Genomic DNA, 144,179 nt, shown 5'->3' on the forward strand with positions numbered 1-144,179 from the left:
CTGTGGTTTTTACAAAAAGATGGTTCTTTACAGCTACATCAGATGGAAGCTTACATAAAGTTAAACAATTTTAGTGAATTTACATAAGCTTCCAACCAATCACGTTTGAGCATTTTCGGGTATGAAATCGACACTTCCATTGCATTTATCAGGTAGATGTGAGAGCGAAATCCACCGTTTTTATAACCTTTTAGTCTAATTATTGCCGTTTTATTGAAAACTAGCTGTAACCCGCGCGCGTTGCTTCGCATCTAACTGAGAGCAAATTGATGGTACGCTAGGTAACTCTATGAGGTGCAACTACGTTACTTTTGCTCGTCTTTAATGCAATCTGGTATGATTGGTTTGAGTCTTTGCTTAATGTGGGCGATTATTACCACGAAAGTACATATCGCTACAGACAAGGCTCTTATATATAGACTAGCTGTAACCCCCGCGCGTCGCCTCGCGTCTAATTGAGAGCAAATTGGAGGTACGCTTTGTAACGTTAACGCTATGTAATTTGCTAGATAAGTTTTTCCATCCGTTCCGTAAAATTTTCAATTCAATTGTAATGTTTTGTAAAACAAATTCAGCAAACCCTTTTATTATGAAAAAATATCTCATCTAGTGAGAACTAGTTAAATCGACCGTTCAATTTTGAATCAATTTTGAATGAGCTGATGGTTGTAGCAACGGATCGATTATGTTTATATTATTTGCTGAATTCGGGTAAATATCGAAAACAGAAACCAAAGCGAATTCAATTTTTTCTGTTATTTTGATCGTATTTAAAAGTTTTTAACATTGCATCGTACCATTTCATCGTTACACACAGCATGACCCCACCGCACCGCGGTGGTACTAGCAGTGGATTTTCCTTCTTGGAACACCGGAACACCGGTACGACTCCATCGATATGCGTCGGTGATGCAGTGTTTGGCTTCGATTCATTGATCTTGAAGGTGGCGGCTGCTAAAATTGCGGCTCATTCTCGACCTGTATGCTAATGGCTTGTAGCCGATACAGAAACACAGTTTCTCGGAAGGATTAAACACGAATTATGTAATTACTATTTTGCTAAATCTTTTATTTCAAGTCCCATAGCTTGAGTAAACAATACGTTAGTTGCTGTAGGAACTGTAAAATGCAAGTTAAATGCTTTGGTGAAAATATGACTAACGCTTTGATGTGTATTGACAGTCATTAACACCCTCTGTAGTCTATTGGTGTATCGACTGGGTCAGAACCCCTGTGAATGTAGATTTCCATATCCTTGAACTGGAGACAACTTCGTAAACCTGAGGAGGATAATCAGGCTCTCTTCCGATTGAATTTGACAATGACGCATTGAAGACTTCTCCGAAAGCTGAGTTTCAGATGTTTCATGGTAGGACGCCTAGTCTGCAAGAGCTGCTTCCGACCGAACGACCGAATCGCTAGCCTTAAGGCTATCGAGATCCGCTAATGGTGCTGGTAACCATTTGGTGGCTAGTAATACATATCAGGAACGCTTGATGACTTATTCTTGCGTATTGGCTACAATAACCCTGTAACAGTATAACATATCTTCTTCTTCAGCAGCATAGAGCCGGGGTGGCTCGTGCTGTTTCAAGCACTCGTCTCCATTCAACTCGGTCTTGGGTCACTCGTCGCCAATTTCCTAGTCGTCTCAGAAGTCGCAAATCTCTTTCGACCTGGTCGAGCCATCGTGCACGTTGGGCCTTCCCTGTTCCTGGTGCCGGTGGGGTTGTTGGAGAGGACTAATTTCGTCGCACTGTCGTCCGGCATCCTTACGACGTGTCCGGCTCACCGTAGCCTGCTAACTTTCGCTGGATGTACGATGGGAGTCTCCCCAAGCAGTGCCTGTAGCTCGTGATTCATACGCCTCCGCCACTCTCCGCTTTCAGTTTGTACTCCACCAAATATCGTCCGCAGCACTTTCCGCTCGAACACGGCAAGGGCGCGTATGTCTTCCGTGAGCAGCGTCACGGTTTCAAGTCCATAAAGAACTACCGGTCTAAAAAGAGTTTTGTACATTGTTAGTTTCGTGCGGCGGCGTACGCTTCCTGATCGAAGCGTTTTACGAAGGGCAAAGTAGGCTCCATTTCCCGCTTGGATGCGCTGCTGGATCTCCTTACTAGCGTTGTTGTCCGCAGTCACCAGCGATCTTAAATACACGAACTCCTCTAGGTCGTCGCCGCCAACGGTTACCGTCCGTGGGAGGCGCGCGTTTGTTTCCTTTGAGCCTCTTCCTTTCATTTATTTGGTCTTCGACGCATTTATTTTTAGCCCAATTCTCCTAGAATCCGCTTTGAGTCTGGCGTAGATTGCCTCCGCCATCGCAAAGTTCCTGGCTATAATATCGAAGTCATCTGCAAAGCCTAGAAGTTGGCTACCCTTGGTAAAAATCGTGCCTCTCGTTTCGATGCCCGCTCGTCGGATCACCCCCTCAAGAGCGATGTTGAAGAGCATGCAGGATACCGTCACTTTGTCTCAACCCTCGTCGCGTCTCGAAGGGACTCGAGCGTGTCCCAGAGATGCGTACGAAACACATCACTCGATCCAATGTAGCTCTGATCAGTCGCGTCAGTTTGTCCGGAAAACCGTATTCGTGCATTATCTGCCATAGCTTGTCTCGATCGACTGTATCGTATGTTGCTTTGAAATCAATAAAGATGTGATGCGTCGGCACGCTGTACTCCCGACATTTCTGCAAGATCTGTCGGATAGTAAATATTTGGTCCGTAGTTGCCATGAAACCCGCCTGATAATTCCCTACGAAACCTTGTGCTATCGGTGACAACCGGCGTAACAGGATCTGGGAGAGTACCTTGTAGGCGGCGTTTACCAGTGTAATACCACGATAGTTGCAGCAGTCTAGCCGATCACCCTTTTTGTAGATAGGACAAACCACTCCTTTCATCCATTCCTCCGGCAGCTTTTCCTTCTTCCAAATCCTCGAAATAACCCAGTGTAGAGCCTTTGCTAGCATTTCTCCGCCATGTTTATAAAGCTCTGCCGGTAGGCGGTCCTTCCCAGCGGCTTTATTGGTCTTCAGCAGCCCGATTTCTCGTTTGACTTCTTGGAGATCAGGTGCTAGGACATTACTATCTTCTATGGGCGCTCCTAGGTTAATTTCCGTTCCGCCTCCTTCTGCGACTTCGGCATTGAGAACTGAAGAACTGCTTCCACCTGTCGACCACCTCGCGCTCGTTTGTAATTAGATTCCCTCCCTCGTCCCTACACATGTCAGGTTTCGGTGTGTAGCCCTTCCGAGTTTGGTTCACCTTCTCATAAAATTTGCGCGTGTCATTAGCTCGGAATAGTTGCTCTAACTCTTCACGATCTCTGTCCTCCTTTTGGCGCTTTTTTCTCCTCAGGATCGTGGTCAACTGGTTCCTAGCTCGTCGGGATTTGGCCACGTTCTCTCTAGTGGCAATACTTAGATAATTTTTCCATGCATTTTTTTCTCCTCGACCGCTTGTTGGCTTTCCCCATCCATCCCCAATCAATTTGTGTACTCCGAGGCTCAATACCTAGTGCCGCGGTAGCGGCCTCTCCGATGGCCGAGCGTATTCTGCCCCAACCGTCTTCGAGGTTTGAAGCACCTAACTCCTCGGAAGAAGGCAGTGCCTCATTCAGTACTCGCGCGTAGTTCTCGGCAGCTTGTGGGTTATCTAACTGCCTGATGTTCAGCCGAGCAGGGCGGCTTTGACGTGTCCGGTATACGGTGGACAGCTTTGAGCGCACATGTACTGCTACTAGGTAATGGTCAGAATCAATATCCGCACCCCGAAGGGAGCGTACGTTCGTGATGTTAGAGAAAAACCGGCCCTCTATGAGAACGTGGTCAATTGGGTTTATTATACATTGGTCAGGTGACTTCCAGGTGGCTTTGTGGATATCCTTGCGCGGGAAAAAGGTGCTTCGGATCACCAGGCCTCGGAAAGCTTCGAAGTGTATACATCGTTGGCCGTTATTGTTCGTGTCGGTGTGCAGGCTATGGGGTCCTACCACCGGTCTATACATTTTTTCCCTACCGACCTGGGCGTTCATATCCTCAATGACGATCTTGATGCCCCGTGACGAGCAGCTGTCGTACGTTGCCTCCAGCCTCACATAGAACACTTCTTTCTCATCGTCGGATCTACCTTCGTGCGGGCAGTGCACGTTAATGATGCTATGATTGGAGAAACGGCCCTTTATCCTCAATACACACATTCTCTCGTTGACCGCCTTCCAATCTATCACGCGATTCTGCATTCCGCCCAGCACTACAAAGCCCGTTCCTAGTTCGTTGGTAGCGCCACCACTCTAGTAAAACTGGGCCTTTCCGTCACGGATCTTCCATACCTTGTTTCCTTTGCGACAGATTTCCTGCAGAGCTACGATAACGAGTTTGCGGGGTTCAAGCTGTTCAATCAGCACCCGCTCGCAACCTGCGAAATTTAGCGATCTGCAGTTCCAAGTACCGAGTCTCCATTCGTTGTCCTTGTTCCGTCGCCTACGTCGATGCCGACTATTCCGTTCCGAATATGCTTGAATGTTACTAGTTTTAATTTAATTTAGGTGTGTAGCCGTACTGGGGCAACACTATCGAGTCTCGCGATGGGGCTGCCATCTTATAGTGCCGTGACTCACTATACCTTCTTCCCGGTTAGTATACGACCTTAGTTTCCACCGGGGTTGGTTACCCGATCTCCGCTAAGGTTGCTCGTATTCCGGTTGGTACCACGAGGAGGTCGGGATCGGAGTTGATACTACTGGGCTGTAAATAGAGAGTTTGGAAGACGTAAACACCCAGCGATTGATATCTTTTCTCCTCCACTGGGTTCAAAGGGTGTCCACGGTAAAATTGCAACACACTCAAATTGCTCTAGCTTTTGAACCGTTGGGTTAAATCAATTGAAAATTTGCATAGAAAAAAATCAAAGTGCATTGTTTATACTGTGTGAGTCTTTTTATCAGGTCGAAAGAACAGCTCGTTTGCGAAAAAGTTCGGCGCAACATCGAAAATCAGAATCTGTCCCATCGTGCCATCGGTAAAAAGTTGGGAATCCCAAATTCTACCTACTGCAAAGGATAAGTTTGATGTTCCAGAGAAGCTACGAAAACAGAAAATGTCGAACTTTGCTAAAAAATTTTTGATTTGGCAAGTAATTTGTTCATGTGGAAAGCGGAGTACACCTTTCGCGACTCCAAGTACCGTAAACATAGACAGGTGTGTTTGAAAGAGTGGCTCCAGTAGGATTTGACTTCATGCCATTGTGCAAAAACCGTGCTGAAGTGGCTTAATCTTATTGGAGGAGTTAAAGCCAAAGTACGGGTATTCGGATACGAAGGCGAAATTTAATAAAATAAAAACGCTAAAACTAAGTTTGATTGCTTCATTTGATGCCCTGAAAGTTTGATGACAATCGAATAAAACTCGAATTAATTTTGTGTGTTGCAATTTTACCGTGGATACCCTTTAACGGGACATTGTCCGAGTCGCTATCATCTGAAGCTTATGGGGAAACTTCAAGATGATATATGTCGCTTCTGTGGCATAGAAAAAAAAAGACTTGGAACACCTGTTATGATGATGTCCGGTAATTTTCGATAAAAGATTAAGGATCTTCGACAGAGGGCTGTTAGAGTCCCCTGATATTTGGAGAACAACTCCCAGCGCAGTATTTAGTGCACTTCTTCCGAAGTGCATCACCGGACTGAACAAATGTTATTAGTCAAACAATGACGATCGCTTCTGATAGTGCGTCATCTTAACAACAAATCTACTTATAATAAAACGGGGAATATATCACAATAGATCAAACAAATACCCAACATGGGGAAAAGGTTACAGGACAGCAGCTGTTTTGTTCGTGATTTTGTTAAATTGTTTCCAAAAGCACATTTCTCACTGAGCAACTATGACATTTTCGCAAAGTTTCGTTTGAATATCTTTATGCATAAGAATCAAAAGCGCGCGACTTAATGATGATAATTCGAATGATGATTCGGCTGATTCCCTGATACTACTGGGCTGCAAACAGAGAGTATGGAAGACGTAAATACCCCGTGATTAATATCTTTTCTTCTCCGCTGGGTTCGCGATAAAACGTTTATTTTTTGCTTTTTTGCCCGACAGAAGGAGAAGTTAATTCGTTTGTGTGCTCTAAATACTCTCAATTTTCTTCTATGTTATAGAATCACAACATTCAATTGGGTACATTTACATATTATTAATTGAATGTCGACGCTTTGCAAAGTGCTGGAAGCTACGCAGATTTTATTGCTATTTCAAGACTAGTCACTGAAAATACGTAGCAGCTACAGCTTGATTTAAAACTTAAAAATTAAGTCATAATTGGAAAACCTCAAGTTGAAGTGTCTCGAGCCACGAAGATCCACTCAAATATTTAACAAGGGAGTGGAATTCATATAGGGTGTTGTGTTGGATGGGTTCGTCTACGGCGGGTCTTCGTCTACTTTTCAGACATATAGACCAGAAACCATCATTATAACCAATTTTGATGCGAATTACATTCAAACTAACCTCTGGTATTGATATTTATGGATTTTCTCTTCGCTATCGAGGAAAAGAATATGTTAGAAAATTACTATTTTTCACTATTTCTTCAAATAATAGAAGTCCTCTTAGTTTTTGTACCAGTTTTGAGTATGACGAAGGGATTCTGCTGATCGCTCGGAGTAACCACTTGAAATCTTGAGCTGTGATTCAAACTATTTCCCCTTTTATTATAGTAGTTGGGTAGCTCTTGCACTCGCCTCAAAGAATACATGCATAGATTTTTGTAAATAATTGCTATCTGCTCAGGATAAACGAAAGAAATCTTGCTTATGACGAAGTGAATTTTCGTATGACGAACTCCCGCTGGAGCATGAAAAATTGTTCCACTGAGAAATGTAAGTTCCGAAATATGTTTTCGGGCTAAGTTGGTGTGACTAATCTAATGTTTCAGATTTATCTGGTGTTAAAAACTTGTTAAAGTATGACCTAATATTTACGTTCATAAATATGTCCATAAACTATGCCCGTTTACAAAATTTCATGAAATTCTGTGATCCTTCAACTCAAAATCAAAAATGATGAATAAAATTTCTTAACTAGGAAGAAATCGCAAGGGCAAGGCTCCACCGTATATGACCATTTTCATGGTTACCGCAACAAGTGATGTTGCTGATAAAAACTGGGCATGAAAACTGAAGATTGGTAGGTGTAAATTTAATTTTTTTCACGGACAAAAACTTATTTTGTTTTTAATTTCTGTTCGGAAAATTCATTTTTAACTTTACTCGTCAGTCGTCACAGAAACTGCATAGAAATAAGTGCAGCAAGCGTTGATTGTTTCTCGTTTTTCTTCTGACCTTGTTGTTTTCACCACCTTAGTTGGCATGGAAACATGTGGGCGTGTTGATCCACAAAATTTATTTTCACCTGTCGAACTGCTACCGCATTTCACGGGGAAAAATGATTCGCTAGTTTTCAGGCCAGTAAAAATGAGCTGATTTTACCGGTAAAAGATTGAGAACTTTGTAAGGTATTTTCATTTCACTTGAGACTTTATACAGGGGTTTGATAAATTGTAATTTAGAATAGATTTGCATGGTTTTTGTTCAACCACAAATTATTTCAATTTTGAATCATTCTCGTTAATACCAGTGTACAAATATTTTTCGGTTGTGTAATGTTAGAAATAATTTCCAACAGGATTTTTAGTCTGCTTTGAAAGAAAACTTGGTGCCAATGAGACTGACAGTATAAAGACAGTAATAAACCCGTCAGAATTAAATGACAAGACTTCGTCTAAGAGCTCAACCACCTTGCATAAAAAACACGCAGGAAAAATCTCGTTTGTAACCTTGATTACGTTGTTCGCGGTGACCATCAGCGGTCGACATTCGACCGGACGGTAAACTCTAATTCCGGTCGACTTTTATTACCCTCATTATTGATGTTAACCGACTCGACGCAATGAAATATCTTTTATTATTTTCCTCTCACTTGATTATAGCGAGTATTGCATAAAACCGATTGAAGTAATTACCGAGACATATACTTTGGGGTTTCACTTTCAAATGAAGTTATCGACCACCCGGCTTTGAACTTGCAGCAAGAGAAGTATTGATTGGTCGTATAAAAGTAATAAAGTAGTCGGTAAGATATCAGCACAATTATCTCAACATTATTATTAAAGTTATCATGATACCATTCGCATCTAAGATCGGTATCAACAGCAAACTTTTTTTTCTTTCTTTCAAGTGTTTCAACTCACCAGGTACAACACAGCTCTTGAGCTGTGGTTCATAGATTAATCCTTTTTCGCACTGCCTGGGCACCCAGACGTGGGTTTGCGATGGTAGCAGGACGCAGCGGAAGTACTGGTCACAGCGTGTCGCATGGGGACGGGTGTGCTCGGTGCATGGTTCCGCTCGGGCCGCCGTCGAAGCCAGTCCAATGACCGTCACTAGAACCAGTAGCAAAAGCAGCTGCATTTCGTCGCGCATTTCTTCACTGTCTTGCACTGGATATATGGCAAATTTGTTGGGTGGTTTCACTTGCTGTTAACTCAATTATTACAGTCTTTTGCGAACACCGTTCAATCGGTTCGATTCACTCTTCATTCATTGACCTTTCCCACATTGCACTTGTTGTGCCACACACTTGTGTTCGGAACCAAACACCGAATCCAGTTCTAGACCACTGGAACACACTGGAACTGTTTAATTATTTTCTTTTGCTGTTTTTGCTTTTCTCGTTTGCAAATTATTGACCAACGCACTCCACATGCACTTAAATGCCTAAGAATGTTGCTTTTCTGGGCGATAATCCGTTACGGAAACACTCGCCCTCTCCGTATGTCTGGGGCGATTGAGAATGGTACCGCACGCGCACTTCTTCGCGGTTATCCGGCCACCCGCGAGATTCAATGATCGCTCGACTGGTTCAGGTTGTGGTTTATCGGCCCAGCAGGAAGGCCTTCCGCTGCGCATCGAGTTCGGAATGGAAATGAGCTGTGCGCTGAGCTTTGATTTCGGAAATGGTCTGTCCGACCATCCGCACTCTTTATCTAGCTTGCTAGCTATCAGCGCCAGCCAGCGCAGGTGTGGTAACCACAGCGGCGGCGCATACGGTGCGCGGATAGGATAGATGGGAGTATGGTTAGCAGATTTGGCCTAGGTTTTACGTTCGAGCATTCGAGAAAGCGCACTGGAAAGGCTGGAAGGTGATGGTTGTTTACGTTATAATTTAGCGTACGGACGTACGGCAGCAATTCGAGCGATCTATATTTAAGTAACAGAGCGGTGGAGAAGGAGAGATACAGAATATGATCGCATTTGGATTGAGAAATCGCGATGAGTTACTTGGTAAAGTGGACATTCTTGAGAACTTAAGGAATTCGGTTTTAGCAGGTGAATTGTTTTATTAAACCGTTTAGTCAAGGTGTTCTATTTTCCCAGAAAATTCTAAGGATAATTTTCCGATTTTTTCGAATATTCATATTTCTTGAACCAAGCTTCGCAGAACAACATTTGTTATGAAAATTAAGCTCATTTTATTTAGTCTATGAGCAAGAAGCTTTCCACAAAATTTAGAGATTTCCATTTTTTATTTTGCATTTTTTGCTTTTCGTTTTTCATTTTTCGATTTTCAGTTTATATTTTTCATTTTTAATTTTCCGTTCTTCATTTTTAAGTTCCCTTTATCTCATATTTCTTTTTTCCTTTTTTACTTCTCATTTTTCACTTTTCATATTTCACTTTTTATTTTCATTTTTCATCGTCATCATTAACAGCCTGGAGCCGGAATGGCTCGTGTTATTTCAAGCAGACATCTCCATTCAACATGATCTAGGGCCACTCGTCGCCAATTTCCCAGTCGTCTGAGAAGTCGCAAATCACTTTCAAGCTAGTAGAAATCTCTTGCACGATGAGCTCCTCTGTTCCTGGTGCCGGTAGCGTTGTTGAAGAGAACTGTTTTCATCGTACTGTCGTCCGGCATCATTACGACGTTTCCCACCCATCGTAGCTCGTGATTCATAAATCTCCGCCACTCTCCGCTTTCAGTTTGTACTCCACCAAAGATTGTAGCACTTTGCGAAATACTTTGGAAATACGACATTATTGTATCTGTAGATTTGTCCAATCTCGAAACCGTCACCACAATGCGTAAGTGTTTGATTCATGATGTGCAAGGCTCTCCCATCTTCATCGGACATTTTAGAATCATGTTGTTCCAGGCCAAAACTCTCCACTTTGAACATCTGTTTGATATGATCCGTTAATTCCACATCGTTTTCTTTGTTACACAAGGAAATGTGAAATTGATCAGCAAAGTTCATTGTAGCAGGTTCGATTTCTCCATGAATTGTCCACCCAAGGTGACAGTGTGTCAGTTGCAGACCCTTCGTAGAATACTGCATAGTTTTCAATGGAACAATAAGGCCAGCATTATTTGATCCGATGAGGATTTTAGGCACGGCATTTTGCATAACAGCTAATCTCTGCGCATCCAAAAGTGGATACAATTTCTTGATGCGTTCGATGTTGAAATTTACTCGTGGAAGGTTAATATTTTTGATTGTTCTAACGTGTTCCAACTCGTACCAGTTCGCTTGCTCACTGGGACCAGCGATATGAAATGAAACCAATTTGGATTCATTGTCATTGTGTAAGATTCCATTCGTCCAGCGATATGTTATAGGTTTGATGGGTCCATTGAAGTCCATTTGCTCCGCAAGCGATGCATCGATCATAGACAGTAACGATCCTTCATCGAAAAGAGCATAAACATCGCAAACTTTACTCGGGCTACGAATTTTAACTTTTCCCACTCTGAGTAGCGTACTTAGACTTCTCGCATTTACGTGGCACAAATCTTCTGACGCAGGTTTTCTTCCCCAATTCCTTTCTGGTTTATTGATTGCTTCGTTAGCATGCACCAATTCGTGATGATTCTTTTGACAAACCGAACAGGTTATGTCAGACCGGCAGTTTCGTCGAGAATAGTCTTCAGGCATACGTAGCATGCATTACAGGAACGCGCGACGGAGCGTCGTTGAGTCACCGATAGCTTTTGAAACGAATCACACTTTGCCAGACTTGAATGGTCTTCAGAGTTGCACAAGGGACACTTTTCTTTGTGGTCATCAGCCTTAGTATGGACATTGAAAACAGGTCTTGATTTTGGAAAAGATCCTGATTGCGGCTCTTTGCGATCTTTTCTGCCGAATACTATAGGATTCATACTTACCAACTGGTTTTCCTTTTCTTCTTCCAACCACCGAGAAAATGCTTCAAAATCGACAAATTTTTCTTCTCTCAACAGTATAGCCTTGTGCCTTGTCCGCATTTGTTTGCTGAAGACAGGCAACCTATCAGATAGATGTGGAATGATTTCAGGGTTCATCAAGTACATTTCAGCCTGTATATTCTTCAAAGCTACTCCTGCTCCAATTACAATGTTGAAGAACGAGCGAAAGGATTCTATGTTGCCATCTCTTACGGGTTCAAGGTTTCTGAGTAGTTCTAATCTGTGTGCAACCACCCACTCAGAACGCCCAAAATTAGATTTCAGCATTCTCATTATCATGTTAACATTCTCAGGCGCAGAAAGTAATGATTCTACAGTTCTGCGAGCTTTTCCTTGTAAAGTAATATTCAGTCTTCGGATGTTATCCCTATCAGTAAGCTTGCTTTCGGCAGTGGATGTTCTAAATTCATTTTCGAAAATTGGCCAATCCATAATATTTCCCGAAAATTGCGGTAAATCTCTGACTTGGCGACTTTGAAGAGCTTTGAAAGCCTAAGATAAAACGTCGTTTACATCGTGTATGTTAGGTACAGCAGCAGGATCAGTTGTAACAGGCACGGTTGCGGGATCAGGTCTAACAGGTTCAGTTGCGGGATCAGGTTTAATAGGTGCAGTTGCTGGATCAGGTCTGACAGGTACAGTTGCTGGTTCAGGTTCTTCATTATTAAAAAATCTTGCTTGGTTCACCCATTCCTTTACACGTTCAGTAGAGCTACAGGATGAGGTCCCACAGCGCGAACGTATCTCACTAATCTGCAACGTACGTTCTCGCTTTCTTTTCAGGTATTCAGTAGTCTTCTGCTCCTTTTTCAGTTCTAGATCTTTTTGAATTTTCAGAGCTTCCAACTTTTGTTCTGCTAAAATTCTGTCTTGTTCTAACGACGAGCGCAGTGCTTCTTCTTCGATTTCATCGACTATTTCTAAAGCTTGAACTTGTGAAATAGTTGCCGCATGAGACCGGGGATTCCAAGATTTCTTGCTAGCATTTCCCAAAGACACGAAAGTTTTCTGGGAGCCGGAGACCGATCGTATATCGATATTGGAAGTGGCGTTGTCTTGCTGAATATTACATTCTGCAGGTGGTTGAAAACGGGCTCCATGTTTAACAGGGGTTCGCTGCATGGTTACACCAGGACCAGGTTTTCCAAAACAGTAATCGTGCAGTTTTTTCGGGATTGTTGCTGCGTTGCACCTATCAGATCGACGCAGGTTAATATCCATAGGTCACTGGTTCAGATCCGGTTCGAAGGACCAATGTTAAAAATAACTATTTGCAAATTCTAGGATAATGGTTTTATTGCTTCTTACTTCAGTGATAGATGTTAAGCGAATGAAAATTTTATGCAAACTTAATAAGTCATGGTTGGCTATAATTTCCTCGATTGAAACTAGAAACATTCTAGCCTTCTCGATTGTTCGAAACAGATAGGACAATGAAAAATCTAAATGTACTAGAATATCTTTTTACTTCCACTTTTTTACGTCCGAAATATGAACTAACGTCCTCTCGTTTTAGGTCCAAAATTTGAATTAACGTCCTCTCGTTTTAGGTTTAAATTTTAAATGAACTTCCTCTCGTTTTATGTCCGAAAATTGAATTACCGTTTTCGTCAAAAATATTTAGGTGGTTTTAAAAAGTTCGAAATAACGTGTTTTCTTTTTACGTCCAAAATTCGAATTAATGTCCTTGTTTTACGTCCAAAATTTGAATTACGTCTTCTCGTTTTACGTCCAAAATTTAAATTAACGTCCTCTGTTTTTACGATCGATTTTCTTTACGTCCCCCAATAGAGATTTGAGTGTATATAAGAGCCTTATCTGTAACCAGTAATCAAACAAAGTCTCAAACCAATTATACCAGATTGCATTCAAGACGAGCAAAAGTAACGAAGTTGAATTTTATTGAATTACATAGCGTATCTTCGATTCGCTCTCAATTAAACGCGAGACGACGCACGCGGGTTACAGCTAGTAATATATAGGGGATTGTCCCCTGTTGTGGAACGGCCCCGGTTGTGAAACACCCGTAGTTTTTAACGTTTTTATTACCCTAGTGGTTTCAAGTTACTACCAACGTCTAGTCTCATAGTAATGTAACTTTTGAGCAAACATCGGTCAAACTTCAACATTTACAATGCTTTGTAGGAAACATGTTTGAAAAAACGCCCAAAAAAGTTTTTTCGCATGCTTTGCAATTTATTATTTTGTGTACCAAATGAAATAAAAAAGGTCAAGTAAAGGCATATAAGCTTAGTTTTGGACCTCTATTTCATCACACAGACAAATTTTAGGTGAAATAATTGACTCAAAAATTATTAAATAATTTTTTTCCAATTTTGCCACCGCCCCGGTTAAGAAACAATCGAGTTCCCCGGTTGTGATACACCTAGAAAATCAGTTATTTTATACTTCATTGATCATACATTACTTTAATTGGGGCATTATTAGTCTTTATGTCAGCAAGATAGTTTAGCAAAATCTCAATTCCTTGTAACACATGGAACACGCTAGTGCATTTCAAATGCCCCAATAATATGCTTGCTTTTTTCTTCGATATTTCTATATTTTCTGTTCTTTTCTAACGATTTCCCGAAGTGTTTCACAGCCGGGGACACTTATTTTTTAGCCACAAAAACCATGTTTTGAAATTTTGCTATAACTTTTGTGTTTTAAACAAAAACCATATACTTCCTTTGGCAAAAAGATAGGTATACGTTTAAACTTTCCAATGTTTTAAAAAAATTTAAAATTGGATGATTCGATCAAAAGCTATGACCAAAAAACAAAACCAGTTTCATAACCGGGGACATTCCCCTATAAAACTTTAACAGAGCGTAACACAAAAATTTGTCCAACGATATAAATTGGGGTCAGAGATGTAGAAATGCAGTACAAACCAAGTGGCATTTACCGCTCTGATCACTTATTTTATTTGTCAACCCTTTGCCTTTGCCTACCCTGGGGTCAATTTGACCCAGAGACACTTTGAAAAGCCATAACTTTTTTATTTTTCAATGAATTAATCTACTTCTTCGCGGCTAGGTGTGTCTACCGAAGATGTTTTATCATAGAAGTTATTTGATTAAAAAATTTCGAAAACTTACGTTTTGCGACAATTTTATTGAAAAACTTACGTTGTCTGACGTTGTCGTTTTGACCTCAAAATTCAGAATTTTGCTGTATCTCAGCGAAAAATGGACGGATTTCCGTATTTACAAGTGTTTTAGAAAGGTTATTTAATGGACTAAACTAAATGATAAAATTATTAATGGTGACTAGGCGGGTTTTAGTAAAAATAAATCGGAAAATCGGATTTTTTTAAGATTTGCGACGTTTATTTCACGAAATCCTCTCCACCTAGAACGATGCTTTTTTCTACAAATATATTCGCGAACACGAGATCTTCAAAGTTACGTGTGACACTTTACAGGATTAGCTACAGTCAACGTAAGGTTTTTTTTGTACAGATAGAAGGTTAATAACAGTCAGAGGAGCACCGCACAGTAGTCCAAAAGGGTGAAAAGTGGAACTTTTTTCCTAGCGTCTTTTGCTTTCATTTTAGCATTTTAGCATTTCGGGTTTTTGCCAATTTTGTTCGTATGAATACCTCCCAAATCTCCAAGTGTAAAAAGCTTGTCATGGCTTACTACATATGATAGAAATTAAAAAAAAACTTTTATGTCAGGAAATATAGACATAGTTTCTTCAGCAAAGTTATAGAAAATGTAAAAATAAGCAAATTTGCTCCAGAGATAATATTTCTATCTCTATAAGGTGCAGAACTATAGAGTATTTTCTTAGAAAATTCTTTAAAAATTAGCTTTTTATACTTAGTTTTTGTTAATTGCGTTTTACAAGAACACATTGTTCTAGCGAAGACTCCAGAACTCAAGCCTGAGCATAGGAGAAGGTTCGTATATACCGTGAACGTACCATATTCTGCACAGTTCAGACATTTTTATGATTCTTCCGCTATTCTAAGTATTCTAGATTTAAATTAACAACGTGGATAGCAGCAACGTGTAGTGCTACGGTCTATAATATCTGGTAAAAAATATAGGAATTATAAGTCGACCAACAATTGAGTATATTTTTTGTTTTGTAAACTTATCCACGGTGCCTAATTCTGCGCACTCTCTTGCCCATGTTCCTAATTCTGCGCATTTTTGCTCCTAATTCTGTGCACCCAAAAAGTGACAAGAAATACTCCTAACATGCTGTTTATGTCTTTATACGCTGAAAGCACACCAAAAAATCCGGCATTAGCCATTACCATAATTAGATCCATCATCCGGCCTTCTTGTGCTGTTCGGGTGGCAAAGGAATATTGTTATCATTTTGATTGCCTCATTTTAAATATTTTATTCTCAATAACGTGAAGGACGAATTGATTTGGGCTTTCTGCATACTGAACATTACACTTTAGACTAATACAGCCCGGACTCGATTACCCGGGTAACAATTTTTATTTTCAGCCCGGATAATCGAATCACCCGGATAATCGAATCATCATTTTTGGTACAAAATTTTTTTAGGCATATCAAGTTTTTTGACTTTTAGGTATCAGAAATGTTTTATTTATTATTGATCTATCTTCCCAAAAGTCAGAAAATTCCTTTCTTACGATTTTTTCCACTGATAATTTTTTTTGGTGCAATATTATTTTTTGTATGTTATGTATTTATGTATTTATGTTTTTCAATATTTAGGTATTATAAACGTTTTTTTATTAATGATAAATCTCCCCTAAAGTCATAAAATTCCTTTTTTGCAATTTTTTTTTATTGATGATTACGATGATGATGATGATGATGGTAATGGTGATGATGATGATGATTTTTAAGTAAAAAAATTGATTCCATTATCGCAGGATTTATTTTTGTTTTGTTCGCCGATAAAAGGAATATAAGAAAGGAATTTTGTAGCTTTAGGGAGGTGTATCAAAACTTGTCAAGTTGGAATCATCATGTATCATGAAAACTATAACATTAAGGTTTAAAATAAATCATTTAAAAAAAATAATTTTTTTTTTCACCCGGATAATCGAATCTAAAAACCCGGATAATCGAATCCCCGGATAATCGAGTCCGGCCTGTACTAATAATTGTGTTTCCATATAGAAACCACTTCCCCATGCTCTGACAGCCCCATGAGGTTGGACATTAAAAAAAATAGAAGACATGGTTTCATGAATTGGCCTCGTAGGTTCGGACCCCGAGACACAGCACAGAATTTCAATAAATGCAAGTTAAAGATTCTACTTGAATTTTCATGCCTCTATACCTCAGCCATTTGGGTGAGGTTGCGTTCTTTCGCGATTTCTTCGTAGGATACATTACTGTGGAAGAAAATGGTCTATATCCCTGCACCCGATGTAGATAGAAATGTCGTTTCTTCAGCAAATTTGTTTGCTTTTATATTTTCTACAACTTTGCTAAAGAATCTATGTCTGTGTTTCCCTACACAAAAAAGTTATTTTTTTATCATGGCGAGCAATGACTAGCTTTGAGACACTGTCAGATTATGGGGGGTATTCCTACAAACAAAAGTTCCCAAGACACTATATTGCTAAAATGAAAGCAAAAGCCGCTAAGAAAAAAGTTCCACTTTTCACCCTTTTGGATCACTGTGCACCGTGGACAGTCATTGTGTAAACTCGTATTTAAAATGGATATGTACCCACGATGAATATCAATCTTTGATCGCTGAATATCACTTTCTATTTTATAATTTTCACAACGCGTTTGATGAACATTACTGCATGCTGTAGGCAATTGGGCTGAGAAAAATTTGACTTTTCCTGATTGAAAGGCAGGTCCCTCAACTGCAAACGAGAAACTTTTTCGTAAGCTTTTCGATCTCTTTTTTATTTTGCTACCTTTTAAGGCCTACTCTACCATTCTAACGAGGATTAAAATTTTTGTCCAGAAATTTGGGCGAAAATGGGCTTCAGTTTTGTTTTATTATCCATAACAACGAAATTGTTGGCACTAGTCCCGCAATTGTCTTGTACCCTAATAACCGACTGCGAGGTTTGTCGATTAAGAAGGGTCAAGTTCTTAAAGACGTTTATACCCATGGTTTTGTTTTTGCCTTTTTCTTTTGCACCACTTCCGGGTTTCCTGTCGATGGACTTTATTCTGCGGTAATTCAAAAGTTGAGTCAACTCAGGATCTGGATCAATTCGCGATGCGCGTGTAATGCAATGATGTAAACAACAAATGTACTTACCGTGACAATAAATGCCTACTGTGATTCTGTACACGTTAAACGTAATTCAATAGGAATGTTGAAAGATTAACGAATTGAATAAATAAATGGCAATATCAGAGAGCTAATATGAGTAACTGATTAAATTATTTTATTCCCAATTTGCGTTTTCGATCCACACGCATTTCGTAGCATTTCATTTTAACGTAGGATCAGTCTTATTCCGCTAAAATTGTCATTGATTGAAATGCAGACAAGAAGAGTGTTCGATACAATTAAGCGTTATTTACTTTTCTTCATCGATCGCTTTGTTGTTTTCTCTCTTTTTTTACGAGGAAAATAATTTCCCCATCAGCCACCAAAGAACCATAACAAACAAGACTTCTACGACGGTCTTCTTCCACACTTAAATGAACGCGAGAAAATCAATCACAGAAAAGGGGTGAACGTTTGACCGCCGCGCCGCGCTGAGAAAAGTGAAATCCCTTAAAGCTAGGCTAGGCTAATGCTGAAATGGCTAATTCAATTAGTTTTGTGCCGGTGAGGATTTTTGTTTTCTTCTCTGTCCCTGGTGGCTTTGGCTTTGTCGTGTCCGCTTTTTAAACTTCGTTAACCCCTCACGGTTCTGGGGTTCGCTCTCGCATTATGCAATAAGATATTTTAAAATTGTAAACATGTCATCGGCGATCGAAGACATTTGGCGGTGTTCCATCGGAACGTGCTAACTGGTTTACAGCTGACCATATACTGTAAGAACATCAGCCGGGCTGACCGGCTGTCGCCCATCCGGATGTTTGATTACGCGTGCGACTTCTTCGCTGAGAAAGCCATAAAGAAACGTGACCCTTTTTGTCAATTGTCAACCCCTTTCTTCCAGCGCGATATTATAGTTTCTTTCACCGGGTGATACCTGGCAAGACCTTTTCACGTCGTTCCCAATGGAAATAACCAATGGAAAAAAAATGATTCAAACAACGCTAATGATTGGAACCTTCTTCCTTCAGGCTAGAACGCAATGGTCAGCTGACCATCACGGGAAGAACCTTGACCGTTGTGCGTCGGTCGGTCGATCGCTCCGGTCGTGGGAAAATCTGAACATGTTCAGTCAGTTTGGTTCCATTCTTGACCGGAGACCAGTCAACGGCCGATTATTTTTTCCCGAGCTACATAAAGGGACCTTTATCATCCTATTTTCTGGAAGTGGACAGAGAATAAGCCTAATTTGCATGTCCTAACACTGGACACCGGCGGTCGGTTGGTCGACGTCGTTATTAGGCTGACCTGTTTCTAAGGTGCAAAAGAGAAAAACCGTTAGGAATGCTGCTTTTCGTGAGAAATCCCATCGTCAGAATGCCGGTGGTGATTGACCACGTTGTGTGGCCCAATTTTGCTGGAGCGGAGGATTTGCATAATAATGAAGTGGCACACCGGGACGCGACGGGACGGGACTGAGAGGATCGGTTCAAAAAAAAAATAGGTTGTTGTTCGGATTGCTGTGCGAAATGGGTTATCAATTTGCGTTAAGATCAAATCGTTTGGAGATAGCGTTCTGATTTGGATGAAAGTAAGAGTTGCAACAACTACGAAACGTTGAACTCAAAATGAAAACGGTTTTGCGTCATAAAAACGGATCTCTCGAAATGCTGGTAAATTCAAAGAACAAAGGAGGCACTGCCATTGAAAATATCAACCAAAAGTGACAATTTTCCCCGCGGCTGGTAGCAGACTTTCGCTTTTCCTAGTGCCATTGAATAATTTCATAATTCTCTAGTATAACCGGGAGGTAATTCAATTTGTCATCCGTATTGAATTAGTTGAGCTGCATTAACTTGATCAGCGAAAACCGCAAAATCAACGGTTCGGCTCCACTGACCGCAGCTCACAGTGCAGCAGGTTTTGCACAGAACAACAACAATAACAACAGCAACAAAAAGGCTGAACAAGAATGGGATCTCGCCTGTTCAGTGACCCGCTGTGAAGCAGCATGCTTTGATGGAATCTCATTCAGCGCGAGCACGAGGCTACTATCTACATACTAGCGTGATGATTATGGCGATGTTTTGTTGATGAAGTTGCCATGGCAAGCAAAAGTGATCGAACAATATGCCAAACAACAGAAAAGCAAGCATTCAAAAAGGTGTGAGAAAAGAAAAGCGAATCGATTAATTTACGGTGTTAATGAACTGATCATGTTCTTCTACCAAGTGCTGGCTGGAGCTGTCCCGTATTTACGTAAATGGGTGCTTTACTGAACGAGAGTAAATTACCAGAAGAATAATTTTGTGTGAAACCTCGTTTTTTTCCTTTCACGGAATAGCCCAATTGTGACCCTTTAAAGTCGGAACTAATCGTGGACTTAGTAAAGTAAAGTAAAGTTTCGACGACATGCCATTCGGCTCATCCCGTCACATAGCCGGTAAACACTTACGGTACGATCGATCGAGCAAACGTGCCAATCGAAGAGGAATCACAGCCTGGTGTAACACCGTGGACCGGTTGTTCTTGATTGGGAAATCACAACGCCGACATTCCCCGTATATCTGACGCTACGCTACTGACCCAATTGGAGCGTCCGAAATAACGTGAGCAGCCCGGAAGAGGCGAACTGTTTTTGCCGCACTTTCTCACGTTTATTTCCAATCTAAAAGCTTATTAGTCAGATCGGTCGGCCGGTGAATCCAATTCAAACGAATCGTGTCCCAGCAAAGTTTGTGGGTCAAGATTGTTTAGATTTTGCGTTAAAAAAAGTGACGAAGAGTGACCACACGCTGTGCTAAGGATTGGTTCTATGTAAGTATCAAGAGAAATATTTATTGCTTTAAAATTAGGTTTATGGTTTAACACTCAGCCTTATTTCTTTATTCCTGACCGTTGTTTAATAGGACACATTTAACCTCTGTTTCGGTCTGAAAATTGGAGGATTTAGTAGTTCCAAGAATGCCGTTTAATAAATGACGGAATCCAACAAACCTTGATTCCCCGATTTGATTGCAGCATCGTAAACAACTTCCTTCATTTCTCGATCGAGCATAATTAGAAATAGTTCACGCAGTAACTGTTCTGCATTGTTTTCTAGTTAGCGAAAACCTGCCATTATGGCTCACCTGTTTTTGTTTTTTTTATTCGTTCAGGTTTCTTCAAAGTAAATTGAGTTCGATACGAACAAATTATACAAGCGGATTGGGGAAAAAACCATAAAGAGTTGGGAAAAAGGAAAATTACCTGCCTGCAATCGGTTGAAACCGTATACTTAATTTGTTTGCTCCCCATTTCAAACACAGTGTGGAAACACGGTGTTATTTTCCAACCATGGTAGAATACCTAAGAACCTACCAGTCAGTAAAACCGGGTAAAAAGAACAAAGCTGTGCAGATTTAAAGCCATCAATAACCAGATCAAGAGCTGGCTTTTAAACAAATTCCACATTCTTTCTGTCTTTATTTAAAGGAAACGGCAAATATACGTTGATTTCAAATGCGCAACTGCAACCAATTCGTCGAGAGGCACAAAAAGTTGTGTAAGTTTCATTTTGCTTCTTCCGAAAAAAAAAGTTTTCCCTTCGTCAAAACAAATAAAAAGAGTCTACGATTTCTCGCGGATTACGCGATACGCGTTTGTGTCGTGTGCTGTGTGAACGAATGATTCTTCCCCTTCGGTGCGTCACCGCATGAACGCGTCCTGCGGATGCAAATGAAGAGAAAAAAACTTCCACTATGTTGCAATCCCTCGTCGTCGTGGTGCACACGACGTGTGTGACGCAACATAACCTGCTGGTGACGGTGACGGTGACTGCGATGCCCGGACGGGCAAGGAACTTTCCCCTTGTCCAATGCAAAACAAGCGTATCAACATGACCGTACGATTAGCACGGGTAGTATACCGTGCTCATGCCAACGTTATAGGCAGCAATAATAATAGATGACCTCCCGATGAAAGCAGTTTTTAGCCATAAAATGTGATTACGAAAAGAAAAGACATGTTGTTACACTTTCCTCTGTTTAGCACATAAGCCGCATAGGAAATTGCCTTCGCTCTCTTCGAATTAGACGAAATTATGGCCCTCGCACCTGGCGATTACGTCGACAATTATTGTGCTATAATTACTGCGGTGCGAATTACGCCTCTGATCGCACACTTGCCATTACCGCGTAACCGTTGGCGGATGTACATTCCACGCAAAACATAATTATTAATTTACATTAGCACCCCACTAAGTTTCGTATCTTACCAAAGGCGAAATTTTACGATCGAACATCTTTTGGGTCCTAACTCACGCATATTGATGAGTGTTCGTTCATATTATTTACGGGATTTCATCGGCCAAAATTTCTAGCTTAGGGTTACGAAAAATCGGACTTCAAAAATAAGAATGTACTGTGATATAATCGCGTAGAAGCTTAATAACTAAAACCTAAAAAACAAAAACCGAACTTGAAATAATTAAGCCTAAATGGACTGAAATAAATGAACCACATAATGGGATTGAATTCAAAGTTCTCGTCATCTGTATTAGATCGTAGTTGGCATTTGTCAAAGGTGAGAACCGTCTTGCATAAATCGTGCCTAACACGTGTTCGCATATCCGGCGACTCATGATAGTTCGCAAAATGGCAGAAGTATAAAGTGAGTTAGTGAGAAGTTCCTCATCAAGAGGCGCAGGGTGAAAACACTCTGGGAAAAACTACCATCAAGGAAAAGGCACAAATTCTTGAAGATATTGAGAAAGATTTATCGGACAGTGAAGTGATACGCAAATACAACATTTCGGCGTCGACCGCATATGATTTGAAGTAGAAAACCCACAAATTAAGAGACGAGATTGCACAGCATCTAACAGGATTAGGTAAGTTGCGACTGTTGGTTTGCAAATAAAAGTGTACAGTGTCCTATTTTCCATTTTAAAGTGCAGGAAAATGCAAAACTTCGAAGAAAAACAAATACCCTTTACTGGTCAGTGCTCTGTACATTTGGCTTCTTCAAAAACGGGAACAACATATTCCTGTCAGTCAATACATGTTGGCTATCCAAGCCAAAAAATTATTCCTGGATATTTACGGTGAAGGGAAATACAAGGGGAGTCGAAAATATTTAACCAACGACATAACATTCGTATGCACTCCTTCATCCACGTTTATACTATCGCCGAACTATCAGCCCCGGGTAGAAAAGGTAATAAAGAACGAATGACCTTTATTCCATGCTGTAATGCAGATCGGAAGTCGAAACAACCAAGAGCTCTCAAGAACGTACGAGTGCTAACAGTATGGATGGATGACACGTGCGTTGTTTCGTGAGTGGTTTTTCCAAGAATTCGTACCGAAAGTGACCGACAGTCTGCCATCTGCCCCATCTGCCAATGCCAACCACTCCGTGCCGTTCTGGTGCTGGACAATTGCTCCACTCATTGAAGCTCCAACGAACTAAAAACTTCTGATATTGTATATTGGTCGATTCATTTGACAATTGACATTATATACATCAAAATTAAATCTAAAATTAAGATTATTGCGGCATCCGGGACCTTGTTATTCTTCTACTGAAAGTGCGTGAGGTAGCATTTCCGAAGTCAAATAAGTCTTCGACCAGCGTGCATGGCATCAGTGGTTCATAAAATCCGTACTTACATGATCCGATGAAATCTAGTTGTCAGTAGACTCGATGAACGAAGCTGCCTACATGAAGCTCGAAAATGAATTCGAAGCAGCAAAACCGGGGCATTAAGGTCATTATTGAGAAGCTCAGCTACAAATGCCGCTTGTTGATTTTTCCGACGACTCTCTATTGTTTCCAAATCTAAAAGCTGTCATCGGTCTCTGTAGAAGCTTTTGTGATGAATCCCAGTTGCTGTGAAGCTTTTGACAGCAGTATACTCTTGGTTGAAAGTGAGCTTGTTATCCAACAGAACTCCAAGATTATTCGAGAACAGCTCCATTTATCTGACAGTCAAATGAGAGGTACATTACAACGATAAAATGATATAGCCACATATTTAACGATGCTTATTATTAGCTTGTTTCTGTTGCACAAATTAGCAAATATGTCCAGCAGTGTTTGCAATCGGCGACAATCATCGATAGATTTCACAACTAGATAGATCTTTAGATCGTCGGCATATTCCAGTACACAACCGGAACCCAGCAGAATAGCAATGTCGTTAAAGTACAAGGCGAAAAGCAACGGGCCCAAATTACTACCTTGTAGGACACCAGAAGTATTACTAAATGCACGTGAAACTGTGGAATTCAGCTTGACACGTAAAGTACGGTCTGTAAGATATGAGCATAACCATAAAGTTAGTCCATCAGATACACCCAGTTCTGAGAGCTCGTGCAGGAGTATTTGATGATCAACTATGTCAAACGCGTCCTTAATACCTGTATACATAGCATCGATTTGCGTTCCGGCTTCCATTTGTGAGATGCCGATGCTGGTGAATTCGATCAAGTTAGTCGACACAGAACGACCCAGCATAAAACCATGCTGGTCAACTGAAATATAGTTTCTGGTGCTGTTCAGGATTACACTACTGACGATGGTTTCAAAGACTTTTAAACCAGCAGAAAGACTTGCCTATGTTTAGCATGCCTCTGTAGTTCCTTACGTCTCGCTTTCCTCCCTTCTTGAATACGGGAATCATATAGGACTGTTTCCACAGCGTGGGAAACTTGAGCTGTTCAAACGATTTGTTTAAAATCCTACTGAAGGGCAGAGTAAGAGCAGTATCGCAGCGACCGAAATTAATAGTTGGAATACCATCGGGACCAGGTGATTAGGAGCTCTTCAATTTTTTGGCACCAACAATAACCATATCTGGAGTGATGTCACAAAAAATCCAGATGAACAGCACCATCAGGGACATCCGACGCAACTATTTCAGCATCATATTGTGTAGTACAGCCACTCGCGAACACAGAAGAAAAATGATCGGTAAACAACTGGCAAGATTCGGTAATTGTCGAGGATTCCGTTCCGCCCAGGATCACACTAGAAGGAATGGAAGAGCTTTTCCTCTTGGAGTTAAAAAATGAGCAAACCAAATTGCACCCACAGTACATTTAGAGGTGCCATCCCAAGTAACAATTTGAGTTTTATGGCACTCCTTTAACGACATTTATGAGCAGTTTTGGTCACGAAAACCGTCATAAGGGTATAATAAAACCTTCAATGTTACTTGGGATTCCAACATTGGTAGCGGGAGCGTCAACGGGATGTACCACTATTGGCAAAAATAAATCCAGTGGAGGATGGTAAGGATCGACGGGAAGCAGTCGAGATATTGAGCAAATCACAGAGATCTCTTGATTAGGAAGGCAACGAGGTCGAGTGTAATCACCGCAAATCAAAATTCTGTGGTCATTTGCCCTTTTTCTCACGTAACTCATGGATCGAGAGGATATGCTCGTCTATGACCCTGACTACCTTGCTCCTATCGGGAGGGATGTAAACAACAATTTCGTACCTCTGATAACAGCAGAAACGCAGACTTGTTCGAGACAATTTCGATGGAGCTTTCACCACCTGTGTTGTACATACATCGTGAATCTCGGATGACCGTTGTCACGATCTCGAGTTTTGCAAGTTTCTGAGGAGTTCAACCTTAGAGGATTCATTTTGGCAGTTACCTAACTATGAAACCATGACTAGTTTAAAACAGAAATTTTCAATTTTTCCTCACAGTAAAGTAGAAAACAACTCCCCCTATTGCTACGCCAGTTGACTCGGTCGACCATAACGTGGAATATATAGAGTTTCGTGGAATACTAACTCACGGAAAACCTTTTCGCGGAAAGTACCATTTCGCGGGGGTTTTCCTCTGCCTTTCCTCTGGGATCTGCCAACCGCAGCGGCCGGCGCTTCCGATAGCGGGTCGCCGATAACACTCGCGGCCTGTGGGCGTCTCGCCCTAAATCATCTAGTGTTACTGTAGATAGTTTTAAAAAATATTTTTATCGAATTCCTTGGGCAATTTTCTTTGAGAATGTGAAAATAGTGACTTAATATTTCCGGAGCTATAAGCAAAAGAAAATGAGCGGATTTGACGAAAACTAGGCTTTTGCTTATAAAAGCGGGGCCCCCATGAAGGGAGGGGGAGTTCAATCGGCACGAAGCTTGGGATTTTTGCTTGTTAACCCAAAACGAACAATCTGACCGAATTCGATAGAAATCCGAGAGGGTCGATTATAAGTTTGTACTTTTCTTGGTCACTTGACGTGGAATAACCCTTTTCTGTCTGTCTGGGGTCCCATAAAGGGAGGGGGAGTTCAATCGGCAGACACTCAAAAATGTATTGCAAATTGAATAAAATAAACAAATCAAATCTCGACTGCGTGGTACTGATAGAGTTACCAGCATCTTTACACTACTGTATTACCTGACTCATAACGAATATACGTTATATACAGAGGAGGGTCTCGTAACTCACAAACTTTGTGGTTTTTCGTTTAATTGATCATAAATTTGAATTACAAATACTAACTATATAACATAAGAAATTACATGTTTACTCCAAAAATAAAAGCATGAGAGATTTTAGAATTTCGGAAATAGGGGTTCGTTATGAGTCAGGTAACATAGTAGCCGCGTAATTGTCCTGTACTCTAATCAGCTGTGAAGTCTGGCGATAAAGAAGGCCCAAGTCTTAACAGTGTTTATATACAAGGCTCTGCTTTCTTTCCAATAGAAAATAAGTATTTAAAAACTGAAAATAACGAAACCAAAAAGTGAAACCTTTAAGTAGTAGTGTAAACCTTTATATTAAATACTTAAGAGCCGCTCTGGGTCTGAAGATTTTGTGCTAAGGTGTACTATCGTAAACACATACGGAAGTACGAGTACGTACGTAGTACGTAGAACTTTTTATTAGTTTTTTGATGTTCCCATTAAGAATAAAGTGCACTCACCGTTTAGTGCTATTAATCATATTCTCGGAACTGTAGTTTATAGCCTTTGTATTTTGCCATTACGGCTACTTAGTACTGATAAGTCTTGTTCGCGACAAAATTTGGACTCCTCAATTTTGCAATAAAAAAAATTTGCTAGAAGTTTATTCCTTGAAACAATTTTATATCATTTATGTGTGTATCGTTAATAATTATCAAACAAATTAACATTACTTATTTGGTCTGCATGAAAAATTGGCGTACTTTGGAGTTTACCCTTGCCATGAGGGTCAGTGCAGGCTTGTTGGCAACCAATTTAGCTGCGTTTGTCCAAGATTTTCGAAATTCATCTATAGTTGTTGCTTGTTGTTTGTGCTGGGACAGCTCTCTCTTCACCAAAGCCCAATACCGCTCGCTGGGGCGTAACTCTGGACAATTAGGTGGATTCGCCTTTTTCGGTACAATATGGACTCCATTAGCATCATACCATTCCAAAACATCTTTGGCGTAGTGACAGAATGCCAAATCAGACCAAAACAGCGAGTGTACATCATGGCTTTGTAGGAACGGTAACAATCGTTTCTGCAGGCATTCTTCACGGTATTTCCTTGTTAACCGTTCCCGTAGTGATGTAACTTTTGCTTGCTCGACCACAGCTGCATATGGCCTGCGACCATTCTAAATATTTTTTGGGGAACTTGGCTTTCTTTTTTGTACTAAAATACTCTGCAACGCCATTCCGTTTCATGACAGTGTAAAAAGACATACCAGAAAGCTGTTTAAAGTCTTCTATGATATATGTTTCATCGTCCATTATAACGCATGGAAACTTCGTTAAATTTTCGCGATAAAGCTTACGAGCGTGTGTTTTGGCCGTCGTATTTTGCTTGTCATTACGGTTTGACACAGTCCTCACCTTGAAAGACTTCATGCCTTGTTGTTGCTTAGAAGTGTGCACGAATGTTGGCGACATTTTTATTTTACGAGCAATGTTACGTACAGAAAGATCTGGCCTCCTCCGTAATATTTGTTTTACCTTTGCATCCTTGTGGTGGATTCTCAGATTCGTTTTTGTTCCACTTCCCTTCTTCCTAGCTGTTGTCAAGCGAGTATCAAACGATTTTGAAACACTATGAACAGTGCTTGGAGGAAATCCAAGCTTTTTGGCAAGTTTTCTTAACGATAGATCCGGATTTTCATTACGACCGCACACAATTGCTTTTCGCACCTGCTTTTCTTTCGACGCCATTTTACGCTGAGCGCTTGTAATATAAACAAGTGTTATATTTTCAGAAAGAACAGACATACGTCTACCACTCTGCAAAATATTTCACTCATTGTTAATGTATTCCCGAAGCTGTGTGTGTTTAGGGGTGTCCAAATTTTGTCGCGAACAAGCCTTAGGCTACGTTTTCAAACAAGTTTTGAACAAATTCTATCAGCACATCGACACAATCTATCGAATGCAGCGGATTGTCGGATACAGCATACATAGTTCACTTGTATGACATCAAATTGGTCTAGATGGTTTCTCTTAATTGAAATTTTAGACTTCAACAACAGTTCAAAATTATGATTTAATTCATGAAAAACGTATTCATTGTGTTCTGATTCTGATAGATAGAAAAAACACTGAAATTAAATAAAGAAAACTTCCCAATTAAATTCTACTATGTATATTTATTCGCGACAGATACGTATTTCGCCCACGACTTGCAGGCTTCATCAGTGTCTGTTTTCGAACTCTTCTTTCTTTTTTATTTAATTTCAGGTTTCGAATTCTACTAAGACGCTCCAAAAACTTCAGTCAAAAAGAAACATTGTAAATGCATTTTCACGTAAAAGATTATTATTTTGAGTATAAAAAAATGCTTTTGAAAGCCAAAAATTCAATGACGACTACTTGATCAACCTTAAATGGGTCTGGGTGGGCAGCAAGAAAAATGTATTTGCAGATTTATTTTCCATTGAATTTCGATTAGCAAATTGTCTAATGATCTCGCCATTATCAAACAACAATATTGCTGAACATTTTATCTATCTAATGATGGGCTGACCGTTGAGTTCCATGCAAACGGTAAAAGAGCTTTTGTGTTTAAAATCTTTCATTCCAATATTACCGTTCTGTTTTCGTTTTTACAACGTAAACAAAGACGTAGAATTCCAACAGCAAAACTCCAAGTTTTGTTGTCTAAACTCTTTCTCACAGTTACAGGCGAATTTGTTCACCGTGCAAGAACGCAGCAGGGGCAGCACCGAGAAGTTTCATTACCAACTTCCATTTCCATTCAAAACAATATTTTTCTGCTCGTTAGCACATTGCCCGATAGATTGCTATATTAATAACCGAACCGAACGAGTGGAAGAGGAAAAAAACTGAACTGTTTCAATTGTACGCGTACTGAATAAAAAGTGAAAAACAAATCACCCGCAGGCATCCGTTACACTTGGACCCGGACTCCGTTCGTCCGTCCGATTGAAGACAGCGAAAAGCTTGATTGCGATCAGTATTTATTCCTTACTTACCTGTACCTACCGGTCAGACAGCAGCAGCAGCGGCGAGAGCAGACTGCTCCGAGTTCTGTTCCACTATTTGTTGATTGATTTATGGAATGTACGTACGGATGTGCGTACTTACATTGTGCAAGTACATTTCTTGCTTCGTCGGCGGCGCGCGGCGATCGGTCATATCGTAACAGGTGCTAACGGTTCGACTCGCTAACAGGTTGTTTTATTGCCTATTAGATAAAATACGTAGGGGGGGCCCCCTACAACCGATCCGATCAGGAGGGAATCAGCTGTTCAGCACAAAAGCAAGCTGTACTGGGAAGGTAAGGGAATGTTCTCTCCGTCATGATGAATCTCTGGCCGCATGGCCCAGGGTGAATTTGCATCTGGTATAATTTTTATAATTTCCATAGTCATAAATCAAAAAATTCGTTTCTGGTATCTTTGTTTTCTTTTTGTTTAGTTTAGTTTTTTGTTTTGTTTTTGGTTTTTTGCTACACCTATTCGTACTTTGGTTTAGTTTACGACCTGTCCTATTCTGTAATTTTATTTAGGTCCGCTTTTACTTTTGTCGTCGTTTACAATTAGATCTAAAATTAGCTTAGAAGTCTTTAAATAAGGAACGATTCTTTTGTGTATTGTTTTTTGTTGCTTTTTTGCTTCTTTTTAACTTTTTTATTACAAACACCTGACCTGCCACTGGTTTCGAGTTGTTTGATTTCTAAAATTTGCATTAATCCTACAGAGACGATTTTTTTGTTCTCACATTCATGCAACGTATTTTGGCTTAAATAACTTGGGAAGGTTTGCCTTCCCTTTATTTTTTTGGTTGGTAAGACTGATCACTGATTAGTGTTTAAACTAGGAATCGCTTGAATAGCACTCTACGGTTACACTATATAACTATACAAACTACGGCTCAATACTGATTTGGTTCCTGTGGTTTTGTGTGTGAGTGTGTGTGGGGTTGAAGGTTTAGGGTTGTGTCCCCGGTTCGGTGTTCGTTTCCTGTTTGCTGACATGCTGTTTGAGATGGTATTTGAGGGCATTTTTCTGGGCAAAGGAGCGCCCACAGATGTCACACTCGAACGGGTGGACACCGCTGTGGATGCGCCGATGAACGATCAAATTGCTAACGCTCGAGTAGGTTTTCGAGCAGGTCTCGCAGGGGACGCGAATTTTCGAATGTACCGACCGGCTGTGCTCCTGCAGGGCACGGCTGTCCACGAACGCTTTGACGCAATCGGTGTGCGGACATTTGTACGGCCGTTCCGAGGTGTGCCGGCGCCGATGGATCACCAGGTAGCTCATTGTGCTGAAATTCTTACCGCAGATTTCGCACTGAAATGGTGCAATTACTTTTGTTAAGATTACAAAAGCAGTTGCCTTTGGGTGCGCGAGCAACTCACCTGGAAGGGTCGTTCACCGGAGTGCGTCCGGCGATGCCGGGCCAGATACTCGGCCGAACGGAAGAATTTGTTGCAGATCTGACACTTGACGTGGCCGGCTTTCGGCTGCTGGTGTTGCTGCTGTTGCTGTTGCTGTTGCAGCAGGTGCTGTTGCGGAGGCTGAGGTGAACCGAGCGTACTGCTGCTGGCTGGATTCGATTGGTCCGACAGCTGCTCCAGGCTGGATTCGTTCTGTTGAGCAACGGAGCCGGTGGCATCCGGGCTATCGGCATCGCTGGTCGTAGCCAGATTGGCGGTGTCATGCTTTTTCAGATGATACTTGAGAGCGGTTGACTGAGCGAATGATTTCGGACAGTAGTCGCACTTGTACGGGTGGATTCCGAGGTGAATGCGACGGTGTACAATTAGTCCGGAGCTACTGGCAAAGGTTTTCAGACAGATGTCACAGGTGACCTGGAATAGGGAGCAAATATGTAAAAAAGGTTAGAATTTGAAATAATAGGGTGTAAAATATATTAAAAATCATTGTAAAAAACATTCAATCACGCACAAATTTTGATAAAGTTATTTTTGAGCTTCTCATTTAAACGTTTAATTTATTTCAATTTTTACATTTGAACAAATGTAACATTATCACGTTGCACTTCGTCAAGCGGTTCGTAGCACACCAATCCACAAATATGTTCAAGTACTCCTGCTGCTCCACGCAGTCGTTCAGGCAAATAATGATTTAAAAAATGTTTGTAATGTCCGCATAAAATGGTTGACTGTCATGTGGGAGCAACAGTGAAACATCGTTTATATAAATTGAAAATAGCAGTGGGCCCAGGTAGCTGCTTTGCGGGACACCAGATTGATTGGAGAAGTTGCTGGAGACGTCAGAGCCTATTTTGACACACATTAGTCAAGTAAGATCTGTACCAGCATGTGGCATCTCCAGATACACCTAGTCAGTTTGAAAGCTGGAATCCAAAGTTGGTAAACAACGGGAAATAAACTGCCTCAGATTTGTGGTCACCTATCTTTTCGGAAAAAAATCCGTGCTGGTCAACGTTGCGTCAATTTCTGTAGTACCCATTACATGCGAGGATAGGGTTTGCCATAAATTCTATCAAATTCTATCATTTATCACCATAGATAGATAGATGGAGATACTTTTGAAGTGGCAGACGAACTTGTTTAACTTGGTACGTTAGTGACATATGACAACGATGTAGTGTAGAATGTAGAAGTAAAAAGACGGATAGCGGCTGCAAACAGGGACTTCTACCGATTACGTAGCCAGCTAAGGTCCCGTAGCCTGCAACTCCGTACAAAACTCGCGCTCTATAATATGCTGATTCTCCGAGTGGTACGAGCTACGAGCTTTTGGCGTTTTGAACGTAAGGTACTGTGATCAGTTCTTGACGGCATGTTAGACAAAGGAGGACGAATTATGAAATATACCAAGTAAACAAAGATACGGATATTGTGAAGCGACTAAAACACGGTACGCTACAATTGGGCTGGCCACGTAGCAAGGATGCCGGATGAGAGACCAGCGAAAACAATGTTTAGGAGACAACCCGGCAGAGGCTGATGACTTCGAGGCAGACCCTGTACCCGTTGGATGAGCGTTGTTGCTGTGGATGCTAGAGCACCGGTTTTTAGGGGCGACTGGAGAACGGCAACCCAAAACCGAGAAACGTGGAGACGTCTTCTGAAATCGGCATGGATTCGATAAGCAAATTATCTCCAAAAAAGTGTAAAGTGTAAGTGTAATGAAGCCGACTTGCGTGTGTCGAGACGCTCAACGAATTGGTAACGAGTAGCCTTGAACCGAGCAGTTGATTCATTTCGGTAGTGCACTACGAAATAACTTACTAGAAAAGATATGATAAAATTGTTATTCTGCATGACAATGCTCGATCTCATGTCGCAAGAGCCGTGGAAAAACGTATTTGGAAATGCTCAAGTGAGATGTTTTCCTGAACCCGCCATATTCTCCGGATATTGTTCCTCCTGCAATTAATTATTGATTATACCAACAGAAGCAGCACGACTTAGTAGCTTAACGGTTCACTCCTTTGTAGGAAATCGCAAATTGGTTAGAAGCTTGGTTCAATGCAAAACACGAATAATATTTATTCTAAACGCTGAAGAAGCTAATAGGAACTCTGGACCAGCCGCAGATTGAGGATTATTTAAGCGTACGAGGCGTGGAGTGGAAATTCATTCCACCTGGTGCTCCCCATTTTGGAGGTTACTAGGAGCGTTTGGTTCGCTCCGTAAAGTGTGCGTAAAGTCTTCGTGCGATGCTTCGTGAAAATCATCCAACGGATTTAGTGCTGCGAACTGCTTTGTGTGAGGTGATGAATATCATCAGCAATCGACCGCTGACACCTCGTCCCAGATGATCCCCTGGAACCTGAACCGTTATCGCCAAATATGTTGCTGCTAGGTAGAAATAACTCCATCCAGGTTGACCACGAGTTTGATGAGCAGGAGCAGAATTGTCGCGCAGCCTGCAAGCATTCTCAAATTTATGCTGACCGTTTTTGGCGTAGATGGGTGGCTGAGTATCGTACCGAGTTAATTAGGAGTCGCAAATGACCTGACAATAGGAAATACCAGGAATAGTGTGTCGGCGATCTGGTAATGTTGGTGGACGAGTCTTTGCACCGTTGAAACTGGCCAAAGGGGTTAGTTGAAAAAGTACATTATGGACCAGATGAAAAGTTGAGAACAGTTTCCGTGAAAACAGCGAAATCAACATATATAAGACCAGTAAGTAAAGTTGTGTTGCTGCAAGCCATCAGTTCGGTTCCTGGTTTGGTTTGGATAATGTTGGCGACACTGGTACGTAAAATGTAAACGTTCCCATGCCGGCGCCGAAACAACAGGTTTCCTTGGCAACGGAAGTTGTTTGGTGATCGCAGTAGGCGAAATGAAAATTTTTCCACATTTTCGAACAATCTGAAGCCTGGAAAAGAAGCAGTTTTCTCAAGCTCGTGACTTCTTTTAAGTTTTTTATTTCAACATCTGCAAATAGTTAAACATAAATTATAGGATAGTTTAAATTGTTTAAATTATTTCGGTAAGAAGTAGTGTGCTGTTGATTTCAAGTTGTGACCTTGAAGTTCCCCAGCAAATAACGGTAGAATCGAACTTCTTCCGCAGGTGAGCATTGCCTTGGACATTTGCGACCAGGCAAAGGCTACAGTAACCGTTTTTGCCATCTTGCTCCACCACTTTTCCATTTACCCTGTTTTTTGTGTGGATCTGCCACAATTATTCATGTTGCCTTTGATAATTTCCCAATATCTGTCGATGGGATGAAAACCCGGCAATTTAGTGGATTGATAGTTTTTTTCAATGAAATCGATCTTGTTCTCCTGATACCACTTGACGACATTCCGGCGGTAATGGCAACTTGCCAAGTCCAGAACTTTACCGGACCGTTGTGTGGTCGAATGAATGGCAAAGTCCTGTTCTGAAGACACATCCAGACTCCTCCTTGTAAACCTTGCCATTCATTGTTGCCCAGTGATGAGAACCTTTGTCTTCTCTCCACAACTACAGATCCCTTACCAAATCATCTTACTTACGGGCAAATTTATCCGCGTAAACAAATTTTATTCTACCCGCAACACCCCCTTTACGCTTGAGAAGGTAAAATTAGTTGCTGGGTAATGGTGCGAAATCCATTTTTGCGTATGTTTCATCGTCCATCAAAATGCATCCTTTGATACTTGGTCAACACTTGCTCGTACAGCGTCCTTGCACGGGTTTTAGCAACCAGGTTTTGTTTCAGCGTCCTGTTTGGGTGTTTGCTGGCATGATACGACCACAAGTCTTCTCGCATACAAATTCGCCGAACTGTACTGTGGCTCTCCGTGAACTTTTTCGCCAAATCCCGCAAAGAAGTCCCAGGCTTGCTATGGACTGCTTGAATCACCTTTACTCGTAGATCCCGGTCATATGTTCCGCCTCTACGCCTGATTGGGGTCCGCCCGATCCAATGTAAGGGTCTCCCGGTAACGTTTGAGTACGATATTTTACAGCCAATTTGATAGACTAATCTCAAGTTTTTAGTCTTGATCTTGAAATGCGGTCATACATATATATTAATATTTTTTTTAGTCCAACGCCTCTATGGTTCAAAGGTACAAGTACCAGCGAACCACATGCCCTGGCGGGTGTTGTGGGCTCGAATCCGGTTATAATCTCAGATTAATGCTTGGTTCGACTCATGCACCTTCCAGCATTGGACAAAAGCTAGGAGTCAAAATGACTACTTGTCAAGCGTAGCTACCAATATCCCCCCCCTCTTTCCTCTCCACTCTTCCCCTCCTTCACCAAAAAAAAATTTCATTTCTTTCCCCTACCGTCCCTTCATCAATTGTAGAACCATCGTTTCAAAAAATATTAAAGCAACCGCAATAAGATCAGATTTGATTGATGTGCCATATTGTATTACTATGCCCTACTCATAGTAAGTTTATATGAGTTGTGTATATGAGTTGTGTAATGCAAACACAATAAATTTGCTTTATTAACAGTTTTATTATGGTCTCATAGCTAACTATACGTAGTTTTTGACTTGCATCATCTTGGTTTTACGCAACACCATACCGCTATAGAACCTATATAGTATTCAAATAGAACCAAGCGGCTTTAGGCTTCGTTACTTGAACTAGGTTCTCTTTCAGCTAAGCTATAATCTCCCTCCGCCATCCTTCAAATTAGTCCGACAGCTGCACGAATTACTTCGAAGGTACAAGCTATAGTTGATTCATTTGAGTATTGTATTACAAGATAAACAGCAAGAATACTTGTATTCTAGACGTGATTAAATTATTATTCTTCTGCATGACAATGCTCGACATCATGTTGCAACAGTTGTGTTTGAGAACGCTCAAGTGAGATATTTTACGGTATCCGCCGTATTCTCCGAATGTTGCTCCTTCTGCAATTACTGGTTGTTCCGACGGATGCAGCACGACTTAGTAGCACAACGGTCCGCTTCTTTAAAAAAAATCAAAAATTGACTCCAAATTTGGATATTATAAGCACAAGGTTGCAACCCGAAAGATTGTGTCTGAGAGATGGCAAAAATGTGATGGAGTATACTTTAATTAATCGGTTGATTTAATTTGATTTTGAAATAAATAATTTTTTGATCGAGTTTCTTTGTACTTCTAATAGATTCGTGGACGTTTGTAAAACAAATACATTGTGTATGTATGCGATATGAGTTTTCCATGGTTTACTGTGATCGTATGTTCATTGCATCTGTCAAAAGTACGTGTTTTCAATAAATCAGGTGTCTGCTTGTTATAGCCACACGGAGTGTTTTGCCACGTTTTTCTTCGGTTATGTTGGTTCTTAGTGTTGGGTATATTGCAGGATCGTGTGATGGATTAGACTAGGATCAACGAGAGGATGTTACTATTGAAGATAAAGGACCGTTTTTTTACATACGGCTGGAGGCAACATAAGATAGCTGTTCGCCACGAGATATCATCGATCGTCATAGGGAATATGAATGTGAAGAAGCAGGTCTCACATTCAATGTAGTAACGACTAAATCTATGGTAGTGAACACTGACAATCATACCAACTTCACAGTAGAGGAACAATAGGTTGAGCAGGTGGAAGACTTTCAATACCTTGGTAACCAGACAACGCTCGATGGGGATACCAAGACTGATACAGCCACAGGGATCAGGAAAGCCAGAATTATAGTCACTTTAACAGCTTATGTCATTCGTGACTTCTGCGGGGTTGGGATTTGAACCCGGGTCCTCGTCGTGAGAGGCGTGAATGCTAACCACTACGCCGGGACTGGCCCCTAAGAAAACCGGATTATTCTACTTACGAAAACTCGAATTTTCAACTCAAATGCTAAATCCGTACTGCTGTGCACCGAAAAAATTGCTGGTATTTATTATTCGCTACCTGCGATATATTCGTGCCTGGTGGCCTGACAACTGAATATCCAATGAGGAACCCCAACGTCGCCACAGTGGGACGGATTCAAAAGAAGACGGACATCGATATTTGTGACGAAACTACTAAAGATATCAACTTACTGTCTTGTGCGATGTTTCTTCGATTTGTGAGAACTTTCTAATAGTATTGAAAAATTTGGGATTAAGGGTATAACACAACAAATAGAAAAAATAACTTTTTAGTTTCAAGCTTAACGTCTTCGATTAGTAAGAAACATTTGTAGATAATTTTATTTTGAGTAACTTCACTGAAGGAAGAAAGTGGCTATCTCTTAAGGGAAAAAAGTTACGGAGCGAAACTTGCGGATACCCCCTTAATATGGGTCTTTTTCACATAGCTCTTCTATTTCAACTCTTATAAACATGAAATGTCCTGCAAAGTTACAGACAGTGCTAATTTGCAATTTTTTGCAGAATATGTGGAAACTCTAAAATTGCCGGTTTTCAAGTTGTTTAAATTTTTTGCCTTTTTTTAGTGCAAAATTTTAGAAGGTATTTCTTGTGCAGTAGCACAATGTAGCAGCTGACTTATAATGTTTTTGCAATATCCACTCTTTATGTATAAGAATCTGTATAAATGACAGCGGGATCACATGGGCCATATGAGTAAACTGCATTTAAGTTTATCAGTTTTGAAGATTTAACCCTCTAACGAGAAAGACCCCCTGTGGACCTAGATCCCTTGAGCAACGTATGAAATTTGTTTTCAATGAACAATATAGAAAGTTTGTTTACAACCGAATTCTTGGTATTTTGGAAACAAGATAACAACATTCTGACCATGCATTTGAGAGTTATCATCTTTCAAAACCAAGAATTCATGAGAATTTTAAAAAGATTATTACGTCATTTTTATTTCTTGAGAAAAGATCATTTGGAACACATTATTCGACCTCAACATTTTTGTAAGTTTTTTATACGCTTTATTTGAATTTTGTAATGCATTTGATTTAAAAAAAATATTTAGATATAGCGTTGGAGACATACGAATTGTGGAAAAAAGTCATTAACTCGAACGTACCTTTTTTCGATGTTACCTGCTAGAGAGTCAAAGTAAATAATATCTACCTAACAAGCCAATAGTCGCCTGTTCGAATCTCGACTGGAAGATCGGATCGCAGCACTTTCCCTACAATTGTCCTGAGTTCTTCCAACTGGGCGTAAAGTCTGTCGTAATAAAACACAAAGGGCCTTGTTTCGAAAAGGCTATATTTTACTTTTCACCTTGGTTATGGCATTTGAGCTTAAATTTGTTTTTATGTTTAAGTGTATATAAGACATGTTTAGTAAAAGAAATCAACTAATTTAACGTAAAATGAGATTTGTACGACTTTAAACGTTCTCTTGTGCTGTAAAACTGATAAACTTAAATGCAGTTTACTCATTTGGCCCATGAGATCCCGCTGTCATTTATACAAATCCGTATACATGAAGAGTGGATGTTCCAAAAACATTATAAGTCAGCTGCTACATTCTGCTACTACTCAATAAATATCCCCTTCAAGTTTGCAATAAAAAAAGCATAAAATTTACACAACTTGAAAACCGGCAATTGTGGCGTTTCCACATATTGTACAAAAATATGCAAATTATCATTGTCTACAACTTTGCAGAACATTTCATGCTTATAGAAGTTAAAATAAAAGAGCTATGTGAAAAAACTTATATTACGGGTTATATTCGCTCCGTAACTTTTTTCCCTTAAGAGATAGCCACTTTCTTTCTTCAGTGATGTTGCGCAAAATAATATTCTCTACAAATGTTTCTTACCAATCGAAGGTGTTAAGTTTGAAACTAAAAAGTTATTTTTTCTACCCGTTGTACTATCCCCTTAATCCCTAATCTTCAAATACTATAATAAAGTTCTTATAAAGTGAAGAAACTTTGCAGAAGACATTAAGGGTATACCTTTAATAGTTTCGTCACAAATATCGATGTCCGTCTTCTTTTTAATCCGTCCCACTGTGCGTCGGTGTTATCTACGCCTGATAGCAACAGAAATTCAAGAATGTTAGTAAAAGTGGAAACCTTGAGGAAAAGAGCGCGCGAGATGTGCCGAGTAGCACTCTGGAGTACCTAAGGACAGCGTGGAAAAGGCAGACCTAGAGGCTCAAGGCGACGCAGCTTTGCCAACGACATCCGAACTGCACAGGAGAACCTGTCCTGGCCACAGGTAAAAGTCATGACCAGTGACAGGTGTAACCGTCGGCAGTGGAGATCTATGATTCCATCCCTTTGTTCTGCCGAACCGGTGGACATAAGTAGGTAAGTAGGTAAGAATCTGCCATGCCGAGCTAGTGGCCGGCCAAGTTTGACGAGAAGGTGAACTAAGCTCGTAAGGACTACACTGAAACCTGACATATGTAGAGACGAGATAGGAAATTTGATCACAAACCGACTGGTGAAAGCAGTTTTTCAATGAACACCTCTACGTTGAAGCTGCAGAAAGAGTCAAAACGGAAGTTAACCAAGGAATGCCCATGGAAGATTATAATGTCGCAACTCCTGATCTCCACGAAGTCAAACGAGAAATCAGTTTACTGAGGATCAACAAAGCCCCCGATAAGGACTCCCGATAATCCTGTTACACCGGCTGTCACCAACTACGAGTCAAATTATTATCATCCGTCAGATCTTGAAAAAATATCGGGAGTACAAGATGCCCACGTATCACATCTTTATTGATTTCAAAGCAGCATTCGAAAAACTCGGTCTAAACTGGCTATAGCAGATTATGCACGAACACGCTTTTCCGGACAAACAGACGCGACTGATCAGAACTACATTGAATCGATTGATGCGCCTAGTGCGCATCTCGAGGACACTTTCGAGTTTCTTCGAGACGCGGCGAGCGCTTATCCTGCATGCTAAATATTCATCATTCAAAAGAGAGACACTATTTTCGGTAAAAGTAGCCAACTCCTAGGGTTCGCAGATGACTTTGATATCGTAGCCGGGAACCTTATGACAGCGGAGGCAGTGATTCTAGTCTCAAGACTAGGATTGGGCTTAAAATATATGCGTCGAAGATCAGGCGTATGAATCACAGCTGCAGGTACTGCTTGCAAAAGTCGGTAGGCTGATGTGGGCCGTACACGTCGTAAGGATGTCAGTCGATATGACAATGCGACGAAAACGGTCCTCTTCAACAGCCCCACCGGAACTGAAAGCAGAGGGGCTTAACGTGCAAGATGTCTGGAATAGGTTGAAACCGACAAGATTGGGTTGAATGGAGACGAACGCTTGGAACAGCACGAACCACCCCGGTTTTATGCTTATGGCGACGCCCACAGTTCAGATCTAAATCCAAGGATCTATGCCAAGAAATATAACAGCATTGATGAGCTTACAGTGAAAATTTTGAAAAGGTAGGTGAATTTTGAATTATAAATTTTAAAAACTTTGTTTTAAAGAACTGACTTCCACGTCCACATGGATTGACCAGGTTATTGAGCGTGGTCCAATTGATTATAAAAATTTGAAAATAATCAAAATAATGAATCACTACAACTTACCCTCTCACCCGTGTGCAGCCTGGTGTGCACGGACAGCGCCCGGGAATCCACAAAAGCTTTTTCGCAGTATTTGCATTTGAATGGTCGTTCTCCTGTAAGAAACCAACAATCGTTAGTGTTCATGATCAATAAACAAACTACGTTTCACGTGAATCATACCTGTGTGTCGCCGTCGGTGGATGATCAAATGAGACGAACGAGGAAACACCTTCGAGCAAAACTCGCACTGGTTCGGTCGGTCCTTGCAGTGTTGGTTCAAATGCGTTTGCAGTTCTTCCGAGGTTCCGAAAAGTTTACTGCAAACATTGCACTTGTACTCCAGCGCGGAGCCCGAACTGCTAATTCCACTGCTGCTGCTGCTAATAGTACTACTGCCGCAACTACTACTACTACTGCTGCTGCTATTACTATTACTGCTGCTAGTACTGCTATTGCTACTACTGGAACACAGGCCGGAGCTCGCTTCCAGCGGGGACGCCTGCCGCTGTTCCGTGGCTGCCTCATGTTTTTTCATGTGATGCTTCAAATTGTTGTACTGGGGAAAAGTTTTTTCACCTAAAAAAGGAAATGAAAAAAAAAGAATAAAACACGGGCACTCAGTAGTAAGTAGACGACAGCCAATCGAAGGCCGCGGCACCGCTTCATGCTTACATATTTCACACTTGTACGGATGGATTCCGGTGTGCAATCGGTTATGAACGGTCAGTGCCGATGCGCTGGAGAAAGTTTTTTCACACTTCATACCTGAAAGAAAGAAAAAAAACCAGAACGGGGGCCGTGAAACAAGGCGGCACAGTTTTTCGGGAGAAAATTTGTTCTACATTTTTTTAAAAAACATTTTAATTGAAGGAACAGTTCAGTAAGCTTGGGAATGGGACTTACACTTAAGCCGACTGCCCGGCGTGTGCAGCCGGGTATGCACCGACAGGGCTCGACTGTCGACGAAGGCCTTCCCGCAGGTGTTGCACTTGAATGGCCGTTCGCCGGTGTGCCGCCGGCGGTGAATCACCAGATAGCTGCTGCCGGAGAAGTTCTTCCCGCAAATTTCGCACTGATTCGCCCGTACCCCTTCGTGGGCCCCCTTGATGTGGGCCTTCAGGTTCTTGTGGTTTCGATAGGACCGCTCGCAGATGTGACACTTGAAGGGCCGTTCCGGCTGGCCCACGTCCGGACCCTTGCTCGATGAGTCACATTTGCCCTCTTCCTCGGAGGCGGTCCGCACCGACACCAGCCCGGCGGCGCCGGTGCAGAACGGCAGTCCGACATTGCTGCTGGTGTCGATGATCGTTTCCTGGATTGGCAACTCGGTTTTGGCTTGCTCCTGGTTTGGCGATTTGGCATAGGGTTCCTGCAATTGAAAGCTACAGTTTAGTATGGACGGTTCCGACGGCCCGGGGGCATATTTACTATTGGAACAATAGCTTCATCTTCTGACATCGATGAGTAGTCTTCATCCTCGTATTTGTCGTACTGATGCAAGCTGGTAACACTAGATTCGCTACTAATTTTGGCATTTTGTATGTAGGAGCCTCCTCCTCCCACTGCTGCTCCGACCGGTCCTCCTGTGGTGGCGATTGGCTGCTGTAGATCTAAGTTTCCCAGCACGGAATAGGTTTTCGCCAGCGGGGGGAGACTCGTCTGCTGCGGTTCCATCGTAGTTGTCATCGTCGTCGTCGTCGTCGTCGTTGTGGCCGAAGAAGAAACTCCGTCCGTTAACAATTCGCTAATACATTCACTATCCGAACCGAACGGTTCAATACTGCTGAGGTCATGTTCCAGTGGACTATCGGAAGCGGAAGCCTTCGCACCGTAGCTGGTGGCTTCCGCTAGGGCAGGACGTCCAACCTGCCCATAGAGCGTCGCAGACGCTCCGCCCACTTCTCCCGCCGTTGATTGCACGTAGTTTCTATTGCATATATCACATTTCCCTCTACCCTCTAGTCTGCTAATACTGGACTCCGTCCGAGATGTTCCGTATTCTTTCCGGCACGATTCACAGCGGTACACCTGAATGTCGGTGCTTCCGCAGCGATGCCGGTTGAAGCTAGTTTGGTTGTCGAATCCTTCGCCGCAGAACTCGCACTGAAAAACGTGATCACCGGTGGACTCCGCCGAAGTTTCCGACCCTCCGGAACCACTCAAGCTAATTCGATTAGCCTGCAGATATTCGCAGAATTCGCACTTGCATGATTGCGGTTGGGGCGTTGCTTTGGTCATCGGTTCCAGGGGCATCGCCGGCACTTGAGGTGCAACCGGCTGTTTTACATAATCGCTCGTGGTCATCGTCATCGGCGTGGACGTCGTCGTCGTCGATTGCTGCTGTACATGATACCGGCCACTTCCGTCGGGGGGCTTCTGTTCCGTGGTGAAAATAAAAAAAAGAGACAGAGAAGAAAAAAGCGTGATAAACACATTTTTAATTTAATTTGCTTCAATCTGTTCGTTCGGGGGGTGGACAACGGAGCATGGTTGATTCCGTTTTTTTTTCGTTTCGTTTTGTTTCGTTTGTCCAGTCAGTTAACCAGCCGGCAAGAGCGTACGAGCAGCGATGGTCACTTTCCGCTTGGGCCAAGCGAATCGAGATGGGCAAAAAAAGTGAAACGAGTTTGTTTAACAAATAAGCATGAATGAATGAAGCAGCAGCAGCAGCATGATCGTGGGGCAACGTGGGGTGTGAAAAAAAAGTCAACAAATAGAGCAACAGTTTCACAGGCAGGCAGGCAGCAAGAGTCGGGACTGAAAAAAATGGTCGACTTTGCGGCAATAAATGGACTACAAAGGAAGTAAATGTTACGATGGAATTGGCTTTTGTTTGAGGCTTCAACCGACCAATGAAGGTGCATGTTTGCAGCTCAGGTGGATTTACCGGATTTGGTCTTCTAAATGGGGTTAATCAAAAGGATTTTTCCTTCGCTGTTCTATAGCTATCATCTCAAGTAGGCCGTTCGCAAAGACAGCACTCACGTCGCGACGCATTTGTCACCCAAGGAAATCGTAATTCAATCAAAGCAAGCCGCTTGTCGTTTTCTTATTTAGATTCGACGTCAACATTCGACGCGCGTCGAGCTAAAGTTTCTTGTTTATGTTGAGCTAGAAAAAAAAAACAAAATGGGACAATACGCCGCGAAGTGCCCATTGATTTCTACGGAATTTTTTCCACAATGGTCTGCCTGTTTCCATGCGAGTTCCTATAGCATCAACAAGCGCTGCGCTACCATTTAAAACGTCCGACACATTTGAGTCTGTCTACCTTCTTCAACGGGAACAGAGAGAGACGTAACACAGTTCAAAAGCTAATATACAGTCCCATTTGAATAGAAAATTCTAAATTGCCGCAGTACCTAATGGCAGGAAAAACATGTCCATTTTGGACGGAACACACGACGACGGTGTTGGTTGGTAGGAAGGAAAAAAACATCCCCCGTAGGGCCGAAGATTCGGGCTAATTGTTTCAGCTTTTTTTTTGCTGTCCTCCACGTGGACAGGCGGCAGTGGTGCCAGCTGGCCGCGAAGTCTATCGAATAAAAACAGAACGTTAAGTTTCAAAAACGAAATGTAGTACCTAGGTTTCGTTTTTTTGTAATAAGAGACGGAATTTGCATTCGATTTGCCAGCTAAAATAACAAATAAATATTGGCGTGCGTAAGGCGAAGATGTGACCTTCGCTTTGTTTGAAGTTTAAACGGCATTACGAAGCTTGGACGGTGAAGTGTATGGGGCACCAAATCTCTACATATTTGTCTTGATAAGAAGAGGAATGCTTGTCAACATGGGGACTGTATTTTTCAGGAAGTGCTTGATTAGTTGGTTTGTGCTGGATTGTTGGTTTAGTTATAATGAGCCGAACATTTGACTTTTTTACAGTATTAGGGCAATTATGGAAAAGCAAACTTTCATTTCCTGCATTTTGATTACGCCATGAATAAATAAATTCTGTTTAAACGCAAATAACTAGTAATTCTAGGAATTCTGAATAAGAATAATGTGGCTTGAGCTTGCGCTTTGGTTGCATGAAACATGGCAGTTGGGGTTTTGTCGCAGACTTCTGGTGACCAATATTGATCGTAAAACCCCGGTGGGAGTGAAGTGTTGCGCGGAATGTTGCTTGGGAACAGACCAGCAACAGATAGATATTGAGGTCAATAAGTAATGGATGTCGAAGATTTGCCCAGACATTTGGTGTACCAAGTTAGCACACTTTTGACATTTCTGGTTGTAGTAACCTATTTATGACTGAAATAAGTCATATATCGGTTCCAACAACTAGTTTTCAAGAACTGTGCTAGTAGGGTAGACGGATGCTTCCGTCAGTATCAGGCGAGCTCTCGAGTACTTTTTCCCATCTTTTTGGCAGTACTTAAGTAAGACTATGCTAAATTTTTTCGTGCTATCCAGTAGTCAACCCATTTTTATACGACTAAAGTTCCTTTGTTGAGTGTATTAGCAGAATAAGCAAACAAAGGAAGGAGGAAAACAATTTCGTCTTTTCTATAATAACATTCAATAACATCTGCTGCATTTTTAACAAATCTTTCGCACAAGGAAAATTTCCGAGCATTTGGAAGCATTCGTTCATGTTCCCGGTATTCAAATATGAAGATCGCTGAAATATCAGGAACTACCGTGGTATTACCAGTTTGTCCGCAGCGTCCAAATTACTTGCAATAATCGTGAGCGATGCTTTAATTTGTAGCCCTAAACATTACATTTCTTTTAACCAAAATGAATTCGTGGCTGGTCACTCTGTGACGACGAACCTACTAGACTTTACTTCCAATTGCATTACTGAAATGGAGCTAGTAGACGTGATATATACTGATTTAAAAGCTGCCTTCGATCGCATCAATCATCGCATATTGCTTGATAAAACATTACGATTAGGTGTTACATTCGTATTTCTGCGACAGAGTTTTACAAGTGAAACTTGGCTCGAAGGTATCGTCCCCGTTCACGAATCCATCTGGTGTGCCACAAGGCAGTAACTTAGGACCACTTTTATTCATTTTACTCTTCAACAACGCTACCTCTACCCTGAAAACAGGCTGCAGTTTGGTTTATGCTTGAAATCTACTTGATAATTCGTTGCATCGAAGACTGTTACCGCTTTCAACTTCTCTTAGATTTTTGTAAATTGGTGCAAAGTGAATAACTTGACTATCAGCGTCTCTAAATTCGAGGTTATAACGTTCCACCGAAACAAAATTGACAACTACAAAATTGACGAATTGAATTGAAAAGGGTTACAACGATGATTTTAAAAGCGCACTCGCCAGTTGGGATTTATTGCAAAAATTGTACGAGACTTTGAAGACCCGCACTGCCTTGCCTAATTCGTTCCCTTCTCGAAAATGCGTACCTAATTTGGACTTCATATCAGCTCTGTTGAAACCTTCGAATTGAACTTAGCCCCCCTTAACCCCCCCTCCCCTCCAGTTCCCCAATGCTGTTTCATAAAATTTGATTCCATTTCCAATGATAGTTTTGTTTGGTTTAAACAGCTGATAATCAATAACGTCGACCTAGTCCCAGGTCGCTTGTGCCAGTATTTGGCCGAGCTGACGACGTATACGACCAGACAGAGTTCCTATGACTTTTTTCATTTAAGTTGCTGTGCCTTTTCATTACCAGCTTCCTTTTGTATCTCTTTTGAACACCACTGCATGCAATTGCTTGGAAATGGCTTGTCGGGTAACTCTTAAAATGCTAAAGTATATAAGGGTGCGGCAGTAGTTTTGTCACTAAAACATTCGGGTATCAACCGAAAGAGTGTGGGGACGAGCCCCACCTGTAATTGAACGACCCAATATATTTTGGGCTATGTACCGGAATTTTCCAGTTCATCCAATTTCTCATTCTTCGCACTTCCTCAATTTCCAAAAAAGTTGCTAAATCAAGCTCTTGCGTTTTGTCCGAACGCATGCGAACCGTCGTTAATATCTAAAGTACCGTGTTTGAAACAACGAAACTAATCCAGGCATGTTGTTTTACTTAGAATAGCATCTTCGCAAGAATTTTTGTTCTTTCGAAGCGCTTTAGCCGCCACTTTATTCGAATGAAAGGAGAAAGATTATCGCTGTGCAAAATCAGTAGCAGAAGCAGGACAGAGATCGTGAAAAATTTAAATTTAAATTAATCTTCGATATAACAAAACATCGCACAGACGTGTTACTTTTAGTACTAATTAATGCAAATCCTTAATCTTCTAAACACATTTTTTGTCATACCAAAATTGAACAAATGATAAACTTCGTTGAAACGACTACCTACAACAAACTGGGTTCCCGAATAAAAATGTACAGCGGAAAAAACATTGAATTTCACACTGTCACAAAACAACGAAAAACCACATTGAAACAGTGAAAAGCATTGTAAAAGTTACATTGAAGTTGCCATGAATATTGCTGTTTTCACAGTAAATTTTAATGTAAACCGCCAATTTTACAGCGAATAAAGAGGTGATTAAATGCTGTTACACTAAATTTTTCGGCTTTTTCCCATAGAAAAAAACAAAAACAGTGAACTTTGTGGTATATTTACTGTAAGTTTTACATTATTTTACAATGAAGTTATATTTCAATATTAAATTCTGCAAATAAAATTGTAGACTTTCGGATTATTAAGACAAAATAAAAACGGGTGATTAATAAACAAATTCCGCTCTTTCCCTACACGCCTGGTCTCAATCTGTTGGATCCTGTCGACTCTTTGTTTCATTACTGTCGCCTATCGTTCCCTCAATTGTAATTGTAAAATCTTCTACCGTTATAAAAACTAACACCGCTATTCTATATTTCGAACGAAAGTTTTTGCGAACGAAATTTCCGCCAGCAAAATCAAATGGGCAAAATTTCGTGCAAAATACAGAACAGAATAGGGATGTTAATTGTATGCCTGGCCTCATTCAAGGTCAAGACATAAAAACAACGAGGTTGGTCTATTCCATAGGAACGCAGCCTTTCCCCGAACACACGCGTTGAGAATCGCGGCTAACACGCTGACAGACGAATAGAGTCGTAAGTCGCAAGCGCCTACATAGTGTCGTCGTCCTGCTAGCAAAACGAGTTAGACTAAACTTCTTGATGGGTGGTTTCTGCAGTAGACGGAGCAAGAGGCACAATTTGTGTCTAAAAATAACTCAACCTGCCAAGGATTGGACCTTAGATAGAAATGATGAGAAAATGATCACGAAAAAGCCCCTGGAGCGCAGAAAGTTAAGTGTCATTAGTGTGGTAAAGGGCGAAAGTGGATAGAACAAAACGAATCCCTTATTCGAGCCCGGAAGGTAGAAATCAGATTGGTAGTCGTCTATATTTACGGCACCGCGAAAGTGTAAAACGAAATCCGTCCAGATTGTTCTTTTGTAGTAGCATATTCGTCCATGAGATCTGTTGCACTACCCTGAATGTTTTCAGCGAAGCCTGGATATCAAGTAGACAGCCGTCTACCCATACGGTCGACGTTGAGACCGTTTCGGCCCGTAGTGCCTGAGGATTATCCACACCGCCAGTATACAACGATCGCTGGCCAAAACCACCATTGCCATAAAGGAGATTACGTACCACGAGGTAATTGTTATTCCTTTTCTCATCTTCGTTTGTGCGTCTGGCAAGAATCATAAAAGCCGATAGAGTACACCCGAGCCGCCCTGCAATGAAGAGTGGGCCGGGCGAAACAGAGCCTTCTTACATTTGACGAACAACATCACAAGCAGTAGTGTCGTCGTCCTGTTAGTGAAACGAGTTAGATTAAACTTCTCGATCGGTGGTTTCTACAGTAGACGGAGCAAGAGGCACAATTTGTGTCTAAAAATAACTCAACCTGCCAAAGAATGGACCTTAGATAGAGATGATTTCCGGCGACCATTTGCTTCGAAAAACTTGCAGTCCATATTCGAGAAAACTGCGTAAGAACAAGCAGTAATCAGTAAAGTGTTTTCAGGCTATAAACATCAACAAAAAATTTGGACAGTCTGTTAGTGTTATAATCACGCGGTAAAATTTGAGGTCGTCAGCGTATAATAGTTTCGGGGATTTCAATTTTCCACAAAGATCGTTGATGTAAAGAACGAACTACAAAGGTCCCAAGACACTGTCTTGAGGAACACCGGACTGAATCCGGAACGGAGCAGAGCACGCCCCGCCAACTCTCACCGTTGAGCTACGCGATGTCAGATACGACGGGATCCATTCTGTCAGCCACTCAGGTAGACGCATTCTTCTAAATTTCTGAACCGCTGGAGTGTGTGGAACCTTGTCAAAAGCCTTGGCAAAATCAACATACACAGCGTCGATTTGGTGTCGACACAGCTCCGGGTCAATGACATGCGTAAGTTCTATGAGAAGGTGAACCAATCTTATAAAGGGTACACGCCGAAGGCTGACATGTATAGGGAGGCGGATGGAAATCTGGTCATAAACGAATGCGTAGTGATCAACAGGTGGAAACAGTTCTCCGACAGGCATCTCAACGGCGATAGAACAAAGGAGACAGAGCGGAAGTTAACCTATGTGCGCCTACAAGTGATAGCACCGTCCTGGCTTCCAATCTCGAAAAGATCCCGCGAGATATCAGTCTGCCGAACAATAATAGAGCGACCGAAAACGACCGACTCCCGGCAGAACTATAAAAAAGGCAAAGAACCACTAACAATGGCTTCCTAGCTTCCCCTCTATATTAAGAAAACTGTAAAATCCTGCTAACCCAGTAAATCGGGCGTATCGATCATACCTCCTAACATAGATGTAAGCAGTGCTCCTCGTGTACTATTTTCATAAAAGCCTTAAGGCTCCTCTAAGCTACCGTAAACGAGCCAAATCAAATGAATACCAACAATGGCACTTCACTGGATAATTTCAAGGACTTGAAAGTTGGAGAAACTATCGAAAAAGTTCATGGAAGGTGTGGTTTTTCTACAAAAAGGACGCCAACTCTGAAAGGATTGATAAACGCCGCTTACAATGTTCTTTCCCTGATTTTATGACATCCTCTATCCTCCCCAATAGAAAGAGATTTCCTAAGGCAGAATCAGAGGGGCTTTAAAGATGGCTCGTGCTACTATGGATTGACCTTTCGTTACTCGCGCCATCTTCGATTTATAGTACCAGGCTTCTGCCGTGCTCTGCAAAAAAATCAGAGGGGTTGTGTACAAGACACGACCGCATATATAGGTGACGCAGGACTACGTAAGTCTCTTTGTAGTAATAGTAGCATGTATTCATGCTTGTAATCATTCGATTCTTCATGTATACATGCTATATGCAACATATATACATGCTACATGCGTTGTATGTAACATTTATCAAAGTAGTAACATTGCATACGTTCAATTCTCAAAATATTGTGCATTTGAAAACCATTTAACAAAATCAAGAACACAAACTATTGCTTTCCTGCTACTTTACTGAAAGATTGTTTTTATTACCCATGGTTCCCCACGTTGAAGGGATTTTACCAATTCAATCCTATTTTATCAACAGCACATCTTTTCACTACACTTCTAATGAAACGGCATCGGCAAGCATGCGTATTCATACAGAGTCGTATTATAACCGAACAGACCGCCTACTTAGCTTCGAGGTACGATGCTGATCTAACAAACCAGTCGTCGCATGTTCGAATCTCGGCTAGACGGTGCTTGCTTGATAGAGTCAGTAGGATCGTTACACTGGCCTCGTAATTTTCCTGTACTCTAATCAGCCGGCTGCGAAGTCTGTCGATAAAGAAGGGTAATGTCTGATGACGGTTTAAGCCCACGACTTTGCTTTTATTATAACCGAACACTACAGCTGTAGCACATTTTTCCAACAAAGATATCAAATTCGTCGAGGTTTAATCGTCTCGCAGACGCAGTAAAGAATTTGCGATCTGTTGGGACAACGAACCTGTGTCATTTTTTCTGGCACACTTCCCTAACACAGACATCAAATTGGACTAGGTTTATTCGCGTTCGTAAGAAATCTGTTGGCACGAGGGGGCTTTGTCACTCTTTCTGGCGTACTTCCCCAGCAAGGACATCAAAATGGTCTAGGTTTAACCGCGGTGTTAAGAAAACTTGTTGAAATGAGGAAACTTTGTCACTTGTTGTGGCGTACTTCCCAAGCACAGATATCAAATTGGTATAGGTTTAGATCATCGCAAAGAATCTTCCAACCAATCACGAAGCGAGAATTCTGGTAAAACATAGGTTAATTTTTTTCAATTTTTCAATAGTTCAACATCAAGGATCCATACTTTTTTTCATTTGGGTCAATTCTTAGAAGATTTATTGATCGATTGGTGTAAGAATATTGAAAATCGATCGGAAAACCGCTGAGCTATTAGCGTTCAAAACCTTTCATTTTTCGTGACGCTCGCATTTTTCGATTTTTTGGAATGACACCCTATCTCAAAACTTGCCGTAAGACGTAGTCCTACGTCAAAATCTCAACTCTCGGCGTTTTACTGGCAAAGCGCAGAAGACGATTCGATTTGCTCTCCATCAATCGGATGTTACCTTCTCCGACGCGACGAGTTTTGTTTTGCTCTGGCAGTGCTTTGCTGCTTTGCTCTGCCGAGAAACGAGCATCAGTTTGGTTTCATCTTTCTTTTTCTGCTGGTGCGCTATCGAATGCATGTTCTCAAGGTCACGGAGCAAATCGTTCCAGTTCATATAATTGCTTATCGCATATTCGCTTTGGGACACGGAGCGAATAGTCTTGTGTCTCGGGTGTGCGAAGAAAATATGAGCTCTGCTTGTCGTTGTGCTCCTTCTGCGCAAAATGAGTGGTCGTAAAAGAAAACAGTAGGAAACGGTCTACAGAAAACGAAAGCAGTTGATCGTTGTGAATATCAGATTGCTTTGCCTCTGTATGCATAAGATGAGCAAAATGAAGCCTGTGTATAGGCATACTAAAACCTAATAGAATACACTCGAATACTAATGCCACTAGGTAAAAAGCATTTGGAATTTTTTTCACCGTTTGAAACATCTTGGTCAGCGGATTAACTTGGCTGAAAACAGTAATTTTCTTTATTGCTGAAGTCCCGAGATATACCCAGATAAAGTTAACGGTTCACAGGCGTTGTACAAAATACAACAGCGCGAGTAACGGAGGGTTAATACATTCATGATTCATGCATTCATAATTCGACAAATCCTCTAGTAATGTCGGGAGTACAACGTGCCCGCGCATAATATTTTCGAGGATTTCAGGGCAGCATACGATACAGTGGAGCTCGAACAGCTGTGTCAGATAAAGCACGAGAACGGCTTTCTGGAAAAATGGACGCCGTTGGCTTCTCTGGACAAGTGATGTGCTATATGCGTTTTTTGGGGCACTTTTAAACACTTTGGAATCGCGCAGAGAGTTGCGGCAAGTAACTCTGTAAGGTAAGAAAACCTTTGGGACGGCGGAGATTATCTAGACCGGAACGAAAATGGAGGCAGGGACGATTGAGTTACAAATCAATGCGTCGAAAATCAAATATATGGTAGAGAGAGGCTCCAGAGAAAACAGTGTTCGCTTCCCACGGACAATGAATGTTATGGTTGATGAGTCCATATATTTGAGATCTTCAGTCACCACCGACAACACTACGAGTAAGAAGAGATTCATCGACGCATTCAAACTGGAACTCGAGCCAACTTTGCCCACTGCAAGACGCTTCGATCAAGGAGCATACGTCGCTACACACAGCTTAACCTTATGAATCCGGTGGTTCTCTACGGACGTCAGATTGTAAATTTCCTTACGGAAGACATACGGACACTTGCCGTATCAAGAACGCCGCGGGAATTAGAAATAGAGGGATTCAACGTGCTAGATGGCTCGAATAGCAGGCTGAAGCTGCGTGTGTCGTGACGCTCAAAGAATTAGCGACAGGACCGAGTGCAGTGGATACAAGTTCTTGATCAGAGACGTAAAATGTACTGGTTGAAATTAATATTGTGACCAGTCATGCGGCAGATTTCTAGTACACACGCACCGAGAAGAAATATCAGAATAACGATGATATCGCTTGCTCGTCGGGTCACACACACTTCGGAGCGGCAGAGACACGTTTCAACATTCTAGCACCATGCATGACAAAAGGTGTAGTGGTTTTTGGTATTCTCGTTTGCTGCTTCATTCGTATGCCTACAGCTTTTCCCCAAATAATGCGGATTCAAAGAAGAACGTTTCCAAACTGCATGTATACTTACAAGAACTTTAAGTAGTGATCAACCACAAAACCGTGCAAAAATTCAACAATTTTCATTACATAAATTTCAGGTGCAAAACGCATCAATAATTACAGCTTATTTTCTTTTGCTTGTCTATACTATTCCAGCTAGAACTGTAAGCAAAAAGCGGCGAATGCCTGTCACTTCTATACTGTGACATTTTTTTCGGCTGGTCACAGTGAAGTAAGAGTGTTTGCTTATTATCATGTACGTATTCCAGCTAGTTTCAACACATCAAGAGATAGGCTCTCTCGATACAGAAACAATACGAAGCGACGGTACTGGCTGAGATTCTGGCAAATGTATAGAAAAAATGAACCATTTCGGCCCCTGTTCTTGATACAGCGCGCGAGCCACCCGGGCTTTAAGCTGTTAGATGTAAAAATAAGATTCGGAATAATGTTCTATGTTTTGTTTAGAAACAAAAAGTATGATAAACTACCTTTCTTTTGCTGTTGGGGTTCGTCACCATGGAATTGTATTTATTATTCTTGTTGATTTTTTTGGTGAGAAAGCGATATTTTCAGCGGACGTTTCGACTTACTTTACACTTCACCCGAGTAAATGATTATAACAAAAAAAATATCTCAATTAGATAAAAATTACAGAATTTGTTATATTTTTGATCGGACAAAATAATGAGACCAACAGAATTATTACAAGTTTTGTTCTTATATCAAAATTTGCTATAATATTGTTATAGAGCAATTCCAGCTCAACTAATAAAACGGTTTGTCTCGACTATTTTTGATTGCAATGAAATTTTGTTAATACATTGGAACCACGCACGGATTTATTTTCCATGAAACATATTTTGATCAAGAGTAACTTTCAATAAGGGCGTATTTAGAAAGGAGATTTTTTTTTCAAAAATTTTATCTCGAAAATTACTTATTTTATGAAAAGGACGTCAAAGGAAAAGTTGTAGTAAATTAACTATATTTTCAGAAAAAAAATACACTGAAGAAAAAACTTTGTCTGCATGGCTTCGTCTTTAACAATTTTGTCGAAATAAAATGTCGATATAACAGATAAAGGCAAAGATGTTTTTGTTATATTTTAACAAAATTATAACAAAACCTGGTAGAAATATTACAACAAATTTTGATATAATTTTGTTCTGAACAAAACAAATTTAGTTTTATTTTTGCTACAGCTGCTTAGAAGTTCTGATAGAATTTTTAATATTTTAACTACTTACGAGTCCAATATTATAACAAATCATGTTAGAAAAACCGTCGCAACAAAATATCATGATTTGTTATAATTTTGTTATGTTTGTCTCATCGCCTGGCAGTCATTTACTACATTTACATTTTACATTTATCCATTATAAGAGCAGAAAATAACAGCGTCTGACCCGCGAGCGGACGGCTGAATTAAGAAATCTGTTGTCTTGCGCACTAATATCAAGATAAATAGTAGTCCCATTGCGAGATTCGCTAGGGCGCTAATAAGTCGACCAATCCAACGACTAATGAATTAAATTTTGCACGCGATTATGAGGAACGTGCTGCATGAGTCAAATGTGCTGTACTCTAATAGTCTGTTGAAGTCTATCGATAAAGAAGGGTCAAGTCTTAGAAAAGACGTTTAATCCCACGGCTTTTTTAGGTCAGGATTGACTGGAATGGGGCATTGAGTTTTTGACACGGTATGAGCCATTCCGTTTCTAAGCTGCTGAAGAAAGATTGAGGATAAGAAACAGACAAATTGTACAAAAGATCATCATGTCAATCTACTTTTAGGGATTTACTTTAGAGGCTCTTAAGACGAGCGAGTAATGCATCGATTATAGGTTCAGTCATTTTCAGCAACGAAAGTGGATTTCCGAACTGAGATTGAATGGGTTCGTTTTGAATGTAAAGTTATCGAAAATCGCTAGAGGTAACTACAGTATTCATGCTACCACCAGGTTTTATTATGAATTTATTACAGAATATAATAAAATACAGATTGTTACTTAGAGATATTCTAGTTCGATTTTAACACATCAATAGTCGGGAATAAGGATGATGAACGCAATTCTGGCAAATTCTGGAGAAGTCTTGAGATATTATACAGACCAAGCTGCATATTGTTTTATATTTGTGTTCCTCACTTAGAAATTGAACATCTGATCAAAATACAAACTTTTAATAGTAATCATCTAATTTACAACTAAAGTATAACTATTATGCAGAACATTGATTAAATATTTGTTGCGCACTTCACTTCTTTCCATCGATCTGGCAACCCTATTGTTTAGTGTTTTTTTTATATTTCCTCTCTACTGTATCATCAAATAGATTTACTTTCGTCGTATTTTTTTTCGGAACTCGCTGGTGGAACCACATCATCGTATCGGACGAAGTGACTATCATCACTTTGGTCGTGAAAAACGGTCGGTTTTTAAGCTGGCATGGGACTGTCCATTTCAGCAGTTCCATAGGCAAAAAATTCAGCGCCCAAATGCAAATCACAAGTGAAACCAGGCACCAGGCGCGGAAAGCGCCCTTCCGGTGGGTTGATGTTTTTTTATTCTTCAAAAACAAGAGTCCACTATGGGAATCAGCGCAATTCATTCGTTCGGTTGCCGGGTTCGGAAGTGCGGATTTTCGTCACGTCCTTTTTGACACGGTATTATTTTATATTGGGGATTTTTTTTGCGGGCTTATCCCCTTTGCTATTCAGAGTTGGTCTTTTAAATTAAGGCAAGAAAAAGCACGTTTGCTGCTTGCTGATTTGCTCTGATTGTAACGAAATTCTGTTGGAATTCTTTCCGGTGAAATTTATCGAAGCAAATTGATTTGTGGTGCATGCTGTTAAGAAAACCAAGAAAACACGACACTGCTCTTAGTTTTTTTCAAAACTGCTGTCGATTGATGCGCGGATCGTAGCAAGCTGTGGAATGTTTTCTTATGTGCCTCAAAAAATGCTTTCAATTCCATGTGGAGTTGAAGCAAAAACAGTTTTTAGTTAAAAAGCTTTAGTGTTAATGGTAAAAAGGCTATAATTTAGTGCAGAAACGATTTATAATTTGCAGTTGATTGTAGTGAATAAAATTAACGATGAATAAAGTTCGTCGATGGGGAGAGAAGCTACAGGACTCGCTGGAAAAGGTAGGTACTATTTGAGGTTAGTTTAATTAACTCGGGACTGATTTCGATAACGAAGTAATCAATTTGTCGTCTGATTTTTCAGTTAACTTTTTTGAAAGATCTAGTCTATATAATAACAAGGAGTAATTAGAAATTCTAATTAAACAGGTCAAAATTAGTAATGAAATATTATAGCAAAGAGGCAAAGTCCGGGAGATTGTTAGTTTTCCGAGAAATTTTTTGCGAGTTGGTTTCCGTGAATATTTTCCTTGTTTTTTCAAATAAAAATAATCGTTTCTGTTCAAAATTTAATCACTTTTCTGTCAAATACTGATGGTTGGACGGAGCAGGGAAGCAGCACTTAGTTTTAGCAACTTTTCTCTTTCTCGTTGAAACATAATTAAAACTCCAGGTAAACTTTAATGAATACGAGTGCATAGAAAATTTTCATTCTCCCCCGGCACTGCAACGACGCTGCTGCTCGTCAGCGACGACGACGACGACGTCGACAGCGCACTTCGGAGAATCGAGAAAAGCGTCGTCACAACGCAAAACGGGAACGAGAAAAAAGCGTTCATTCTACCTACTGGCAGATCCGTAGAAAGCAGGAAAAAAGTCTCTGGTTTGGCGCGGGTTGTGCTTAGCAACGTCCGCGCCGCGCACTCTTCCGTCCGACCCCTCCGAGCCTAGCCACGTCTCGTTTGCTTGCTGCGTTTTGATCAAGCCAACGAAGAAATCTCATTTTAGTTTCACAATGAAACCGCAAACTTTTGCCGCCCGTCCCGGGAGAGAACGAACGACGTCGAGTTTGTGAATACTCCCAACTTCCTGCCCCGTTTTCCCCGTCAGATTTTCCGTAATGATCACAGCGATTCCTTCTCGTCATCTCGCCACCACACACAGGCTGCTCCCTATAATTATTTAGAAATCATAGAAGCGAAAAGTTTTCTCCCGCATTGGAACGGGTTCTTTGTCTGTTGAAAAATGTTAGTTAGCATTTTTTTCGTACAAAAAAAGCAGATAATAAATGGTTTCACCCAACATTTTTTTGTAAATAGTTGAAATTTCTCGTAGCGTTAAAACCAAAAACTGGTTGTTTTTCTGTTCCAAAACTTATCATAATTTCATCCGTCCCCGAATAATGATAGAAAGCACCCTCTTTTGGATTACACCCTCCGGTTACCGGATAAAAAAAATACCACCATGCAGAGCTGAGTAAACCCAGTGAAGTAAATCCCTAGAAAAAATATTTGTAGTTCCATCAAGCAAGCAGCAGGAGCATCTCGCTTCCCGGTCGATCCGGAGTCCGGGGTCCGAGGACCGGGAATGGCTCCGGGAACCGCCTTTTTCTTTTTCTCTGTGTACCTTTTTCCATCCATACCCACTACCACCACCACCAGCCGGCCAGTTCAGCTCAGCTCTCGTAATCGTAAACTTTCCACACACGGGACGGGGATAAAGTTTCGAAATTAAAAAGGGGGTGTCCTTTTTGGCCACGTAAAACTCGCCGTAGCCCGTGAACGGTGAACCCCGGGTGTGAGGACGAGGGTGAACGGGAGATGGCTCACGTGCCGAGAAAAAAAAACTAGTTTTCAGCTTTGAAATTAAAATAGCAGAAATTCCATTCGCCCCGTTCCAATGTGGGATGCTTTTTCTGCCGGAGCTGGTCTCGGAAAATAGTGCGATAAAAAGGGTATTTAATAGAACGCGGCCGACGACGCGGAAGCGGTACGGAGTAGGGAACACAGCGCGGGGAAGAGGGCCAGGTTCGAGAACGAGGGAAAATAAGCTCACCCCACTACTACCGCTACTACTACTACTAACGGTTGGGATTGTGCCTTGGTCGTACCTTTTTTTAACGCTGACTGTACGATGACATACCTAGTGTCCGATCGGGCGGTTAATGGTTTCTGGAATGGCGTAATTCACATTTTATAGTTGCTCTATAGCGTTGAATATGGTTTTTGTGTATAGTATGAAATAAAAGCAAAATTAAAAACCGGACATTGTCCATCTGCTCAGCCGGATTGTTTCAGTGTGGTTTGTTTGATGTATTTATGTGTGTGGAAAAACAATTTAACCGTCAGAAGATTTTACTGATGTTTGTTGAAATTAATTTTTGAATCGAACTGTAGTAATTGGAGAAATACAATAGCGTGATTTCCCTATTTTTGACCCGTTGTCGGTTCAACAGAAACAAATTTTTATGTTACAAAACTACTCAATAAATCGTGTTGATTTTTCACATACCCGCAATATCTCAATTCGAAAATGTCAATGATTTTGACTTAATTATTATTCACTTCAAGATTGATTGATTATGTTTATTGTACTCTATTAACTGATTATTAATGTTATTTTATTGTCTTTTTTTCAGGTATCGGTTTTGCTAAATAAAGGTATGTCGGTTTTGTCACTGTACCGTTGCTCGAGAGTGTATTAAGTTATGGCAATCATCACTATGCGGGGGGACAATCGTGCCCATAAATTTGTTTATTTTGGTTCGTTGTTCAGTTTATGAATTAGTTAGTTTCGATAGATAAGTGAGGTTTGAAGTTTTTCTTGATATGTTTGTGAATGTGAATAAATCGCAATTATCGGTCAGCCACAAAAAATCGTAAGCCTCACTACGAGCAAGTGACGTTTTGGCAATTAGTTTATGAAAAGAAAAAAAAGTGGCACGAAACCATTGCGTTTCGGGAATGTCAAGGAAGTGTCAAGGACTTTCGGAGTGGCAAAACATCATGTTCTCATCTACAAGCCAAGCTAATCGAGCTATCAATGAGTTGGGAACGGCGTAGTAAACAAGGTAAGCCCAAATTCTGCTTTTATTTTATTTTTTCTTCATTTTTAATGAAAATCCGGCAGCTGCTAGGGGTCACCTTATATTAAAGGGTGTGGCAAGCGGATGAATCAGTTGATACCAAAATTCAAATCAAATATGCATGTAAATGGTGGTTTTGGTGGAACAAATGTAAATTGTACATAGTATGTATAGTTAGTTTACTTATGATAATACGGATAATTGAAAATTATTTTTCGTCTGCCAAACATAATTACCCGCAGATGACGCTGCAGTTGGAATGCCGTTTATAACCTTCAAAAACATTTGTAAAAATCATGACAGTCGGATCAGCCCTTTGTCTTCTTTATCTTCATTATCTCAATGAAACTTAAGTGACTCTGTATTTGTTTTCGTTTAAACAAATTTCAGCGACAGCATAGTTTTGGCGGTGTTTTAATTGCTGTTGCCGAGCGGCATGATTGTTCCCGCATTAACACATGTAAACGGCAATAGGCTGGAGCAAGGGTGTGTCTCTGCTACGATACGAGGTTATCGTTTCCTGATGTGCAATATTTACATTCCTCCCGACAAAAGCCGATCAGTTGATTTAATAGAAGAGCACATTAGCACCGTCCGTGAACACTGCAACAAGGCTTCTCAAGGTGACACTGTCCTTGTGTACGGCGATTACAATCAACCCCGCCTTACATGGCGCAAAGACGAGAGCGGTACTCTTCCTAATAACTTGTCGTATTTAACTCCAGCGAATATAGCATTGGTCGATGGCATGGACTTTTTTTTTGACCATGAATCAAGTAAATCTACAACTGACTAACAACGGCCGCTCTCTAGATTTAGTTTTCGTGTTTGAGGCCAGCCGTACTATGGGTACCACTTCCGAGGATCCCCTACTACCTGTAGTTCTTCATCATCCTCCACTAGATATTCGCATTAATGTTTGTGGCGAATTTTCGGGGTCGCTACCAACGACTGACGAACGCAGGAGAGAACTCAATTTCCGGAAAATCGACTTCGACAGACTTTTTGCGTACCTATCAGCTGTAGATTGGAACCACAATTGCGTGGATGTTCATGGTATGGCCTCCCTGTTCGGCGATGTTATCCGTCAATGGCTAAAATCAAACGTTCCAGTGAAAAGAAAACCAATTCCACCTCCATGGAGTACTTCTCTTCTTCGTAAAGCGAAAAGGGACCGCAATCGTTGACTGCGTCGTTTGAGGACTAATAGATCAGTAGTGCTAAAGAACAATTTCAAGAGTGCGAGTGAAAACTACAGAAAGCTAAATGCTGCACTTTATAAGTCGTACGTTCTAAGGGTGGAGTTTGGTTTGCGTCGGATTCCAAAATCCTTGTGGAGTTTTGTGATCAGTCAATCAGTCAATCCCATCTAACATAGTTTACGATGGCAGAGAATCTACGAGTGAGTTCACCTGCCATGATTGTCGCTGCCTCAAAAAAGTTAAGCTCGTACGTTCCTGGACCAGATGGAATCCCGGCTGTTGTTTGTTGTCGCTATGCTAGTTCTTTTACTGAGCCGTTAGCCGCCATTTTCAACCGATCATTCGAAGGCGGAAAATTTCCTGTGAGCTAAAAGCTGTCATACATGTTTCCCATGTATAAAAGTGGTAATCATCGTGACATCAGAAATTCCCGTGGGATTACTAACATTTCCTCCGCTTCGAAACTCTTCGAGATTATCGTCAGCGACCGTATTCTACAAACCACGATGTCTTATATTTCCTCTGACCAACATGGTTTCATTCCCGGCAGATCCGTAGCTACAAACTTGTTAGACTTCGTTACCACTTGTTCGACGGCTATGGAAGCCGTCATCTATACGTATCTGAAAGCGGCTTTCGACAAAATTGACCACAAAGTGTTACTGCGTAAATTGTTGCACTGAAACGGCAAGTGCACGTATGTCTTCCGTAAGTAAAGTTACTGTCTCAAGTCCGTAGAGGACTACCGGTCTGATTAGCGTTTTGTACATCGTTAGCTTTGTGCGGCGGTGTATGCTCCTTTATCGAAATGTCTTGCGAAGGGAAAAGTAGGCTCGATTTCCAGCTTGAATGCGTCGTTGGATCTCCTTACTCGTATTATTGTCGGCGGTGACCAGAGATCCCAAATATACGAACTCATCAACCACTTCCAGTTCATCGCCGTCAATAGTCACTGTGCGTGGGAGGCAAACGTTACTATCTCGGGAGCCTCTTCCTACCATATATTTGGTTTTCAACGCATTAATTTGCAACCCTATCCTCCTAGCCTCCGTTTTTAGTCTGGCGTAGATTACCTCCGCCATCCCACGGTTTCTAGTAATGATGTCGAGGTCGTCTGCAAAGGCTAGGAGTTGGCTACTCTTACTGAAGATCGTTCCCCTCGTTTCAATGCCCGCTCGCCGGACCACACCTTCAATAGCGATATTGAATAACATACAGGACAGTACCCTCTGTGCGATTCGAAAGGGCTTGAGAGTGTCGCCGAAACGCGCACGTAGCACATCACTCGTTCAAGAGTAGCTTTGATCAGCCGCGTCAGTTTGTCCGGAAAACCGTACTCGTGCATTATCTGCCATAGCTGTTCGCGTTCAACGGTATCGTATGCTGCTCTGAAATCCACGAAAATATGATGCGTGGGCACGTTGTGAGCACACCGTTACGGCACCTGAAATTTTCAAACGAAAAGAGTTCGGAAAAGCGAAAAAAATCAGTAGGAGAAAAGCGAAAAGGTGAGAAATTGCCAGAAAGTTCTGAGTACGAATCGGTTGAAGAAAACAGCGACGAAGGAGATGTAGGCGAAGCAGTAAAAACTGATGTCGACGGAAGATGAGCTGGAAGAAGAATTAGAGTACGAGCCAGAGGAATCGGAGCCAACAGCCAACGGAGGATGAGGCGACAACGTGGTGGACCTACGAGAGTCCAACTGGCCGCACGGAACGGTATTCCTAACTTTCCGTTTCCTGTGAAAAACCTGAGGAGCGGCCATTATTTATCGGCAACTACGCAGCCTCAAATGAAGCTTGCTGTTTTAACGACGTCGAGAACCTAGTTTACCTACAGGAGAATTTAAAAGGTGCGCGAGCAGTCGTTAATTTCCAGAGTCAGTTCCGAAGGTGATTAGCTCCGACTCCGTCAACTCTACGTCACCGGAGCAATTGCTACACTGTCATTTGAAGAAGGTGAAGCTCCGAGTGCGGACAGATTGGAAACATTCATCCCTTTCGGAAACGAAGTGCAGCAACGCCAACGCTTCGTGGCCATAAAGTGCCACCGGGAGAGTTAGCATTTTATAGAGCGCGGGTTCTTTCCGGAGTTGCAATGTACGGAACTCAGCTGGCTACGTAATTCATAAAATGCCCTTTCGACAGCTGTTATATGCCTTTTTACTTTTCGGATCACATCGTTATCACATGTCACTAACGTAGCAAGCTTAAAAAATTCGTCGACCACTTCAAAAGAATCAGTTCCAACACCCGAAGGGCGATATTGGGATATACCATTGGATGATACTTTCGGGATACCTCTAATTATGTACCTGAAAAACCAATTTATCACCACGAAACGAACGTGCAACCATAGTAGTATATAAGGGTAGGAATTAGTGATGATTTTCCCCCTAAGATGCGGAGAACATAGGGTAGGCCCAAAGCAGCTGAAAAACTGATGCCGCAGCCCTTCTTTGTTTTGGTAGAATTTATGATAAGCCCTATCCTCGTAGCTTCCTCCTTAAGCTGCTTGTACGCCTCTTCCACAGCTCTAAGGCTAACACCGTTGTTGTCGTCCGCAAACCTTAGGAGCATGTAAGTTTTCGTGATGACTCACGCGCTATTCTGACGCTTGATTTCGAACCATCAAGGGTAGCCCGTATCAGCCAAATCAGTTTCGTTGGAAACCCATGTTAGGTTCAAGCATAACCCACCACAGTCCTCCGTTTAATTGAATCGTACACTGCCTTGAAGTCTATAAACAAATTGTGAATCTGCAAGTTAATTTGCCGGAATTTATCGAGCATCTGTCACAGTGTGAACAGCGTCCCTCTCGAAAACCACTTTCGGTAAAAAATGTTTTCTGCAACAGTCTATGAAACAGGTTGCAGAAGGGAATTTTGTACACCTTTTTTGCAAATAGGGCATATGAGACCTTCCAACCATTTTGTAGATAGTTCTTCGTCAATCCATACCTGATGGATTCACAATACTTTTGAATGTCGGGAGCGAACAGCTCCCGACATTCAAAAGTTCGACGGGGATGCCGTCCTTTCCAGCTGCTTTGCCGTTTTCAGCTCTACTCTAGCTGCTGACCATCAACCAAAGTTAGGGTAGGGTGTGGATCCATCACCCTACTAGCACCATTGTTACAACGTTGTTGTGGTAACCGAAATATGACTAATTTCAGTCGTAATTCGGTTGCTTCAACTAAATGGACTAAAGTGTGTTACTTGGGTAGCTTGCTCATCATCCTCAATCGTTATTCTGTTTCTGTTGATAGCTTCGTATTGTTCACCATTCAACAGTGCATCGGAATGTTTTTTACAACTCCTGGCCACCTACGAGCTTCCCCTCCTTGTAATCAGGTTCCCCTCCTTGTGGTTGTACATAACAGAAGAGTTCTCAGGATATGACGTAAAGGTAGTCATCGGGGATACAAATGTACAGAATGGTAGAGAAAACTTCCATCCTACCACATACGACAATGACCTAAGGTTAATCAACTTCACTATTAGCAGAGGAATGGCTTAGATAGCCATACCTATTTATTAATACCTATTTTGCCCTAATGGAGACGGCACGTTGTGGTTGATGGCCGGCACTTTTCTGATATCGCAGACGTGCGGTTCTGCCGGGGGACACTATCTCGTAGTAAGCCAGATTCGCGACCGGCTGTCCAACGTATTCAAAGCGAGACCAACTGGCAAGATACGACTGAACATTCGGCGGTTATCTCCAAAACGAGTTGCTGCAGAGTACTCTCAAAAAACTGAACGAGCAGTTAAAGCACATCCACGATGCGATCAGTTCTATAGCGCGAGAAATGCTGGGCACTACTGCTGCAGCCAATCCAGTCAGTGGCTGACTGACGAGAAACACCGAGCCTGAAGCCACATATTGGCTACAACTGTGACACGCCAAAGCAGGAAGAGATACCGAGATGCTAGAGCTGCCGAAAACAGAGTTCACTGTCGTAAGAAACGCCACAACGCGTTCTTGCGGAGTCGAAAGATTGCTCAGCCACCCGCTCCGGAACAGCTGTTGTAAGCCACCCCTAACCTGAGATACAGTCGCATACCTGATACGGAAACGGCGATTCACCATGCAGTGGGATCACCGTCGTGAGCCGCCCCTAACCTGGAGACTAGTGCTCACGGCTGGCAAAGCTGTTCCTTTTGCCAACACTTCAATCACAAATATCGTTCTCAAAAGGCACAAAAATTAATGGTCCTAGGATACTGCCTTGAGGGATTACCTACGAATGGCCGAAACAAATGGCCGAAACACAAATGGCCGAAATAACAAATGGCATAATATATCTAATGGCCGAATCACGAATGGCCGAATCACAAAAGGCTGAAACACGAATGGCCGAACGTGTCATATTCGGCCGAAAATAATCACGGCCTTTAGCCTGCGCAAGTGTTGGGTATATGCTGTTCTTACTCGCTGCCGCTCGTTCGGACTTAACTAAGGGATAATCCCTACTAGTCAGTAAACCTAGAAACAAGCATGCACCTAAATAGCATGCACCTAAAACGCACGGTTTCTGCGGGGGGGCTGCCGGCGCACAATCTCTGCCTGCGGCCGTCTCGCCCTGAATCATCTAGGAAACATTTGCTACTGACACGATCAATAGGCCTCGCACCCTATAATTATCGTAAATAATTCGCGCTTAGGGGAACAACGGATCTTCTATAATCTATACTCTATCTACAAAAATAAAAAATAGGACGCAGAGTATGTCTTGTTTTTCTGAAACGAAGGTACAGAATTATACGAAAAGCTTTTCTCCTTCACCCATCAATGACGCGGATCATCACAGAGCTGCGAGTGGAACAAAAAGCAATAGAGGGGGAAATTTTAAAGGTTTTTCAGGGGGATGTTTCAAATTCGCGGAGAGAAATAGATGAAAAAATTTATTCAAAATGTGTAAGATCTTATAACATGAGCAATACAAATGTTGTTGATTTTGGCATTCCGGGAAAATTCGGCCTTTCGTGTTTCGGTCTTCCGTGATTCGGCCATTCGTGATTCGGCCTTTCGCGATTCGGCCTGTCGTGATTCGGCCTTCTGTGATTGTTTTTGGAATTTGGCCATTTGGATTTCGGCCATTCGTGATTCGGCCATTTGTGTTTCGGCCATTCGGTACCAGCCCGCCTTGAGGTACTCCGAATGGAATAGGACAGCAAAATGATTTAATAACTTGAGCATTAACAGAAGCCGTCTGGTCAGTCAAATAAGAGTACAATTAGTTACAAATCCAATCCAGCAAACCTAGATGCTTCATTTTCTTTTGGTGAACTTCCAGAAGACACAGGATCAGGCTTATGAGCTTTTCTTAGGCGATTACGAGCATTCAATTGTTTAATCCAGCATTCCACCACGGCTGCCAATTAAAATGATTAAACGATTGAAATAAATTTTTCGGGATATACAGCTGGTCACTTAGCATATAAAAATCTCTTTTGTGTTGTCATCATCAGAGTATCACGGAGACTTCAAAGACCAGTTCTACCTGACGAGAGAAACAATATCGCCCACTAAAACAAAGGTAGAGCGCCAAACATAGCCGACACGCCTATGCCCGCAGCCGAAGGTATTCCGGTCCTGCGCGGATTTCATAAACTAACTCTGAGATCTCTCTGCCATAGGCCGGAATGTCATATTTTAAATATAATGATAATGATGATAAGAGGAAAGATGTAAATGTGCTTTGACTACTACTTGACTTGTAAAGTGTAGTATAGTGAAGAAGTGGAGATCTTGTCAGCCCCGCCTAACACCAATTTTCAAACACCAGCAACCACAAATGAATCAATAAGAAGACAAATCTCGAACCATCAGTAGTTACCAATTTATCGGGGCTCGACCCATGGAACAAATTTCATCTTTCATCCCGTTGGCAATTATGCACTGTTCCAAGATAGGTCTACAAAGTCAATTTAGCGCAATACTACTTGCGCGTTCGCGGTAGTCGACAGAGCCTTTAAAGCATAGAGTCGCACCCGTCTCCCAACCCTCGAAGCCAAAGAGCTAGTGCGCAGTATTTATAATCAGAATCAATCAATCAATCCGACCTGATTAGTTAAAAAGTCCTACGCCACGTCCAAATGCTGTTTTATCGTAAGGAATTACATATGATTAAAATAGTATTACAATATTACTCAAAAAACTACCGTCCGTCAGCTTGGATCATCGAACTTCGTTCTTTGGCTTTTACAAATTATTATCGGTCCTAAAATATTCATATAACAGTTTCTTGGATTTCAAAAGAAAGTATCAAATATCATTTTTTGGTTTCTAAAATTCATCCTCATTTCAAAAATAACCGTAAAAATTGTAAGACTGCATCTCGTTCGGCGCTATCGTCTGCTATATTGGATATCGAAATGGCATTGGATATTGGCTTCTGATTTCTGCATGTTGTCCTTATGCCTTTATGCCTTATGTTCATATTCTACAGAATTTTATGCAATATATTTATCCATTGTCTTCCTTGAATAAGCATCGGAGATCGATTTTTGATTTCTACAAATGAAGATAGAAACAACAAAAGGGCGAATGTTGCAAACGTGAATAAACCGTGAGAGAGTTGATTTCAGCAAAGAACAGATCTTACACGTTTCGTTTACATTTGCGATACATATTTTGTTGATTTTATCTAGAAATAATCCAGTGAATCCAAAAAGATTCGTAGTGTAAGTTTTTATTATAAATTTAGTTAGAGAAGCGTTAGATTGTTGAATAATGCGTTCTGAGTTACATCACTAGTACAACAAACGCATAACTTCTTATCATTCAAAATGACGTTGAATGAATAAAATACTTATAAAAAGCATCAAATGGATAACTGTAAACCTGCATTCAATACAGCCGATTCTCTTGAATTTTTTAACAAAAAAAAACAACACTCTTCCCCACCCATAGAATCCTTTTGTGCGAGGAAAAAAACGTACCTCACAAACCCACTTAATGCAGTACACGACTGTATCGGTGGTAATAATACGGTGTTTCTGTATCCTTCTACTTCAGGACATCGGGACATAGGGTTGGCAGTAAAACGTTCATCTCTTCCACCCAAAGGGACCGGGCCTCATTTGCATTACCCGTCACCCTAAAATGAGTCCTGCTGCCACGTTCCACGTGCAGAGGCAGGTAGGTAGTTGGCAATTGCCACCGTCATTCAAAGCCCACCACTGGACCACCGGAGACCGGAGAGTCCGGCGCGGTCTGTCTGTTTCTGGTTATGTAACCATATGTGAGAGATTTCTTTTTTTTTTGTTTGTTTGGCACATTACACAGCACTTGGCTTGTTCAATTCTCTGTACACCTGAATTGCTTTTCTGCTTGGAAAAAGTGAAAAATTCATTCCGAAAGTCAGATCTGCAATTGACTTTTTAATTGATTGAGGTTGCGACCAAACCAACGTGACAATTTTAATCGAATCTGAATTGACCAAAGGATCTAACAATCAGGTAAGACGCGACCAACCACCCCGCTAGGGGGATCAGGATAGGATTTACTTTTTTACCCGTTTTTTTTCATTTCATTGGCGCCGCCAACTCCGTTTCGGGAGGGAGGCCCGGACTCGTTTTATGGCTTTGAATGAGTTAATTTTGTTTTCTTTCTGCTGCTCCCGGCGCTCCATTCATGAATGAGAAGCAGTCGGGGGGGGGGGGGAAATTACAGCACTCGGTGGAGCCAAACGAGCGATGAAAAAAATTGCCACCGTTTAAATTGGTCGTCCTTTCGCGTGCTCCTGCTGCTGCTGCTGATGGCGCAAAGTACAAAAAAAGACTGGAAAAGGAACGGAAAATATTTTGCTTTCAACACCTGCAAATAGCGGCGACCACCGTTCGGTGTGATCGGACAGGAGCAAAAAAATACGCGAAATTTTCGCGTATTTTTTTTGTTATTCGTCGTCTCCTCTTTTTTGCTTTTGCTTGCTGGTAGGGGTTTTTATATCGACGACGAGTTTCGATTGAGTTAATTGATAAAGAGGATTTTCCTGTCGTGAAGGTAATCGGTGGTTTTCAATCTTAATTGGTCCGATTAAATGGTTGTTTGTACAAGAAACGTGCCGGTATTAGTTCGGAATTAGCACTAATTGTTGGAGCAAGAGTGCATATTTTCTTTCGAGTTGGTTGTTAAGTGCCGTGAGAACTGCAGCATATCGTTGAAAAGATTTTAATGGTATACTAGAGAATTACCCAAGAATGAATGTTTTCAATAGAGAGCCATAGAGTACTTTGAGTGAAGTTTTGGTCTGGATTGATCAGAAAATTAAAACAGAATTGCGTCAAACGATTGACGTTCAGTTCTAGAGTTCTATTCTGCATTTCTTTAAAACGTCAAAAAACAATCGCCAGTACTAAAATTTTTATGTGTTATGAGTTTTTATTAAAATTACCTTCTGAATGCAGAATAGAGATCGAACACGGACAGGAAAAGTGAGGCCAAAACCCGACCAAACAAAGTTGATCGTAAAAGTTATTTTCGCACCGTTTCCCTTCCGGTTCAATCTGCTTCCTTGACCTATATTGGCGTTCGTTTGGAACACAAACCAAACAAACAAATAAATAAACGAATAAACGCAGACAGTGCTGGTTGGTTGGCATACTGTAAGGCGTAAGCACCAGGCCATCGCACATCCTGTGCCTGCCTTTGCGCCAACCACCACCGATGGACGACGGTCGAATGGAAGTGAAAGCGCACACATTAGCCATGGAATCACTTTCTTCCGCGCGTGGATACATTAAAGCTTCTGACCAAGTTCTGCACCCGGCTTGTATGTGTAGCAACATACACGGGACACGGGAGCAGCCGACTACGGAACTGGCCTGCGACGTGACCCTTGACGTGAGCGCACGCGAACCGTGCCAATCCTGCCAGCAAGGCAGCAAGCGGAAAGCCAGACGGAAATTTCGTTCGCAGTCTACTCGGTCGGTTGGCAGATGCTGCCCTTTCTGAAGCGGATGGAGGTACCGTTCGATCGTCGTCCGTCCGGCTTCGAAGTAACAGGATAATAACAGAATAGCTAACGCCTACGCGCTCAGGAGACGGTTTGTCGGTCAGCAGGAATAACTGTATTCGCACCAGACCGGCTTGCACCTCCGCGTGCACGTTGTTTCAGTGTTTTCATTTACACCGACCGACCGACAGTTTGAACTTGTGCTGGCGCGGAACCGTGCCCCACGAGTAAACTTCTTGAAGGAGCAACACCTTTCAGGTATCTACACAGACGGTAGTTGTAGTACGCTACCATGTGACGGATGCCCTACTAAGAGCGTGCAAATTTAATGCATGAAAGCAATCAATGGGATATAGCGAAAACTATTTGTGTCTGTCGTTTGTGAAATGATCGTTTTTCTTTGCGCTGGTGGCTCAAGCATCACGTTCCTCACTACTAGCTTTGTGCCTTTCTAGGTAAGTCTGAAGAACTTTTCTGGTTTTGAAACTATGTCAGTGCTATCCATAATATCGATAGAATTCTTACACTCAAAATCTAAGCATATTACCTATTGAAGACAACACCTAATGCTCAAAACCTTCTAGCACTCGCCACTGCACTGCACTGGTCAGCTTCCTTTATTGTACATTGTTTCGTAGTTATAAACGGCCACGACAAGGTTGAAAGTTGTATACAAAACAGGTTTCGTGCGAGTTTCCTAGTCCGGCTAGATAGATAGAAAGCATTATTTCGATCTGCCACATGTCAAAACTGGGACCCCCACTTGTCATCAGTTGTCATAAAAATCACAGAAAAGAACCATCCTCCACGGCTCATTTCGTATGACTGAATCGAGCGCTGCCTTGAAATCCACAAATAGATTATGGGTTTGTTCCGGAATTTATCGACGGCATTGTGGCAAAATGAAACAAATCCTCGATTAAGTCGAAGACCATCTCAAAGTCAAGTAAGTAAGTAAGTATCCCGAAGACAAACTCAGCGATAAAGGATTCCGCGAAGGTCTTGATTTTTAGAACAGAAGACACTTTGTATGTAGAATTGCGCAAAATTATGCCTCGAAACGAAGTTACTTTTTGTGGATAATGCAAATCAGTTCCCTTATCCAGTCCTCTGGCATTTGTGCTCAACTACGGTTTTCTTTACATGTTTTCAAATTTCTTAACTCAAATCTCTTCGATTTTCTAGTACATTGATTATTGAAAACAAACTTAGAAGTCCTGAACTGAGCATCGTAGAAAACTTTTTTGTTGTGAAAATGCAAGTTTGCTTTCTCAGTAGTATATTACTTGAGAAAAGCTTTTTACAAAGTTTTCCGCGGCAACGGAAAACTTTAAAGAAAAGTCGAAAAAAATACGTAAAATAGTTTCATGGAAAATTTTCAAACTATTTTTCTCTTGTGTTCCGATCTGTATTCTTTTAAAAATAAAATTTTCACGGCAACGTTATTTGTTGTCGCCAAAATTTGCGTCCTATAACAAGTCCTGCATAATGTATTTCCTCGATCTAACTCGACCCATGGGCGCCAGTCTCGAAAACTCCGAGTGCTCAAGGGTCCTCCTCTAGCAATGTCCACGTTTCATGCCCATATGGGACAACCGGTTTAATTAGCTTTTTGTCCGAGGTGATTTTGTACGGAGGCTCAGATTAGTCGTCCGCAAATGTTTGTCCGCAAATCCATAAAAGGCGCGACTTCCGCTGATAATTGGCATTTTAGTCTCACGGCCGGTACTGTTGTCCTCTGTTGCCATTGACCCAAGGTACACAAACTCGTTGACTACCACAAACTTATCCCGGTCGTTTACCATGTCCATAGTACTGCTTAAGCCTAAGTTCAACTCAATCTTCTCTGCTTCGCGTTTTAGTCTGGTGTTCTGATCTTCTAATGCGTCAAATGTTCTGTCGAAAGCATCTCAGACATCGCCAATACAGATCGATCGGCGGTCGCTTTAGAAAACCTTCAAGAGCAATATTCAAAAGCAGACAGGAAAGACCATCCCCTTGTCGAAGTCCACTGCGAGATTCCATTAGGTCCGACAATCCACCCGACATTCTCTTTGAATGCCAGCACCGGATTCCATCCAATGTAGCCATGATAATTCTAGTAAACTTACCCGAAAAACCGTTTTCGTTCTGGATTTTCCATAGCTCTTGTCAGTTTATATTATCATATGTGGCGTTAAAATCAACAAACCTGAAAACTCGGAGTTCGCGGCACTTCTGCAGTGCAATAGTTAATACAGTTAATATAGGTGTTAGACCAGATCATCGGAACAGGCAAAGTTTTGACGAAATTCAAACGGCAATGACTTCTACAAAATAAGGCAGTTTTAGATAAAACCAATTACATTCGACGGGGAAATTTTTGTAGTTTTTCAAAAATATTTCGAGATTTGCATAGTCAGTGGACACCACAGATATTTCGAGTTGTTCGGAGGTATGCAGTGGTTGGAGAATTCGCGAAAAAGTGATCGTTTGAATCGATGAACATCCCTCATGAACACACATTATTCGCCTGCCTCGCCGATAATGCACGCATCAGCTTTGAATTTTATCACGAACAGAACCTCAATGTGAACATCAGAATTCGTTCAAAAATTGAATATTAAACATTGAGTGTGTTCGATTTATCGGATATAGAATGTCCGGGGACGCCAGAAAGTATTCAAAATAATATTACCACGAAAAGGGAATAGTTTAAAGTAGTGTTAGTGGCTTTACAAGCACCAGAAAGCAGTAATTTGCACTTTTGCGTTGCTCACGATATTCGTATATTCAGCGATGCTATGAAGCGTGAGTGTATGATGCTCATTGTTATAGGCGAATTGAACCACTCGCGTAGCTGTTTTATCATGATAAAAACCGTTTGCCGATGCTCGGCGTATATATTCATTTTGCGAGTTTTCCAACCTCTGAAGGTATGTCAAAAACTGATTTTTTTCATCGTTTGTATCTTTTTCTGTCATGAAAACTTATTTATATTCATATGAACTAGATTCCATTTCCAATCTATTGGTGAAAAGAGAACGGAATTCCGTCGAGAATCAACCGAGATATGGCCATTTCAGTGAAATCAGCACTGGAAATGTTGCCCGTAACGTCCTATCTTTATAGCCATTTTAAAACATGACCGAAACCATACCAATATGGATGTTAAACTTCAAGAATTTACGAGGGTTGAAAATGAAGTTTGGCTCTCATATTGATATGGTTTCGGATATTCTCTAAAACGACCACTTCCGCCGGGTACCTAGAACCTCCTACAGGGCTTACCATGGCAAGCCGCGGACCTAGAAATGCGTCCAGTGTCAATGGCAGTGGGTTAAAGTTTGATGCTCATAATGATATGTTTTGCGTCACGTCCCAAAATGCCAGAGCAATAGATATTACTGATACTGATTGTACGGAAATGATCGTAACCTGGTTGTTTCGCGATGGATTTCCATCCTCTTTTCACCAATCGACTGGAGATGAAATCTAGTTTTTAGACAAAATATGAATATCAATAAATTTTCATAACAGAAAAAATATAAGCGATGAAAAAAATCAGTTTTTGACATACCCCCCGCATACCCGAAATACCTCCAGTGTCCCCCGTCGAATGCAATTAGGACATCTAAATATGTCCTATTTTGTAGAAGTTATGGGCGTTTGGATTTCGTCAAAATTTTGCCTGTCCCGACCATTTTGTGAAACCCCTGTATATTTTCATGATTGCTGCAAAAATTTACTTACTTTTTCGTGAAAAGCTTTGTGTTCTGCGTTATTTGTTTTAAGACTTATGAATTTTTGGCTTAAAGTTGTTGGGAAAATAATAAACCTCAAATTTTTTAAATATTCTTCTCGTTCATCAGTTTATTAAATATGCCTACGCACAAAATTTCACGAAATTCTAGCATTCTTCGGCCCGGGCATGTACGATAATTTTGGAAAATATTCACATGTACCGCAGGGTAGCACTCTTGGCTCACACCTTATGTTATTTTACAAAGCTATAAAGCATAAAACTAAAAAAATATAAACCAGTCAGCGTGCGTTGAAAGTATGTAGCCGTGGGAAAAACGTTAAATTTTTATTATCAGATCATCCCGATCAATTTGGTTTAACGTGACCATAATAAAATATCCGAAAGAATATATAATAAATTTTCAGTAATTTCCGTAGTTGTGCAACATATGCGCATTAAATTTTATCGTGCCTATTGAAATGGTAGATGACTAAAATCAACGTGTTTGATTAACGAAATTTTGCAACTTTTAAAAACAAGTTTAAACCAAATAAATATATTTAATTTTGGGGCGAACCAACCAACGGTTGAAAGCCCCATCGAATAGTAAATAAATAAATATATTTAATTAATCAATTTCAATTTCTAGCTAAATCACTCTATTACTTTACTTCCAATACACTCAAAATATTTAAAAATGATTCGCGGTTTAAAATCAAATTTAAAATCATAAGAAACGCAACATCAGAAAAGTATTGCAAGTAACCCCGTTTACTGGGTTACTTGCAACACCCCTATTGTCAGGGGTAGGGTTTTCCGGAGTTCCCCAAACGTGTCCAGATATGACCAAACCTGAGCCAAGATAGCGAATTTGGCTTTCATTGATCTAGTTATTGAATTCTAGCGTGATTTAAGGTGCCGCACAATAAGTTTTTGTTTATGGTCAAAACTGGCCACTGGTCTGGGTGATCTGACTGTCAGTGATCTAGTTTTAAAATTCTGGCGTAATTTGAGGTGTCACATGATAAGTATTTGTTCATGTTCGATACTGACTATTTCCCACTACGATAACTTAATCCGGAACATTTCCGGTTAGTCCCAATACCGCGTAAAACTCCTAAAATGGTTGGCAATGGGTATATGTTGCATAAAAAATCAATACCGGCTGTGATTTACGTTCATTTTGGAAGTGTAATTGAGGATTTTTATTTACTTTATATGAGCAATCTGCCCTTTAAAACTTCAAAAGGGCGTGACTCAAAAATTCGTCGATCGATTTTTTTTTAAAAACTGGCTCAGAGGTGTAGGATGGCAATACAAACCAACTGGCATTTTCCGTTTATATGGCCTATTTTATTTTTTAATAACGGTATTTTAAACACCGTAATACCAAGTCAAAGTACAAAAGTGTTGCAAATATCCCCGGTTGACGGTATTATTATTAATTTATTATTAACTAGCTGACCAGACAAACTTCGTATTGCCATAAATTAAACTGTGTTGTACATAAATCGTGAATCTCGGATGACCTTTGTCACAATCTTGAGTTTTGCAAGTTTCTTAGGAGTTCATGGGTGTTTTAATATACAAATTTTGCTCACAGTAAAGTAGAAAACAACTCCTCCCATTGCTTAGCCTGATAAAATAAAGCGGATAGCATTTAAATATTCGCCATCATTACAAACCATTTCGCCGAATACCATTTTGCGGAACACCAATTCTCGGTTGACCATAACGCGGAATATAGGGTTTCGCAGAGTACCATTTCGCGAAAAACCTTACGCGGGATGTACCATTTCACGGAAAATCTTTTCGTAGAAAGTACCATTTCGCAGGGGTAACTGAAGGAGAGTAATAGAGGTCAGTAGATCTAGGAAAATAAAAAAACCTAGATAGAGGTGATCTCTACGGGGGGCTGCCCCCCACAGTGGCCTGCGTTTCCGACGGCAGGTTGCCGGCAACACTCGCTGCCTGTGGCCGTCTCGCGCTGAATTATCTAATGTTACTATTGATAGTTTGTGGTTGTCTTGTTATTGATTAATGTTTTATGAAAGAGTCTGAAATTTCTCGAGTTCGATTAGTTTTTGAGTTACGCAAAAACTTCTGTTTTATTTGTATGACAGTCCTTATCCTCCTACCACAGAGATGAGGGGTCTCAGACCATCATTAAAAAAATTCCTGCCTCCAAAACCCCCCGCATGCCAAATTTGGTTCCATTTGCTTGATTAGTTCTCGAGTTATGAGGAAATTTGTATTTCATGTGTATGGAAGCCCCCCCTTTTAAAAGGGGATGGGTCATTATTCTCCTCCTAAAGAGGGGAGGGGCCTCAATTCATTATTTAAAAAAATTGCCTACAAAAACACCCACATGCTAAATTTGGTTCCATTTGATTAATTAGTTCTCGAGTTATGCGGAAATGTGTATTTCATTTGTATAGGAGCTTTCCTCCTTAAGTGGGGAGAGATTTCAATTCACCATAGAAAAAAATTCTTGTCTCCGAAAACACCCACATGCCAAATTTTGTTTCATTTGCTTGATTAATTCTCGAGTTATGCAGAAATTTCTGTTTCATTTGTATGGGAGCCCCCCCTCTTAGTGGGAGGAGGGGTCTCTAACCATCATAAGAACCTTCCCTGGCACCAAAAATCCCTACATGCAAATTTTCACTCCGATCGGTTCAATAGTTTTCGATTCTATAAGGGACATAGAGCAGACAGAAATCCATTTTTATCGGCATAGATTTGTATGGGAGCCCCTCCTCTTAGTGGGGGGAGGGGTCTTTTGCCATCGAGAGAACCTTCCGTAGCCCCAAAAACGCCTACATGCAAATTTTCACGCCGTAGGAACGTAGGGACAGACAGACAGAAATCCTTTTTTATAGGTATAGATTTGCTTTATAAACCATTCTTAATATGGTTTTAAAGCTAGTCTTAGCTTTTTTTTTTGACTCGTAGCATCTTGGTATTGCGTAATACCATAACAAAACCAGAGGTAATTTTTATATAAAATTCAAACAAAACGAAAAGGTTTAAGGATTGTTATTAGAGAAGCTATGCTCGTATGGAAAATTTCATCGAATTCTGCGACCGTTCGGCTCACTTCGAACGAGAATTTTGCAAAATACTTATTTTACAGATACCGTATGCAAATCTTGTCTGAAGCAAACAGAAAAAACTGAATTCATAAAAAAATCAGAAGCAAAATGTAATACACACGATTGCATAGTTAATGTAGGACTACGTTGAACGGATTTTCGCCATAATCCTATGAATAAGCAAACTTTTTTCACGAGTTTGAGCCGCATACAGGGTGTGAGGTAGCTTAGTGCAGATATTTCAGGGGGTGCTACAGAATCATATTTGACGAAAAAAAATCCATTTAAGTATAATCATTACAGAGTTATTAAACATTTTTAGTTTACGGTTATGTTTGCATTAAATTAGCTCTAGTACAAAATCTATGCTAGCTAGCTCATTTCTGTTACATTCATTCGAAAGCTGAGAAAATTTTGTACTGGAAATTGGTTTTAAACCTCCTACTTCATAAATCTAACTTTTAGGAAGCAAAAGGCTTTGAAATAAGCGTTTCTCATGGCATTTTTGTCAACTTTCTACTAAAAAGGTGCGATAAAACTGGTTGAGTTAGTATCTGAAAACTACACGAACATCACGCATAGCATACTAGATCACCGCGTGCGACGGACACGGTTAGTCGCATACGAAAATCAATAACGAAACTGGCTTCTCGGGTTTCTCTGGGACGTTTCTGAAAACGATCGCAGTATTAAAATGTATTCTCCGGAAGGACGCGCGGATATTCACCTTTGTTACGGCTTCGCTAATTGTGCAGCGAAGAGAGCCACACAACACGACAGCACGAGTATGGTTGTACATTTTCGGATCGTCGGCTACCTAAAGCAAGAAAGTGAACACAAATCCAGATGTATTCGTTTTTTAACACAATGATTTTAATTCAGGGACGTCTACGAAAAAGCACCGTCGCTTCTAAGAAGAAACGGTATTTTCAACAAGGCTTCGAGGGGAGCATCATCAGCAAGGGGCGTCAGCGATTAACCATACAATTTTTAGGATCGTGAGAAATTATCTCAAGACATGCACAAGGCAAATTACGGCGCAGCCCCATGTTACCCTAGAGGTGTGCGGCGTGCTGAACCGGGTAAAAATGCATCGTTTCTACACTACGGGAACTGCTGCCTGCAAATAAACATAAGCGGCTTGTGTATTGCAAGACTATGCAAGCAAAACTGAAGGCGAAGTTTCAATTTATGAAAAACATTGATTTTGCTGTTGTTGTTTTTACGGTTCAGATTGTGTTCTTGATGTATGAATTCTTGCAGTTTTCAGATACTAATTCAACACCTAACACGATACTTTTAAAATTAAATTGCAACGAAACTGAAAGAGACAGGCATTTTTGGTAAAAGAATGAATTGAAAAACGGTACTTGAGCTTTAAATTGGTAGATAAAAGCAACCAGTTTTATCACACCTTTTTAGGATCACTCTTTTTCCCTACTATGCTTTTACAACCTTTCAACCAATCTCGCTCCCTAAATCTAGGTAGGGCGGAAACTAGTTACAATGTGCCCATGGATAAGAGGCTTCATTACGCACCTCGAGCCAGTACCATTCTTAAAACTAGGATGAGTTAAAGTTTTTCAGTGCTTTGAATATGTGGGATTCTGATAATTGATAGATAGGTCTTTAGAAAATATTGCAAAAATAGAACATTTTTCCCGGTGACGGTCTTTTTCGGAAATTGCAGAATATGCTTTTCGAAAGATGTTAGCAAAAAAAATGGATTTCGTTACTATTAATTCCTGTCCCTACCTTCCTAATCCATCAGAGGTGCAATTCTGTAAATTCTATTAAAGTTTTTCAATGATAATCCTTAATTTCGCCAATCTACAATATTTTGAAAGTTTTTCACTGGCACACCATCATTTCAAATAATAACCACAACAGGATTAGGCACTGCCCATCGGACAACGGGTTTAAAGATTATCCCACTTCGCACACAGACAGTAAAGCGGCGGCCGGCCATAATTTTTCAACGACCGGCAAGAACCTCCTCGCAAGTACTCCACCGTGCTTCGAGATTCGAGCTCGAGATCCACGGAACTTCCCCCTTATTTTTGTGCATTCGCGAGTTTTTCCACATATGTACCAGCAGCAGCAGCAGTGTTGGCCGGTTCTGTAGCCACCACACTGCATCTGCACTTCCGATCGGGAAAAAAGGCTCGTGAGCGGAAAAAGTACCGACCGAAAACCGCCGCACACCGTCGTCATCGTCGGCCGTGAGGGGAACCGAGCGGGCACAGTGCGTGAGAGACGCGTGAGTGCTTCATATACCCTGCCAGAAATGGCAATGCACAGAAACATTGAAAAGTGCGAACTTTTCTACATATGCAACGGCGCGTATTTCCTCCCTCAATAATGACAGCAGCGAGAGTGAGGGCGATGACGATGCGATGGGGCAATGATGATGACGATGATGATGACGACGACGTAAAAAAGCATGCAGAATCGTGCCCACCATCCAGCACCATTAGAGCGGGATGCATCGGAGAAAAACTCCCGGTTTTTCCAACGATACGTACCGAATCCCTGGCCAGCCAGCCAGCCAACCAGCCAGCGACGACAACGACGACGACGACGATGATGCACCGATGATGATGCGTTTGATCTCGAGGTGCGTGCGTGCGTGCGTGAGTGCAAGAGTGCACCGCTTGCTGCGCTGGCCGGCGTATGAGTACCACCAACAGTCGAGGGGTCCCCGAATGCACCTCCTTACAGCGTCTCTCACCCGCTGCTTTATATGCGAATCGGAAAAAAGCCCCACAGGGTTTCGTCAGTGCGCTGGCTGCTGACAACGGTAAGCAGAGCGGCACTAGGACTTTCCATCCCGACGAGGGGTCCTACGGCGGGACGAAGAAAAATCAATTATTGTACGTTTTTCAAAAAGCCTGGATCTCGGCGGACGAATGCGAGCGCAGGTTTTTGCACTTTTATATAGCTCGACGCAGAACGGGTTGCCTGCCGGCCGTGGCCGAGGCAGGGCTGCTGCAGAGCATATTATATAAGGCATCGGTTGAAAAGCGTACGATGCAGCAGCAGAGCGATGGCACAGGCACAACGCCACAACCTGGAACGCGCGACCCGGATGAAAAATTTATTGCGTGCCTGGTTTCCTGTCCGGCGAGCCGATGGGGGGCTGTTTTCGAAGAATGTTTGATTTTGTGCGGCCGAGCAGCAGCAGCAGCAGCATCCTGCTGAATGCGCTGTGCGTGGTCATCATCTGGTTTTCAAAAATGTTTTTTTCGGTGAAATCGAGCTTGCACAATGCTGGCTAAGTTTGTTTAGAAAAGAGCACAACAGAGCCCACCAAAACCTTGTTTTGGAAAAAATATTCCTGAAATATTCATAATTTACTGCCATCCACAACGGGCCCAGATCTAGGTTCGATTCCGGGGTTGTTACGAGCATATATATTGTGCTTCCGTCGCACTAACACCGATGCGTCCCCGTTCCCCCCGGATGTAGTGCTTCTTCATCAGGGTGACCGCTGGTAACCGCACTAACTCAATTGTGCATCACCAGGGAAGAGGACTGCATAAAACAACGGAGTCTATCCCTTGGAGAGCACGAGTGCATTTTTGTTTCGCAGAAATCGAGCATTTTTGAGCGTTTCATTTGCACTGGGCCATAACGTAACGACGACGACGACGGTGATGATGAGGACGGCAACGACGGAATGTGACCGGAACAGTGTGGTCGCTGAGGAGCTCCCGGCATTTGCCTTACTCACGCTCACGCACGCACGCACGCACTCGGGGTCGGACCACAAAAGGTAGGAAAAATGCATTTTGCTCACGACACGGCAATAGGGACCGAACACACCACAGCAAGCCATGCACTTGATGATGCCCGTTTTGGTTCGGTCGCCCAGCAGTCCACTTCACTGATTTTAGGTCTGTAATCAAACGAAACGAGTGACGCCACCAACCATTAGTGGGTGAGTGAGCGAGCAGGGATGAGCAACCCATTACGGCTGACTGCCGGCAACGAAACGACAGTAAGGACAAGTAAGGACGGTGGCAGACGACGCGAAGAAGTAGGCTGTGATGTAGCTTTCATGGACCCTGCTTCCTTCCTTACTTTGTTTTGCATTCTGAAAGTGCACACACTGACTGCTATGGCCCGGTTCGGTCTCATCGGGATGCGGTGGCTTGAAGGGCTGGTCCAGCGCAGGTTCATGTATGCACATTACTATTTGTTCATTAAAATACCTTCTAAAGTCAACGTCGGTTGCTGCCAGCTCCGATGTCATCGTCTTCGGTTCTCGTTGGATAATGTCCTCGTTTGATGCGGCCAAATGCGATTACTTGGGGGGCCGATGACGGCCGTAATTGTACAAATGGAAAGAATCAGGTCTTCCAGACATCAGCAAAAGTGGATGACTTTGGCAGACTGCTTATAGTGGGTGTCCTCAGGTGAAAGCGTAGAGGAAAGAAATTACAGCTTTTGTTCGGTCAGAATTCATCTGTTTGTGGTTTGTAGCTGGGCATGCAATCTGGAAATGCGATTAAAAATTCGGGTGGTGATGTACCTCCTTCAGGGGGTTTGTTCGGTCTGAAATCATCAGACCTTACTATTTAATTATTATTTTGACAGATACGTATTTCGCTTCCGATTTGCATGATTTATAACTGTATAACGACGTGGGTCGTTGATATACATAATAATGGGAAGAAAGCCGAATACACTACCTTGAGGTACTCAAGGTGGTATATCAGATTACTTAGATTCTCCGGAAAGTTATTAAAAGGTATAAGTTATACTTTTTAAGGAATGAGTCAATGCAAAGATTGGGAGGAACAAACTATAGCTCAGTAGGCATTGGAAAAATAATTATCCTTGATACACGGGATTTCTGCGAGGAGGGGGCTGCCGCTCGTCTGTGAAATATTTACTGCATCTTACTTCTAAGAATGTAAGACGACGAGCCACTTTGGTTTCTGACCCTCGATTTTGTGAATAATGAGAAAAAAGTGATGAGTAGTGAGAAGTGAGTTCCTCTGTTGTGGAGAGTCTCCCAAGAAAAGTAAGAAAAACTGAGTTCTAAGCTTTTTTGGGACGAACCAAAACAATTTGAATAAAATTTAAGAAATCAGCAAAAATAAATATAATCAATAGTAGAAGACCTAGCCAAGTGCCTTGGGGAACATCAGTATTAACTGTAGCATTCTACACGACATTTGACTGTTGAACACTCAGGCGATTGCCGAATTTCATATAAATTTGCTACTCTAATGTTCATTAAACTCTTTCAGAAACCAAAACACTATGAAGTGGTTAATTGTTCTCTATTCAAGGTTCCATTTTTTAACCACCATCAGCAGCTTTGATAAGTAAAAGATAAAAAAAACTGAATATAGCATCATTAAACCGATCTCAAAAAATCCATAATCTCTGCCGTATCAGCTACTTCTACCAACCCGGTTCCATGCTCCGATAAGCACGTGCTTCTGCATCACCGACCGGCCCGTGCCGGCATGTGCCGGCCCGAAAATGCCTTTCACTTTCCATTTCTACACTCTGTCGAAAAGTGAACCAATATATCGTGATTATCATCACTATTCCGTACTTGTGAAATCAGAAGCATGATTGCTTCTCCATGGTTTCCAGACGTCGTTGTCGGCATTTCGTCGACCGACCCCCGAGCCTGCGTTCCCTTTCTTGCTCCGTTTCTCATTCTCATTCCGACGGAAATTGTGAAAAGCTTTATCGCTTCGCCACCCTCCCCCCACATCCGCACCCGCACCCAGCAGAGCAGCCGGGTTGGGGTTCGGAAAAAAAGGAGGGTGGAAAACTTTCCGAATGAAAGCAAGATGAATCCTTTCGAAATTCAGAACCACTTCAGTAGCTTGTTTCGGTTGTCTGTTTACCTTCCCTCGGGCGGCTGCCGACGTGCATACATACGTACACACCCACCCAGTCACAGTTTCACCCACACACACCCACACGAGCGCACAGGAATGGAGAAACCTCTTCTGGAATGCTTCTCGGTTTTTCTTTCGAGGGTTTGAGTTGGTCGGGTGTGTTTAGATGTTGTGGACGAAAATGCGTTAAAAATTGATTTTGGTTTCTGTTTTCTGTTTTGTGATCCTAAATTTCTAAACACTATTCAAGGCGTTGACGTGTGTGTAGATGGCTTTTACCAACACTAGCAATAATGTATGGAAAGTTTATGATATTTGGCACGAAGCAGGCACCACACGTTCGGTTGTGTTAGTAAAGGCCAAGATGTTTGCGAAACTAACGAGTACGCTTGAATGCGGTTAGATTGTACATTTTCTATGGCTTCTATGGGAAGGTTCGGTTGGGGACTACTGGTCGGGTTCTTGTGGGCGGTCAAGCGGGACACAGACATTTTAATAACTCATAAAAATAGACTGTTCTACGAGCTATATCATACACAGTAATCAGGCACGAGAGAGAGAGGGTGCAAGGCAAATGATAGTAAATATTTATTTGTGCTTTCGAGGGAAAAATCTGAACGTAAAATCAGTTGATGAATCGTAAAAAATGACGAAATATGATTCCAGATTTTTTGTTTCGTTCCATAAAATATCTATGTACAAACTGTTATGTATGTTAGTCATTGGATAGAAAAAGGAATGCCTTTCGAGTGAATTGCAGAAAAGGTAAAATTTAGTCGTTAAGATGAAAATAAGGTGAATTATGGGAAAAGTATAAAAGGATGTTTCATAAGATAAATCTCGGAAAATGTTTCGAAAACCATACGAATATTCAGCGCTCAATACAATTCGAGAAAAAGTACAATATAAGTAATAAGTTTGTTCAATGCTCGTTTTCCAACTAAGATATTAGGAATTTCAATTTCGTCTCCTAGAAGATTGAACGTGTTTATGGTAATTATTGGGAACTACCACAAACTACAAGTTTAGTATTCAGTTCATGTCTGGAACAGTTGCTTGTTTCCAACCCAACATTTGGTCTACATGATCAACGTCGTGATTTTGATATAAAAATTTAAATTGGACTACGAGACCGCGATTCACGGGAGATTTGTGGATAATTCTGCGGTAGAAATCGAAATTCACCAGAACAGACAAGTGCTATTTTAATAGTGCTTTAACTTAGTGACGATGCCAGTATTCACAAATATCTCCGGCGTTCCCCAAGGCCGCAAGCTAAGACATATTCCAGCGTTACGGGACACCATCCCTACTATGCAAATCAATTGCTATTTCATCAAATCCACGGCATTCAAGTGGAAGATAATGTCCCCGCTGATCAATTATATTGCAAGGTATTTGCCAAAAAAATTGGTGAAACAGGAAGCAGTTCACACAGTAAAATGGATGCTAATTATGTCCCGTAACGCTGGAATGTGTCTAAGTTTTCCTTCTATTGTTTATCAACAAGCGTTCTTTCTGCTTTTTTTTACAATGGTAGTTTGGGGGAAGAGACACAATTTTTGTCTAAAAATAACTCAACCCGCCAGCAGTGTTCAGAAATTCATAGCAGCAAAAAACTCAATGAGATTTCAAGCACACGCAATGTCAACGTTGATCATAAGCACCAAACTCAAATATGCATTTCTCTCGCAATTAAACTCGATGTCTCTGTTATACTGTTGCGATGTGAACCAAATTTAACTTCCACAGCTGGCATTTCATACAACGAACCAAAGAGCGAAAGAGAATCTACCGTCAGAGAAAACATCAGCAGCGAAAAATGCCGTACACATTCATGAATTAAGTTGGCAAACATATTGGCGGAATTTACATTTTTCCTTCGCGGGACTCGACATTTTCTTAACTAGAAAGTAAAAAGCCTTATAAGAACTTTTAGTTTTTAGTTTGAGTGTGCGATTTATTTAGAGATTCATTCTCTCGCGCTCACTCACAGCTACGTTTCGCACGAGAGGATGCCTATGCTGCTCAATAACATTACCAAAGCAGAATGTGATCAAACGGGAAGAAATATGTGTGAGTTTTGTGCTTCTTGCTATGAAAACAGAAAAACTCGCGTGAGTTTTTCTGCACAGGATCAAGTTGACATGATTCACAGTTGATTTTGATTTGTGATGAGTTTTGAAAGTTTGAGTTTTAATCATCAATTCCGCCAGTTTCGGTGGAGTTTGAAATATGTCGCACGCCTAATGAGGGGTTGTAGAGTATCCTTTTTATCTAGTCCGCTGTGATTCAGGTCTACTAATACATACGATCCAGCCTTGGGGAAAAGTTACATTCGAATCCGGTTATAATTAGCTCCCACAGCTTTTTTTGTATGCCAGAAGGGCATAGTGTTAAAGGGCCACTGCGACAGTCTTAATGATCGTCTTTTGTGGCAGGCCCCGATCGCTGTACACAGTTTACAGATCGCTCATTCCCATTGATGGAGTTGAGCGGAATAGTTGTAATCCTGTGCGTGCGTAGTTCACTACGAGTCACAGCTTGGGTAAAGAGGGTCTTCTGTATGGTGATTATAACCAGCCAGGTCTCGTCTGGAAAAAAGGCACTGAAAATTGGTTATTCCCAGATCCATCGACATCTCTATTTAGCGGTCCCAGCTCAGTTCTTATCGACGGTATGTCATTATTAGACATGAAGCAGATGAATTCGGTCTTGAACAACCGAAATCGTATACTCGATTTAGTTTTTGTAAATGAGTATGTCGTCCGTGAATGCGCTGTACTCCAGGCTGTTGAACCACTTGTAGACCTTGATTCCTACCACCCAGCTATAACAACCACCGTGAATTGTTCCATGCCTGCCTCATTTTCCGAACCTGAGGAGGAATTTCAGTTCGACTTCCGAAGATCTAATTTTGTTGCGTTGAACCGTTCGTTAATGATGGTTAATTGGGCCCCATTGTACAATGCCAACAATGTCAATGAAGCGGTTGACTATCTGTTACACACGTTAAATGAAATGTTCAGTTTTCACGTGCCAGTCGCTCGTCCACAACAGAAACCTCCATGGGCTAATCGGAGATTACGAGAATTAAAAAGAGGACGTGCTAAAGCGCTTCGGCACTACTCTAACCATCGCAACCCGTATACGAGACGAGAATTCGTGTTAGCCAGTAACTGCTACAGAACCTACAATCAATTGCTTTACACTTTACATGGGCAGCGTACTCAACGAAGCCTGAAGCGGAATCCCAAACGGTTCTGGTCGTTTATGAATGGAAAACGGAAAGAGCGAGGCCTCCCATCGGTAATGTCACATGGGGCAGACACTGCCAGGTCTGTCAATGAAATCTGTTGCTTATTTGCAAATCATTTCTCTAGTGTCTTTAAGACTGAAAAAGTTGCTACACGAATAATCGACAAAGCTCTTCAAAATGTTCCAGAGGAAATACTTGAGATGCGGGATATTCGCTTCTCCGAAACAGATATTGCAGCAGCAATCAAGAAGCTTAAACCGTCATTGCAACCGGGACCGGATGGTATACCTCCAATCATCTTCAAGAACTGTGCAGAATCTCTATGTACACCCTTAACCGTAATATGCAACCTGTCGTTGAGTCAGTCAACATTTCCAGATGCCTGGAAGGAATCGTTTCTATTTCCTGTTTTCAAAAAAGGTGATCGCACGGCTGTAGAAAACTATCGCGGAATTACTTCTTTATGCGCAGGATCTAAGCTACTGGAGACTCTTGTAAATAAGCTTTTATTTCATGAAGCTAAGCGTCACATTTCTTGTGACCAGCACGGATTTTTTCCAGGACGATCGACTACTACAAATCTCACAGAGTTTACATCACACTGCATTCAAAATATGGAAAACGGTACTCAAATAGATACTGTTTACACAGACCTGAAGGCGGCCTTTGACCGAGTGGACCATGATTTGCTGTTGGCCAAAGTAAAGCACATGGGTGCGGTGTCTAACTTTGTAGACTGGCTAAGATCATATCTAGTTAACCGGCGTCTTTCTGTGAGGCTAGGAAACGCACAGTCAAGTTCATTTTGTAATCGATCTGGTGTCCCACAAGGGAGCAATCTGGGACCTTTGCTCTTTTCACTATTCTTCAATGATGTATGCGCAGTGTTACCTAGAGGATGCAGACTTTTGTATGCAGACGATTTGAAACTCTTTCTCAGTGTTAAGTCCATTGAAGATTGTCGCGAGCTCCAGCGGGTTGTCAATATCTTCGTCGACTGGTGCAAAACAAACGAGGTCATCATCAGTGTGCGTAAATGCTCGGTCATCTCTTTCAGCCGCAAAAAGAGTCCGATTATATGGAACTACAACATCGATGGCGAGTCATTGGATAGAGTCTCCGTTATAATAGACCTCGGTGTATACCTTGGTGAAAAGCTCTCGTTCCGTGAGCACTACTCTTACATAATTACAAAATCCAACAGAAATTTGGGATTTATATTTCGAGTCACCAACGAATTTCGGGATCCATATTGCCTGCGCGCTCTTTACTACTCTCTCGTGCGCTCCGTAATTGAATATGCAGCTGTGGTTTGGAGCCCTTACACAGGTATCTGGTCGTCAAGATTGGAAGCCGTTCAGCACAAATTTATTCGACACGCGCTTAAATATCTCCCGTGGAGAAACACATTTAATCTGCCTCCGTACCAAGACCGCTGTCGTTTGTTGAATATGGACACATTGGAGAGAAGACGAAAAATTGAAAGGGTCGTATTCATTGGGAAGGTATTAGTCGGCGAATTGGATTGTCCCGCAATTTTGGCTAAAATCAACGTCAGTGCCATCCCACGCCCTCTTCGGATTAGAGAGTTTCTTCGACCGGACTTCAGACGCACCGAGTATAGCCAGAATGAGCCCATTCGTGTTATGTGTTGTTTGTTTAATAGCGTATACAATTTCTTCGATTTCTCTGTTTCGTGTAGTAATTTTAAGCAACAACTACTGCTCTCTAGTGCTTTTAGATAAGTTATAAAGTAAGTGTTTTTTATTCATGTAGACAACAACGTCAGATGAATCTTAAGCGAATAAATAAATAAATAAATAAAATAAATAAAAAGAGGAGCGTTATACAAACTTAATAAGCGTTTTAATATTTCTCGCTTATGCCTTATCTTTCCCCTTCATGCCTTATCTCCCCTGAGATGCTATCAACACATTTGTTTAATTAATTTCTTTTATCGTTCCCTCCGTCGATTGTAAAAAACTTCCGTTGTAAAAAATTGATTAAATGTCTGGTCTCATTACATAGGTCAAGACCAAAATACGAAGTTGGTCTGTTCTTTCTGCTGTCTGGCTGTTTTCCACCGACCATGTCAAAAAGTATATAGGGTACGGGAGGGTATTTTCTGCAGGTTATTCAGCCTACTTGCCTTTTCTTTCGCCAATAAAGGTACTTTGCCGACATACAATTTTAATATGTTATAACTATTTTCTCAAGACTGTAAGTAATCTACTATTTTTTATTCAAAGAACGCCAAAACCACCCGTTCTTCTACTAGAACTAGGCCATAAGCCGAAAAAAATAGATGCCATCGCTTAATGGGCCGATAATATCCTCCCGTGCCCTAAGTCTTGTTTTACGTCCACTATTGGGGGGACGTAAAATAAAATTGGTCGTAGAAAAGAGGACGTTAATTCAAAGTTTGAACGTTAAAATAGAGGACCTTAGCTCAAATTTTGGACAGGAATCGCATGCTCGCTGCGGCTACATGTCAGAATAGAGAAAGGTACAGAACGGCTAGGGGTTGACTGACGAGGCTATGGTGGCTGCTAGGTGGAAAGAGCACTTTGAAGAGCTTCTAAATGATACAGGTAATGGAAAAAGCGGCAGACACAGAATACGAATTGAGGAAGATGCTCAAGCTGTGGAGCCACCCACGCTAGTGAAAGTTAAAAAGGGAAAGGCTGCTGGGAAGGACGGAATTCCGTCCTTCTTCTGAAAGTGGAAAGTGAGCAGCTGCACAAAGCAATCCATGCCACGATCGAAAAAATCTGCATGGAAGTAGAAATGCCTTCAGACTGGCTTGATGGCCTAATTTTCCCGAAATACAAGAAGGGATACCGACTCGCACAACATTTCTAAATTCCGCCTGTAAGGTACTCTCCCGTATTCTGTTCAACAGATTGAGACCATTATCAGAATCCTTTGTCGGCGATTACCAGTGTGGTTTTTCGAGAAGGAAGATCGACTACGGATCAAATGTTCACCTTGACAAATTTCGAGAATACAACTTGCGGACTCAATACTCACAATCTGTTTGTGGATTTTAAGGCAGCGTACGATTCAGTGAAAATAAATGAATTGTGGCAGATAATGCTCAAACACGGCTTTCCGACCAAGCTAATGAAACTATATCGTGCAACTCTAGCTGGTGAAATATCAGATGCATTCGTGATGTTAGACGGATTGAAACAAGGCGATGCACTCTCTAACTTATTGTTTATTATAGCACTTGAAGGGGCGATACGAAGAGCAAACGGGCAAAGGAATGGAACAATCATCAATAAATCGCACATGCTCCTAGGCTTTGCGGATGACATCGATATTGTTGGTGTTGATCGTAGAACTGTTGTAGAGGCATTTGTGCCTTTCAAAAGAAAATCTGCGAGAATCGGACTGATCATAAACACTGCCAATACGAAGTACATGGTTGCTGGCAGAGAGCGTGGAAGTCTGAATGATGTTGGATCTAAGGTGGCAATAGACAAGTTGTACGAGCTTTATAAATATAACTAGCTGACCCGACAAACTTCGTATTGTCACAAATTAAACTGAGCTGTACATAAATCGTGATTCTTGGATGATTTTTCTTACAATCCTGAGTTTTGGAAGTTTCTGGGGAGTTCATGGGTGTTTTAATATACAAATTTTCGTCACAGTGAAGTATAAAACAACTCCCCCCATTGCTTAGCCTGATAAAATAAAGCGGATAGCATTTAAATATTCGCCAACATTACAAACCATTTCGCCGAATACCATTTTGCGGAACATCAATTCTCGGTTGACCATAACGCGGAATATAGAGTTTCGCAGAATACCATTTCGCGAAAAACCTTACGCGGGATGTACCATTTCACGGAAAATCTTTTCGTAGAAGGTACCATTTCGCTGGGGTGACCCAACTGAAGGAAAGTAATAGAGGTCAGTAGATCTAGGAAAATAAATAAACCTAGATAGAGGTGATCTCTACGGGCGGCTACCCCCCGCAGTGGCCGTCGCTTCCGACGGCAGGTCACCGGCAACACTCGCGGCCTGTGGCCGTCTCGCGCTGAATTATCTAATGTTACTATTGATAGTTTTTGGTGGTTTGTTATTGACTAATGTTTTATGAAAGAGTCTAAAATTTCTCGAGTTCGATTAGTTTTTGAGTTAGGCAAAAATTTCTGTTTTATTTGTATGATAGTCCTTATCCTCCTACCACAGGGGTGAGGGGTCTCAAACCATCATTAAAAAAATTCCTGCCTCCAAAACCCCCAAAAACACCCACATGCCAAATATGGTTCCATTCGATTGATTAGTTCTCGAGTTACGAGGAAATTTGTATTTCATTTGTATTGGAGCCCCCCTCCTAAAGTGGGAAGAGGTTTCAATTCACCATAGAAAAAATTCTTGTCTCCAAAAACACCCACATGTAAAATTTTGTTCCATTTGCTTGATTAATTCTCGAGTTATGCAGAAAGTTGTGTTTCATTTGTATGGAAGCCCCCCCTCTTAGTGGGAGGAGGGGTCTCTAACCATCATAAGAACCTTCCCTGGCCCCAAAAACCCCCCTATGCAAATTTTCACGCCGATCGGTTCAGTAGTTTTCGATTCTATAAGGAACAGTCGGGTAGACAGAGAGAAATCCATTTTTATAGGTGTAGATTTGTATGGGAGCCGCCCTCTTAGTGGAGGGAGGGATCTCTAATCATCATAAGAACCTTCCCTGGCACCAAAAACCCCTACATGCAAATTTTCACTCCGATCGGTTCAATAGTTTCGATTCTAAATGGAACATAGTCACAGACAGACAGAAATCCTTTTTTATAGTTATAGATAAGTTTGTTCAATGCTCGTTGCTGTTCTTTGCAACTAAGATATCAGGGATTTCAATTTCGTCTACTGGAAGATTAAACGTGTGTGAGACAGATTGGTATGAATTATTACAAACTGTAAGTTTGATATTGTTTTTCCTGTGTGAAGCCGTTCCTTGGCTCCTTTGAAACAATTCATCGCGTTTGACGGAGTTTTGTGGATAATTCTGCGATAGAATATAAGTTATCATCTATCATTCATACTTTGGCCACACTTATTTCTTTCCGTCCGTAGTAATGGCTTCTATGATTCTAGTAAATCTACATACTGCTATCCACGTGGAATTGATCCTTTCTTTCGAACAATGGATCTTTTACAGTTCACATTGTGAAAGTAACTAACTCCATGCACTATAAAAATGAACGAGGATCATGGACTCAACTAATGACCGCTTATATACTGCTCAAGTATTAGAAAACAATGTTTTGTCCTTATCCTTGCCGATGCTCTGGAGAAGCTATGGGTTGAAATCATTGCTCCTTGTCGAGCCGGCAGTGTGAGTATAGTTTATTAGCCGTAGGATCACACAACGATAGTCGTCGTAATATTCGTGTCAGTATTCACGAATATCTTCGGCGTTCCCCAAGGCAGCAAGCTGAGTCCTCTCTATTTAATGTTCTTCTACGACCTTCTTTTCTGCTACCTGACTTTAACCAGCTGTACTATACGTACGTCACTCTCATTTAGCATAAAACAAAACAACATATGAAAAATAACTAAACCCTTCCTCTCGCCATAGCAAGAACTAACACCAGCGACCAGCGCCGATAGAACCTTTTTGCGACTCCCGCTGTTTCGGTAGTCTATCTCGTTTTATCATTAGTAAAACATTGCAAAACAACAAATATCGATTTGTGACGATGTCACCATCGCTACAATTCGAGTATAAATAGGACAGTTTTTGAACAAAGAAATCAATTGATTCTTATCCATCTTTAAGCTCGGAAGTTTTTTTACTGCGCCCCCTTGGCCATCCGGACCTAAGGGCTGCGCGAATAGATGACTTTCCGCTTCTGGTGATCCTCTAGGCCTTTCGGACCCGTGGACTGTCATTAGAGAGCTTAGGCCCTGCTGGCGGGAATCTGTCGTGATAAGTCCGCTTCGCGTTTACAACATCGTGAGTGAAGTGTCCGCGGTAATACAGCAATTCTATACAATACAGCGATGTCAAAAAGCATACTGCAATTAGACTAATCTCATGTTTTTAGTCTTGACCTTGAAATGCGGTCATACATGTATATTAATATTTTTTTGACACGGTGGTTCTACAATTGATGAAGGGACGGTAGGGAAAAGAAAGGAAAATTTTTTGGTGAAGAAGAGAGCGGAAAGGTGATAAGGGGGGGGGGGGGGGGTATTGGTAGTTACGCTTGACAAGTAGTCGTTTTGACTCCTACCTTTTGTCCAATGCTGGAAGGTGCATGGGTCGAACTAAGCTATAATCTGAGATTATAACCGGATTTGAACCCACAATACCCACCAGGGCTATACTGGTACTTGTACCTTTGAACCATAGGGGCGCTGGACAAAAGGAGACTGGAAAACCCACTTATTAAGATAGCGACGCGTCTGGTTGGGTCTAAAACCGTCTAAACACAAATTGTGCTTCTTGCTCCGCCTACTATAGATAACTACCGACCGATAAGTTTAAATCTAACTTGTTTTTACTGGCAGGACGACGACACTTGCAGGCCCTTACGACTTGCAAGGTACTACACGTGACGTTGTTCGTCTGTCAGCGTGTTAGCCGTGATTCTCAGCGCGGGTTTTCGGGGAAAGGCCCCGTTCCTATGAAATAGACTAATCTCATGTTTTTAGTCTTGACCTTGAGATGCGGTCATACATATATATTAATATTTTTTTGAAACGGTGGTTCTGCAATTCATGAAAGGGCGGTAGGGAAAAGAAATGAAAATTTTCTGTGAAGGAGGGGAAAGAGCGGAAAGGTGATCGGCTCAAAATACATCCAAATGACCACTAAAGAGCTCGTGTTGAACAACCCTGGCATTTGATACCCCATTTGCCATATTTTCGAAGAGAATTCCAAATGACCACCTTAGAGTTCCGGTAGAACCGACAACGGATGTTCCGAAGTGTGGGGCATAAGCCAACGCTCTACAGGATAGTATAAAAGTCATAATTAGTGACTACAAATAAAATGGATAACTTTTGCGCAGTCAATTAAGCAGATTTCTAGTTTTATTTCATCTGCTACTTATGACCTCAAAAAAATCCCACCGCGATCTGGAATATCTCCGCGAAAATGTAACCATAATTTACCACCATATTATTTTATTAAAGGCCAATCTAATGTGGTTCTTTTAAGACTAGTTGCCTAAAAATTGATTGAAAATCAGTGGTGATAGAGTCACAAGTGTAACTGAAAGTACCTTCATTTTTTATATCGGGGACGTAAAGGTTAAGCATTATGTGCTGGGTATAAAACTGTCACCATAAACTTCCCCAGGCGTTGAAATATCCAAAGACACTCACTAATGTCAATTGTTTTATCAGTGCTGTCTGTCTTTTCGGGGACCAAATATCGGCTCTGACTTTCGATTTACGATGTGGCGAAGAATGCGGATACTACTATTTGGTTTGTCTAAAAAACGAAGATAGGTGCCGGATTCCATATGTGTTCAAGATCCGGAAGACACCGAACCGGAATGACAAACACAGCCAAACGCGCCACAGGAAAATCTACGGACGGTGGCTGACGAAACCGAGGTACGTCGTGATGGACGACGAGACTTACATCAACGCGCACACAATGCAGTTGCCACGGTTGGCCGTTCTTGAAGAGGTAAGAAAGGAGAAAAAGTTCTTGGTTTAGCTGTCAGAATTTGGGCGAAAGAACGGAAGTCGAAGGAATGGTTGAATGCAGTGCCGTAGCGTGCAGTTGGCTAGACTGGCTCCCGCCAAGGGCACTAACTATCTTGGGGGCCCCAAAAACGGCCTGAAACAAATCGGACCATGATGTTACGCTACGGTTCTAGAACCAGGTCTAGAATCTGGTTCCAAAATCTGATAAAAAAATGCGGTCCAAAACACGGTCCACATTCAAGTCCAAATCTTTTTAAAATCTGGAATAAAATTTGATGAAAAAATGTGGTCTAGGATATAGCTCAGATTCAAAATACAGCCCAGGTGCAGAATCTATTTCAAAATCTGATTCTGAAATCTGGTTGCTGCTTTAAAACCTGATTGAAAATGTGGCCCAAAATCTGCTCCAGGTCCGAAATCTGATAAGAAAAAGTGGCCCAAAATCTGGCACGTAATCTGACGCATTCTACATGCGCATTCGTATTCTACTAAGACGCTCCAAAAATTTAAGTCAACCTGACGCAGTTTGAGAAGCTGGTTCTAAATTTGACTAACAATCTCATAACAATGTACTTCAGAATCTGGTCTTGGTCCAGCAAGTGGTTCAAAATTTGGTCCCACATCTGATCTAAAATCTGATCAGCAATGTGGTCCAAAATATTTATCCAACACCTGGTCTAAATTTGATAAAAATGAACCAAAAGCTTGTCTGATGGCGATACAACCACCAAAATTTGATTCAAAATCTGGTTTAGAATTTTATAAAAAATATGATCCAGAATCAAGGCAAGGGCCACAACCTGATTAAAGTCCCACATGTGGTCCAAAATCGTCGAAAATCTGGTCCAAACCTGAGAGAAATGTGGTCCAAAAACCGGTCTAAAATTTGATTCAGGAACAGAATGTGGTCCAGACCAGGTTTTTTAATCTGGGTCCAAAATTTGATCGAAAATCTTGGCAAAAATGTTGTTCAATATTTGGTCCAGAATCTAGTCCAAATCTATTTCAGAATCTGCAACAAAAGTTGATAAAAAACGTGGTCCACGATGTAGTCCAGCTACAAAATATGGTCCAGGTCCGGAATCTGGTTCAAAATCTGATTCACATTCTGGTTGGTGGTTTAAAAACTGGTCCAAATAACTATGTGTGGCCCAAAATATGCTCCAGGTCTAAAACCTGGTTTTAGTCCAGAATGTGGTCCAAAATTTGATAGAAAATGTGGTTCAAAATCTGGTCCAAAATTTGCTGCAAAAAATGTGGTCCAGAATTCAGCCCAGGTTCCAAGTCTGGTTGGTGGCTTAAAATCCAATCAAAAATAATAAACTTGGAAGGAACACCAAATAATTTTTAAGAAACTAAGACCAAAGCGCACCACAATGTCAGAGCCGTAACTCTGCTTGGATGGCCTAATTTGCCTTATTTTTCACAGAGGACATCGACTCGAGTGTAAAAACTATCACATCATATCTGCTCAACCGTCAGCGGAGTCCTTCATCGGTGTGTACCAAGCTGGTTTTCGTGTGTGTCGCTCCCCGATGAATGCGATGTTTATCTTGCGTCAGTTAAACTAAACAGCATATGTAGCTCGAGAAGCACATCCTCACAATCGTGTAGACGATTTGTGTCTTACTAGATACAAATTCTAGTGCTAGTTACTAAACAAGTTCCGAAAGTACAACTTGTAGCCTCGTCATCGGTTTGTGGACTTTAAAGCGGCGTAGGATTCACTCAAACGAAATGAGCTGTGGCAGATAATGCTAGAAAATGGTTTTCCGACGAAACTGATTAAGCATCGTGCGATGCTTGATGGGTTGAACTAGTGGGTCAGTCCTCAGTCATTTTCGTAATGATGGATGGAGTAAGGTAAGAGGATGATCCTCTCTAAGCTCTAACCTGTAATTCAACGTTGCCTTGGAAGGTGCAACACGAAGAGCAAAGTGAAAAGGAACGGGACTTTCATCACGAAATCGACGTTTTTAGGCCTTGTAAGTTGGAAGCAGCGTAACCTGCCAAAGCGAAACAAATGGTTATTGGCAAGGAACGTAGGAGTTCAATTGGTATTGGTGCCGAGGTGGAACTGGATAGGGGATGATATGAAGTGGTGGAGGAATTCATATAGCTTGGGACGCTCGTGACGCGTGACAGTGATGTAAGCCGCGCAGTAAAGCCACGAATAACCCCCGCAAATCGAGCGTTCCACAGATTTTGTAGCCGGCCGAAGGCTCGCAATTTGCAAATGCTCAAAAATGGCACTTTACAGAACACTAATATTTTATCAGTCAGTGACTGATGAGCCAATAAAACCTTAGTCTATATGAAGGTAATATAGGTAATATAAAGTGAAGGTTTTTTTGGAAAGTGAGTAAGTCTGATGTGAAAAATGATAAATTGGGTGAACTGGAAATATATTAAGTTGTGCAGTCTCTCAATTGCCGGTCAAGTGTGATTCCATTACAGCACCGCGCGTCTCTTCTATTAGCTAGTCTTATATCTAGTTCTGTGACGATCTTCCACTTTTACCAATCTCCACGCACTTACTCAGTGAAAGTATTGTTTTTGTGTGGCTCTTTTTTCTCTGGAGAAGCGTTTGGTGGGAAGCATGGTAGACTGAATGACACTGCGAAACTTCGATATGGGGCCAAAAATATATTGCGTAGTTCAATTGCTGAGTGGGACTCTAACCGGCACTCTCACATCTAGTTTCGATCGAATGGTTAGACTGGAATGATCGAAGCTATTGTTGAATATAGGGTGTCGTGTGCTGGTAGTTTAACTATCAAAACACTTGGGTACAAACCAGTATAGTGTGGGTTAGAGTCCCACTCAGCAATTGAACTACGCAATATATTTTTGGTCTCATATTGAAGTTTCGCAGTTTCGTCCAGTCTACAATTCTTCCCACCAAATGCTCCTCCACCTCTTGTCTTGTTCCTGCCAAGTTAGGACACCGAAAGATCTGAAAATATTTCCATTGCAGCCAGATTATCGTTCTATTGAATGCCCTTGTGTTTTTCAGATTAGCATTCAAATGCTACGTCAACATTTGTTCTCATTCGTTAGCAAAAATGTCGTTTATCCGTTGAGAGCCCAGTTATGGCCCAATTCTATAGTATAGTCATTAATTTCTCACCAAACATTAAAACTAGCAGTCTATTAAAGCACGAAATTGATAGTTTCGAAGCTCAGACCAATAATGTGCGATTATATAACAAAATATAACAGAACTTTTTCCATTTTCGGATTCCACAAATTCCATTTCTGTGGTGGGAGAGAGAGACACAAGGATTCCAGATAATATGATTACTCATTTCTCGCAACCATTCCTAGACTTCGTTGGGGCACCTCTTCCCAATCCATTCTTCACGGACAGTTTCCTTGAGCGAAAAATTCAATTAATTTCAGAAAATGGAAAGATTCACAAAAAATAGCAGAGAGAAAATTGAATAAAAATTATGTGAAAGTACTCCACCTCGTAAAAAAATAACGCCACCGTCGTCGTCCGTTCATCGAAAGACTCGCTTTACTCGCAACCCCTACGTTTCGACTCGTCCCTCGCCCTCTTCATGGTTTCGGTCATCCCACGCAAATCCTTTAATTTCAATAAAAACTTTTATACGAGTTTATAAATTTTTATAAATCCGACGGAGAACGGTTCCTTCTCTCCGCTTTTGGGATTCGTATGATGGTTGTCCCTCCTTCTTCCGCGCCGACATGCAGCCTGTGATTGCGTTAGAACGCGTGTTTGGCTGGCTGTGATGGCCTGCTAGGATCCGTACCAAGCAATCTCCACTTTCCTTCCTAATTTACGAGGCGAAAAAATGACGAAGGACGAAGAGTAGGAAAAAAAAACCTTTCACACACTGTCCTAAGAGCTCTAAGAGGTTTGGAAGTGGAAGTGATCCTTTTTTTTGCTCTCCCTGGTCGGGCTGCTTTTTGCATATATTTTTATTTTAAATTTATTTTCCGCTCTAGTACGCCCCGAATTCAGCAGCTAGCGAGAACGGGCGTCCGTCGAGGCGGATCCGTTTCGTCCGGTAGACCGTCTTGCAGAAGGTGCGGAACACATTTTTACATTTATATTATTTGTTTGGTAAATATGGACTCATCTCATGGGTGGTGATTCCGCCGTCGCCGGCGACGACGGAATGTTGTTGCTGGCCAAAGGAAAGGTTCGTTTTTTTTTCCAAAGCCGAGGGAGTAATATTAAATTATGTTTTCATATGATGACGGTTATTTTAATTTTTCGGTCGGTGAAAGTGTCGTAGGTTGGCCGAGAAGTGGGACAATTTTGTTGCGTACAGATATTTTAGCGTAACATAAGTGTCATTTGTCGCCGAGCAAATTGGATGATGATTTGTGTAATCGCTACTGGACCCGGCGAGAGCAGTGTTTATCGCGCTTCTGCAAGAACGCGAAATTTTCTCATTCGTTCGTAATAGAATTAGCTGATTGAGGTATAGGTTAAGCTAGCTTTTATAAAAGAGAACTGCTCTTTTTTTGAAACAGGTTATAAATCAGTGCTTCTCTGTATCCCCAAATATACCTACCTACATTGTGAAAATATTTTCAAACCAACAAATAACAATCTGCAACTCCAATCAAACTCCATCAATATTGCGATTAGCATTCATAGGCTCGATAATCAAACTTTGTTTTATGAAATGAACGGCTTCACGGCTTGCTGCCGTGGCCTGGCCTGCTTTGTGATGAAATTTGTTTTCTCGGTGATTGATTAGCCGCACCTTCCACCCATCTCCGGCGCCATTCGTTTATTCAATAAACCGTCTCACGTGTCAGGCTGTGTTTGAAGGATGATGGCTTACCGGATTTCTCCGAAATGAAAAACAGGAAAGCCACTCTTCTTCCCACCGACCGTCATCACCACCGCGCGAACACCATTTGCAAAACATATTCAAAACATTCGGTCGGAGTGAAACACGAATCCTTTCTCCGATAAATCGGTAGATAATTTTTCACTAATCTATCGACACGCATAGTTTTCCATCGATGGAACGGCAGGAAAAAATAAACCCGATTCTACTTCACCCGGCGGAAACATCAAATGCCATGCACCGGGGAGAAAAAAGTTGCGCTAGCAAGCGAAAAAGTTGCATCGCATCGCCGATTTTGTACGCCGCGGTTTCCCGGCAGACCGGCAGGTAGGCCCTGGCAGGCCGGCTGGTAGGTTGGAAACCACTAACAGCAACTCCCGTAATCAACCCGACACAGCAAGACAGACCGTAGATCGTTCCGTACGTACGCACCGTCGAACGGGGGCTCGTATCGTGTGTGCATTTGCTAGATGAATGACAATGATAGCACAAAACCATCGGTGAAACAAAGTGCGCGAAAAACCAGTGCCCGGATGATGACGATAACGATGATGACGATAATGATGATAATGATAATACCGATGATGATGATGAGGACGAAGCGGAAAACACCGAACGTCAATCCAATTCGGCCTTATTTTCCGCGACGCCGAGCGATGGTTGTTTGCACCCCACGTTCCCCTTTCGGTTTCCAATCAAGTAGGCTAGCTAGGAAGCGCCTACCGAGTTGACTAGAATTTTCTAGCTTACTATTTTTTTTTTGTTTTTGCAAATTTTATTCAATGTGATGTGATGGGGGGTTCAATGGAAGGAAACGGCGGCGGAACAAAATTGCAAAATGCGCTTCTGGCTGATTTCGTCTCTCTATCCCTCTCTCTCTGGGCTGCACGCATTCAATTTTTTTTGCATGTGCACACTGCAATAGAGTACTTTTTAATGTTACGCTGATCGATTTTGTGCCGTGCCCGGGATGTGGGAAAATCTCAGGAGAAAGTGAAACGAAGGGGTTGAGTGTTTGAACGGTGGTGGGTGGCTTGGAAGCCCACAGGGTATTCGGGATCGAACTGTGTTTCTCCACGTTTTTAATTTTGAATCAGGAAAACAATGGGAATAAAACAAGCATACAAATTACATTGAAAGGCAGCAAAAAATACATTTATTTTCATTAATAGATTACCATTAATAGAAACCAAAACAAATTAGTGTTATCGATAGTTCACTGTCGTTATAATCCGGTTAAAATTATTATCGAGTTTCAGTTTTGGCTCACCACCACCGTAAGCAGTTTTAACCGTTCTGATTTGAAGAACAAGATTGGAACCTTTGAATGCTTTTTTATGAGACAACGTGCCGAGCGGGAAGTATCCCGTAACAACGCTGGCTAAAACCGCACGTATGAGTGCATCGGTGCATCATAGCAGGCGATACGCTTTGTTTACGAAGATACATAGTGCGCAATGTTGCTTTTGCTGGCTGACACATAGTTTCTTCGTTGCACTATTTTCCATTCAGTGTGCGCTCAGGTAGGCTCTCTTTCTCATTCTCTGACGCACTCTCTCTGATTTCCATACGACCGTTCTCTTAACTCCCAAAAAGGTCGGCTGTTAAACCAGCATAGTCTGTAGAACGAGATATACCTACAGCTGGGATGCGTGCGGAATGCAGTTGCATTTCCGTGATTCGATACAGCACGCATACAACAGCTGAAAAGTGTGCGGAATAATGGGACGTTCTGGCTAAATTGTGGTCAAAATTAAATGTTATTTAGGCCACTTTGCAAATCACTTTTAAAGTTTTAATCACCCCTCCCTTGGAAATTGGCTGGAAAAATCGGGGGGCGAAAAAATAAATTGCAGGATATGAGTTATTTTTTTATAAAATCAATTGTCTGTGGGCTCTACAGCCTAAAAACCCGGAAAAATGAGTGTACGAGTTGAGTTTACGCTTCTAGCACGAAGCAGAAATGGAAATCCGAACATTAGAATTTCCGAAAATCGTCCAAAACAATTTTTTTCATTTTTGTCTTTTTTCGTAGATTTTTGCATGGAAAATAATAACATATACATATATTAAAAGCAAGAATTGATTTGGTTTTCACGTTTAAACTTTAAGTAAAAATGCTTAAATCCTATTTTTTTTTTGCTCGATTAAAAAATCTCTTTGTTTTTTATTCGTCCCCCCCCCCTTCAGTGGCCCAACAGCGGAAGGATAAAAACTATTTAACATTATTTACTATATATTATGCAACAAGTAGTTTAATATCAATACCGAGAGAGAGAAAATAGCTTTGAATGTAACCAAAAATTTGATATTGATAAAAAACGTGTCAAAATCATAAAGTGGAAGAGATGTCAGATTTTAAACGCTTACTCTTTTATTTCTTGTAAAATTCAAAAATTTTGTGTTAATTAATACAAAAACGCATTTTAGTTGCTAAACAGTGAAATTTGGCAATAAGTGAGGATGTGTGAATTCTTCATCTGTTTTCTTCACGATTTCTCAGCTTCCCAAGCACAGACGACACATAGGTACATGAACTGACCACTGCGAATTAAGCACTTGCGCTAGCACCAAACCTTACTCTTACCACCGCACTCAGATCAGATATATATTGGGTCGAGATGAAAAATATATTGGGTCATTCAATGGCAGGTGGGACTCTAACCCACACTCTCTCGGTCGATACCCAAGTGTTTTTGCAATTAAACTACCGTTGCACCCTTCTATTAGATAGTCTCATATCTAATTTTTTTTCTCCAGTTTTAACAAGTCCATACACGTATCGTATTTTTAAAAAATGGGACTGCTTATTTGTTCTAGATAGAGACGGTTTGCTCGTCCTTCGGGTCGCATGTTCTAATCTTTCCTGTAATCTAATAACCGGCTGCGAAGTCTGTCGATAAAGAAGGGTCAAGTTCTGAAGGATGTTTATACCCATGGCTTTGCTTTGCTAGGCGGTATCTAAGCGATAGCCACCCGAAGAAATCCGTTTGGGTCGCGCTGGAGCTGTGTCAGTCATAAGACTATCGTTTATTTTTCAGTCGAGACGCATGGTGTAGGTACTATTTCTAATTACAAGGAACGAATATTTCTGATGAAGAAATGAACAGTTATAGCAAAAAAGGGTAATGTAATTGGCTTTTTTTGATTTCGTTCGCTATATTTTGTTTATACAGCTCGAAAGTTGTTCACCAAACCACGCTAGTATATTCAAATAGGGGCCGTACCAACGAGCAATACAATGCCTTCTGGCAGCACGGGTCATTAAAATCCCGGGTAATTTTTGAGATAAAGCCGAGTTGACATGTTGCTTTAGTGATCAAATTCGTACGATGTAGATTGAAAAAGAGTTTGGCATCCAGCAGAACACCAAGATCAGTAACTTTGTCTACTCTCGTGAGTTCCTGGTCGACAATTTGATAGCGGAAGACTGCAGGATTCACTGAACGGTGAAACGTCATGACGTCACATTCAGCAATGGTAACGAGTAACCAGTTTCTACGGCACCAGCTCACAAATGAGTGGCTCAGAAGGAAAGGGGTGTAAGTGACAAAAAGTAAATTTCGAGAAAATCGGATCCAAAGTTAACATCATCTAGAAAATTCGTCAGGTTATTTAATACAAAACTAATGACGCACTATGGTTCTGTTAACTTCACTTTACTAATTTCTATTGAAATCTTGGAAAAGCGTTTTGATTTTCGGGATTTATAATCCATTTTTGAAAATGTTATTTGCACTTACACCCCTTTCCTTCTAAGTTATGCACTTGTGCCCCTTTCATTCCAAGCGATTATAAGGAATTACCACAGACTAACAGACGTAACACTTCGAACAATGTTAATGTTTTTCATTAACACCCCTAAAAAACACTAGCACTACCTGGTGCAGTCTTCGCGCTACGCAGAGCAGCTCGCTATAAATTTAGCATTGCTATAAATTTACTTGTATATTATCTGACAACAGCGCCAGCGCAAGCGAGCGGCATTCTCGTGCAGCGACTATTGTTTGAGCCTTGGCTTAAGTGAATATTTGAAATGATCGTTTTTATTGACGATGGAATGAGGCTTCAGTGTTACGTCTGTTAGTCTGTGGAATTACTACTTGGAGTAAAAAGAGTGCAAGTGCATATTGTGAAATCATATTACCATCATCTTCATTGAAAGGTAGGTTAGCCGGCAGGCGGTAGTAGTTCAGGATTTTCTCGCTACGTGTCGCTAGTGAATATGTAATATTTTTGTATAGGGTGAATCTTACGCTACTGACTATTTAGAAAGTTGCAGTCTTCGGAAAGCTTGTTCAAATGACTGTCATCTCGAAGATGGCACTGAAAATAATTCAGAATATTCTCAACCTCGGCGCTAGTGTATATGCTACCTCGTTTTATTTGCTATAGCTCATAATCCGTGCAACATAAGATATTATTTTCTTAGGGAAAGTTGTTTGAGTAATAGCAGCCTTGCAGATGGTATAGAAAATAGTGCAGAATTGTCTCACTACGTGACGTTACCGTATAGGTAAAATTACTGTATGGGCTGTTACTTACGCTACTGTTTACTTAGAAAGTAGTGATCTTCTAGAAGTTTACCCAAGTGACTGCCTATGGTATGATATGGAAAATAATTCAGAATTTTCTCATCGGTCGGCGCTAGCGTATATGCGTATATGTTATACATAATGATACAAGTAACCAGAATAGCAGCTTTGTAGATAGTATGGAAAATAGTATAGAATTACCTCACTACGTGGCGCCAGCATGTAGAATATTTGTGTGTGCTGTATCTTGCGCTAATGACTCTCTAGAATGTTTCGCTCTTCGAAAATGTTGTTCAAGTGACTTGTATTTTTAACATGATTTAGAAAATAGTTAAGAATTTTTATATATTTCCTTCTTGTAGTTGTAGCCTTATTATAGCTCATGATCTTAGTAATCTAAGAAATTGCTTTTTTCGAAAACGGAAACGTTGTTACACGTCGCTTTATCTAGAATTTAAACTGTATGTAACCCCTAAAACGATGTTTTGCTTGATTAAAGAAACCTCTTTGTTTATTTTTCTCCCCCCCCCCCTTAAGTGACCCCACATCGGAAGGAGGAAAACTTTATAAAATATTTGTCGTGTCTTGCAATAATTCACGTTTTATGATAAAATATTTAACATGTGTTGCGATAATTCACGTTTTATGATTTTTGTCTTGATTTTGCAAAGTTTTTTTCAGTATTTTTTTCCGAATACACTTAATGTCCTACAACTTTTCCATTGACGTGATTTTTAACAAATAGGTAGTTTTTGAGACACGAAATTTTGAAAAAAAATCTATTTAATAAATACACCCTTTTGAAAAGGTACTCTCGACGAAAATAATTGTTTCATGGAAAATGAATCCTTGCATGGCATCCAACATATCAGCAAAATTTCATTCCAATAAAAAATATTTGAGACAAACCGTTTTGCTAGTTGAGATGGAATTGCTCATATAGTGCACTTACACCCCTTTCCTTCCAAGCGAAAACCAACTTTTTGTATGTTTCTAAAAAAGTTATGAAACGGTAAAATTTTGACATGAATTTTCTAGCATGCATAAAACCATCCTCAAAGTATCGTTTCCTATCATTATCTCGATTTTTTCAATTTTGTCACTTACACCCCTTTCCTTCTAACCTCAAGAGCTCTTGCAATCGGCGACAATAATCGATGGATCTTACAACAGATCCAGTTTCAAATCATCGGCATATTTTATTTTTGTGTGTGGATATTATCACTACGACCAGCATTTTGATCTATTGTGATCCTATCCAGGTGTTGTTCCGCATTTCGTTGTTATTGCAGTATCGCTGTAGAGTGAGCGAACTGCTTATTATCCGTGCTTAAAGTGTCGGTGTGTTTTCACCCCTTTCCCCCTCTACGCTTCTTACTACTTATCAACCAATCTAGCTCTAGAGCCAGCAAGTGCGGAGACTAGCTATAATTGGTCCTTGGACAAGAGGCTTCATTCGCACCTCAAGCAAGTATCATTCTTATAACCAGGGTTGCCACATGCACAGATTATTCTGTGTTTAACAGATATTTGAAAGAAATCGCCTGTACAGAATCTGTATGCATGGAATACAGATTTTCGCCAAATTACACAGATTAAACAGATTTTTGAGCTTTTACATGAGAGTGAAAAAGACGGAAATAGTCAGCAAAATGACTCTATATCTCTTTCACTCTCATTGTTTTTCATTGGACAGATTTTTGCTCAGATATTTTTCCTCGCCGTACAGATTGTCAGATTTTTCCTACAAAAAACAGAATTATATGTGGCATCCCTGCTTATAACCAGCCCCGGCTAAAGGCTTCATGGTCGCTAAAGCAGAGTTCAGCCAGAGTGAGGGTGCGTAGGTGTGTATGTATGAGTTCCTTACTACTTATGCATTACCAATCTCGTTCCTAGAACCAGGAAGCGGAACAAGCTATAACTTGCCCTTGAGCAAGAGGCTTCATTCGCACCTCAAGCAAGCACCACTCTTATAACTTGCCCTGGCAAGAGGGTTTCATTGTTAGTAAATGCAGAATGCAGTAGGAAGCATGTGAAGGGGCCTGAGAATAAACCCATGCTAAAGTCACTTAACATCGAATGGCCTGATTCTACTAAGATTTGAACCCACGACCACTCGCTTGTCAAGGCAGACTCGGTAACCTTGCGGCTACAGGGCCTCCCATCATCATCGCATCGGCATATACTAGCTTTACTCCTACACCCAGAGTTTTGAAGGTTACGCCCTTAAAGAACAGTGTAAATAGTAACGACCCCGTATTACTGCCTTGGGGGACACCAGAGTCGTTTGTAAATTGTGAAGAATAGCAGGAATTGAGTTTCACATGCAGACTTCTGCTACGCAGGTATGAACTAAGACATAGGGTAAACTTTTGTGAAGCTCCCAGTCATAACATTTTCCTTAATAGTATGCCATGATCTATACGATCGAACGCCGCTTTCAAGTCTGTATAAATTCCATCGACTTGAGCCTTTTGTTCCATGTGGTCCTGATCAGTGAAAATATAGTTTTTCGAACAAGCAGAATAAAGGTGCTTGCAACAATTTATAGAATAGCTTTGAGACGCCAGAGAGACTAGTTATGCCACGATAGTTCCTCTTGTTTCGACGATCGCCAACTTTTGAATACTGGGAACATGAAATATTTCAAATTGCAAGAAATTTACCTTGGACAGATTTCACGCCAACTCGACCAGAGGTTGGCATGACCCTTTCAGAATTTAATGAAACTTTTTGTGTGTATTGTATAGAGTGCATGTAAATAAACAACTTTGCATACTTAGTTTTTCTAACTTTTGGAAAGGGCTTAGTTTTTTTTCTCTTTTTATAAAAAATATAACTCGAAAACTATAAGACCTACAAAAAAAAAAGATCTATGGGTGACTTTTAGAAAATCTTCTGAATTTTCATAATAAAATACTGAAAATAATAAAAATTAATTTCTACACTGAGAAAAAAGCATTTTAAAAACTAAAAATCGATTTTACAACAAAGACCATCTCAGAAATTGATGAAATTTTTTTTGAAGAAAATTATATGATTATTTTTAGAAAATCGGATTTTAGTTTTTAAAATGCTCTTTTACTCAGTGTAGAAATAATTTTTATTTTTTTAAGTATTTTTTTATGAAAATTCAGAAAATTTTGTAAAAGTCACTCACAGATCATTTTTTTTTTTGTAGGTGCTATAATTTTCGAAAATACTTGAATACTTTTTATTCGGAAAGGACTTAAAAAAGTTGTTGTTAGAAAAACTTTTTTCTCTTAAATATGCCCATTTTGCGATGTATGAAAGAATTGTAGACCATATAAATATCTATCTTTAAAAAGAATTTCATCAATTTCTGAGATGGTCGTTTTTGGAAAATTGATTTTTAGTTTTTAAAATGCTTTTTTCTCAATGTAGAAATCAATTTTTATTCTTTTTTCTGTGTTTTTTATGAAAATACAGAAGATTTTCTAAAAGTCATCTATAGATCATTTTGTTTGTATTTTCGAGTTATATTTTTACCTTTGTTATACTATTTACCTTTGTTATACTATAACAAAGGTTTAAAAATTGGTCGAAAACCACGAAATTGATCCGAGGCCCGGAGGGCCAAGTCACATATACCAATCGATAGGGTTCGACGATTTGAGCAATGTCTGTGTGTGTGTGTGTGTGTGTATGTATGTAATGATTTTTTCTATCGCCTGTTTCTCAGAGATGGCTGAACCGAATGGTTCGCTATTACTTTTGTTTGAAAGGTGTTATTGTCTAGTAGATCACTATTGAGTTGCTTCGTGATACGACGTTTCGTTTAAAAGTTATAAGCAAAAATGTGAAAAATACGTGACACGGGTTTCTTCGAAACTACATGACCGATTTCATCGATCTTAGTATCAAATGAAAGCCCTTATTAAAGGTAAATTGTTCAGGAATTTTTAATTGAAAACAAACAAGTAGTTTAAAAGTTAGCCTTAAAAAACCTGTTTTGACAAGGTAATAATTATCGCCTGTTTCTTAGAGATGGCCAAACCGATTTATGCGCTATTAGTCTCATTCGAAAGATAATATATCCCAATAGATCACTATTGAATGGTTTTTTGATTGGACGTTTAATTTGAAAGTTATGAGCAATCGTATACACCACACCAAAATTAACAATAATTTATAATGATTTTAACCAAGATAATTTACCTAATTTCAATTATTTTAATATCAAACGAGAGGTTTTGACACTACGAATATATTTGCAAAATTTCATAAGAATTGGGTTTACCGGTTAAAATATATTAACCGTCGAACACTCGCGCCAACTTTTGTAACACGGTTACTCGCGCTCAAAATAGCCCCAAACCAAAGAAAACGTGTGCACTAGAGTTTTGACTGGGAAAACTTGGTTCTAGGTTTCTCGAACCTTTGGAAGAGTTTCTTGAAATTGAAACCTCTATCGTCTGGTGGAATTAAAATTTTGATTAATCCCCCTAAAAGTGAAATAAAAAAAATATTTTTCTTCAGTGTCAATATAACACATTGATGTGTTCTACAAAGTTATAGAGCATATTATTACAAGAAATTTTGCTAAAGACAGTAACCTTCTATCTCTGCAGCGAAGATAGAAATATCTTATTTATTGTATATGAATTTGTAAAATCAGTTTTTCTATTTTTGCTCTTTTTGTAATTGTTGTATGACTTTTTCATGTACTACAAAATTGTACAAATAGTAAAAATACACAACTTTGCTGAAAATAGTATATATTTATTTTGAAACGATGATTCTACAATTGATGAAGGGACGGTAAGGGAAAGTAATGAAGAAGGATTTTTTCGGGAATGAAGGGGAAGGGTGGAAAGGAAGGGGGGGGGGGGGTAATAGGTAGCTATGGTTAACAAGTTGTCGTTGTGACTCCTATCTTTTGTCCAATGCTGGAAGGTGCATGGGTCGAACCAAGCTGTAATCAGAGATTATAACCGGATTTGAACCCACAACACCTGCCAGGGCGTGTCGCTCACTGGTACCCGTGTACCTTTGAACCACAGAGGCGCTGGACAAAAGAAGTCTGCACAACCCCCCTTATTAACCATAGCGCGACATGGGTTGTTCTATTTTTAGACACACAATGTGCCTCTTCCTACACCTACTGTAGAAACCACCGACCGAGAAGTTTTAGTCTAACGTCTTTTTACTTTCAGGACGACGACACTATGCACACTATCCCTTACGACTTGCAAGACTCTGTGGTTCAAAGGTACACGGGTACCAGTGAGCGACACGCCCTGGCAGGTGTTGTGGGTTCAAATCCGGTTATAATCTCTGATTACAGCTTGGTTCGACCCATGCACCTTCCAGCATTGGACAAAAGATAGGAGTCACAACGACAACTTGTTAACCATAGCTACCTATTACCCCCCCCCCCCCTTTCCTTTCCACCCTTCCCCTTCATTCCCGAAAAAATCCTTCTTCATTACTTTCCCTTACCGTCCCTTCATCAATTGTAGAATCATCGTTTCAAAATAAATATTAATATATGCCTGACCGCATTTCAAGGTCATGACTAAAGTCACGAGTTTGGTCAAATGAAAATAGTATACCTGTATGTTTGCTTGTTTAGGAACTGTAGAACTTTGATTATAAAGAATACCCTAATTTTGACTCCGAATTACTCGACTACCAGCAGACGGATACATTTTAAACATTTTACATTTGCTGATAGTTTTGCTGCATACATTTTCCCAACAATTTAAATTATTAATGCATTGAATAATTATGACGTTTTGCTCACAATAAGTTTGTTGAAGAATATACGTTAGTTAAACAACGATTTGTAACTTTACAACAATATGGCGTTGAAAAACCTACACGTGTTGTATAAAATACAACAGCGTGAGTTCATAAAAATTGATGAAAATTATTCAAGAAAACTCTATTGATGTGATTCAAATAGAATGGCATTACAGGAAACTATGCATAGTTGAAAAACCTATCAACTAGACCTTTACTAGACAATGTATATGCTAAAGGATAAGATTTCCTCTTACAACTTACTATTATTTGCACTTACTCAGATTAATAACAACTTACTTATCCTTACTCAGCAATTTCATGAAAAAAGGATCCATCGAAATTTAAAAGTGTTCCTATTTTGTTCAAATTTTGTAAACTTTTTCAATTTTCAAAAATTTTATGTAAACCAGCACACTACGCAACGATAACCAATAGATGAATTATGTTCCGAAGACGTGTCGATTTCTATCTCAAATAGCAAGTAAGACCGCATAACAAAGGTTCCTTTCACCACTAGGTGGATTAAATCGGGTTTTTATAATAAAAAAGAGAAAAAAAATTAAGCCCTTTCCAAAAGTTAGTCTAGATCAATTTTCGAAAAACTATGTATGCAAAGTTGTTTATTTACATGTACTCTTTACACACAGAAAATTTCATTGAAACCTGAGAGGGTGCTGCCAACCCCATAGACGAATTGGCATGAAATCCGTCCTTGATCTAATGATTTCTTGAATATATAACGCAAAGGTTCAACCAAAACGTTCGCACATTTGCTGATGACAACAGATGGAATTCTGTTGATTATCCCTTTATAAGGCCGTCGCAATTCCGTATAGAATAAACACAAACTTCAATCAAACCCAATGCCCACATACGTGAGAACCTATTGATACTATTTTTGTTGAAAAAAAGCTGAAAATTTAAAAAAAATCGTGGCAATATAGTTGTCACTGCCCGTTTAGTGCAAAACGTTGGTGACAATATACCAACTGATTGTTACCAATTTAACTGTTTTTCTACGAATTTTTGCCTGCTGACGCTCGAAAGACAAGACTTGTTTTCATAAAAGTGGCTCCCAAATCACCATATTTACAATTTCAGCGATCTGAAAACATTAAAAATGCTGCCAAATGTTGGCAGAACCTATTGAGTACATAATATACTAAAAAGATGTTGTTATAGAAGGAAACAAAATATTTGTCGTTGGTGGCAATATAGTTTGCCACTGCCTTATAAAGGATTTTTTTACAAGGAAAGGTTAAATGAAGTTTGAAAAACATGTTTTAATTGGTTTACATCTAGTTTGTTCCTCTCGGTACTGAAATAATTAGGTGTATAAATTTCATATACCTTCCCTTGTCGGATTATTATAAAATTGGTTCTTTGCATTAGACTAGCAAATAGTTTGTTAGACTGAAATGTGAATATGAAACATGCTTTCTTCTAAATAATGCTGCAATTATTCAATCTTCAAAATTCACACTGGAGGCGACCGTTTGTTCAGCGTCATTTTGTAATCAATAAAAAAAAATTAATACAAATCACTAACATTAATACTAATTTCTCGACTCTTACCCACTGTGCGACTATTAAGTGCATCGTGTTACGCACGATGTTTCCCAACCCATGTTTCGTCATCCAAGTCAGCGATGGGGAACGCGTACTGTGATTCGCATCGCACGGGCACTGGGTACAGTAGCCTGGCTGGCTTAGTAGAGATGGTCGGGTAGCGGAAAATTTGCCCGAAACCCGCACCCGTACCCGTACCCGCCGGGTCCGGGTCGGGTTCGGGTATTGAAAAAAAATAATTTGCGGGTTCGGGTCGGGTACGGGTTCTTATTTTTTGTTTTTGAAATCGGGTACGGGTCGGGTCGGGTATCCCTATTGACCACATTTAACACTAAACATGGTCGGGTACCCGGGCCCGTCCCGTACCCGTCGGGTTGCGGTCGGGTTCGGGTATTAAAAATAATAAACTTGCGGGTTCGGGTCGGGTACGGGTTTTCAATTTTTTTCTTGATCGGGTACGGGTCGGGTTCGGGTATTCAAATTTTCATACCCGACCATCTCTATGGCTTAGCCATGCAAAATGTGACGATAGAGCATAGAGGACAAAACGGCTGACTGCCAAACGGGAAAAGTGATGCACACTGGAGCAAGCCATGTACGAGTGCAATCAGTTCTGCATTCGTCCGTCATCCTTTTCGACCAGCAGCGGCCGGCAGGCAGTGAGTGGGTAAGACGGCGAAACCCCCGTCGGGGTGGTTGCAACGGGATGCAAAAGCATGCACTGCAATCGGACCGCCGCGTCGTCGTACGCTAGTGTGGGAGAGCTGCGTAAAATAATGTGTGTGGACAGACGACAAGCCTTGCTTGCTCGCTCGGCATGGATTGCTCGCTGTGATTGTGTGATGCAAAGAAGAATCAAGAAAAGCGGACGCCGTACACGTGGTGGGCGAAGAAAAGAAGGCTTGCCACCATCACACCACCCACTGTGCTATCACGCATCACCGCAAATCGGGATATGTGGCGCTACACATAGGGATATATGCCGCTTATGTACTGTATGCTTCTCTCGGTCAACGAGCGACGGGTGGTTGGGTAACATACACCAACAAACTTGCTTAGGATAAGGGAGAGGAATGTAAAGTTTTAAGATTTTCCTTTCGTGCGTTCATCCTTCCTTCTCCAAACTGAGATTTCAGGGATGCTGAGTTCTTATGTTTCCTCCATCTTAGGGACTGTTCGAAGGATGGAAAAAATGTCAAAATTTTTGAATCGTTTGAATTGCCTAGCCGGAATTCGGTCAACTCACAACCCATCTAGTGTGGGGGCAACGACCTGTTGCCAATGTTATGATTAAATTTCGGGGGTTATTTCGTAGTCAAACTATCCATCAGGTTTTACCCGCAAAACAAAACAGTTATGCTTGACTTTTTTTTCTGCCTTCAGCAGAAACCATTTCCTGCGTTGATTTGCGATATGTGCGTGTGTGTGTGTGTGCGTATGTGGAAATGCATCCCAACATCCGTTCCGAGTGTCTCCCGGAGGGCTTTGTATTAGCGGCCAGCGAGAGGAATGAGAAAAATGCATAGCAGCACATACATACATATGCGGTGCGAAAAAGTCGCTCCTCCTGCGCCGACCATCGGCATCAGCTTCCAATCTTGGCCAAAGCGACCACAGCAGCAAAAAAAGGCTAGGCGGAAAGCTCACGGGGTAAGACACCGAGAGCCTCCGTTTCAACCCCAGCAGCCGAGGCAGCGGGAACTGCGAACTGCGAACTTGGCGAGGAAAAAAGTCGGCCTGCGCTCTCAAGCGAGATAAAAATTTTCTCGGCTGCTGCTGCGATGCGTGCGGCTCTCGTTTAGTTTGAAGCTAGTTTTTCCTAGCGCATATGGCAGCAGTAGGCCTAGACACGGGAAAAACTGGGCGGAAAAATTAGAAAACCTCGCCTATGTACCGCACACGGGACGAACTGTGTATCCAGCGATGCGTCCTCGCTCTCAGAAATGGGCTCTATATCTCTCTCTGCCCACCGATAGTTTGGCGCTTCGGCTCGCAGGAATAGGAAAAAATAACTGCGATTGGCGTGGCCTCGACGGCGGCGGCGGCGGCGATAGAAGGAAAAACTAGTTCTTTTCTCTTTTTCTACACAGTCAGCGAACTAGTCAGCCAACCAGCCAGCAGGCCAACGGCAGGCTTGGTAGGCGCGGTATGACGTGACAAAGCGGCAGTACGTTTCCGGTGCGTGGAAACCGAACCGACGTTGGTTTCGATGGATCGATCGATTTCCCCGCAGATATAGGAGGTCTTTGCGTTTCAACTTTGTTCGGTGCGTGCCGTCAGTAAAGAGTTATGTACGGACGAGTAGGAAAAAAACAGTAACCTGCAGGATGCTGCTGCTGCTTTCGCCGAGGGTTTGCAGCCGCATCTGAACGGCCATGGAGGATGTTGAAAAATTTTGGTTTGCTAGAAAATTGTGAGTAATTTGTTGGAAAATAAGATAGGGAAAGTATTTATTTGAAATGCTGATTTATAAATACAAAAAGGATGGAGAGTCATAAACATTTTTAATTCAATAGTCCAATTAGTCCAATTAGAGAAAAGGGAGCAATGAAAATTTTAAAAATCCAACTTGAAAAGACGTATCCAGAAAAACTTAACAAAATGATTAATATGACTGACACGCATTTGTATTTGCTTGACTTAAAAACTATAAATGACAACAATCACAGCATGATGTTGTGCAATAGCAGTGTGTTGGTAACCATTTCTGCTGTTGAAGAGTTTGGCTGTACGTACGTGAAACGAACAGAGCCGAAGCCCATACCTACTTTTTTATTCTACCAAAAAGGATTATTTTACGCGTGTTGCCTCGAAAGCATTGTCATAGTAAATTTAATTTTCATTCTCTTTCCTAAACTGTTTCTGGAGTAAACTTTTTGAAAAAATCTGTTTGTTTGCATACAATATTGAAGAAAGTATAATTTTATTTTGGTGTATAAGTCTCTATAAACCTGCAATGTCGGCATGAGTAAAATGAGTAAATAAGTGCATAAGTGATCTTGGTAAAATATAAATTGTCTTCTGCATAAAAATGTTCGATTGTCCTTAAATAATAGCAAAGGGGCCATAAAGTGGTACAATGTGTAATTTGACCTCAATAACTCCCCATAAGTAGAAGCAACTTGCTGTGAAAATAATAGGGGAATTGAATGTCAGTAAATTTTTGTACAAATTATATGCTAATAGAACGATTGAAACTGCATAGTACGTTCACGAAAGACATTCACTAATGCGGTTTAAAAATATTGTGAGGTTCGGATGTCCTCTTTTTTGTGCAGTTTCCGTTTTTTTAAACTAGCTGATTGTCCGTTCTCCCTTTGTCCCTTTGTCAGTCACTTATACATCTGAAGTTTTTGGAGCGTCTTAGTAGAATACGAAACCTAAAATTAAATAAAAAGAAAACTCGAAAACAGACACTGAGGAAGCCTGCAAGTCCTAGGCGAAATACGTATCTGTCATGAATAAAATATACATAGTAGAATTAAATTGGATAAGGTTTTTTTTTATTTAATTTTAGGTACTTATACATCTCCTATTGTAACGAAAATTCTCATAATGAAGAAACAAAACATTTTTTCTTCATTTGAATGTGTCTACTGTCTACTCCTTTAGTCATTTTTCCTCCTGCTGCGCCCCATCCATTTGAAATCTTTCGTCTGCTCGCTAACCCCTATAATGCGAGACAGCGCAAGTAACAATTCCAAAGCCACTTGGTTTTACTTGAATTTTATAAAGGTTTTATTGCGGTATTAATCATTACCTCTGGTTTTATTGTGGTATTGCGTAATACCTAGAGGAAACGAGTCCAAACACACTTATAGCTAGCTAGAAAACCATAATAAAACAGTTAATAAAGCAATTTTATTGTGGTTGCTTATATTACCACGTTAAAATTTACTGGCTGCACCACGTCTCTTATAAACTTGCCATAAGTGTGGCGTAGCACAACAAAATGGCGCACCAATCAAAATTGATCTTATCGCGGTTGCTTGTCAAACCGCAAGAAATCTGTTAGTTTTATAGAGCTACTAGCTACCCGACAAACTTCGTATTGCCACAAATTAACCTGTGTTGTACATAAATCATGAATCTCGGATGATCTTTGTCACAATCTCGAATTTTGCAAGCCCCCCAGTGGGCGGCGCTTCCGACGGCGGGTCACCAGCAACACTCGCGACCGTCTCATCCTGAATGATCTAGTGTTACTATAGATAGTTTTTGTGGTCTTGTATTGACTAATGTTTTATGGAACAGTCTCGAATTTCTCGAGTTCGATTAGTTTTTGAGTTTCGCAAAAATTTCTGTTTTATTTGTATGAGTCCATATCCCCCTACCACAGAGGTGAGAGGTCTCTAACTATCGTAAAATGAATTCAAGACTCCAAAATCTCCCACATGCCAAATTTGGTTCCATTTGCTTGATTAGTTCTCAAGTTATAAGGAAATTTGAATTTCATTTGTATGGGAGCTCCCCTCTTAAAAGGGGAAGGGGTCGTAATTCACCATAGAAAAAATTTCTGCCATCTAAAACTCCCACATGCCAAATTTGGTTCCATTTGATTAATTAGTTCTCGAGATAAGAGGAAATTTGCATTTCATTTGAATGGAAGCCCACCCTCTTAAAGGGGAGATGGGCCATAACTCGCTTTCTAAAGAAGAGAGGGGTCTCAATTCACCATAGAAAAAAATCTTGCGTCCAAAACCACTTACATGTCAAATTTGATTCCATTTGGTTGATTAGTTCTCGAGTTATGAGGAAATTTGTTTTTCATTTGTATAGGAGCCCACCCCCTCTTAAAGTGGGGAAATCCATAGAAAATATACCATAGAAAATATTCTTGCCTACAAAAACACCCACATGATAAATTTGGTTCCATTTGCTTGATTAGTTCTAGAGTTATGAGGAAATTTGTATTTCGTTTGTATGAGAGCCCCCCCTCTTAAAAAGGTAAGGGGTCCTAATTCATCATAGAAAAAATGGTTGCATCCAAAAACACCCACATGCCAAATATGGTTCCATTTGCTTGATTAGTTCTCGAATTATGAGGAAATTTGTATTTTATTTGTGTAGAAGCACCCCCTCTTAAAGTTGGGAGGGGTCCTAATTCACCATAGAAAATATTTTTGCCTCCAGAAACCTCCACATGCTAAATTTGGTTCTATTTGCTTGATTAGTTCTCGAGTTATGAGGAAATTTGAATTTCATTTGTATAGGAGCCCCCCCTCCTGAAGTGGGTAGGGGTGCCAATTCATCATAGAAAAAAATTTTGTCTCCAAAAACACCAACGTGCCAAATTTGGTTCCATTTGCTTGATTAGTTCTCGAGTTATGAGGAAATTGGTATTTCGTTTGTATAGGAGCCCCCCCTCTTAAAGTTGGGAGGGGTCCTAATTCACCATAGAAAATATTCTTGCCCTCGAAAACTTTTACATGCCAAATTTGGTTTCATTTGCTTGATTAGCTCTCGAGTTATGAGGAAATTTGTATTTCATTTGTACAGGAGCCCCCCTTCCTAAAGTGAGGAGGGGTCCCAGTTCATCATAGAAAAAATTTTTGTCTATAAAAACACCCACGTGTCAAATTTGGTTCCATTTGCTTAATTAGTTCTCGAGTTATGCGGAAATTTGTATTTCGTTTGTATAGGAGCCCCCCTCTTAAAGTGGGGAGGGGTTCTAATTCACCATAGAAAATATTCATGCCCTAGAAAACTTTCACATGCCAAATTTGGTTCCATTTGCTTGATTAATTCTAGAGTTATGAGGAAATTTGCATTTCATTTGTATAGGAACCCCCCTTCCTAAAGTGGGGAGGGGTCCCAATTCATCATAGCAAAAATTTTGTCTCCAAAAACACCCACGTGCCAAATTTTGTTCCATTTGCTTGATTAGCTCTCGAGTTATGAGGAAATTTGTATTTCGTTTGTATAGGAGCCCCCCCTCTTAAAGTTGGGAGGGGTCCTAATTCACCATAGAAAATGTTCTTGCCCTCGAAAACTTTCACATGCCAAATTTGGTTTCATTTGCTTGATTAGCTCTCGAGTTATGAGGAAATTTGTATTTCATTTGTATAGGAGCCCCCCCTCCTAAAGTGAGGAGGGGTACCAGTTCATCATAGAAAAAATTTTTGTCTCCATAAACACCCACGTGTCAAATTTGGTTCCATTTGCTTGATTAGTTCTCGAGTTATGAGGAAAATTGTGTTTCTTTGGTACAGGAGCCCCCCCTTATAAAGAGGGGAGGGGTCTCAATTTACCATAGAATAAATTCTTGTCACCGGAAACACCCACATGCCAAATTTTGTTGTATTTGCTTGATTAGTTCTCGGGTTATGCAGAAATTTGTGTTTCATTTGTATGGGAGCCCCCCCTCTTAGTGGGGGGAGGGGTTTCTAATCATCACTAAAACCTTTCCTGGCCCCAAAAAACCTCTACATGCATATTTTCATGCCGATTGGTTCAGTAGTTTTCGATTCTATAAGGAACATACAGACAGACAGAAATCCTTCTTTATAGGTATAGATTAAAACGATAACACCTGTCCAAACAGTTTTTTCGCGGCTATTATGATGAATACTTCAACACCAACGTCATTTTTTTTATGCGAGACCATATTGCCATATTCTAGTATTTTGTTTTAGCTCGCAAACAAAAATTCATCAAAGCAAAGTGTTTTGCAGAAAGTTATTATCAATTGGTTTTCCTGTCAAGCAACTAAACTGACTTTGTTAGAAATTGAGACTGACTTGCTGAACTTTGTCAAAACAAGTTTTCGAAAATTGCAAAATTTCAGTGGCGCGTTGATTTTATCCACCTATCATATCAATATGCACGATAAAATTAAACGCGCACATGCTGCAAACGAACTAAGGCTATGAACCAAATCGTTCAGAATGATTTGACAGTAAAACTTTAGCTGTCCTGCTCACGGATGTATTTTCAAGTTGACAAAGCTGGCGAACTGATTTAGCTTTGACCAGAATGAAAAGCGAAAAGCTTTATTGAATTATGGCGGTGGCTGTCAAGCAGCGAAAGCCTCATCGGTTTTATTGCTGCTTTTAGCAGAGCGTAATATGACTGCTTGAGCTTATAACCTGGTTCTTATAGAAGTTATGAAAACATTATGAGGAGCAGCGAAGGCTACTTGGTCAGAAAGCAGTTTTATAGCGGTCCTCAGAAAGTTCTGGTGGAGCTCATAGTTTTATTAGCGGTTTTATGAAATTGGTCATAAAAACCACTATGCGAACGTAATAAAACTTGGAATTGTTACTTGGGCAAACCTTTTTTACGTTTTTGTGTTTCTCCTTTGTTATTGGTCACCCCCCAATTTCCCCCCTTTCAAAAATCCCCTTTTGTCATTTAGCTACTACTACTGTTATCGTTCCAAATGCAAGAAAAACGAACCGATTTACCCATTAGGATTCTCCTCTCTCCTTGCAGGAGACCGCCCGCCTCCTTTTTGTCATGCCCCCTGCGCTGATTCTTTTATGCCAAAGAACAGGTTTGATGTAGAACCGTTCAGGCGTTCCGGAGTTATGGTAAAACATCATTCGTATTCTCGTTCCTCATCCCCCCTTGTTGGCTCCCTCCAGTCAGCTTCCCCTTCTGTCACGTAACAGATTCTGAGTTTTTTTTTTGCGTTTCCGATTGGAGAGCGTTCCAAGCGACATTTTATTCACTCCCACTAGGTCTACTCACTTGTAACATGCATTTTGCAGAATTCTCGGTCTAATTCGTCCCATAGAAGCTCGGTGGTGATTATATCCGGTGGTTTCGGTGGCCATTCCATTATTTTCAGCACTGCTTAAGATTCTTTCGACAAAACATGATTTTTGCACAGTTTGAACTCTGCTTGGTATCGTTATCCTGTTGGAAAATGAATCCATTGCAAAGATGTGATGCTGAAGCAAGCAATGGTAGTACTTTTAATCCATTTTTCCATCGATATTTATCATTATCTTCTATTTTATCAAAGTTAAAACCATCCCAGACCGTAATACTAGCCACCACCATGCTTGACTAAAGGCGCTACATATTGCTCCAAACTTTCGCCGGCCTTTCTACGCCCATATTGCCTCCGTTTATTACCGAACCCTTTTCTGCGTGTTTACGGATCTCAAAAGTGATTTCTTCTTCGCAACACGACCCATCATGCCAAATAAAATCAAGCGACGTTGATCGGATTTTTTCCAAGTGAATCTACTTTTGCATAGTAGTATGATTTTTACAAGAAAGAAGGGAAGGTAAGTTATTAGCCCAACTTCATGGAGGGTCGCTCTACAACGGTTCAAATCTTCACTGTGTGGCAGTTCCTCTGGAAGTGTCACGAATTCCGAGTCCTCACGTATCATTGATGTTCATTGATTTCAAGGCCGCATATGCTAGAGTAAATCGAATAGAGCTGTGGAAAATTCCGGTCGAAAACGGGTTTTCAGATAAGTTCACTAGACTTCTCATGGGTACGATGGATCATGGATTCGATCCGGTGCTGTGTGATAATCTCGGGTGGATTGTCGGACCCATTCGAACCTCGCAGGGGACGTCGACAATCAGATGCAAGTGGATGTGATGGACACTGACTTGAAAGCTGCGAAGGATCACATCAATCATCGCACGCTACTCGATAAAATGCTACGATTAGGTTTTATACGCAACAGTTAGTCGTTTGGTTACGTTCGTTTTTGTGTGATAGAGTCTTGAAGATGATACTTGGCTCGAACATATCAATGCAAGGCACCAACTTGGAACCGCTTTTGTTTATTCCACTATCTTAATAATGCTACTTCTGCATTGTTATCACCGTAAAGATAACGTTTAATGACGGTAAATGTCCGGCCGTAACCTAACCAAAACTCAGAAACAAAATATAACGCTATCGTGAAATTTTTGTCACTAAGAGATTGTAAATTGATCATTAGAAAAAATGCTTTGTTCTTTCGTTAGAGGGATTTCCAGAGAGCAAACAGATGCATAATAGCCTATTCGTCAAGAAGGGGGAGCTAACTGGGAGAGTGCCAACAGAACGCGGGGGACGGGAAAGGTGGGTATGAATGTATGTTCCGCAATAACTTCGGCCGGTTCTTCATCAAATGTCGTTTGTTAAATAAATGTTTTTTGACATAAAAGAATCAGCATCGGGGGGTTGACAAAAGAGAAAGACGATCTCTTACAAGGGGGTAGGAAGTTTCAAGTGGGTAAAGGGGCGCGTGCCTCTTGCATTTGGAACGTTAGCGGTTGCACTTGCTGCTGGATTTCTGACAGGGCGAATAGGGTGGTCATTAACAAGGGTTCAAAAACGTAAAAAAGGCTTTGCGTCGATTTATAGGGATTGCCGAAAAGAAGACAAATTTACAATTGGCTGAGGTATGACAGAAGGGGAACTGACAATGGGAGTAGACACATTCAAATGAAGAAAAAGTGTTTTGTTTCTTGCATTATGAGACGTTTCGTTACAATAACAGATATATCAGTGACTGAGAATCAAAGCGGTCCCGAGTAAGATCGGGAAATCAGCTAGTTTCATATATGAAAAAATCCAACAATTATAGCATGGTTTTTTCGACTGTTTTGGATTTTTACCCCCGTTGCTTCCCAGTTGGCCATGAGATACGATGCTGGTCTAACAAGCCAGTCGTCGTATGTTCAAATATCCGCTGGAAGAAGCAGCTAAAATATCAAAACTCCTGATTTGACAGAACTAAAATAAAACAAACTGAAACATCATCTTTACTCCTGATTTTACATTTTGATATTTTAGTTCTGTTCTTCTAGCCAATAATTGCGTGAAATATGAACTAATTTGCTTAGAAAACTTATTGGTTGTCACATTTTATAATGCTTGAATGTGTTCTATAGGAAACTAACTAAGTACGTGATCTTACTTGGGGTCCTTTGTCTCCTAGCCACTTGTATCACCGTTTTCCTCCCAGTTTGGTGGAGAACGGTGCAGTCGTTCCAGAGTTATGACAAAACATACATACATCATGGACATGCGTTACGTTCACTTATATATTTTGTACGACAGAATTCAAGAAAATTCAAAGTCAAAATATTTACTTACAATTCTCTGAAGGTTTACCTAGAATTATTTTTAAAAAGCTTTGCAGTTTCCTTTGGACGACACGGACTGGTGGCTGTGAATCAGTTTTCGTGCCAGCCTAGAAATAGGGGACAGACAATACAGAACTCGATCGGACGTAACACGGAACCGAATTAGATAACACCAAAACGATGAGCTTCGTTTTTTAATCGTTGTCAGTGCGGACAAACGTACACTTAATACAGGGTTACTTGAATCTCGGTAAAACCTAATAAAGTGATGGTTTTTTATTTTGATGATTTAAATTTCCTCCTGAAAATTTGTTGGTAGAGCTCAATTATGCAATGGAAAGGGAAAGATACAGTGGAAGTGATATGTTTGGTGAGAGTATTGGTAAAAATATTCGTTTTTAGAAAGACAAAATAGCTCAGCTAATAAAAATATAGTAAAATGCTAATCATATTGGATATATGTGTTCTAAATAACACGTAAATTTATAGTTTTATGATAAGCATGAGCAAAAGATAATAGTTTCGATTGTTAAGAAAGATAATAGCACCTTTTTCTACGCTGGTTAGCTTATATCCGGACCAAAAAGAATAACTTTTACTTAAATATATTGGTTTAATTTAATATCCGAGGTTTTAATATAAAAACTCGTCCCAGCTAGCACCAAAGCGTATATCAATATGCGAAAATTATCGTAAATAACTCTTAACAAATTCGGAATCGTAATTTAAGCTTAATAAAGTGCGCCCAAGTTGATTTTCAGTCGTATATAATGGTAATAACTGATACACATACGATTTTCAGCACAGAATTGTATAGCAGTACGGAGCGAGTCGCACTTAATCGAATATTACCGTATATAAACACTTATATAGATGAAACGCGTATAATTATTCATCGTCACGTATATGTATATATATCGTATGTCGCTTCCAAATTGGTACGGATATGCCAATTTTGCGCATCAAATACGATTTATTAGCATGCGTATCTATACGTAATGCTGATTTTTAACTTTTGTATTCGTATAAATAATCTAGCCGGAGTCTTAGGTAGTCCTACGTCAGTCACGTGATATGTGTGGAACACTTTTTCGCGTTTAATGTTTTACTTTTATATTTGAGCGCCTGCAACTTTCTGTGATGCTCATTCATTTTTGTCGTCCAACCTGTTAGTGTTGCCTTAGTTACCCGCTCTGTTGCATAAACAAACTAGTGTTGCGATTTCCCATTAAATTAATATTGCTTATCACTTCATTATTCCTTGAAACTAATGCCAACTGCAGTGAAGATATTTTTTGCCTTGTGTTGTTGTGAATAACGAAAATACAACAATTGCATAATTAAACATAGAGACCGGATCAACTGAATCTAAGAATTTTAGATCAAATTAAACACACAAAAATAATGATTCATGAAATTATCACTATTACCCGGCCATCACTGTGCTGGAACTTATTTTCTTATATAACCGTCGAACTTTCACAGATGCAGTTCACGTTTCATTCCGAGGGTCACAAAAAACTTTTCTGATAGACTAATGTCACTCACCTGTTCCACGGTGCACTTTGATTGCTGCTGCTGCTGCTGCTGCAGTAGTGCTGGCAAAGGTTGTTGAGCTGGCAGTTGAATCGGCATCAGAGCAACCTGATTCGACAGTTGAATTTGCTGTTGCTGCAGCTGATGCTGCAAATGACCGCCGTTATCCATCGGTTGTTGTTGTTGGTGCTGTTGCAGCTGCTGCTGCTGCTGCTGCTGTTCCGGATAGAACAGCGAATTTCCAAAATGCAGAAAATCCTGTGCCATTATGTTTTCACTGAGCTCATCGATGCCGGTCATAAAATCCAACCCCGGATCGAGAAACACATTCGACAGTATCATGTCCGGATTGAAGTCCGTCGCATCGAACACGTCCGTCATGGAATTTCTGCAATCAAGACCAAACAAAAACAAGGAATAATAAACAGTCTTTGATTTTTTTTCTCGAAAAAATGATTCGCTTACTCTTTCATTTTGACTGCTGCTGCTACTGCTGTTCGTTCGCTCAAGATGACGACGCTGTTCTTCTTCTAATATCGATTACTGCTTTCTCTCCGTTTTCTTCAGGAGCCACCCCCTTTGCGAGTAGGGAGAGCAGGAGATTTTCGGAAGGTGGTACGGACCGTGTTCGCAAGATTTTTCCCGGCGTTCCCGGTTTCGTCACCTCTCGGCACACGCAGCACCGGCTGTCTTATTCTTCGGCTGCGCCAGCTCTCGGTGGTGGTGTTGGTTCGAGCAACGATGTGTGTGTATGTGTGCTTGATTGTTTTTTCTCGCTTTCTTGCTTTCTATGCTTTCATCTTCTCACTGTTTTTCATTGGTGTTGGTTGGCCCGGTACCTTTAAGAAGTCTTTCTTCTGTTTGATCTTTCTTAACAGGGGGTTTTCCGATAGTTGCATTATCTCTTGCTCACTCTCTACCAGTAGGATTTCGCTATTGCACTTTAATATATAGTTAGAGGTTTAGTTTTTTGATTAGCGGTTTTTTTATTGCGAGATTAACGTACATTACACTAGATTGGGTTTTAAAATATTTCATTTACAGGTCATGATTATAATTAGATATTTATGTAACCGTTTAACTAATCTCTTTAGCATGTGTTTCATTCACTTCGTTGTTTAATATTTACACCTAACTTTACACTATCCTTAAACTTTACCGTTTTGTTCATCACTTGGCTGAAGATTGCTTTTTGCATTTTCCGAACTAGTTCTTGCACAATTTCTGCACGGTCTCTTCACTAGTCCAGCGGCAGTCAGCCAACGCGCACCAAAAATGTTCCCGGAAAATCGCCGACGTGGAAAACCGACCAACGTCTTAGACGAATGACGAACGTGTGAGCTCCGTAGTTCACATCTTCCTCCTTCTTAGCTGGCAAAGTTCATCCTAGCGAACTTCCTTTCCCCCTATCTCCTTCCACCCGGATTCCGAGGGCAATTCTTCACACCGTTGTTGACCCCCCACACAGAGGATGTGCGGTAGTACATAAGGACCCCCACCGGGGCAGGTTGAGCACAGGAGTCAAGTTCGCAGTCAGTAAGGCTCGCACACTACACCGGAAGAGCGAGCGAGCGAGCGAGTGAGAGCCAACTTTTCGAACACTCTCATCGATAGCACATACTCAACTAACACTTCAACCGAACTATTGTTCAGCCATTAGTGGATGGCTTTCACTTCGTCCTTGGCAGCTCAACGGCAAACAGGCTCGGCGTACGCTCGTTATCTGTGAAAGTAGAACGAAAAGGATAAAAACTTAGTGCCTCTAGTTTCTAACAGGTGTCTCCGCTATTGACCGTTAATACAAAAACCAAAGCCTACTATGTACCAGCTCGTTCGAACACTGCCGGAGAAATAAAACCCAAACCGGAAAACTTGGACGCCCAAGTCCCGACGCAACGAAGATCGACGTCTGAGCAGCGAGCCAGCGGAGAAATCATGATGGATTGTGGGGAGACCCCGCGTTTGGAATCCCTTGCTGAAATCATTGGCGCCACCACCGACATCCTTTTCCTGGCCAGATGTCACACCGCAGCACGTGGGCAAGGAGCAGAAATTGCGTATCCAACCCCCGGCCCGGATGCGATGCATGCAGGCGCATACATGCATGTTGTGTGCATCTAGCCCAACCACCCAACGTCCTTTCCGTTTCCCTGTCCACCTTGTCCCGGTAGGGGTGAAAAAGTGCATTCTATAAATGGCATTGGCATACGGCACCACCCACCGCAGCACCACCTTCAGGTTTCAGGTTTCTCGCTTGGTTTGTCTTGGAAAAAAATAATTTTACTGATGGCCAGCCAAGCCTGCGATGCAAGCGGGCAGATATTCGCGCAGCCAGTGTGTTGTACGTACAACGTACAAACAAAAAAAAATGGTTGGAACAGCACAGGATGGGGATAGCTGCCAGTTAATTTTAATTTATGACAGTTGAGTTCCGTACGGTTGCTGCGAAGGATGCCTTTTAGTCAAACCAACAACGCACTAGTTTCTAATTTATACCATCATCATCATCATCATCATTGCTTACTGTTGATTTAAACTTTTCAAATTTGATTCTATCATTGACATTGTTTGGTTGCATATATGATAAAAATATTTGAATCGTTTGCGACCGCTAAGTGAAAGCCAGGAATCGTTTTTCATTTGAACTTGTGGGGGTTATCATTACTTTACCATTGTTGCTTGAGGCATATTAAGAAAGAAATTCGAAAAAAAACTATTCCAATTGATATTTTTCCTGCATTTATGAGATAATTTTCTTATATTTTATTAACAAATATTTGAGTTTTTCAATCATAATGCAGCTATGGATAAAAAATGCTATCGAGAAATATTTATCATCGAAAGACTGTGAATTGACAAACAGAAAACAATATTTTCAAAAATTTGCCATGGTGTAGACACCGACTTTTCTCTAGAGTTTCTGCCTTCGATAATATTTTTCCAGAGTTACGGGAAAAAAATTCGTGTATTTTCATGGAAAAATTATTAAACAATGCTTGGTTTAAGAGGTATGATTATATGAAATCAGCGACGTTTGAGAATTTTTTTCAAGTTTCTTGGGAAAGTAGGAGAGCTTGTATTTTTTAAATATTACATTTTAAATCCATGTACAAAGTTTCACGTACCAAAACCATTTGAGTGTTCTTAATCGGCATATAGAAATGAAAAACGACTAAACTGATGAGTGTAAAATAGAAGAGCAGTGAAATAAATGCAGAAAAATATTATATCATAAACGACTAGATAATCTGAAACATAACATCTTCAGATAATTGAAATTGGCATTAGCTAAAAAACAACAAATAACCGAAAACTTGAACCGCTTGTTAAATAAAACCGGGTTTAAATCATATATCAGCATCACTGAAACTGTTTTGATTGAAAAAAGACGAAAAAGTGCAAAAGGTAACAGAAATATGCAACAAATAATGTGAAATCGTGCATAATTAAATGATAATTAAAAAGTGTAAAAAATGATTAATCACAAAAAAAAATCGAAAAAAAGTAAAAAAGATATAGAGCAGAAAGTTAAGTTTAATCTCACCAGAAAATGCACACTAAGAATGATCTGCTACTCCCAAGCATCATTCTGATGGTTTTTTGTGCAATTTTAGCTGATCTGGAACAACTGGGATGGGCGGTCAAACTATGCTATGCTATGGTATACTATGCTATAGAGCAGATAGTTAAGTTTAATATATTGATGACTAACGATAAGTGTGCCAAATTAAGAATAAAAACGAGAGAAATACGCAAAAAAGTATAAAGAACCAATATAAAATGTTACCGGAGTAGATAAAACAATAGAAAAATATACGATTACATTATTAGAAGGCGTATTGTAATTGTAAGAATAGCAAGAACAACAAATAAGAAATCAGCAAAAATAATAAAAAGTAAACTCTCTATAAAGTACGCGAGTGTTGCCATGCGGCTATTATGCGAAACATGCTTTATAAAAATGAGTGTTCTTTTGGCATGGACAATGGAGACTCTCGTTTTCTCATCTGTTAATAGTACCGTGACCGCTCCTAATTCTGCGCAGCTCCTAATTCTGCTCATTTTTCTTAATATATGTATTTTTCAACATTCAACAACAACATAACATTTTTTATAAATGCCTGTTGAATATTACGCCATTATTCACAAAAGGGCCATAATATTTGACAGCGGAATAAATTAAACTGAAACTGAAAGTATTATATATGTTAGAAAACAACGTCGTTGGCCCCAACGCTAAAACTGTCATTCTAGAAAATTTAAAAATTTATGATCGAAATTCATTGCAATGATCAAATTACCCAGCATAATTAGAAAGAATAATTAATTTTAGTCATGTTTTAGACAAAAAGAGTGATTGTATGCCTTGCTTTCGTTGGAAAAATGCGACGCAGTAGTGCGCAGATTTAGGCACAGATTTTTTATTCATGTTCCAAATTCTGCGCAGTAATGTATCCTTCGAAGAAATCGCGAAAGAATACCTCACCCAAATGGCTGAGGTATAGAGGCATGAAAATTCAAGTAGAACCTTTAACTTACATTGATTGGAATCCTGTGTTGCGGCTCTGGGTCCGAACCTACGAGCGCCAATTTATGGAACGATGTTTTCTGATTTTTTTGAATGTCCAACTTTTTGGAGCTGTCAGGCAGTGGCGAAGTGGTTTCTACATGAAAACACAATTTTTAATATTTGTCTAAAGTGTAATAAATATGCAGAAAACCCGTATCAACTTGCCCTTCATGTTATCGATAATAAAATATTTAAAATAAGCCAATCAAAATGATAACAATATTCCTGTGCCACCTGGACAGCACAAGAACGCCAAATCATGGATTTATTTATGGTAATGGCTAATGCCGGATTTTTGACGTACTTTTAGCGTATAAAGACATAAACAACATGGTATGAGTGTTTATTGTTACTTTTTAGGTGCGCAGAATTAGGAACAAACATGCGCAGAATTAGGAACATGGGCAAGAAAGTGCGCAGAATTAGGCACCGTGGATAAGTTTACAAAACAAAAAATATAGCGGAAGAATCATAAAAATGTCTTAACTGCGCAGAATATGGTACGTTCACGGTACACTGAAGTCGCTTTTTACGCGTTTTTTTAACGCGACTATTTTTACGCGAACTGCGGAATTTACACGGTTTTTACGCGAATTTCGGAATTTACGCGGTTTTTTACGCGAATTTCGGAATTTACGCGGTTTTTTACGCGAATTTCGGAATTTATGCGGTTTTTACGCGATTTTTGGAATTTATGCGGTTTTTACGCGGTTTTGATTTACGCGGGACGTATTCTTCGCGTAAAAGGCGACTTGAGTGTACAAAGGTGAAGTAGCAAATCTATTTATATAATATATTTATATAAGAGGCTTATGTCTGTACCAAAAACCAAGTCTCTGACAGGAAGTCGTAAGAGGTAACTAAAAACAGGTCCCTGACTGGACGTCATGCTTTCGTAGCAATGGGTTGCATTCTCACTTCTCAGTCACCTCACTGCTCGAATGCTCAACTGGTTGACTAGACTGCTCGACTGGACTGGTCGATTTGATTGCTCGACTGGACTGCTTAACTGAAGTGCTCGACTGAACTGTTCGATTCGACTGCTCGACTCAACTGTTCGATTCGACGCTCGACTCAACTGCTCGATTGGACTGCTTGACTGAGCAGCTTGATTTAGCTGCTCGACTAGACTGCTCGATTTGACTGCTCGACTTGACTGTTCGACTCGACTGCTCGACCCAACAGCTTGACTAGATTGCTTGATTCGACTGCTCGACACGCCTGCTCAACTCGATTGCTTGTCGCGATATCATATGGTCGGTGCTAAATCAGACCGGTCAATGTCGCAAAATTTAAAAAAAAAATAAGTTAATGATAGCAACCGATCAGGAATTTTCAAAGCAACACTTTACTCTAATCAGACTACATAAATATTGCAAACAGCCAGAGTTAGAAGATGACTTCGAATGCAGCAAACTTTGAATTCGTTTTTCTCGAAGTCAGAATTTTGCTGTCTGACTTAACACCGACCATATGAATCGGTTTGCGACAAACAATAGACGGTTCAGTGCCACTCACACAAAAGAGCCATATTGCCCGCCTATAGAATCAGCACAGTGGAGATAATGTTTCTATTCAGTTAAATAAAATTCAATACGACCATAAAAACTATTTGTTTCAGTTTTCGGCTATGACTCTTTTACGTACAACATCTTAGAGCTATATTATGCAATATAAGAACTCAAAAAACTAATACAAAGATTAAACATCTTCGCCAATACTGGTCAATAGAATGTTTCCGCAGTTTTCTGAATTCTGAACAAACATTTATCTTTTCCGGATCGTTAGATTCGGGCTCAACTAGTAGTAGATAAAAAAATAGATAGTAGGCAAAAGAGCTGAAAAGTAAACGTGATGAAATAAAAAGTAAGTGTTCAAAAGGATGTAAACAATGATAAAGAAAAGTGTACAGAATGTAAAAAATTTACATAAAATAAAGATAAAACTATGAGCAAACAAAAAAGACAAGAGCATCGAAAAAAATAAAATCGACAATAAATTAAATGAGCAGAGGAACAAGAATACAGAAAGAAGAAGGAAGAATAGATAAAGAGATGGCCAATAGAATTGAAATGTTAAGATTTGGAAACAGTGTAATGATAAATAAATAGAAACACAAAATCGGGTAACAGCCGATACTGATGTTTAAAAACAAAAATAACTTCAGACTACAAATTAGGAAGAGAGTCAGAAATTATGGAGAGGAATTCAGAATACATAAAGTACATAAAGTAAGTAGAGGTTAAAGTAGAGTCGACTAGAGTAGAGTGCAGTACAGTGTAGTGAAAATAGAGTAGACTAGACTATTATAGACTTGAGTGGAGTAGAATAAAGTAGAGTAGACGATAGTAAACTTGAGTGGAGTAGAACAAAGTAGACTAGACTAGAGTAAACTTGAGTGGAGTAGAGTAGACTTGAGCGTAGTAGAGTAGAATAGAGTAGAGTAGAGTATAGTAGAGTATAGTAGAGTAGAGTAGAGTAGAGTAGAGTAGAGTAGAGTAGAGTAGAGTAGAGTAGAGTAGAGTAGAGTAGAGTAGAGTAGAGTAGAGTAGAGTAGAGTAGAGTAGAGTAGAGTAGAGTAGAGTAGAGTAGAGTAGAGTAGAGGAGAGGAGAGGAGAATATAGTAGATTAGAGTAGAGTAGAGTAGAGTAGAGTATAATATAATAGAGTAGAGTAGAGTAAAGTAGAGTACAGTAGAATAGAGTAGAATACAATAGAGTAGAATAAAATAGAGTAGAATGGAATAGAGTAAAGTAGAGTATCGTAGTAGTAGAGTAGAGTAGAATATAGTAAACGGCATGCGAAGATCTTAGGATTGCAATAATATAGCTCTAAAATGTTTGAAATAATATAAAATCATAGTCAGAAACAAAAATTAATAATTTTGATGCTCGCATTGCGGTTTAATTAACAGAATAAAAATAACATCTCTACCCCTGACAAACTTACACGACACATCCTTTAAAGAAATCCCAGAATATCCTTTGGAAAACATTGTCCTATACACCCCACTTACACACTGACACTCTCTGTTAGGCATGTGGTAGAGTAACTTATATTGCACATTTGTACGGTTTTATAAACAACACTCGACGCAATACTCAAGTGCGAAAGATGCATTTTTTAAAATGAGAGGCCCTTGCATGGATAATAGAATTAACTCCAGTGTTTCTTCTATTTATTTGTGACTTCAATTCATCTTCTATGTTCATGTAAACAAGCCACTGATAAGCATTAAAGAAGCGAGGTTAGCTTCGTCCGTGCAACACTCTATAACAGCAATATAGGATTGCTAACAGTAGCAGTACGCATACTTGGCCGCGAATACGTACGCGCAAGGGGTTTCCAACAGCTATGATTATAACGCTCCTTTGAAAAAAGTTGCCTTTGATTACTTCACGAATTGCCTCTGATTATCGTTTTGTTTAGGTAAATTTACTCCTGTGTAGTAAAAGTAATAATCACCAATAGTTACTTAAGATCATTGATTATTGTATTGATTACTGTTGGTTACGTATTTAAGATGTAAATAATTACAAAAGTAATATCTTATTAAGACTATGCACGTATACGCCTTACTGGAAACCTCTTCCGCACACGCGATTTGTTGTTGCTGTTATAAAGTTTTTCAAACTGAGGGATTGTAAATCACTAATGCGTCCACAAAAACTATGCTAGCTAGCTCAATTCTGTTGCTTTCATTCGAATGTTGCGAAAATTTTATACTGAAAATTTCTCTTAAATCTCCTACTTCATGAAATTTAGGAACTTTTCGGATGCAAAAAGCTTTGAAATAAGTGTTTTCCAAGGTATTTTCATCAAATTTCTCCTAAAAAGGTGTGATAAAACGATTCCTATTTCTCCTAAAAAAGGTGTGATTGCTTTTATTTACCAATACGAAGCTCTGGTACCGTTCTACAATTCGTTCTTTGACGTGAAACGCCTTTCTCTTTTAGTTTCGTTGTAATTTCATTTTAAACGTTTAATTTTGGGTGTTGAATTAGTATTTGAAAACTGCACAAATTCATACATCACGCATAGCACACTAGTTTACCGCGTGCGACGAACACAGTCGGACACGTATGAAAAACAACAACAGCAACAACAATGTTTTTCATAAATTTAGTGTTCGCCTCAACTTTTGCTTGCCCAATCCTGCGAAGCTCTAGTCGACTAGCTTTATTCGCAGGCAGCAGCTCTTGAACCTGCTTTGTGAAAAGACTGGATGTTTAACCAGTTCAGCACACTGCACACCTCCAGAGTAATATGGAACTGTGCTGCAATCTGCCTTGTGTTTGTCTTAACATTATTTCCCACAAACCGCAAAAACTGATGATGCTCCCCTCGAAGCTTCGTTGAAAACAACGCTGCTTCTCGAGACGGTGTCGTTGTGTTCACTTACCTGTATTAGGTAGCTGACGATCGGAAAATCTACAACCATAAACCTGCTGGGCTGTCATTGCTATACAATTAGCATAGCCATAACAAACGTGAATGTAATCGTTTTCAGAAACGTCCCAGAGAGACCCGAGAGGTCAGTTTTGTTACTGGTTTTAATACGTGTCAGAGTGTTCGTTGCACGCGGTAATCTAGTGTGCTATGCGTGATCTATGAATTCGTGCAGTTTTCAGATATTAGTTCTAATACTACTAATAGGCGTTTCACGTCAAAGAACGAATTGTAGAGCGGTACTAGAGCTTCAAATTGGCCAATAAAAGCAATCAGTTTTATCACACCTTTTTAGGAGAAATGAAATTTGATAAAAGCGCCTTAAGAAACACTTATTTCAGAGCTTTTTGCATCTTAAAAGTTTCATGAAGCAGGAGGTGTAAGAGCAATTTTCAGTACAAACTTTTTCCAGCTTTCGAATGAAGGTAACCAAATTGAGCTTGCTAGCATAGTTTTTGTACCAGAACTACTTCAGGGCAAACAGAACCGAAATCCAAAAATGTTTAATAACACTGTATCGATTGAGATTTGACCATATGCGTAGAAGAATTTTTTTCATCAAATGTGGTCCTCTATCACTTCCTGAAATATTTACACTAAGCTGTCTAACACGCTGTATATTAGATGGACTGTTGAAAGAACAGAAAAGATGCAGAAGAATAAAATTGCAAGAAAATAGAAAAACGAAAGGGAGAAAAAAAGAACAAGCTAAATAGACATTTCACCAAAAATTATTTAAAATAATAGTATCGACAATTTTCTAGGGACAAAGGCATAAATGTGCAAAATTAAAATTGAGTCAATATTAAAGAAAATATTGTGATGAAAGAGAAGGGGAGCAGACATGAAGAAGAGTAAAATGATATAAAAATAAAAGAATAAACAGACAGAGCAGTTGAAGATTGCACACTTGAATACACACTTGAAGGCTAAAGCAAAGCGGTTTTAATGATTAAATATTTTAGTGAAGTAACGCTGGAGAGTATTAGAAAGCTGAAGAGTGCTACAAATAAAGACGAAAGTGCGTAAATTTAAAATACATGAAATCGAAGAAAAAAATAGTTAAACCGCAATTAACGAGTAGGAGAGTATAAAAATTGAAGAGTAGAACAATTAAAGACTAGCAAAATTAGAGAGTAGAAGAGTGGAAAAATTGAAGAGTATAACAGAAGAAGAAATATAGAAGGAAAATAGAGGATATAAAGAGAAAATTGGAGAAGTGAAATAGTAGAAAGTTTAGTTTAGTTTAATTAAATAAAATTTATATGAGCAAATTAAAGTTGATAACGCCGGAAAAAGGAAAAGCATGAAAAAAATATAAAAAAATAAATTTAGTAAAAACGATAATTGGAAAAGGTCAACGACAGGAAAGAGTAAAATAATGCAGAAGTGGTAAAACAGAGTAGAGTAGTATAACAACAAAATAAGTAGGAAGATGGATTAAAAATAGTATAAGAATAAGCTCAAAATGTTAAAAGAACTGCAGAGTTGAGAAGCAGTGAAGTATCAGGAATTCAAGATTGATAAAAGAAAATAAAACGAAATAGTTAATCAAACTAGTACCACAGTAAAAAAAATACGTTAAAAGAAGTAATGTAAATGTTAAAATTTTAAACAATTCATAGCCCACGACGGCAGTCTCCAATGTATTTTTTCCCCGATAAACTTTTCCCGTCATTCAAGGGATGCGATTTCCATAGCCTTGCTGAAAGAAGTGCATTGTGATTGTAAACTACTGTAATGATGGCAGTATAGGCAGGATGGTGAGATGTGGAGGCAAGACCCCCTCCCATAAAACGTCAAACGGGGCATTTTCCAAATCATGAAACATTCGATTCGGTGCAAGCCGAAGAAATGTTCTTTACTGGATGGATGCTGCTGCTGCTGGTGCTGATGCAGTCACGAAATCCCCTGTTTTTATTAACGACTTTTGCTGCTGCACTAGCGCAGCAGCGTCAGCCAGCGAGCGAGCGGAAACCGACCGAAGACTAAGGTGCGGTGGTTTCGAGGCGCTCCTGTGTGCCTGTCTGTCGGTCTGTCTGACTGTCTGTTCATCTTACTTTCGACTATGATCCTGAATGCACAGGCAGAAAATGCATCAGCGGTTGGTCCACAGCAACCAGAAGGTTGCTGCTGATGGGGGCTAGAAAGCGGGTGGTAGGTTTTATAATAAAACAGCCTCAGCGGAACCCGAACGCGGTGTGGGAGGAGGAATGGAGCGACGGGGGTTTGGAGAGTGAGTGATGCAACGGGAGAGTGAAAGAGTGAGAGAGAAAGGTTTAGAAAGAGAGGGTGAGTAGCAATGGCTAAAGCTAAAGACGAAGAAGAAGCAGGTGAAAGTGGTCAAAGTGTGGCTCCTCCACCTACTCTGTTTCGCGTGTGCTAGCGTACAGGGGATACTTGAGGCCGATCGATGATGATGGCGATGATGATGGTGATGATAATGATGGTGGTTGGGTGGCTCGAGGCTAGAGTGGATGGAAAAAGTGCAATAAATGATGGCCGTGCGCGCTGATGCTGAGATGTGAACGGACAGGCATCAGCAGCAGCAGCAGCAGCAGCAAGTGGACAGGGATAATGTTCCTGATAGCAGTCGATGTGCGAGAAGAAGTACGGGAGCAGAGGGAAAAAACGGAAGATGGTGGTAGGGGTTGGTTGACAGAAGGCAGGTGCAGTGCAGCGGCGTTGGAAGGGGGATTAGCGTCAGTGCAATTATGCTCCGTTGGAAAAAGAGTTGAGATGGAGAAAGGTAGGTAAGGTAGAAGAAAGGTGTTTCGATTTTCCACCCACTTCTCCCTTGGGAGGGATTCGGGATTCGCTGACTCGTAGTGTGCAGGCTGTGCTCGCTCAGTGGCGTGGGTGGGGAGGTAGGTGCTGGCTGGGAAGATGGGGGTGGTTTACAGGAGGAAACTAGGAGGGTGGGTACCATGGCAATGGCAGTAGATAGAGTAGAATGATAAACGAGCCCAGAGAAAACGAATACGATGGGTTCGTGCATTGTGGTTCATGCATATACAGTAGTTGGAACGAAAACAGAACTGTTAGAACGGCAAATGCATAATTTAAATATTAATTATGAGAAAAATCAGATTAAATTAAGTTTTATTATTTTGCATAGGTGATTACATTACCTTGACTACTTTCACTGCAACTATAATATGCAGTCTGAATAGTGGGCTGCTGAAGCTGAGTTTTATGCTTTTAGGGCTTCTCACATTGGAAATTAAAATCAAATGCAGTTAGTAATTCAAGTGAAATATTCCGGAAAAGGATTGGCTGCATAAATTGCGATTGAAACGGTTAATCCCACTGCAATATTACCTTTTCCCGGAGGATTTTAGAGTTTTAGGCTTGAATTGAGAGGAATTATATGAACAGGCAAATTAGGCTTATAGGTGATACAAAATGATTCGGTTTGATGTAAATTGTGCAAGCAGCAGCGTGAACTTTTTCAGTTTTTTCAGTTCAGTTTTTAAACGTAAATCGAGTTGCTGAGTAGCAAACGATGTTGTGCGTGACATTAAATCGACTGGAATTCAAATGCTTTAATCAAATGAGACAATTTTTCCATTTCTCGGATTATGTATCCTTTTTAAACATTCTATTTTCGACACGTGCTGCAAAAAAGTGTCTTGTCCAATTATGCTTAAGTTTGAAAATTCATTTGAGAATGAATTTGACCCGCTAACTAATTTTGAAAATAAAAGGTCGCGCAGAATATTCCGTGTAGCGCAACAGCGGAAAGTAAATAAAAAATTTAGCTTCGAAATTATCCTTACTTACATGAGTGCTTGTAAATAAATGTCTCACTGGTAGGTAGAAGACGAAGCAAATGTAATAAACTTGTTCTGAACTTTGAAAAAATCACTTTAAAAATTATATATGGCTAACAAATTTGAACGTGTTTTAGCTTGTTTTAATTCATACTTTATGACATCGCTTCGACTACCCTATACTGATAGTAGATAGTTTTTTCTTAAATTAAGTGAAACGAAAGATCAAACTCTGTTATGTAGAAAAATTAAGATATAATCGTATAAAAGAAAACTTGAAGTCAAAACATTTTTGCTCTATTATAATCTCTGATGAACTGAGACATGCTACAAACTCATTGATTTACATGATTATTGTTTCTAGTAAGATTATTTAATAAGTAAAGATCACATTAAAATAGAGTAAATAAAAGAAAATAAAATGACTTATTTCGTGCCTGATAATGCGGCTCGTAAGTTTTACGAATTCATACCAACAGGAAGTTTAAGCAACAACTTTGCAAATTTTCGCGAGGCTAAACACTAATTAATTATTCGATAGGAATCGCGAAGTTCGGCACAATTCCGCTAACCCGCTAACTGCTAAAATCGCGTTGATTCAAAAAATGTTGTGAAAAAAACCGCGTAATTCAAAAATCATCGTAAAAAACAACGTTAATTCAAAAATAACCGAAAAAGCTATTTAAAATCCAAAAGTCGTCGAAAAACCATTCGAATTTAAAAAATCGCTGAAAACCCCGAAAAATAGGGAAATGAAAATGAAACTGTGGTAATTTAAAATACGTCATAAAAATACCGTGTTAATTCGAATCGTAAACAACTGTCTTAAAAGAGACTTGAGTGTAGAATCATATTATAACCGACCACTACAGCTGTATCGTACTTTTCCAACACAGATATCAAATTCGCCTAGGTTCAATCGTCTCGCCGTAAAGAATTTGCAATCTGTTGGAACGAGGCACTTTTGTCAAGTTTTCTGGCACATTTTCCGAACACAGACATCAAATTGGCCTAGGTTTATTCGCGGTCGTAAGAAATTTTATTGGAACGACTTTGTCACTCTTTCTGGCGTACTTCCCAAACTAAGAAATCAAAATGATCTAGGTTTAATCGTGGTGTTAAGAAATCTTGTTGAGATGAGCGGAGACTTGGTCATTTGTTCTGGTTTACTTCCCAAGCACAGATATCAAATTGGTCTAGGTTCAATCGTCGCGAAGAATCTTCGTGCTACTGGGACGGGGAGGTTTCCCGAGCAGGAGCGAAGAGCAAATTAATATCAAAATGTGTAATGGAAATCGGAAAACTCATATCAAAATTTGGTCTAGTTTTGGCAGACATAGTTAGTAAAATAACAAAAAATAATACCAAAATTTTGCTCCTTTAAAGCCAAAAAAATAACTACTTGTGTTATTTGAATAACAAAGCAATAACATGACCGTATTCAGAGTTTAGAATAACATATTTTAGTATTATTAAGGGGGCATGGTACTTTTTCAATTTAAAAAAATCGGAATTTTTTTTATTGATTATTTCGAAAGATTAACATTTTGACCATATGTGTTTCAAGTCATTTCGATGAATTCCAAAAATTGACAAAGTTACAGCTATTTGTACCGCGCATGTCTGGAGCGATTACACAGCGAATAAAAACTTCAATGTCGTTTTTCTCGAAACCAGGTTTTGAAAGTCGGTACCATAAATATCTCAAGAACGGCTGAAGCAATTCTCATGATTCTTTTTTTGTTTCAAAGCTAACAAAATTATCTAGTGTTTGACCCATCCTTTTTTCGATATTACAATTTTTGTATTTTTAAGAAATGTTTAAAGTCAATTTTTTCGGCTAAAAACCTTACTTTTATGTTTGAATGTTCGCCATTTTGTTATGCGTTAGAATTTTAAAAAAAGGATAGGTCAAACACGAGATAATTTAATATTCTTTCATGTCGTTTTGGAATTTTTCAATTCGGATAAACCCCCAAGCGCCAATCCATGGTACCGCAAATCATGTTTTTTCCGAATGATCATGTTCAAGAAGCCGTAGGGGAGAGGGGAAGAGGTTCACATATGCAAACAAAACTGCAAATATTAGTATAAAGTGCAATGTTTAGCAAGCAATAAACCCGAATCGATTCGCTTTTCGCGTTATCGAGAAAAAAATATTTGAAATAAGGCAAAAAATATGGTGTAAAAAGTACTATGCCCCCTTAAGCTATTGAATAACAAATGTTGTAGCATATGAGATATTGAAAAATCATTTTATAAAATATTTATAATCCAAAAATTTCTTTAATCATTAAATAAAAATTTAGGAAATATTTCGAATGTCATTTTAAAGTCAAAATAAAATATGATAACAAAATCAGTTATTAAACTCATCTTACAACCACTGTTTTAAATATCTACTCAATAACAAAATGTGTTATCAATGTATCTCCATATCTATTCAATTACAAAATATAGCTTTATAACACAGTTTGATATTGTTTTTATGTTATTTTGCTCTTCGCTTCTGCTCGGGTTTGTCACTTTTTTTTCTAAATTCACGGTAAAACTATAATGGCGTCTTATCCAACCAATCACGGAGCGAGGATTTCCAGTCGTACAATGCTTCATTATATTCAATTTTTCAATAGTGCGTACTTTGAAGTCAATACGTTTCTTTATTGGAGTCAAGCGTGTAGTGCGCTATATCTCTGCATATTAGCGTTGGTAAGAGGAAATGCTTATCAACTTAGGGACTATATTGGCTCGTTTCATTATCCTTGATTTCCCTGATCGCGGATAAGTTCAAGTTGTTACGTGGTTTTTGAGCCGTAAATCTCGCATGTGCATAGTATTTTTCGATATAAATTAAATTATGGTTGTATATAAGCACCATTGGTATTGTATTAAATTTGTTAAAAAGGTATTTTTTATATCTTAATTTTCGTAGTTACTGACTTTACAAGAAAATTTTCGAATATCCAGCTTAGTCTCATATGACTAATGCTTACATACTTACATTATCCATCTAGCTCCGCCCATCTACTAACAACAATTCCTTTCCCGAAATACTTGTGAAGATGCAGAGGATTCCCTGGTCTTTAGTAGCAACAAGTATTGGACTAACATTCCTTTCCATCCCACCAGGACCCGCATTCGGACGTGGCCGGCGTCGGTATTGATCAGCATGCAGGGACCTGATAAGGTTGCATAATGAAAAATAGCGTGCTGTCCCAAGTATGCTTTTTCCAGCCATCATTTTGCAATTTTCATCGGTCTTGGTCAATAACGGAGTAGCAGCACACGGGCGGTATCCTATGCTTATGCTTATGCTAATACGTTTCTTTATTGGAGTTGATGCGTAGAAGATTTTCCGATCGATCGACGCAAAAATGTTGAAAATTGATTTGAAAACCGCTTAGAACCTATATTTATTAGTTATTAGCGCTTAAAACTTTCTTACCCCTGTTTTGTTTTGATTTTTTGGCATTTTTAAACCACCTATACCAGCTACCGTCCTGAAAGCCGTAGTCCTACGTCAAAATGATGCCAGATCGCATTCAAAACAAACAGGAGTAATGTAGTTGTATCTCATAGAGTTACATAGTGTTAGAAGTACATTTAGGCGGTTTGGTCACACATTCTAGTTATCTCCGTTATAGTGAATCTACATTATCACATCAAAAAAGTGTTCTTCAATTAGATGCGAAGCGACGCATGCGGGCATATATATTTATCCTGATTTCACTGTAACTAAAAATTGTTACTAAGAAATTTTGTTATTAAATGCGCCAGTACTGCAGCTTAACCTACTACTTTAAAAATTCATATCTCATACCATATCCTTTTATAATAAAGCCCCTTAAAAATTGATTCAAAATTCGACAAAAGCTGGAATAGTTCGAAAACCAAGAAGGGTAGAGCTACACTTCTTTCAGCAAAAAGGTGTATTTGATAGTATGTTAAACTTCGCGGAACATCAAAACTGCGTAGAAATGAAAATAACCATTAAAAAAATAGAAAAACTGGTATTAAGGGGATACATTAGTTTGTTACACTATAACTTCTTTCCCTTAAGAGATAGAAGTTTTCTTTCTTCGACAAAAACTCCTTAAATAACATTTTGTATAACTTTTCTGTTGGGGAAGAATAAATGCCTAATGCGAAAAATGTAGATTCAGGCAAACTGAAAATTCTTGATATTAGGCCAAAAATATAGACTTAGCGAAGGTGAGTGTTGCACTCACAGCTCCCAATCTCGAGTTGAGCGTATTGTTTAACCAATTACACCACTAAGCCAAACTTTGTACAACTTTTTTAGGCTTTATTTATTTTTAGCTTTGAATAAAAAAGTTAAATTGATTATTTATTGACCCACCCCCTTGATGTTTCCTACCATCGCGGCAGGTGAAAGGCAGTTTATTGACTTCATGGAAGAAAATTTTAAAAAGGAAAGTAACTAGAAACGAAGGATTTTTAAAAAGTTTCACGACACCTATCATGTCTGTCGTGCGCTTTTGGTTTTGAGTGGAATTCGATGAAGAACCCCGATGCGTTGTTCCGTGTGATTGGATGGAATTTTTTTCCATTTATCAATCAGCAAAGTTAATGGATTTCCGATAACTGTTGTTCGGGAACTAAAGTTAGGAGTGAAGACTACAAAATTGAAGGTTTACGACTTTTTTATAGCAGCTGTTTAAGAGACTATCAATTATTATCGTTCCAATCACATTTCCCAAGCCTTGAATATTTTTTCAGATATTATATAAAAAATCTATCCCGAAAAATCTTTTACTGCAAATAACTCTAATATTTCCATATTTAGTTGAAAAACACATAGAAGCTTTCGACGTTGTAACGTGGTGCTTGTTAACATCACAACTAGAGATGCCAATACCGGGAGGTATTTTGAAAACCGGTTTTTCGGTATTGATAAATGCAATACCGGTAAAACCGATAAAAAACCGGTAAAAGTTAATTCTTGAAAACTGTATTTAAAAATCATATGATTGAAGAAGATCCTTTCATAATCAACGATATTTAATTTCTGTTACATAGTTAATTGACTAGTTCATTAAAAATAATATTTAACAATGCGAAGAGAATTTACCATGTCATGTTTTAAACGAGAACAAATTTCAATGAAAAACTTCCGGAGGCAGAGAATCTTCATTCGGTCTCCACAGAGTAAGAAAACTCTTGTTCAAGAGCTTTTAATAAGCTGCTTAGATACTGACATTTATGATAAATTATAACTGAAGGTTCAGTTGATTTGGATCCTCTGCATGCTCGGTTTCTGAGTTTATTCCATTGACTTTTAAAATAATAAAACCTTGCAGAATTTTATTATTAAAACATTCTTGAAGCCTTGAAGAATATTACAAAGTCATTGCACATAGTGCGGCTAATTATAAAACGAATAAATTTATATATACGAACTCTCTCTGAAATTCTATCAATACAGTAACTCGAACAGCAGTTGTGCGAGACTTGGAAGGTGTTCCGAGAGTAGTTTTAGAGTTCGTAGTTCGTAGAGTTTGCAATTTTTCCAGTACAGCAATTCGACAGCAGCCAAGGCTGGTTCTAGCACTGCGACAATTTCTTATAACTTTTTGGGAAATGGCGTATGTAGTCAAACCAAAATCGTAACAAACTGTAACTGAAAATTTGTTACGATTTTGGTTTGACTACATACGCCATTTCCCAAAAAGTTACAAGCAATAATTAATCGACACCATACTTGACAATTTTTTATTTCTTCATGAATTCCTCATCGCTCAAGTAAAGCGTATCCTTGTTTCTCAGCAACGAAAACAATTCTCTTCAACGACCCCATCGACACCAGTAACAGAGGAGCTCAACATGCAAGATGGCATTATCAGATCGATAGTGATTTGCGACTTCTGAGACGACTGAGAAATTGGCGACGAGTAGCCCATGGATTGGAACGAGTTAAATGGAGACGACTGCTTAAAAAGCATGAGGCATTCCGGCTCTATGCTGACAGCGGTGAGGTATTTCAGGGTTTTTCCTTTGGAAGAACTACATAATTGAGTTATTATTTGTAGAACCTTCAATCATGAATTTAAGTTTCCCCGTGCTTTAAAAGTTTTACCAGCGATTCAGGCTTCTTGAGTTGTTATTTGATCATGCAAAAAAATACCGAAAATACCAGTTTTTGGTATTGGAAAAACCGGTAATACGGTATTGGAAAATAGCCCGGTAATACCGGTAAAACCGGTTCTGGTAAAACCGGTATAGCATCCCTAATCACAACTATTTACTATGTTTTCGTTACCAATATATTCATAACCCCTTTTCCTCCTAACCTGTCTATCTATATCTATTATCGTTGGTACGAAGTGAGTCGCGCTTAAACAGATATTATCGGATATTATACGGATATGCCAATTTTGCGCATCAAATACGATTTATTACCATGTATATCTGTACGTAATGCTGATTTTTATCTTTTATATACATACTAGCTGACCCGACAAACTTCGTATTGCCACAAATTAAACTGTATTGTACATAAATCATCAATCTCGGATTGCCTTTGTCACAATCTCGAGTTTTGCAAGCTTTTGAGGAGTTCAACCTTAGATGATTCATTTTGGTAGTTACGTAACTATGAAAGCATGGGTAGTTTAATTTACAAATTTGGAATTTTTCCTCACAGTAAAGTAGAAAACAACTCCCCCCATTGCTTACCCGGATAAAATAAAGCGGATAACATTTAAATATTCGCCATGATTGTACAACATTTCGCCGAATACTTTTTCGCGAAAAACCTTACGCGGAATGTACCATTTCACAGAAAACCTTTTCGTAGAAAATACCATTTCGCAGGGGTGATCCTCTCCTTACTCGCTGTCGCTCGTTCGGACCCAACTGAAGAAAAGTATTAGAGGTCAGTATACCTAGGAAAACAAATAAACCTAGACAGGGGTGATTTCTGCGGGGGGATTGCCCCTCCGGCATTGGCCGGCGCTTCCGACGACAGGTCGCCGGCAACACTCGCGGCCGTCTCGCCCTGAATCATCTAGTGTTACTATAGATAGTTTTTGGTGGTCTTGTTATTGACTAATGTTTTATATAAGGGTCTAAAATTTCTCGAGTTCGATTAGTTTTTTAGTTTCTGTTTTATTTGTATGAGAGTCCCTTATCTCCCTATCACAGGGATGAAGGGTCTCAAACCATCACAGAATAAATTCATGCCTCTCCCTCAGTCATTGGGGATTCAAAATCCCCCACATGCCAAATTTGGTTCCATTTGCTTGATTAGTTCTCGAGTTATGAGGAAATTCGTATTTCATTTGTATGGGAGCCCCTCCTCTCAAAGAGGGAAGGGGTCCAAATTCACCATAGAAAAATATCTTGCCTCCAAAAACACCCACATGCTAAATATGGTTCTATTTGCTGGATTAGTTCTCGAGATATGAGAAAATTTCATTTGTATAGGCCCCCCCTTCTTAAAGTGGCGAGGGGTCCTAATTCACCATAGAAAATATTTTTACCTCCTAAAACCCCTACATGCCAAATTTGGTTACTTAATTACATTTAGAGTTATGCTCGAGTTATGCAGATACTTGTTTTTCATTTGTATGGGAGCCCCCCTTTTAGGGGGAAGGGGTTTCTGACCATCATAAGAACCTTCCCCGGTCCCAAAAGCCCCTGCATGCAAAATTTCACGCCGATCGGTACAGAAGTTTCCGATTCTATAAGGAACATACGGACGGACAGACAGAAATCCATTTGTATATAATAAGATGAAACAGCTAGCTGGGTGGTTATCGAAGAATTGAATTTTGAATTAGCGATGCTAAGATTTCGGTTAGCGGTGCCCACTTTTCATGTAAATGCATAAACCATTAGCAAATAGTAAAAATAGAATTCTAATCTTTCGAATCAGTTATCCGATTGAGTAATATTTCCGCAGTTAACGAGAAATTTGTAGAACAATTTCTGCGTTCTTTGTTACGTCACACAGTATTATTCCGCAAAGAAGCGTTTTTGCATCTGATTTATAACGAAAAGCCTAGATGTCTATAGAAAACTGAAAGGTTTATCCGCATCCGAATCTAACCAAGTAAATGTTCAGAAAAATTGATTCTTTCAAAACGACGCATGACCGGTTTTAGGAAACAAAAATCCATGGTTTAGATATTATTTGAATTAGTTGTTCTGTTTTCTCTGATTATTGAGAAAATTTACTTTCGTGTTCTTGCAAAATGTTCGCTCTTCGATGTTTAGTTCATGTGACATGAATTTTTGAAGTAGGTAAATGTGCGACAAAATCGATTCTTTGAAATGGCATGTGATCAGTCTTTAGTGTTTCTGAGATAACCTAGGAACAACAAAAAACGCTATCACGAAATTTCTATCACTGATTGTTTTTAGCGAACAGGCGAACAAGAAAAATTAATTTTGAATTTTTTTAAAGAAATATTAAATTGTTTTTCTAACCTTTCTTCAGAGGTTTTCACCACCATAGAAAACCTTCTGAAAAGCTTTTTTCATTAGATATTTTTTCTAGATTGCTGAGAAATTTTCATTTTCATTTGCAAATGTTTACTCAACGACGCTCGATTGAAAAGTTATAAAATTTTGAAATAAGTGATGTCCGAAAAAATTGGAAAGTTTTTCTTACAGTTTTTTGGGAAAGAGACTTCGAATTTGAAGACAATATTTTCCTTCGTATATCCATCCACTATTTCCGTGTACGGAATTTCATGAAATTGGCGCCGTTGATGCCGCCGCGGTCACAAATTGCAAGTCGAGTCAAGAACTGTGGAGTGGTGTGGAGTTAAGAACGTTCGATTTCTAGATTTCCAGTAATTCCAATTCGCGCAATCATCCCTAGCTGTAATGTGATTTATGCCTTAAAAAAATTCTCGTACCAGCCAACAAGCTGAGTAATATTATCGGGACTTGACATAGCGACGCTCGATGGTTCTGGTTTTTTGTTAGAGAAAATTGACTAGATGATTAGAAGCTATTAATTATATTCTGTATTTGGTGTTGGGCTGCCGTATAGATTGACCGATAAGGCGACATACGGGGTTTTCTTTTTTCAAACATTAGATGATTGAGATTTTAAATTATTCGGCATTGTGCTGTCATGGAGAGAGTGTGATGCAGCATGTAGCGTATCACTGCTTGCGAAAATTATCGGGTCAATCAAATCGTGTTCGTGCATTAACTGCCTTAGTTGGTCTCGAGAGACCGTATAGTATGCTGCTTTGAAATCAATAAAGATGTGATGCGGGTTACAGGTTTGTCTTTCTTATACGATATACTGCAATATTCTTGGGATATGGCGGTTCGGTTTGGAGTAAGAATACTAGATGTGGTCCTCGTAACGTGTCGTTCTCGACTATATTGTACTGAAATATTTCTTCCTATGCTATGTGTCGTACGTTTTACGCTATGCGCTGTGTCAGCGTATAATTGTCACCGTTCGACGCGGTACAGTCCGTTTACGCTTATACAGCATAACCGATCCGCGTCGCGCTGAACCATTTCAATCATGAGCGTCCACCACACGCCCTATTTACATTTTTTTAAAAATTGTTATCTATAGTTAAGAATTTTTAAACTAAACAAGGAAATATGAACTAGGATTTATATAATGCGTATTATTCCCATGTAATTTGAAAGAACTCATTATGAAACAATCGTCCACCACACGTCCTACTGTTTCAAATTATATGTATTATTATATTCATTCCTTATAACTTTTTATTCTATTTTTATGTATTATATCCTCTTTACCATTGATCTCTACCCTTATATTTGAGTCTATGTCCTCTACTACTCTGTATGGACCTATAAATTTATTGTCCAATTTTTTACCTATTTCATTTTTAATTAGGACTAAGTCATCTTTGTTATAACATTTTGGTACAATGTTTAAGTTATTTTTTATTGTTCTTTTCATCTTGCTAGAAAGAAGGTTTTCTCTTATTTCTTGATGGCATACTTGTAACTTTAACGTCAATTGCTTGCTATAGTTGTCTATGTCATAAATAGGCACTGGATTATCATTTGTTAAATTTGAAGGCATGTTACTATTTTTTCCGAATACTAAATAAAAAGGTGTGTATCCAGTGTTAGTGTGAACGGTATTGTTATATGCGAATGTGTAAAATGGTATCCAATGTACCCAAGAAAATAATTTTTCGTTACAATAGATGCGTAAAAAGTTTCCTAAACATTTGTGTGTGTTCTCCAAAGAACCTATAGTTTCATGATGGTAAGCTGTAGAATTTAGTTTTTGAATATTCAATAATTTGGCAATGGATGTAAACAAACTCGACATAAACTCTGTTCCTCTATCCGACGCAATTCGTTGTGGAACACCATATTTTAAAATAACATGCTCCACGAATGCTTTAGCTACTGTCTCTGTTGACTTGTTAGGTATCGGTGTTGCGGTTATAAATTTTGTTAACTCGCATTGCGTTGTTAGTATATATTCGTATCCATTGGTAGGTATCAAAGGACCAACCAAATCTACGTAGATTTTTTCAAATGCTGTGCTTGCTGTTGTCGTAATGATCATTGGAGTTTTTCCGCATCTTCCAACTTTTGATATCTGGCATTGCTTGCATTTTTTAATGAAATTCTCTACATCGCATTTCATGTTTTTCCAAAAATATCTTTTGCTTATAGTTGCAAGTGTGCGTCTAATACCCGCATGTCCCGCTGTCGGTAATATATGGTAGTCGTTTAGTATTAAAAGCTTTGACCTTTCGTCTGTTACTTCTTCTATTTGCTCTCCGATTTTTATTAAAATTGGTAATGTTTTTACTGATGATGGTCGACCATATATCTGTAGTTCTTCATATTTTTTAATGACGTCATATGTCTCCTTATTATTTTTGATGATTATATATTTTATATTATTAATTTTTGAATATTCCGCCACCTTCGACAACATTGCCCGTAGGTCAATTTGTGTCCTTTTGAGGGGAATTTCAATTACATCTGTGGAGATTTGCATGCTTTTTATGTTATCTTTCATTACCATTTTAACGTATTTGTCTTGTTTAGACGAAGGTTGATCAGTCCTATCGTCATTCGCTTTTTCGCCTTTAAGTTTCGAAGCTCTGGTAACGACTAGAACAGTTTTTCCATGAAGTGTTTTCAGGTCTTGAATCGAAATGCGTGACAACGCGTCCGCTATCACATTCTCGCTTCCTTTCCTGAAAGTTACTTCAAAATCATATTCTTCTAAAGCTAACCTGAATTTTGTTAATCTGCTGGAGGGGTCAGCTAAAGTAAAAAGGTAAACTAATGGTCTATGGTCACTGTAGACTTCAAATCTTCTTCCATACAGGTATGGTCGAAAATGCTTGATAGCCCACACCATAGCCAATAACTCCTTTTCTATCGTACTGTAATTTGA

The 144,179-nt window shown here is 40.2% G+C and overlaps 2 protein-coding genes across 2 annotated transcripts in view; both read right to left on the bottom strand.

The window, feature by feature from the left end:
• The window catches only part of LOC128740947 (uncharacterized), a 15,109-nt gene extending 6,616 nt beyond the window's left edge, over positions 1-8,493 (bottom strand). Inside the window, exon 1 of the mRNA XM_053836524.1 lies at positions 8,262-8,493. Coding sequence (XP_053692499.1) covers positions 8,262-8,493 — 232 coding nt within the window. The remainder of the gene's footprint in view (positions 1-8,261) is intronic.
• Positions 8,494-29,871: 21,378 nt separating this feature from the next.
• LOC128740948 (zinc finger protein 271-like) lies at positions 29,872-120,163 on the bottom strand. Its single transcript, XM_053836525.1, has 8 exons — positions 120,005-120,163; positions 41,221-42,168; positions 40,696-41,161; positions 40,465-40,557; positions 39,973-40,368; positions 39,814-39,905; positions 30,306-30,758; positions 29,872-30,237 (listed from the first exon to the last, which is right to left on the bottom strand). The coding sequence occupies exons 1-8, from the start codon at positions 120,161-120,163 to the stop codon at positions 29,872-29,874; spliced, it is 2,973 nt and encodes a 990-aa protein (XP_053692500.1).
• Positions 120,164-144,179: the final 24,016 nt, after the last annotated feature.

The sequence above is a fragment of the Sabethes cyaneus genome, chromosome 3, assembly GCF_943734655.1.
Source record: "Sabethes cyaneus chromosome 3, idSabCyanKW18_F2, whole genome shotgun sequence".
NCBI classification, from domain to species: Eukaryota; Metazoa; Arthropoda; class Insecta; order Diptera; family Culicidae; genus Sabethes; species Sabethes cyaneus.

Bases quoted from the DNA above. Each gene is read 5' to 3' on its own strand.
- LOC128740948 (XM_053836525.1), bottom strand. From the start codon at position 120,163: ATGGATAACGGCGGTCATTTGCAGCATCAGCTGCAGCAACAGCAAATT. The intron at 30,759-39,813 runs GTAAGTTGTAGT...TCCCTATTCCAG, and splicing joins GGCTGCACACGGGTGAGAGG to GTCACCTGTGACATCTGTCT. The intron at 30,238-30,305 runs GTGAGTTGCTCG...GCACCATTTCAG, and splicing joins CCGGTGAACGACCCTTCCAG to TGCGAAATCTGCGGTAAGAA.